The following is a 127,002-nucleotide window of genomic DNA, read 5'->3' as shown; positions in this document are numbered from 1 at the left end:
AGGCAGATACTTTCAAAATGTAAGTCAGCTGATGCCACTCCCTGACTCAAGTTCCTGCAATGGTGCCCATTTCATTGCACGTGACAACCCAAATCTTACAACAGTCTACAATTACCTTTTCCCTCACTAACTCCATAACCCCACATATAGTCCTTTCCCTTTTACTCACCTCATCCTAATTACACTGGCTTCTTTGCCTTGAATTTGTTAGGTCCTCTCCTGCCTCACTGTTTCCTCCGCTGGATTCTCTTCCCCCAGGTACACACATAGCTAGTATCTTCTCTTTCATAGCTTTACTTAAGTATCACCTTCTTAGTGATGTCTAACTGAACATTCTGTTTAAGTTGCAAACTTCCCCCCACAGCACTCACTATCTTCCTTATGCTGCTCTATTTTTGTGACTCAACCTTATCACCTTCTAACACATCATGCAATTTACATATTGTTTGTTGTGAATTGGGTGGCTGTCTCCTCTCACTGGGCATCAGTTCCCCAAAGACTGGAGTTCTGCTTGTTTTGTTCACTCATGTCAGCAAAACAGGTGCTAGACTAGTGTATGGTATGTAGTAGGTGCCAATAAATATTTGTTTTGTGTAGATATATAGAAATATCTTTGTACAGGACTGTACAAAGGGAGACCTCCCCCTCCAAAAGAAAAACAAATTATCTTCTGGAGAGTGCACCCCTTGTAGTACAGGCTTCCCCCACTAGGTGAGTGTTCTAGGAACCCATCTGTATCAGTGTACCAGCTGGCGTTGTTGTGAGAAGCTTTGGTTAACTTCGGTAAATTTTTTTGAAGACTTTTTCAACATGTTTGCCCATTTCATGATGGGTAACTTATGAGCGCACCTGCCCACACCGTGCTGAGTGTTCAGCAGTTTTTGACCAAAAATGGCATGTTCCTACGTATTCACCCGATCTCACCCCTAGCAACTTTTCTTTGTTTCACTGGTTAAAAATAAAATGTCCTCAAAGGAAAGCGTTTTGCCTATGTGGAAGGGGTGAAACAAAGAATGGCAAAAGCACTAAAAGGCATCAAAACCAAGGAGTTTAAAAACTGTTTTGAGCAGTGGGAAAAATGTCTCAATAGGTGGGTTGCATCAGATGGAGAGCACTTTGAAAGTGACAGAAGTTTAAACATAAGAATGAACACATAATTTTTTTATAAATAAATTCTGGGTGTTTGGGGGTTTCCCCTTATAATTTATGTCTAATGCAGCTCCTTGCAATCTAGGCCTTTAATAAACTATTTTGATGGGCTGACAATTTAGCTGGAAGGATGCGCTAATTGTGCAGCATTTCACAAGATTTTCTAATCTAGTTTCTAGTTCATGAAGACTTTTGCAACAATTCTATCATTATAATGCATAAAATAAATTGTATTATTTTCTTCTCATTAAAACATATATAACACACATCCATATAGACTAGTGCATCTAGTAGATGTGCAGAGCTTGTGATAATTGAGGAAATGAAGTCTGCCATGTAACCAATACCCAGAAGAGAAACTCAACATTAGCATCTGCTAGAGGCTTCCTCAAGCTTCCCTTCCTGACTTTTAATATCATAGGTTAGTTTAAGCACAACTTTAAAAAAACAAACAAAAAAACTTCATTTCAATGGTTGGATTGCAACAATTTCAATAATGATTGTATAAAACTGATCTTATAGAAGTGATTTGATTTTACTCCTCGCTGACAGAAAATGTAAAAAAAAAAAAAGGAACTTGTTTGAAAAAGCACACACAAAAGGAATTTATCAAAAGTGTACATTTCAAGATAACTTTCTGGCAAAAGTCAATTAAACATAAATATTAGATGCATTTTTCTTTACCTCATGTACATTTAAAAATATGTTGCTAGAAATATACATGTATATGTTGAATGCTAAGATATTCCTTTATTGCCTTATTGGCTTATGATATTGATGCTGTTTTATCTGTAGGAATTTTTCTCGCATAAAGCAAGAGGAAGCTTGCTGAAGAGTCATTCCATTTAAATGCAAAGGTAAAGAATTTGTGCATACGTGGGTGAGCTGTTATTCATTACCCCCTCACACCCCTAGTTCTATTTCCAGCACTTCTTTTCCCTACAAAAGCAGATGACTCAGACTTTTCCTCAAACTATACTCTGGCCTCATGGGGGAGTTCCCTACAACCAATTAATGAGAAGACAGGGGGACACTGACCTGGTTTAAGGAAGTATTTGTATGGGGTGGATCTCTATGTCAGAGAGAAATCTACCAGTGGACAGAGCTTTGGGCACTACATCTAGTTGGTTGCTTGACAGGAAAGAAGAGAGAACTTGAATTTTCCTGGAATATGCTGATTCATGGACAGTAGCGAATAGGTTCGTCAACTTATCAGGGATTTGGTGATTTTTAACCATGATTGGAAGATCGGTGCTAAGATCACCTGAAGGGAAATTATATGATTGACCTATAAAAATTGCTACAGTCTTAGAAGCTATTTGAACCCCAGGCAAATGGCCCCCAGAGGACATCCCTGTGTGTAAAGCTAACTAAGGGGGTGGCCAAGATGACATGTGCCTTGATTGTCAGTGAACCTCCTTCCCTGGCCATCTCCACGCTTACGCAAATGGCCCATACATGAAATGGTCATGGGAATGGGAATAGAGGTAATATACGGGAACAGAAACATGAACTTCCTGTCACGATGTTTGTTCTGGCCAGTGGTGTTGAGTGCCCAATTTTCTCAACCAAAAGCGAGCCCTGAGCCCTTACTTGGCATTCTTTCCTGGGGCACCAGCCAACCAGATGGGTTATCTTGGACCACCACATTATGGAAGGGGTAGTAATTTTCCTTCATAAGAATAGTTGCACATTCTGGAGAGTGATCTTCCTTTCTTGCCCATGAAGTTTCTGCTGGCACTACTATTTGTGGTTGATAGACTGCCTTAGTCACTCTCATGGTATCACATGTTATTGCCGTTGACTGAGGAACTCATTTAAAGTGAAGCAGCTGTGGTTTGGGGCTCATCATGAAACTCATTGTTCTTATATCACCTAGATGCTCTTGGTTTGATGAAATGATGGCATGACCTATTGAAGGCTCAGTTTTGCAGCCAGCAGAGAGACAACATTGTGTGAGGTCAAGGTGCTACTCTTCAAGTGTAGGATCAGTGGTCAATACAGGATATTCAATACATGACTTTGGGGACACAGGAGTGGAGGTGGGAGTGGCTTATCTCATTATTACACTTGACAACCCACTTCAAGAATATTTTCTTCCTGTCCCTGAAATATTGTATCTAGTGAATCCTGTTTTCACTAGGGAGACACTGAGAATGCCTGCTGGCCATTTCAAGCTGTTCATGCTACTTGTCGAGGGTGCTTGCGGGAGCCAGTGTGGTTGATTCTTCTTATCAAAGAGAAATTGGATTGTGGCTACAATGCTATGGCTGGAGCCCATGGGATTTATTGCATTCCCATGTCCAATAATATTAGTCAATGGGAAACAACAGCAACTCAGTAAAGACAGAACCACTAAGCACCTGGGTCCTGTGGAAATGAAGGTTTGATAAGAACATCTTCACTGGCAAGGTGCTAGCTGAGAAAAAGGGAACCATGGAATTAGTGAGCCAAGAAGAAAGTCAAGGTTACCAGATTAGATTTGCTCAGATGTGGGACTGTAGCATCTATACTTCATTGTAATTGCTTTTTTTTTCCCCCCTTTCCTTGTTGCCTCACAGCTTAGTGGCGGCTGCCATGACCATTAGGGTTCCAGGAAGGAGTATGACAACTCTGTCACCCTTCAGTAATAAGATGTTGTGCCTTCCCTGTGTTGGGGACTTTAGTTTCTTCAGCTAAGTAAAGAAGTGGAATGGAAGCTGAGCGACAATAGGATGGCTTGGGCTGCTATTCTCAGATCTCTCCTCTGCCTTTTCTTGCCATGAGCTGTGGCCGGGAAAGTTGACCGCTACTAAACTTGTTGTTTCACTCAACTTGTCATTTCACTGGCTTTTCCTTGCTGTTTGGGAAGGAGGTGCTGGCAGGAGGCCAGAGCACAGGAGGAGAGGTCAGGGGCTTGAACCTTCACCTCCTCCCTCCCAGCACAGGTTCCAGCTCTGCTCTTGCCCAGCCCCAGCTCTTACCAGGCTGGACACAGCATTCCCTCTCTTTGCCCCTCTGGCCTCCCTCTGGTGAGGGCTAATCTCTGGGCGTCTCCCAAGACCTTGTTGGTCCCGTTAACCCTGCCCACACCTCTGTAAATAATCCCTGCATGCGATGATTTTCTGTTAAACCCTTTTGAGGTTGCCATCTGTTTCCTGCTAAGACTTCAGTGGATGTAGCAGAGGAAAGTGCTGACAAAGGAGAGAGCATTGTGGTCAGCTATGGTGAGGTGGGGAAAAATTTGAGGATAGAAGGCTGGCAAATTACAACGGGTGAGAATACAATGCATTTTCACAGGCTGAAACTGGCCAAGATACAAATAATAATCTCTACTGGTCAGAGTTCATAGTTGATGTATTAATTTTTTCTGAAAAGGTGTTGTCAGGTAGAAAAACCTTGAAAAGCTAATGGGGTTGTGCTCAAGGCTGAGGGGTTTCCTGGGATGCAGGAATTCAGTGCTAACGGTTATTTTAATCTGGAACTGTAATCAGGACCTCTAAGTCCTGCCCAGACACCCGTGCTGAAGCGAGCTGCTCACGCAGAAGAACACTGTTCTAGAACCATGTGCGGCTCTTCTCAGTCCTCTGTCTGTGACAAACATCATTTATCTCTCATGGCATTTTTTCCTCAGTAACGCTATATGCAGCCTGAGAATCTCTCTTAACACAGTGGTTCAGGCAGCCAGTATAATTGAGCAGAATTCCAGACAAGAATCCCTTTGTCATCTCTGAATTACAGCTTTGACCCTAAGTGCAAAAGCTAAGGTGGACCAAATAGCGCCTCCAGAACTCCCTTTACCTTTACAACGTTGGCCTTGCAAAAGTAGCAGGCAGTATAGCATTTTGGTTCCTTCACACTTGGCCAACAACCTGTTCTTGTCTCTCTCTGTGTCTCTTCATCTACTCTACAAGCTTCAGAGGCTGATTGTGTTTTGCGAGAATAGCAGCTCATACCTTTGTAACATTATCAATATGCCTGTTATTGTTCTAAGTCCTTTATATTTACTTATTTATTATGTATACTTTAGGGATGAGGAAACAGAGAGTTAAGTGACTTAAGGGACTGGCCCTGGGTCCCTCAGGTAGCACATAGTAGACTGGGAGCTCAAATCCACTCAGGTTCTGAAATGTCTTAGGTGCTATATTATAGTGTCACTCCCTGTGTTCACCTGGGTATCCCTGGCACCTGGCTCAGAGTCTGACAGGTGGCCAGTACTCAGTCATTAAATATGTGCTTCAAATTGTTAAGTGAAGATAAATCCTAACATAGAAAGCTCACTCTCTTTTCAGGTCCCTTTTTCCCTAGACCTTGTGCTGGTTTTGCTGGGCCTTCTAAGAAAGGGCAACCTTTGATCCAGTTGACTAAACCGAGGAGAAAAAAAGACCCAAGCATAGTCTAGTGGGTTGTGATATGGGTTCAGGTCAAGGCTCTAACAGTCCGAATCTATAAACTGGGAATTACAGTGGTAATTACCCCTTGACTCTCATTTACTAAACAAGAATCAAGAACTTGGCAGACTGTGAATACTTAGTCTTAGCTTTGATGATATTAAATGCTAGTATTACAAATCCATCCCAGGAACAATCCCTTTATACCTCCCAGTTCCATCCCCTAGCAGAAGGCTCTTTCCTTGTGGTCTACGTGGTCCTTAACCTCCATTGACATTCTCCTCCAAGTGAGTGAGTGAAAGGAGAGAAATCCTTGAGCTCTCTCTAGAGGCTAACGGTGCTCATAACTTTGAAACCTTCAATGACATTTCAGAGCCCTCAGGAAGTTTTCTGTTATTTTCTATTTGTTCCTCCAGATCTGTGCCCCTTCTTCTGCGGTGGGTGTTTTCTGTGCACACTTCTGGTTCTATCCTCCACTCCACCCACTCTGCTTCGGGCCTCAGCATGCTGGTCTGTATAGACATTGCCTGTGAGCTCCCTTGCCCACTGACTTCCAGTTTATTTTAACCAATGGACCAGCACAGAGGATGGGATGCAGACAATGCATTTGTCTTTGTATGTCACATTTATTTCTTCCCCTATGAGTTTATGACATCTCTTTGGGCTCTTTCAGGCTGCAGGCCTGCTCTCTCTGCCCCATGCAGCTCATACGGGGTCCTGGAGAGACACTCGTGCACCCTGGCCCCTGTCTTCAGTAGGAAGCAGCCTGCTCCGAGAGCAGTCTGGTTTCTGCTCTCTCTGTCCTGAGAGCAGCCAGCCCAACCACATCCTCTTGAGTTCACAGGCATGAGTCACATCACAGTCACTGTGCTCAGCAAACAGCCAGAGGTACATATCTGAGACAGTCAAATCTCTCAAGGGAGGGGAAGTTAGCCTCTCCTCTTCCCCAGTGGGCATGGGAGGAGGGCTGAGACACAAACACGCTGACACGCTCTCAAAAAATTCTTATTTCAAACTCAACCTTGAGACGAATATTTGCTGAGAGTCACAATCTGGGTTTTTTGTTTGTTTGTTTGTTTGTTTTTCTGTGTTTGTTTGCCTCCTCATTGCAATTCCTGCATAGATATTCCAGCCCTTCCCATGAGAGTGTGGAGTACTTACAGCCTGTTGTCTTGAGGCTACAGCAGAAACTGAGACAGAAAGGGCAGGAAGAGTCCCTCTGTAACTTCCTAACTCATATACACACCTTACCGTGGGTAGAATTCACCGCTGTGGTCACAGATCCTGTGTAGATGTTCATTAAAGCACTGGTAGCACACTGATGCACCTAATTACATCAGCTCTCTACTGAACTGTATGAACTTTGAAGGTCAGGTGAGCAAAACTGGAGACTCATGGGCCAAATCCACCTTGTTGGGGGTTGGGGGAGCTTATTCTGCAGCCCTTGCTTCCACAGGGAGGGACTGCTCTGGAAAAACACGTTGGCCTCTTTCTTTTTGCTTTCTTGTCCTGGAAGGGGTGGAGGGTGGGGGAAGTGAGGGGTGGCAGGGATTTGGGAAGAAAGGGGAGCACACTCAGCTCAGCCTCTGCCACTCTCCCCTCTCTTCACACGTTCTGTCTGCAATAAGGGAGTACTCTGGTTTGCTGTCTTGGCTGTAGCGCAATCGCTGCTTTCCTGGGGTAAAGAGCTGGGTTAGGGGAGAGGGGGGTTAGTTTAATTCAATGGCCAGCTCGCAAGCCTGTTTGGTTGTATACCTGAGTCAAATCCTTCAGTGTTATATCATTAGTATCAAGGCTTGACATTTCACCTTTGTCTGTCTGAAACCTGCAGAGCTCAACTGCTTTTCCATTAGGTTGGGAAAGAGAGGACTTATTTTAGGGCTTCCTTAGACACCATCAGAATCCATAGACCTGATTTTTGTTTTATGGACTACGCAGGCTTCACGATTTTTCAAATCAGTTTAGAACTTTTAAAATTAGGGAGATTTTAACTAAAATTCTGGATTTCCAGCTATCATAATAACTTCAGTGATTCACCAAGTGTAAATGTGTCCCAAGCTATTCATGCAATTCATTTTGGGCACCTTGTTTTTTGTAGCTGGCAACCTTACAATCTAGCCTGCCTCACTCATTTTTCTTTTCTTTTTTTTTTTACTGAAGTATAATTGACATGTGATATTAGTTTCACATGTGTAACATAGTGATTTGACATTTACATATTTTATGATGTGATCACCGCTATAAGTTTTGTAACCACCTGTCACCATACAAAGTTATTATACTATTGATTGTATTCTCTGGGGCAGTACACTATATCCCCATGGATTACTTTTATAACTGGAAGTTTGTACCTCTTATTACCCTTCACCTTTTCACCCAGTCCCCCAACTTCCCCTCCTCTCTGGCAACCATCAGTTTGTTCTCTGTAACTGTAAGTCTGTTTCTGTTTTGTTTTTTTTAGATTCCACATATAAATAAAATCATATGTATTTCTCTTTCTCTATTTGATTTATTACACATAGCATAATGTTCTCTAGGTCCATCTATATTGTCACACATGGTAAGATTTTATTCTTTTTTTATTGCTGATTAATAGTCCATTGTATATATAGCGCACATCTTCTTTACCCATTTGTTTATCCATGGACAGCTAGGTTGCTCCCGTGACTTGGCTATTGTAAATAATGCCACAGTGAACCTGGAATGCATATATCCTTTCAAATCAATGTTTTTCTTTTCCTTGGACCACCTCGCTCATTTTTGTTCCCTGCAGGGGCCTAGAAGGTAAGTGAGTTTTCTATCCTTGTACCCATTTTTACTTATCTTTATACGTCTAGTACCTACTATGCTGCCTGGTTCCCACTAGTGTGTTCACGTTTGTGGAATGAATATATCAAAACAGCCCGAGGACCAAAACTATGTCCATTAGAGATGTCACTAAGTCACACGAAATGGATTAAAAGTTGTAATCTTTTGCCGAGCTCATTTTGAATAAAGTACACATTTGTGCTTATTTAAGGGACAGCCCTGAACTGGAATCCAGAGCATCAACTCACAGGCTTGAGCCTGTCCCTGTCCAGCTGAATGGAGTTGGGCAAGTCAGTGAGCCTAGACCCCGGGTTCCCCATCTCTAAAAGGAAGGAATCAAAAAACTTGCTCTTGGGACCTCTTCCAAAACTGGTGTTCTTGGTTTCTTTGTTGCTCTGCATATTCATCATAGAAAAAGATTAGAACTGGCAGAATTTGACAACAGCATTTGTCAGCAGCAGCAGGAGAAAAGTTAATTACTGACTATGTAAATGGGGATAAAAATCAGCTAGGTGAAAAAGAAAAAGGACTCATGGATATGGACGACAGGGTGGTGATTGCTGAAGGGAGAGGTATAAGGGGACTAAATGGTAATAAAAATATGATTATGTATTTTTTAAAAAAGAAAATTTTAAAAAACCAGCTAGGTTACTTTCATATGTTCCCAGGCACTACTGAAAGAACTCCCAATGCAGGAACTAAAAGCCTAGATCATTAGAAGTGTGTACAGTATACTTTTTCCAAAGTTTAGGATACCATTAACAGATACCCACCATGATTTGGTAAGTTACTTAGGGAAAAATACATATAAATGATCATATCTCAGGCCAATGCAAGAAACAACAGGGGTTTTTTTGAAAGTATGTCTTACATTAAGAAGACTTTGGTGTTTATGGGGAGTTGAGCAGATTGCTAATTATTTGAAGTGTTATGAACACCAGGAAAAGATGAGTGCATTAGAGGGAATCAGCATTTATTTAGTATCTAATGAGCACTAGGCACTGTGCTAAATGCTCTTGTTTGCATGAAGGGTTTTTCACCTCAGCACTACTGCCATTTGGGGCTGGAGAGTTGTTGTGAGGGGCTGTCCTGTGCATTGTAGGGTGTTCAGCACCATCCCCGATCTCTACCCACCAGGTGCCAATAGCACCAGCACACCTGGTTGGGATAGCCATAAATGTCTGTAGACATTGCCAACTCTCCCCAAGGGGAAAAAAACTGCCCCAGTGAAGAACTGCTGACTTAAATTACCTAATGGAAGTGAATAATTCACAACAACCCAGCAAGGTAATATCCCTGCAGTCTTCACGGTGCCAAGTCCACGCTGCGGTCTATGTCGACTTGGGAGGGCGCCTCCTCGTTTGTCACGCTGGCTTCTACTTCATCTCCAGGGTACCCAAGCAGCACAGTCCGTGCCAGCATCTCAGCAGACTCCATCAGAAACCAGCTCCTTCTGCTTCTTCCTGGGTCCCCTGTCTCCCTGAGACTCAGACTGAGTGCATGGGGCTGGGGAAGCTAAAACGCCCCAGCACTGTCTCTGACCTACATCCCTTCTCCCTTCTCTGATAAGAGTGTTTACTCAGATCTTAGGTGGGTCAGGAGATAGGGGGATAAGAATATAGTTCCTATTAAACTCTTACTACCTGCCAGGCAGCAGATGGTAGTAATACCTGTATTACCTCTGTGTTGCTAGACTCCAAAATGATTCACTCATTTATTTTTATGGAAGTGAATGGAAATTTCCAGGCCATTCTTCTTTTCCCAATTACTTACTCATCTTGACTTTAAAATGCACTGGTACTTAACATTTTACCCATATAAACACAGTTGAGTCCTTCACTAATCACTTTTGTCTTGTAATGTTTTCATTCTGATCCCATGAGGATGACATACAGAGTTTACATTCTGGTTTTTGAAACATAGTGGTTATTTGTGTTTGTTTAAAGAAACAAAATACTTTAAGTATAAAAAGCAGTGGTTTTCAGTATATTCCTCAAGTGGTGAAACCATCACTATTATTTAATACCAGAACATTTCCGTCACCCCTAAAAGAAACCCCTTTCTCATTAGAAGTCACTCCTCATTCCTCGCCCCCACCCCCCACCCCCCTGGTTCGTGGGAACTGCTAATCTGCTGTCTCTACGGATTTGTCTCTTGTGAAGATTTTATTTGAATGGGACAAAATGTCTGGCTTCTTTCACTTGCATAATGTTTTCAAGTTTCATCCATGGTGTAGCATGAATTAGTACTTCATTTGTTTTTATTGCCAGGTAATATTTCATTGTATGGGTGTACTACAGTTTTGTGTACTCATTAATCAGCTGATGGACATTTGGGCTGTGTCTGCTTTTGGCTATTGCAAGTAATGCTGCCATGAACATTTGTGTTCAAGTTTTTGTGTGGACATACATGTTCAATTATCTTGGGTACATGATAATTGAGTGGAATTTCTGGGTGATATGCTAACTATGTGTTTGACATTTTGAGGGGAATCCACTTCTAGGTATAAAGTAGCTACCTCATTTTACATTGTCACCATGCCCTTATGAGAGTTTCAGTTTCTCCACATTCTTACCAACACTTGTTGTTACCCTTCTTTTTTTGTCCAACTTTATGGAGATATAATTGACATATAACACTGTGTAAGTGTAAGATGTACATTGTGATGATTGATATACGGATATATAGCAAAATGGTTAGCACGATAAGGTTAATGCATCTTTTTTCTTACGTAATTATCATTTTATGGTGGTGGTGGTGGGAACATTAAATCTTTATTTTCAGAGCAACTCTTGAGTATATAATACAGTGTCATTAATTATAAACTCCGTACTGTATATTAGATCCCCAGAACTTAGAACGGAAAGTTTGTACCCTTTGGCCAACATGTCCCCATTTCTCCCACCCCTCAGCCCATGGCAAACGCCATTCTGCTTCCTTCCTCTCTTGCTCTCCCACTTTTTCGTTAATCTCATGATTGCCACAGATTGGCTCACTGAGAGCGTAAGCATCCCAACAAGGGACTTTTTATAAATGCAAATTCTTGGGCCCCAGACCTACGGAAACAGAAACTCTGGGAGGGACCCAGCTCCCTTCATTTTAACAAGTCCTTCAGGTGAGTTTAATGCCTACTAAAATTTGAAAACCACTGATTTAGCCTAATCTGGCCATTTAAAAAAAATGCCCATCTTTTCCTATAAACTTTCTTGACACAAGAACATCATCTCCCAGCACCTCTCACATGTCTTAAGAATACTTGGCACTATAAAAATACAATCATATTGGCACAATACAGGCATCTCATAACATTCTTATGGTATTTAGTGATTTACTACTTCACATGACAGTTTCTGAGTATCTGCTATGAGTTAGGGACTGTGGTGGCTACAGAATGATACAAGATGAATACAACACAGTCCTCATTTTTACAGACTTTTCTCTACAGTGAGAACTGTTAGAGACATACACATAATATAGATACAATGTAGCAACATAAAATAGTGCAAAGGAGAACTCTTAAGTAGCATACTATGAGGGACCAAAGGAAGAAATGATATATTTTTATAGAGGGCGGAGGGGATAGTTTCTGAGGATACAATTTCACAAAATTACGGTATCTTCCCCCGCCCTGAGATAGGTTTCTTTGTGTAGAAGTTGGAGCTGGGAGTCATATAGGCATTCTTACCAACACTAGAACTAGTTAGAGGACTAGTTCTAGAAAAGGCCCCAAAGTGTGAATGTAATGGCTTAACATCAGCCTGAAATAGTTTAAGGCTCAGACCATGAAGTGACAAAGTACATTTTAAAGAGAGCCTTTGGTATGATTTGCCCAATGGCTTCCAAATATTGATGCACATTATAATCACCTGGAAACCTTGTTTGAGAATACACAGATTTCTAGTATTCACACCAGATGGCCTACATCAACTCTGTGGGGTGGGGCCCAATAATCAGCACTTTCAGCAAGCTACTCTGGTGTATTTGTTGGCAGCAGCGGGATAGACAGACGGAGGTGAGTCTTCAGGTCAGAAAGTGAGTTAGGGATTAGTGAAACACCCTAGGACAGTGGTGTCCAACCCACAGCCCAGGATGGCTATGAATGTGGCCCAATACAACATCGTAAATTTACTTAACACATTACTTAGTTTTATTACTAAGTTTTATTACTATTACTTAGATATGTACATATTCTGTATTAATGGTCACAAACTTGGGACCTGCTTGGAGATTTTAAAAGATTATCGAAAGGGCTGCTGCATGATTAGGGTTATTATGTGAGGACTCTTTTGCGTATCTGTGGTGGCGAACATCACAAAAATTATGCACGGACTTCTTTTTTACTAATCAGTTTTTGTTAGTGTCTGTGTATTTAATGTGTGTCCCAAGACAACTCTTCTCATTCCAGTATGGCCCGGAGACACCAAAAGGCTGGACACCCCTGCCCTCCCTTGGAGGTGGAGGAAGAGGGCCTGTGGAGAGCCAGGAGGCACGGGGCCAGGAGACAGAAAGATGGGAAGATAACATCAATTGTGAGGATGCAATTGATAGGATTTGGAGAATGAATCTCGATTGAAATAAATCGCTGACAGTCTTCAAAAGCAAGATTAACGCTTTAATGATTCAAACATACTTTCCTTTCTATGTACTTGGAGCAACTGTGTCTAAAAGAGTTAACAGTGCCTGGAAACAGGCTACAAAATATTTTCACTCCAAGTGTCACACAGGGATGTGAACAGTAGATGGCACTTTTGTGCTCTGCTTGAATTTTCAACTTTTGAAGTGAATAACCTAGGAATGATTGGAGCTAAAATAAAAACAGCCCTTTATAGTGCCCAAGTAAATAAGTTCTGTTTCTGCTTTGAGGGCGTTCTGTGAAAGGAGGGATAATGAAAGAATCAGGTTGCCCTACCTAGTACTTGGCTTTCAATGATACTGTGTAGATTTTCAAATGTTGTGAAAGAGTGTGGCTGCCATCCAGGTTGGGTCCCAAATATTTACTGTAGCAGAAGAATTACATGAACTCAGAAGTCTTGAGGTTAGGAAAAATATCCCAAACTTTGGCTATATTTCCAAATATCTGTCTGAGCTTTAGCTGTTTGCAAAGGTGAGGAATCACAAAAAGAAATAAAATCAAATAAAATCAAACTGCCCCTCCTGTGGAAAAGAACCACAGGAGGGGCAGTTTGGAGCAACAGGTGAGAACACTGGAATGTAAACAAAGCACATGTCAGTTTTCTTTTTGTAAAATTTGCTGTTAGACTAGGATACAGGCTTTTTACATCTTTACAATATGCTTGTAATCATGCAAAAGGCATCATGTCTTAGTGATTAAGTTAGTGGAGTGTGGAGGCACCACTAAAACCTAAAGCTCTGCCAGTTGTGTACCAAAGAAAGTAACTTAATGTCTCTGCATATCAATTTTCTAACCTGTATAATGGGAATGGCAAAAATAGCATCCCTACAATAAGATTCTTACAAGGATTACATGTCAGAATTCTTTTTTTAAAAAAAGATTTTATTTAATTTTAGAGAGGGGGAGGGGAAGGAGAAAGAGAGGGAGAGTAACATCAATGTGTGGTTGCCTCTCATGTGCTCCCCCCCACCCCCCGGGGACCTGGCCCACAACCCAGGCCTGTGCCCTGACTGGGGGTCAAACCAGCGACCCCTTGATTTGCAGGTCAGCACTCAATCCACTGAGCCACACCAGCCAGGGGTAGATGTCACAATTCTTAAGGTTCTTAGAAGAGTACCTGGCATGCAGTGAGCGTAAGATAAGAAGTTGATAAATTTTTAAAAGGTCAACTTTTAGGTGATGGGACAATAGGTAATTATTTTCCTGTTCAATTAAAAACACATATTTTTTGATAATTGAGAAAAAGTTTAAAAGTTTTTTTTACTAAAGATCATAGAAAGTCTGTACTTAATATTTTTGTTTTCTTTTGAGCTATATCTCCACCCGTTTTTTTCTTTGTTAGTCTATGGTACCCAATATTAGATGTGTCTTCGCTGTGAGAAACTCTGAGGCCTTGGTTATTCCTCAGTTTCCAGAGTTATTTTTTATTGTAGTCAAATATATATAACATAAAATTTACCATTTTAATTCTTTTTAAGAGTACAGTTCACTGGCCTTAAGTGCATTCATGATGTTTTGCAGTTATCACCATTATCTACTTCCAGAACTTCATAATCTCAAGCAAAAACCTAGATTGTTGAGTTTTTGGGGGCAGAGAAAACATCTCAGTCACCTTTGTATCCTTCGAGCCGTAGAGCAGATATTCAACAAACTAGAATTAAACTAACACTGCAATCTAAAGCTATTTCCTATCTGCCTAATTGCTAAGAACAGTATTATTTATATCTAAATTCTATCTCTAGACAACAGTTAGAGAAACTAATTAAGGTGTGTGTGTAGTCTTTCATTTTTGTGGAGAACATGTATTTTACCAGCTGCGATCTGTTATGTCATCTTATGCTGTCAAGAATCCTTACTCTGCACGTAATTTTCAACTGAGTCCTTCATGCTTTGAGGCAGGGTACAAAAGGATATGGACTTGGAATTGGAAGAGCTGTCTCTGTGTGATCTTTGAAATTTTATACAAAATATCCAAGAATCAAGTTTATAATTTGCAAACGTTGGTAACATTTTATAGCTCTATAGCCTTCATAATGCTGCTGAAGCTCAAGCGATATTATGTGTAAGAAAGGCTGCTGTAGAGATGGCTCAGTCCTATGCGGGTGTGGCTTAATAGTTCAGACAAAACAAATACACTGTTTATTTCTAAGTCTTCCTAAAGACTTTAGATATGCTGCTGTATAAATTGGCTTTTCCAAAACGTACACAAATGAGATTATAATAGAAAAAACATTAAGTGGATGCACAATATGCATTCATTCATTCCATTTATCACTTAGGGCATTGTGTGAAAAACAATGATTAAAAAGTTAAAATCTTTTTTTCCAGAGGTTTAGTTCCTCTGCGTACATTAATAACTAGAAAGCTGCCCCACTTCAGATCAAATCCGCTTCCCGCCTCTTAACAAGCTCCCCGGTACCCACTTGAAATTCGCAGGTGCTGTCTCTTTAATGAGTAGTAGAACGCGGATTGCATCGATCGCAGACTCACTGCCCTCGCCCTCCCACCGGTCCCAGTCCTGTCCCGGTGACTGCTCTCTCCTTCGGGGTGTCTAGCCGAGAGGAGCGCGAGTGTTAATACACTTTGGCTTAGGTGTGTGGTTGCACCTGACCCAGGGGCGTCCGGCCGGCGAGCTGGAGTTCACCCGGCTCTCCCCGGCGCCGGCGGAGCCTCCGGGCTCCGCTGGCCACGCCTGGAGCGCGGGTTTGACTGGGCCGCCGTTGTTGTAGTGACCGGGAGGCGCCGCGGCTCGGGGCAGACGGTTCCGGGCGTCGCACGGTCCCCCATTTCACTCCCATCCCCTTCCTTTCCCCGGGTTCCCCCACCGGCAGGAACCGGGCGCCCACCGCTCCCCCCATGGCCTCCGCCCCGGTAAGGACGGGCTGGGGAGCAACTCCCCGGCGCCGGTTCCGCGGGCTGCGGGGCCAGGTCGGGGCTGCGCCCGCACCTGGCGGGAGGTGGAGGCAGGTGTCCGCTGCCGGGTCATGAATCCCCAGCTCCTCGCCGCCCGCCCCGGGCTCCCGCGCCTCACCCTGTGATAGTGGGGCGTCGGGGGCACCCAGCCCTGGCCGGGCTCCCGGGCGCGCCTTCCCGCGGCTCGGAGGTGGAGACCGAGCCCCTGCAGGCGAATGGCCCCCCGAATTCTCTAAGGGTTTCCGTGGAGCGTCTGCGTCAGAATCACCTCGGGGGGGAGTTTTAAGGGTGCCCAAGCCCGGGCCGCCTCGCACCGGTGACTGCCTGCCGGCGGGCGGGTCCTGAGAACCTGCATTTCAAAAAGCTGCCCCGGGGGGTTTCGCAGGGGCGCAGGGTTCTGGGAAGCGTGGACCGAGGATTTGGCCGGCTGTGCGGGGGAGCTTGGCGCCCTCGTCTCCCTGTAGGGCTGCCTCCGCGCGCGCGCCCCTGGGGCATCCTCCTAGCGGACGGACCGACAGCGTTTGTGCCGTTCCCAGGCCGGACCCCGTGGGAAGGGACCGCCTACATCCCCGATCCCCCGCTTTCGAGGTCTGCACCTGCTTTCAAAGCCTGGTAACTTTCCTTCCTAGGAGGACCCTGTTCTGGAGCGTTACTTTAAGGGCCACAAAGCTGCAATAACCTCCGTGGATTTTAGCCCCAACGGCAAACAACTTGGTAAGTTTTATTCTTTTGTTGTTTCCTTTTTGTGATGGGGCAAACGCGCAGCTGGTCGGCAGTCTTGCCTTCGGTCCACGCTGGGCCTCCGGGAGAACCACCGAGGGCCTCTGTGGAGGCGGAGGGCGTCCGGGGACGCGGGGAGCCCCGCGCCGGGAGCGCGAATGGGCCGGAGCCTGGACCACCCAGATCAGTACCGGTCCCCAGCCCATCCCTCTCGCACAGTCGCCTATAGGCCTGGACCTGTCTGGACAGTTCCGCGAATTAACCACCAGGAGGAGCGAGTGGGAAGGGCAGGGCTTTGTGTTCGGCCCGGGAGGGTGGGGTGTTGGCGAGAGAGTTTGTGAAAAAGTTGAGAGACGTGCAGGAGGAAGTGCGGAGAGAGGAGCCGGGGCTGAGCCGGAGGCGGATGACTGAGAGGTCTAAGGTGACCTCCGGGGAACCCCTGGGGCTGGAAGGGAGCTGAGGGCCTGCAGGAAAGGAGGGACCTGCTCGGAAGTTGGCTCCTGCCTGAGTCGGGAACTCAAGTGGCGGATCCCGCAGTTCTTCCCGCGCGTGGTGACTCCGGTGGCCGCGTCTGCACCCTAGCCGTGAGGATCCGGATGGCCGTGAGGTGGACCTGGGCAGGCAAAAGCTGCCTGTTGCTTGCGCTTTTAACTGTGGCCTATGTCCTGGTGGAACTCTCGGTCTCCACTTTCCATGCCTCCTCGGGAACTGGTCTTGTCTGGGAGCGGGGGCCAAGGCAGCTCCCAGACCCCGAGAAAAGGGTGGAGGACTGGTCCCGACCGCTGTATGAGAAGCCCCCTGCGGATTCCCATGCACTTGGGGAGTGGGGGAAAGCCAGCAGGCTGCAGCTCAACGAGGCTGAACTGAAGCAGCAAGAAGAACTCATTGAGAGATATGCTATTAATATTTACCTCAGTGACAGAATTTCCCTGCACCGCCACATAGAGGATAAAAGAATGTACGAGTGTAAATCCAAGACGTTTAACTATAGGCGACTTCCCACCACCTCTGTTATCATTGCTTTCTATAATGAAGCGTGGTCGACTTTGCTCCGCACCATCCACAGTGTTTTAGAAACCTCTCCTGCAGTCCTCCTGAAGGAGATCATCTTAGTTGATGACTTGAGTGACAGAGTTTATTTGAAGACACAACTTGAAACTTATATCAGCAATCTGGATAGAGTCCGCTTGATTAGAACAAATAAGCGGGAGGGGCTGGTTAGGGCCCGCCTGATCGGGGCCACTTTTGCTACTGGGGATGTTCTCACTTTCCTGGATTGTCACTGTGAGTGTAATTCTGGTTGGTTGGAACCACTTTTGGAAAGGATTGGGGAGGATGAAACAGTAATTGTTTGTCCTGTTATAGATACCATTGATTGGAATACTTTTGAATTTTACATGCAGACCGGGGAACCCATGATTGGCGGGTTTGACTGGCGTTTAACGTTCCAGTGGCATTCTGTCCCCAAACATGAAAGGGACAGGCGGAAATCAAGAATTGACCCGATCAGATCGCCCACCATGGCGGGCGGACTGTTTGCTGTCAGCAGGAAGTATTTTGAGTACCTTGGAACGTATGACACTGGGATGGAAGTGTGGGGAGGTGAAAACCTGGAACTGTCTTTTAGGGTGTGGCAGTGTGGAGGTAAACTGGAGATCCACCCGTGTTCCCACGTGGGCCATGTATTCCCTAAGCGGGCTCCGTATGCTCGACCCAACTTCCTACAGAACACTGCTCGGGCAGCGGAAGTGTGGATGGACGGGTACAAAGAGCATTTCTACAATCGAAACCCTCCAGCAAGGAAGGAACCTTATGGTGATATTTCTGAAAGAAAATTACTAAGAGAACGGCTGAAGTGCAAGAGCTTTGACTGGTATTTGAAAAATGTGTTTTCGAATTTACATGTTCCAGAGGATAGGCCAGGCTGGCACGGAGCTATTCGCAGCATGGGGATCTCTTCCGAATGTTTAGATTATAATTCTCCTGACAACAACCCCACAGGTGCTAACCTTTCACTGTTTGGTTGCCATGGTCAAGGAGGCAATCAATTCTTTGAATATACTTCAAACAAAGAAATCAGGTTTAATTCTGTGACAGAGTTATGTGCAGAGGTTCCTGAGCAAAAAAATCACGTAGGAATGCAAAATTGCCCGAAAGATGGGTCCCCTGTGCCAACAAACATTATTTGGCATTTTAAAGAAGATGGAACCATTTTTCATCCATTCTCAGGACTGTGTCTTAGTGCTTATAGGACACCTGAGGGCCGACCCGATGTTCAAATGAGAACTTGTGATGCTCTAGATAAAAATCAAATCTGGAAGTTTGAGAACTAAAAGAGCACAACAGCACTTTGGCCCTGAGCTGATGATGTATTCAGGAGAGTCAGAGAGCCTCAGTGAAGATTGTATGTTATCAGACATCAACCGGTGTTCATCTGCAAGGGCTCTGTATAATCTGTGGTTCATTTTGGTATAGAACACTGAAACTGATGCACAGAGAGCTGCTGTTTAATATTTGAAAGTGCCTCACTCATAGGTCGTTTTATTTCAGGGCTCTGTCAATATGGTTTCCTCTTCTTAAAGAAGTTGACTGTGAATTGAGATACACACAAAACATTTAAGTGCCAGACTTGATATTAAAGAATGTAAAAGTCCAAGTAAAATAAGATGATTCATGTTGATGGGTAAGTTCACTGCACATGTCATTTTTTAACAAAACTCATAAATGTGCAGTTTGAGCTGTAGCTGTTTTGATTGTACATAGAATTTGAAGTCCTTTAGCCAGCATGTTAAATTTTAGGTTTTGTTTATTTTTTTGTTCTAATTTTCAAAAATCAGATGGAAATCAAAAAAATTTATTTTAAGGAGAAAGGCCTGGTTTAGATACATGTGTAATTAGAAGAGGGCATTAATTTGAATGTGAATTTGGAGGTCTTTTTAACAGATAGACATCTTGAAAAATTATACCCACGTCTGAGTAAAATGGGGTGGTCTTTACATTCCACACTTGTAAACTTGAGCTGTTGGACTTAAATGATCTGTACTGATACCTCTAATCGCTCTTATTTCGTAAGCTGTCCTGTCTGTGAACCTTTTTGTGTGTTAGAGCATTTTCTGATTGCACTTCTTTTAAGTTATGAATGTATTAGAAAGAGACTCATTTAGAATACTGTACTTCCTTCCCTTTGTTAATGCTTAATCACTTAAAGTAAATACAATTGAGGCCTCTCTAAAGTTAAACCCAACTGTGTTTACTGAAATGTGTGAAACTGAAAGTGGGCCTGGTTTTGCAAAGGCGGAGGGACTCTTCTGAGAGTTCTTGCTGATTAGGGCATTTCAGGATGTATTTTAAGAAGACTAGGAAAAAAGCCCAGCTCTACGGTGTTGAATGCTGCCTTTTCAGCACCCAGCACTGAGCCTAGCACTTACGGTGGCTTTCAGTAAGTGGGAGAATGACTAACTGAATGAATGAATAGCGCAGCCCAGGAATATGACTTTGGTCAACTCCTTTGGCCAAATGACTCAGTTTGGGCCTCAGTTTCCTCACCTATAAAATGTGGGTGACAGATTAGCTCTTGCATTCCCCCTCGAGCTTTGAAATGTTATGATAATACAGTACACCCATCTCAGATTCAGTTACTGTGCAACCTTTTACAACACTTTTTATCTCTTCACTCTTAACATAAGTAATGTTGTTGAGCAACACTCAGTCCAGTTACGAAGCTGGAAAAGATAAATGGTTTTAATACTTAAGTGAGCTGAGCTTACCTTGCAGTGATTTATTTTGGATTGAGTGTATGTAAAGTTGTTGTGGTCAGTGTTTGTATTAATTTCATTTTGACAGTTATTGAACCAATTTTTGTTTTTATCTTTCATCTTTCAAACTGTAAGTAACCTTTTGGGCTAAGGATGTAAATATTTTTCATCCCTTTGGCTAAGGATGCTAAATAATTTGGGCTAGGGATGTAAATATTTTCCAAACTAAATAATTTGAATACTTAAACAAAAGTATTATTACTGGTTTTATTCCAATGTTATAGCTAGAAATCACAGGCTAAGTTTAGAATGAAATCTCAATTTGTTCACTTTGGTCTAGGTTTATGAAAATGCATGCTCCACAAAGAATTAGTTCACAGTACTCAGGAAAAGTTGTTTTCAGTGTCTTCTTAATGATCTAGAAAGCAGCAACTTTGAGATGGCCATTTCAAAAAGTAAAATTGCTCAGTATCTTGAATAGTTTCTTTTTTGTCTCTTAAAATGAAAATGTTATTAACTTTCCATAAGTTATCTGGCAGTCTTAAAGTTTATCAAAGAATTGCCCAGATTTCATGTGCAAGGTGCATGGCCCTGGCTGTGATTTAAGTAGAATTTATAATGGTGTCTGAATTTTACAAAAGGGTTGACTAAGAACAGATATTTACATAAACCCACCCTCTCCTCTTGCTAAGTCTGCCTTTTTAAATTATTAAATTAGCTTTTCTTTTAACATTTATTTATTTATTTTTGTTCTACTTAGCCCCCTATCAAATGGCAGAACTAAAAGTGATATAGTCTGAAAGTACTTACTGGAATTATTTTTATTCTAGTACTTTGCTGTGAATGTCAAGTGGGAAAGGGAGCATTGAAAATAAAGGAGTACTTAACTCTCTATTTACTTTTGTTCTAAATTTCAGGGTGTAACCCATTAATCTTTTTGGAAGAAATTTTAAGCTAGTGCTTTATTTATATCAATAATTTGGAACAATTAGGCTGTTCATTCCTCACATTATAGGTAACAGACGAATTAGACTTTCATAGTTTCATTCATAGGCATTTCCAATTTAATTCTTAAAACACACTATAAAACTGCAACCTGTATATATTTAGATGCCTTCTAATTTATTTGTACCAAAGCTCTCTTTTGTGGTGGACAATTAAGAGTTAACGTTTTATGTTAATTTACATGATTAATAACAGTTTTAGTAAAATATTTGGTGGAAAAGAAGTTGCAACTTAAAATGATCAGTCACTGTATCATTTAGTATCCAAGGCTAGGAATAGTTTGGCTAGCTAAATAGGCATTTTTAAGTCATTTTTATTAAAAAAAAAAAAAGATAAGCTAGTCATCTGCAGGGTCTCTATAACTCAAAATAACTTGTTTGTAAAAGAAAATTTGTATTCATTATATGTTGGCAGATCACTTTTCTAGGTCGAAAACAAAATGTTATTTTTAAGTTGTATAGTCCTAGTTGATTTATGATCTCAATTTGAATTGATAAAATACTTAGTTTTGACTTGTCTTTTTGAATTGCTATTTTAATATTTTTAAATGAGCGCAAAGAATGATGAGGTTCAGAATTACTATCTTTTCAATGATGGATTTTCTTCTGTGTGATGAGTGGTTTCCATAATGTTTTCCTTTCGTTAATGATATTTGCAATACTGATTAAGACAAAAAAAATAAAATGTGTGCCTAATTATTTGTGCAAATGGATTCTGATTATTTTAGTCTATGGGATCACTTTTCCTGTGTACACATTTACTGATTGTAACAGAAGTAAATTAAGCTTTTAATTCTTTAACCTAATTGAGAATGCAGACAGTAGCATATAGAAAAGCCAAGTTTTCTGTATTATCCTGCAAGGTGTCATTATCCAGCAAGTATCCTAAAGTGGTGTTAGCACTGTTTATGCATTAACTACTTAAACAAACTAAGATTAATCAGGGATCTCGGAGACCCCTTGAGAGCACTATAAAAGAAAGCAAGTGGGCACCTGGACACATTAGCACTAATTTCACAATCCTGGGCTGAAAAAAAAAGTCTGTCCTATAAACCCCATAGCCTCACACTTTTTCAACCTCCTCTCTGCATCACTGTCCCTAAGTGCAGGTCCTGTTCACCAGTAGCATCTCTAGTCCTCTTGAGTGATTCCTGCCTAACACCTTGCCTGCATTCCTGCCTTCCCCCAGCCTGACACACTGTCTGAGAATTATTAGTTTAAGGACTCTATTTTATACATCAGATGTCTTATGGCCACATTTAAGATATGAATATTTGAGCTAAACATGTTTTCGCAGATCTCTTGTTTTTCTCACTATTTAAAAAGTTGCTATGAATGCGTGTGTTAAAATCTTACTCTATTACTAGGTTGCTGCAACCCTATGCAAATAATTTTATTTCCCTCTGTCTGTTTAATGAATATAAAGAGCCAACTGTAAAATCCGTAGAGACAGTACATTGGTGGTTCACAGAGCCTGGGGGAGGGAGGAACAGCAAATAATTGCTAACAAGGATGGGGTTTTTTGGGTGGAGGTGTGGTTGTGATGAGAATGTTCTGGAATTAATGACATTTTAGCGACAGAGGTGATACAAATCGGGCAAAACACTGAATGATACACTTGCGAAAGGGGAATTTATAGTATGTGAGTTATCTTTCAATTAAAAAAAAAACTTCAGGGTAAAAAAGAGGCTGAAGAATTTCATGTGTCTTAGGAAAGGTTTCTCCTTTCTGTGTCCATCTCTGCATATTAGACTTCAAAACAGGCCAGTAATATTTATTATTAATATTTGAGTCATTTTGTAATTCAGTAGAATTTAAGAAAGTTAGATATAATGTGAATCTCTCAGCTTAGTATTAGGTTGCGTGTGGAAATCAGTTTGTATTGGGACCTTTTTCCTAAAGTTCAGAAAAACTTCAATTAATTCTTTTGAACAGGAGGTTGAGATTATTATAAAAGGTGAATGAGTTCCTTAGGTGTATAGTTTGTTCATGGCAGAACTGAAGAGTAGAGAAGTCCTTAAAACTTGCTAAAAATCAGGTACTCCTTCCCCTTGTATGCCCAGTTTGGTATCTTTCTCAGGCTGGCCTGGGAGAGATGTCTACTGCAGTGTTCTCTGCAGTCTGATTACCCTTATAACCCTTTATTTGCACTGAACTTAATCCTGTTCAAAAAAGGAATGGCACATACTCTTTTTATTCAGTACTCCTTTATTTAGTTATTGCTAATACGTGCCAGATGCTACCCTGTGCTTGTGTATACAGACGGAAGTTAACAAAACAGGTGTGCCAGAAATGGTATGAAGAATTCACAGTCTAGTGATAGACACAGATAATAAAGTGAACACACAGATTATAGGTAGGTGCGACTCGAAACAGGAGAATAATTGAAGGCTGTGGGGAAAAGGAACAAGGTGCTTTGAGGAATGATAACTGTGCCAACATACTTAAGTTTATGGGGTCGAAGAACACTTTGTGAAAGTTTGATTTAATTCATGACTTGAAGGAGGAGTTCGCTAGACAAAGACTAGAGAGAGAATAGTATATGTAGAGAATAGCATATGTAAAAAAAAAAATATGGAAAGGAGCTTGTCCTCAAGCAAGGAAGTAAAAGGCAGCCAGAATGGGCAGAGCCTGTATGCATAGAAAGAGCTTTGGGAGATGAAGTTGCAGGGGGAGGCAGAGGCAGCTTCGGGAAGACCTTGGAGGAAAGGAAGTTATAGTGGGTTAAATGGTGACCCTCCAAACAGGTATGCCCATGTCTTAATCCCCTGAACCTGTAAATGTGACAATTTATAAATACAGACCTTTGCAAATGTAATTAAGTTAAGGATCTTGAGAAGAAATCATTTATAATTATCTGGGTGATAAATTTAATGATAAGTGTTCCTATAAGACACATAGATACCAAGTAGATAGGAGAAAGCCATATGAAGCCTGCGGCAGAGAATTGGAGTGATGGAGCCACAAGCCAAGGAGCTCCTGAAGGCACCAGAAGCTGGAAGAGGCAAGGAATGAAATCTCTTCTAGAGTCTTTAGAGGGGTGTGTGGTACTGCCAGCACCTTGAGTTTAGACTTTAAGTCTCTAGACTTTCAGTCAGAGAGGAAATTTCTGTTGTTTTAAGCCTCTAAGTTTTTGGTAATTTGTTGTGGCAGCCACTGGAAACTAAGAGGCCATATTTTAGGATTTTTTTCCTGAGAGGTGTGGAAAGTTGCTGAAGGGTTTTAAGGACATGATACGATCTGATTTATATCTCAAAAAGATGACTGTGGCTACCCATGGGGAGACAGAACTATCAGTAGAGAAATCAATAACTATTGTAGTAGGATCAGCAGGAGATGATGGTGGTTCAGACTAGGATGGTGATCTTCAAAGTAAGGAAATGGTCTGGGGGAGAGAAATTTGGGAGTTATTAGCATACAGATTGTATTTAAAGTCATGGGAATAGATGGGATCATCTGGGAAGAACATAGAACAATGAGGGCAAATGGCTCATGTCTGAGTCCTAAAGATCTCCAACCTTTAGATCAGAAGGGGAAATAACAAAAGAAACTAAGAAGGAATAGTCAAAAAGATAGGAGGGAAAGCCATTATAGTAGGTTATCACAAAAGCCAAGGCCTAGAGAAAAGTAAAAATGTTGAAGAGATAGAAGATATCAAATAGTCATTAGAGACAGTGGGGGAGGAAACTATTACAAAATTGAGTGCTGCTGCGCAGCATAAAAGATCCATGTGAAATTAGTGGTCATGAATTTACAGTGTTCCCAGTCTGGGGTTGTGTCTGACAATTCTCACTGGCCCAGAGATAGTCTCAGAAAAGGCAGAGTGATTGGGATTTTGCCAGCCTAGCCTGAACGAAGGAGGGAGAGTCAAGGGGTTGTATATATCTGTAAGAGGGGAATTGTAATAGGGTAGTTAAATGAAGATGGTGGAAAAAGGGGAACATAAGTCAATCAATTATACCTCTGGATGAAGTGGAAGCTACTGAACAAATGAGCACTAAAGAAAGCAAGTTGCCGGAGGATGGCGAGTTTCAATTAGTGACATGGGATGTGCTCAGGTTCTCCTGGTGATGATCCAGGATGTGCCCACAGGATAGGTTGCAGAGGAAGCATGGAAGAACAGTATTTAGAGAGGCCTTGTTTCCCCTTGGTCTGAAATGTTCTTCACCTTCTCACTCTTTGCTTGTCTGGCTCCTTCTATCCTTTATGCCTCCACTTAAAAATGCTACTGGTCATTCCATTTGAAGTAAGTACTCTGTCCCCACACAAAATTCTCATTATGACTTCCTGCTTTGTCTTTCATGTCTTGCTTGTTTGTTTCCCTCTTCTCCACTTGAATATAAGCTCCCATTTAGAGATTTTGCCCATTTTGTTACTTAGCACTTCCTCTGCTCCACCCACGATGCCTTAAATGTCCAACAGGTCTGATACCTGTTGAATGAACTAATATCAGGAGTTGGGATATAGAGTAAGTGTGTCCTGAAGTAGGTGAAGTGTGAAAGAAGAAATGACTGTTGCTTGGAAGGGTTTCAGCAAACTTGGTGTCCCTAAGCAGGATCAAGATTTAAGTAGTTGGGGACAAGGTGGGACTTTCAGAGGAAGATGTATAAAGGGGATCATCTAATGGGTGCTCCTCGGGCCGCTCCATAACTTTTGGGAAGGAGAGAGGGCATGGGTGTCTGGTGCAGCTTAGGGGGTATCTAGAGCATTATAGGATTGAGGGTACACAATGACTGATGCCGAGAGGAGCTGAGGCTAAACGTCTGGTCATGATTAGAGAAAAAAGAACATGAAGCAGGATGGATTTATTTTTGAACTTTTTTTTAAAAATTAGAGTTCACATACAATATTATATGAGTTTCAGGCATAAAACAGTCATTATACATTTATATACCTTACAAAGTGATCACTTTCATACATCTAGTACCCACCTGGCATCATACATGGTATTACAGGATTATTAACTATAATCCCTATACTGTATTTTACATGATGAATTTATGCTTGATAGCCTCTTGGAAGGTGGTGGGTTCTTGGTTTTCACAGGATAGGTTGAGAGGTGATCAGAGGAGAGAGGAAAGACGATGGGAGAAAACAGTAACCTGTGAAGTGTTGTCATCCCTTTTCATGGATGCAGAAACTGAAAGTTCAGTGACTTCCCTGAAGCTATATAGCAAATGACGGCAGGGCCTGGTTGAGAGTCAGACTCTGGGGTCCTTATCTTTTTCATTAGACCCGCCAATGTCCTTCCCAGAGGGCCACACTCAAGTTTATACAAAACATTAGAAGAGTTTCATAGTTTGCTGAATCTGAGCTGCACTTTAGAAGTTTCTATTTAAAATTATAAAATTTTAACATTGAATTCTTTCTTTTTTCCTCAAAGTTTACCCTGTCGTTGACTCAATCCCTGTTTAATGTGCGTGGGTTGTTTGTAGAATACATGGTTGTAAAGAGCAAGTTAATTTCTCCTTTTTCTGACTGAATAGTAGAGAATTAAAATTGGAGTTTTTAAGTTATTTCCTCACAGTGAAACCATACTAAAAGTTTGCCAGAAATTCTTTTTCCAATATAGTTCTTGACGACAACCTGTGTAGTAGCTTTGCTGAAGTTCTTCCTTCTGTTACAGCTTTAAAAATGACTCCTAAGTGCTAAAATAATCTAGCTCACTGAGAGGAGTAGCAGACTGCAATAGTTCTCAAATTTCTACATATATAAGATTTAACGGAGAAAGTGGTGAAAAATTCAGATCCCTGGGTCTCATCCCAAAGAATATAACCTACTAGAAATGCATTTTAAGCTCACCAGTAATTCTAATGGCGATAATCCATAAATCTCCTCTGAGAAGCACTGGGTTATTGATAAATGACCAACCTTTGGAGTCTGATAAAACTGAATTTAAAAATAGAGCTCTACTACTTTCCATCTGTGCGACCTTTGGACAAGTTACTTAACCTCACCAAGACTCCTTTTCTCGCATGTAAAAGAGGGATAATGATATCCACCTGCCCTGTTGTGAGGATTAAATAAAAGAATGCTTATGAAATCTGTAAAGGTACTTGGCCCATAATAACAACTCAGTAAAGGTTTGTGATGTTACTGTTATCAGTCCTTATAGAGATGTGGAATTTGAATAAGGTAAAGTAAATGCCTCCAGATTGTCGTTACTAAAGGATTATTTTTAAAGTGCCTACAGCTTCTTTTTTTAGACCATGCTTAAGCTTGCAAGCTAATTAGTTTCAGCTAGTAGGAAAACATGCTTAATTATTCCCTCATGCAGGGCAAGGAAATTTTAAGTTCACGCCATTGGTTAATTATATTATTTTACCTTGCTAGGAGAGTACAAACTAATTCTCAAAATAATAGATAGGGTATTAAAATTTATCTAGTTAAGATTAGAGTACTTTTTTATTGTGCAACCCTCTTCTGTCCAGGCTTATGGACATGGATGCCTGGGTATTACATTTTATTTTTCTTTTCTTAAAAATATTTATAAAGAACTCCTTCTCATAGATTTCCTTAGAAAATTGCCTTGTTTATTTTTCCCTGAAGAAGACAGTCAGTGTTTCTTCTGTGATCCAAAGGCTAACATGAGCCTGGAAATAGAATAGAAAGTATGGCATCATGGTGCTGTCAGACAGTAAGGCTGAGAGTAATTCTGGTTGTGGCTTTTAAAGTAGGGTATAATGAAGGTAGAAAATATAGAGAGGGACTTCTGAAATAATTGAAAAATTCAAGAATTTCTATATGAAGTTGATTGAGTTATTAGGATTCTCTTGAATATGGAATAAAAAAGCTTGAGGGGGGACATAAGCCAAATTTATAAAGTTGTGAAAGATACTATATTGTGAACATAGACCTTTTTTAGTAAATTCTAAAATGTATATTCTTTGATTCATCAATAATTCTTTTGGAAATTTATCACTATGCTCTGTTGGCCCATGTCAGATTCCAGCATCATTTGTAAAAGCTTTGTATACAACCTAAATAGGGTAGGCTGGTTCAATGAATTAAGGTACATAACAGAATACTGTGGAGCTACTAAAAAGAATAAGGCAGACTTGCCTCCAGCCATGACAGAGTAATTGATAACCAAACTTGCCCTCCAGCTAAAAACAACTGTAAAACAAAACAATGTATAAGAACAGTTTTCAGGTACTGATCAACAGAGAAGGCAAAACTGTGATCATTTCAAGAAGGGAAACAAAAGGTGCGCCCCCTGGTGAGCCCACTGTCACCTGGGCTTTCTTCCTGGGGGCACCGAACCTGCTCTGCAGCAGACAGGTGGAGCCCATGCAGAGCGACAGCCTGGCTGCACTGAGGCAGCAGAGGCCTAGCTCTGGCTGTGGTGGGGTGGAAATTCGTGCGGTAGGACTCCTGAGAAGCTTTGCTGAGTAGGGTAAGCAGCCGCAGAAGTCTGTAGGGGGTCATTGTAATTTTGGCTGAGAGCCCAGCAACACGTGTACAAGCTGAGAATCTGTGAAGTCTAGCAGAGATAGCTTAATGCTGGCAAAATGGTGATCCCAGTGGCCATGCAGGGCTGGATGCTCCTATATCTCTAGCTGAGAGGAAGTGGGGAAATCTCGCCGAGCACCTCAGGCCTGTGGTCGAGACATCAGGAAGGCCAGGCCTTAGGAATCAGGACCACACCTGGTATAAAGGGCGTCCCCTAAATCTAATTTCAAAATTAAGTTAAAAATAAAACCAAGTCTGAGAAGACCAAAACGGAGCAAAACTGAATCCTGAACTCTGGTTAGTAGGATTGCTATTTGCAGAGGTGTGGATTAGTGATTATCATCCTGCTGTGCTACTATTTGTGTATTCTAGGCTTGAGCAAGAATATATTGAGCATAATAGGAGGCAAGCTTTTACAGTGGAGGAAGAGTTTACAGTGGAGGAAGAGTCTAGGTAGGGCTAGAATGTATTCTGTAGTGTTCTACTGGAATTGGAGTTATCAGTATGAACTCATGGTTTATAATATCTTTATATCTGTAACAGTATTTGTATCTAATTTCTTAGTTCTGCTCACTGAAATTTCTATGTGATTTCTTAGCTCTGTTCTCTGACAGAACACTGGTAGCAATGTGCAAACATAACCCCCAGATCTTGGTTTCTAAATGCCATTCTTTGCTAATAGGAATCAGAGCTTCTTGAGGAGAAGGCCAATTCCAGGGCTGAGTCAGGGAAAGTACATCTTGGAACATTTTGTAATTCCAGAAGTAAGGAAGTACGCAGAGTATGATGGACACATATCAGAAGGTCAGCTTTAAGGGCTCTTGCGAGCCAAATATGGAACTGTATGAGTCAAAATAAATAATGGTAGTTATGGATTACAACCTGAATAAAGTAATCTGTGAGTCCACACTGATATAAATAAGTAAATGAATAAGAGATAAACAGAGGAAAAGGGGAAGTTTTACCTTATAATAATAAATTAAGAAATATTGGTTCATTAAATAATTTAATCACTAATTAATGTGATTTCTAATTAATAAATGATAGAAATGATGATGGTGTGTGATAGTTTGTTAAGGAAGAGGATATTTTTATAATCTTAAAGTATCTCCCCACAAACTACTTATTAATTATATAAGGGGAAATATTACTAACGTTACAAGGTACAACCCACTTAAACCAAGTAGTTAAAGTAAATCTCACCAGTATTGGGACAGACAGACTTCACATGCATCCTAATATGATGCACTGATAAGAGCACAACATACATTTTATGGATTTCTTATAAAAAATATACGCTAAATCTAACACCCAAGGCAACATCGGGGGAAAATAACACATTTGTTGTTATTGTTACACATGCTATGAAAATAACAGGCCTGCAACCTTCAGGAATATCAAGGTCAATAAAGACAAAGAATGACATAGGTACTCTTTCTAGTTCACAGGGGACTAAATGCACATGGCGACTAATGCAGTGCATATTTTGGCTCTTCTCATGGACTGGGGAAAATAGCTATAATTGGCAAAATCCATATATGGACTGTAGATAATAAGAATATATTAAATAGTACTTAATTTCCTGACTTTGTTAATTGTACTGTGGTTTGTGTCAGTGAATATTCTCGTTCTTAGGAAATACATACTGAAGTATTTGGTAGTTAACTTCATGTTTCTAACGTTTCAATTAGCTAAGAAAAAACATGTATATATAAAATTGTTTATATAAAGAGGATGATAAAACAAAAGGACAAAATGTCAACAAGAGCAAAATCTAAAGTAGAGCATATAAGGGCCTTTCTTTTTATTATTGGGGTACTTTGGTTAATAATATAAATTTCTTGTATTACACTGTAATTGTAGAGTAAGCTTGAGATTGTGAAAATAAAAATTGATCAAAATGGGGTGTGGGAAAATAAGGCAGCTCTATGTATTAATAAAGCACAGTCTTCAATATATTACATGCTACGTGGGCTGGGCAAGAGGAGGATGGAGCTGCAAAGTGCAGGATGGTGAGAGGAGCGTGTCACCATCTGTATAAAAAATACAAGTCAGTAGACACACATTTGTTTAAACACAGAAGAAGTTATGCAAGAAAATGTTTAACACTGGTTGCCTCTAGGGAAGGAATTAGGGGCCAGGGGCTGGATGGAGATTTTGGTAAATACACTTTAGTGATATCAGAATTCTGTATCATGTGCATTAGCATTTGAAAAGATAATTTAACAACAAATGCAAAAACTGGAGGCAGTACCATTCCTTTTCGGAAAAGAAGTATTCCTGGCAGAGCTGACTGCTAAGTAGTTAGCTGATCTTGGTTAAATTAACGAGTGAGAGCGCAGGTTGAGTAAAGAAAGTTACTGCTACTTAGGGCGACACAGTGACTGCGGGCCTTTGGGCATTGTGGAGAGCAAATGTGTTCTCCATTAGTGTGACCCTGTGTTACCTCCAGAGACAAAGCACTGGCCTGGGTGAGCATGGGCTTTGTTCTTTCTTTTGTCCTAATGTGGATTTCTTAAAATAAGGAAATATTTGTTATAGAAAAATAAACGGTGTTTTTTTTGAATGGGTAAATTTACCAGTTAGCCTTTTCTCTTAACTTATCCCTCCCTTTGATATTTTATCTCAAAATAGACCAGTCAGCGGACCAATGGCATGGCTTTGACATTTTAAATTATGTGTCAGTGTTTATATAGGGTGTGGTTCAGTGGAAACCTATGAAAGCAAATTCTAAGTTGACACTGTACAGCACTAACAGCGATAATCAAATACCTTTCACTATCATGGTATTAGAGTTTAGTGAGAGGAGGTTAAGAAAGTAAGGAGGAAGATTCAGTGTTGCTTTTCACAGTTTTTAATAAAAATGCATTCATGGAGTTTTTATAGGTTGTTGGTCTTTTTTTTCTGTTTTCCTGAACTTTGCAAGAAAATGTAGAGTGTGCCCTGGGCCACACAGTTGTGACTGGGGCATCTCTGCTTCTGGTGTTTTATAATTAGTAGGCTTCTGAAATGCCACTTAGCCTCAGGCTAGGCTGTCTTGGTCCTTCATCCTCCTCTTTCTTCTCTTCAGCAGGCCTCATGCTGGTAATAGCAAGTATTGCTTTAATGTGGGTTTGTAGCCATCTGCTCTTAAGTTATGTTTTGAATATCCACTCTAGGTCAGGTGCCCTTTTCCCCTTCTGACAAAGGATCCCCACATTTACATTTTACATAAGGCCCCACACATTATGTAGATGGTCCTGATCAGGCCTGATCTTACTAAGTCTATTCAAAGCATTTGACACAGTTCATCACCCTCTTGGAGTACTTCCTGAACTTCTGGTCACCACAGTCTTCTCACCGTGCCCCACCCCCCACCTACTTCACTTGCAGCTTCTTCCTTTGCTCTCCTCTCAAGAGTGAGCACTCACTTCCTGAGCGTTCCCATTCAGTTCCCGGTCTTTAATATATTATCTAGACTGCTGCTGCCGCTAACTCTGACAAAAACTCTAGTAATAATGGCTACACGACAGTGTTTTCTGTGTGCCAGTCATGAATTACAAGTATAATTTCACTTAATACTTTAAATGTCTCATTATGCAGATGAAGCCCCAGACATAGAGAGTGTGGGTAACTTACCCAGGGACACAGAACTGGTAAGCTGGGATTTCAATCAGGAAGTTGAATTCTATGCTTTCCTTTGTAAACCATTACACTGTAGAGTTAAAACCTCTTCCTGAGCTCCTGGTGAGTATATCCAGCACCTTGCTTGGCATTTCAATTTGTATGTCAAATGGGCATCTTAAACTTTCTATTCTACAAAGAACTCTTGAGTTCTGCCTCACTCTCACCGTCCTCCTCTTCTGGTCTTTCCAATTTCATTGAATGGCCCTGAAATTCACAGGGGTTGCCAGGCCAAAAGTTGGCAGCTTTGCCTTTTTTTCTTCTTCTCTCCCTCACATGCAATCCCCGTCAGCAAGCTTCAGAGGTTTCATCTTTACCACACACCTTGCCCTTCCACGGTCTCCAGGCTAGTCCAGGCCACCATTTTCCCCTGACTAGATGATGGCAATTGCCTCCTCATTGATTTCCTTTTTCAGTCCTGCCCCCCGGTACTCCACACAACAGCCAGAATTATATTCTTTCTAAATGTGTTATTGCAGTGTAAGATATATACCAAAATTGGACAACTTGATGAATCTTCACAGCGTGACGTGTCTATTTAACCAACACCCAGAGCAAGAGCTGCAGTATTACCAGTAGCCCCAGCAGCCCGCTTTGTGCTCCCTTCCAGCGACTCTCCTCCCTCCCTGCCACTCAGATAATCTCTCTTCTGACTTCTGGCTCCGTAGATGAGTTTACTCCTTTTTGAACTTCATATTAATGAACTTTAATTACACAGTAGGTACATAGTATCAATATACCACAATTTACATATCCATTTTACTTTGATGGATATTTGGGTTTCTAGTTTTGGTCTATTTTTAATAGTACTGCCACAAACATTATTGTACATATTTTGCTAAACATACATAAGAATTTCTGTCAGGTATGTATCTAGGAATGGAATTGTTGACTCAGATTGTAAATGTATATTCTGCTTTAGTAGATATTTCCAAAACCATTTTCCTAAGGGGTCATAACCACTAGCATTATTTGAGAGTTCCAACTGTTCACATCCTCACCAAGATTTGGTATGGTTTCTCTTTCTCATTATAGCCAGTCTGAGGAGTATGTGTAGTAATACCTCACTGTGGTTTTAATTTGCATTTTTCTGGTGTCTAATGGAATTGAGTACCTTTCCATGTTTATCAGTCATTGGATATCCTCCTTAATGAAGTGCCTATTTAAACCCTTTGCCTATTTTTCTGCCATTCCTAATTGATTTGTAGCACTCTTTATATGTTGGATGTATGTATTGTAAGTATCGTTTTCCATGCTATGGCTTGCCTTTTCAGTTACTTAGTGGTTTTCTTCTCTGAGCAAAATTTGTTAATTTAATGTAGTAAGAATTATTACTCTTTTCCTTTAGTAATTTAGTAATTTTCATGTCATTTTAAGTAATCTTTGCCTATCCCTATGACCATGAAAGTATTTTATGTTCTCATCTAAAAGCTTATTGTTTTACCTATCACATTTAGATCTGTAATCCATATGGAACTTTGTGTGTGTGTTGTGTGTATGTGTGTGTGTGTGTGTGTGTGTGTGTGTGTGTAGCATAAAAGGTAGGAGTCAAGTTTTCTCCTACATATTCTTTGACTACCCCCTTCTCTTTCCTTTTACCATTTACCCTCACCCTCCTTCTCCCTTACAACTGTCAGTCTATTCTGTGTTTCCGTGTCTCTGGTTCTATTTTGTTCATTAGTTATTTTGTTCATTCAATTCCAGTTATAAGTGAGATCATATGGTGTTTATTTTTTTACCAACTGGCTTATTTCACTTAGCATAATAGTCTCCATTTCCATCCATGCTGTTGTGAAAGGTAGGAATTTCTTCTTTTTTTCTGTGGTATAGTATTCTGTTGTGTAAATGTACCACAGTGTTTTATGTACCTCAAAGTAATAAAGGCCATGTATAACAAATCCACTGCCAGTATCATACTCAATGGGCAAAAACTACAAATGTTTCCCATGTGATTGGGAACAAGACAGTGATGTCCACTTTCACCTCCCTTATTCAACACAGTACTGGAAGTCCTAGCCACAGCAATCAGACAAGAAGAAGAAATAAAAAGCATCCTAACTGGAAAGGAAGAAGTAAAACTGGCATGATTTGCAGATGACATGATACTGTACGTAGAGAACCCCAGGATTCCACCAAGAAACTCAGAACTGAGATATAAATTCAGCAAAGTAGCAGGATGTAGAAATAAAATTGAGAAATCTTGCATTTTTAAATGCCAATAATGAACTATCAGAAAGGGAAATTAAGAAAACCATCCCATTCATAATTGCTATAAAAATAATAAAATACCTAGGAATAAAACTAACCAAGGATGTAAAAGACCTGTACTTGGAAAATTATAAGACACTGAAGAAAGAAACTGAAGAAGAGACAAGTAAGTGGATGCACATACCGTGTTCATGGACAGAAAGAATTAACATCACTAAAATGTCCATATACCCAATGTAATCTATAGATTCAAAGCAATTCTTATCAAGATTCCAATGACATATTTCACTGAACTGGAACAAATATTTCAAAAATTTATTTGGATCCACACACAAAAGGCCCCGTATAGCAACAGTGATCCTGAGAAAGAACAAAAAGTTGGAGGAATCATGCTGCATAATAAGAAATTATACTGTAAGGGCACAGTAATCAAAAGAGCATGGTACTGGCATAAAACAGACACATAGATCAATGGAACAGAATAGAAAGCCCAGAAACAAACACACGCTGTAATAGTCAATTAATATTTGACAGAGGAAGCAAGCACATACAATGGGCTAAAGACATTTAAAAAATTTTTTTCCTCTCTCCCCTTAATTCCCCTCGATGCTACATTGCCCCACCCTGCAGCATTCGCTCCCCCACCCCCACCCCCACCAGCTTAGTTCATGTCCAAGGGTTATACATATAAGTTCTTTGGCTTCTCCATTTCCTATACTTTCCTTACCCAACCTCTCCCTCCCTATTTTGTACCAACTATTTATGCTTCTTATTCTCTGTACCTTTTTTCCCATTCTTCCCCCTCCTCCTGCCCTCTGTTTTACTGTTCATAGTTTTTGATCTTCTTTTTCTTAGATAAGTCCCTGTAATATTTCATATAATAAGGGCTTGGTGATGATGAACTCCTCTAACTTTACCTTGTCTGGAAAGCACTTTATCTGTCTTTCCATTCTAAATGATAACTTTGGGCTAAATGATACAGTGGGTAGAGTAATCTTGGATGTAGGTCCTTGCTTTTCATGATTTCGAAAACTTGCTGGTTCCTTTTTGCCTTCAAGGTTTCTTTTGAGAAATCAGCCGACAGTCTTATGGGAACTCCTTTGTAGGTAACTCTCTCCTTTTCTCTTGGTGCTTTTAAGATTCTGTCCTTATCTCTAATATTGGGTATCTTAATTATGATGGCCTTGGTGTGTGCTTCCTTGGGTCCAACTTCCTTGGGACTCCCTGAGCTTCCTGAATCTCTTGGAAGTCTACTCCCTTGGCCAGAGTGGGGAAATTCTCCTTCATTATTTTTTCAAATAAACTTTTAATTTCTTGCTCTTCCTCTTCTCCTTCTGGCACCCCTATCATTCAGATGTTGGAACGTTTAAAGGTGTCCCAGAGGTCCCTAAGCCTCTCCTCATTCTTTTAAAATTCTTGTTTCTCCATCCTGTTCCAGTTGAAAGTTTATCTCTTCCTTCTGCTCCAAATTGTTGATTTGAGTCCTGGTTTCTTTCCCTTTACTGCTGGTTCCCTGTGTATTTTCCTTTATTTCACTTTGCATAGCCTTCACTTTTTCCTCCATTTTGCAACCATACTCAACCAATTCAGTGAGCATCCAGATCACCAGTGTTTTGAACTCTGCATCTGATAGGTTGGCTATCTGTTCATTGCTTAGTACTATTCTGGGGGCTTTGATCTCTTCTTTCATTTGGGCCATATTTCTTTGTCTCAGCATGCCTGTTATGTTGGAAGGGGTGGAGACTTAGGTATTTGCCAGGGCTGGGCAACCCAGGTCTCTGAGTTGTAATGCTGTCTGTGGGTAAGGGGTCCGAGAGGGACTAATGCTGCTTGCTTGGCTGTCAGCCAGCTCTCCGTCACTTCCCCTGCTACCCACAAGCAAATTGGGCCCTTCTGGTGCTTATTCCCAGGTGGGTGGGTTTCTGTATATCCTAGGACCTGATGGGTCTCTCCAACAGATTCTCCTGTGAGGCTGGGAGTTTTTCCTGCCACCACAACCCCCACAGGTTTTTACCTCTAGGGGTTTTGAGGCTTTCCTTTCCTGCACTGAAACCCTGGATTGCCCAGTCTGTCTTGCTCTCCAGCTGTTTCTCTAGTTTATTCATCTGCAAATGTGGGGCCACCCAGTCTGCCAGACGCCATCTTACTCTCCTGGTCCTCCCGCTGCCGCCTTGCCGTGCATCCTCTCTGCTCCAGCTGCCTGTCTCTGTCCGTCCTACTGGTCTGGATGAATGTTTACTTTTTAGTTCCCTGGTTGTTGGACTTCCATACAGTTTGATTTTCTGGCAGTTATGGTTATATTTTGTTTTTAAATTTGCTGTTGTCCTCCTTTTGTTTGTGCAAGGACGCAAAGTGTATCTACCTACGCCTCCATCTTGGCGAGAAGTCCTGTTTATCTTTTCAAAGAACCAGCTCTTGGAGTCATTGATGTTTTGTATCATTTTTTTAGACTATATTTTGTTTATTTCTTCTCTGATATTTATTGTTTTCTTCCTTCTACTTACATTGGACTTTGTTCTTTTTTAAGTTCCTTTAAATGTGAAGTCAGATTGTTTATTTGAGTTTTTTCTTGTTTTTTTGAGATAGGCCTATAATGCTATGAATTTTCCTCTTAGGATTGTTTTCCCAGTGTCCCACAGATTTTGGAGAGTTAGGTCTTCATTTTCAAGGTATTTTCTTATTTCTTCCTTGATCTCATTGACCTCATCATTATTTAATAACCTGTTATTTAGCTTCCATATCTTTATATATTTTTCAGTGTTCTTCTTGTGACTGATTTCTAGTTTCATAGCATTGTGGTCAGAGAAGATGCTTGATATGATTTCAGTCTTCCTAAATTTATTGAGACTTCGTTTTGTGTCCTAACGTGGTGTATCCTTGAAAATGTTCCATGTGTGCTTGAAAAGTATATTCTGCTGTTTTGGGGTAAAATGCTCTGAATATACCAATTTGGTCTAGAGTGTCATTTAAGCTGCTATTTCCTTGTTGATTTTCCTGTATGGAAGATTTATCTATCTGTTGAAATCAATGGGGTGTTAAAACCCCTGACTATGACTGTGTTTCTGTTGATCTTTCCCTTTATGTCCATCAAGATTTGCTTCACATGTTTAGGTCCTCCAATGTTGGGTATGTAAATGTTTACTAGGGTTATATCCTCTTGTTGGATTATTCCCTTTATCACTATGTAGTGTCCTTCATAGATTCGTACTGTAGCCTTGGTTTTGAAGTCTGTTTTGTTAATATAAGTACTGCTACCCCAGCATTTTTTTCCTCTTTCCATTGGCATGAAATATCTTTTTCCATCCCTTTAGTTTTCATCTGTGTGTAACCTTCAATCTGAGATGGGTCTCTTGGACATAGCATATATATGGGTCTTGTTTTCTTATCCATTCAGCCACCCTATGTCTTTTGGTTGTGGTATTTAAGCCATTTACATTTAAGGTGATTATTTATAGACACATATTTAGTGCCATTTTATTGTTGGATTATTTTCTTCTGTTTTTTTTTCCTTCTCTTTTTCTTCTTTTTAAAGCAAGCCCTTTTACATTTGTTGCAGCATTAGTTTGGTTTTAACAAATTCGTTTAGCTATTTCTTGTCTCAGAATGCTCCTTTAGGTTATTTCTCCTAAATTGATACTAAATGATTTTACCCAGTCTTGCTGGGTAAAGTAACCTTGGTTGTAAGTCTTTACTTTTCATCACCTTGAATATTTCACACCACTCCCTCTTGGCCTGAAATATTTCTGTTGAGTAATCAGGTGACAGTCTAATTGGTGCTCCCTTGTTTATAACTACCTGCTTTTCTCTTGCAGCTTTTAGTATTCTCTTCTTGTCTTTAAACTTCTTCATTTTAACTGTGATGTGTCTCATTGTAGGCCTCTTTGGATCCAATTTGTTTGGGACTTTCTGAGCTTTCTGGACTTGTGTGTCTTTTTCCATCACCAGATTAGGGAAGTTTTCAGTCATTATTTCTTCAAATAGGTTTTTAATGAATATCCAGTTGATCTGACCATCGTTTTCTCATTGTCAAATAGGCTATTTTCTTAAACCAATTCTGAGATTCCCCTACTCAAAATCCTTCAGTGTTTTCCTATTGCACTTAGAATGAATATACACCTGTTACCATGGCTCCTTAGCTGCATTCACTTGTTTCTCTGCTTCCATTCTCAGTGTCCTCTTTTTCTCCTCTCCACTGTCAACACCCTGGCCTCCTTACTGTTCCTTGGTCATCAAGTGCGTTATTGTATCAGGCTCTTGCTTGTGGGGGTTTCTTCTGCCCAGAGAGCGCTTTCTCCATATCTTAGCCTGAAACACTCCTCATGTCACTCAAATGTCTGCTCAAATGTCCTTTCCTTGGGAAGTACCACTACCCCCCCTATATAAGATTGAGAATTAATAATATGTAAAAGTACTTTGAACATGAACATAATATTACTAATTGTCCTTCTCGCCTACAATAGTGTGATTCCCTGAAATAAAGGATTGTCGTCCTATTTTCCTTTTGTAGATCTTATTTGCAACTTAATACATTAGAATTCAAATAAGACCGTAAGTATGAAGCATTTGATAATTTACTGTTTTCCCTATTTTGCCTACATTTGCCTAAGATAATTCAGGTCCTGATACAAATATTTAATAATTTGATAAGCTGTGGTGGAACATCAACTCTTCATACTTTTTAAAAAGGGAGTAGTGTACAGCACTATAACTTGAAACTTATAAACTTACTTTAACTGCTTTACATGGAAACACTGCATAGGCTAAGTAAGCCCAAATGAATTTTTTATCTGTAGCTAAAGAATTTAGACATTTTTCAGTGACATTATATATCTCATCTAGCAGTAACATTAATTACATTTAAATTTTATAAAGTTACATTTTTTTTTCTAAGCATTCTACAGTCTGGATTTAGTGATTCTCATTGACCTGGTTCCTATTATTTGGGGCTATTTGGGGCTACATGCATATGCAAATTTGGGTTTGGAGGCAAGAGCTAGACCAAGCTTTCACTTGTTTATTTGTTCTTTCTTTGTCCAAGGCATTTAGTTCCATCATTGATTACATTTAGTTTGCTTTTTCTAAAGCCTTATGCTAATGTCTGACACACACAATTCTTTTATTTATGAATATGCCAAGCTTGCATATTCATGATATAGCTTTGAGTTTCTTTTAAAAACATTTTTGCCATTACCTGGTCAGTCTTACAACCTTCAGCCCCTCTATTGCCTGGACATCTTGTTATTAGATATGCTATCCATTAAAACAAGACATGCCTACAATTTATTTTTTAACAAACTGTTTTTTCTCTATTTCTTGATAGCTACTGCTTCTTGGGATACATTTCTTATGCTATGGAATTTCAGGCCACAAGCTAGAGCTTTCAGATACGTGGGTCACAAGGATGTTGTAACCAGCGTGCAGTTTTCTCCACTTGGAAACTTATTGGCGTCTGCTTCACGGGACAGAACTGTTAGACTCTGGATTCCTGATAAGTAAGAGAAACAAACACCTGATATGCTCTGGATTTAGAAATGTGGAAGAAAACGGGAGCCCGGCTGCTCCTGAGGTACTTCTCAGGAAGGCCCAAACGCCCCAGTTACCTGCTCTACGCTTAGTCTGAGTCACTCAAGAGGTGTCAAATCAAACTGTTTTCAAGTACTTTTTTCTCATCTGTAACTCGTAATTATGTCTTCTATTTGAGAACTCTTTCTAACCATGGAAATATGCTTAATATGTTTTAAGTTACTGGGTGACGGTGATAGTTATCAATCCCTTAGTAAATCTGAAGTAAGCTTTAGATTGTCTACCAGTGAGATACACATTGGCATGTTTAACCAAAAATTGTTCAATTCATTAATCTCCTGAAGCCCATTCATAGATCTTTAGGGACCTTTGGATCCCCATGAAAAAAAAAACCTGTGCCAGGACTATTTTTTTGATGCATATCATTCATTATTAGGCCCCAGAACATTCTTGTTAAAGAAAATTTCTGACAAAAGTGTAAGTTATTGTATTTGTTGTAAGGTCCTATTCCAACAGATCTTTCCATAAGACACTTCTCAAACCCTAGTTTGTAGCTCATCTATTTTAAGCAGTTATTGAACCATGAATTTAAGTTTTTAAACTATTAATTATGCAATTATTAAAATATACTTGAAAAGGGAATGAATGGCACAGCAATTCCCCCACACCATGCACTGAACAGATTCAATAGTTATCAGTGCTCTGTCAGCCTTGTTTCATCTATCTCCCCTCCTTTTTTACTACAGTATTCTTTCGAACAAATCCCACACATTATATCATTTCCCCCTATAAATACTTCAGAGAATAAGAATTTGAGCACTTCCTAGGACTGTGTTGTGGCAGGATTTGATTGGTGGCATGCAACTGAGCAGGCTCTCCCGGCGAAGGAAAGTTCGCAGGGCATTTCCCTGACACCACCCAAGGGAAACTCTGTGCTGAAAAGTCTGAGCATAACCCTGATGGCAGCAAAAACTATTGAAGAGAAGTGACATGTGTTATGATAAGAGAGAGGGGAATTGTAAGGGGGAGAGACTGGTGTGGGGCTTAAAAGGGACAGCATTTTCTAAAATCCTTAATTTTAGGAATTTAGGACCAGCACCACACAGCCTCGGTCACCCATTTCTAATTCAACGAAACCTCAGTGAACAAACTATACAGGGGTACATGAGCTAAAAGCAAACGGAATCATTAATCTGCACTGGCTAATCTAAATACAGCAATTAAGATGTGTAGATGTCTCTTGTTCCTCTTTTTAAATCATATAATGGGGCCAAGGCAATAGTGGATGATGATAATGGGAAGGAAACTCATGTATCAAGTTCTCTATCACCGTCTAACAATCTTTAAAACATAGTAGCTTAATACAGTAACTATCATTTCTCACAATTCTGTGGGTTGTTTCACTGATTCTTTGGTGTTGGCTATCACTTCTGCAGCTTCATTAAGCTGACAACAGGGCTGCTGGGTTTAAAACCTCATTCATATGCCAAGGGCCTTGGTGCTGGCTGTCAGCCAGAGCACCTTCGTACTCCATGCGCCATCTCTCCAGCAGGCTAGGACTTCCACATAGCATGGCAGCCAGCTTCTAGGACAGTAAAAGTAGAAGCTGCTAGACCTTTAAAGGGCCGGGCCTGAAACTTGCACAGTGTCGCTTCCGCCCCCACTATGTTGGTCAGTGTAATTCACAACACGAGCCCAGATTCAAAGGGAGGAAAAATCGGCAGATGCCACATCCTGTTGGGAGGAGTGGCATGTGTGTACAGGGATGGGAGGAATTGGGGGCAGTTTTATGTTCGGACAGACACCTCAGCAGGTGACTGGAAGGCTAAGAAAGAATAGTGGAAGCAGATCTGGCCTGGATTTTGTCATGGTCAGCAATCAAGAGAATTTGGGCAGAAAGGACAGGTAAATATATAGGAGGCAGAGCGCCTACATTAAGGTGAGGTGAAGAACTCATTAAGCACTGACACAACAAACACAAGGCACTCCTATCTTGGTTTTTTTTTTTTTCCTTTGTGTGTTGTGTGCTTTTTTTACACATGCTTCCTGTTGAGACTGGACCCAGCGGGTAGGCCAGCCTATGGCTCAGAGGAGGGCCTTTTAGAAAGAGGGCAAGCAGGACAGCCTGCTGGAGTGTGCAGTGTAGAACTAAAGAGCAGGCCAGATTTCAATGATACTGACTGTCTCTTGGTTTCCTGGTGATAGCAGATGCCAGCGCTTTTTTTTGTTTTCTCTAGGTCTTATACCAGAATTCAGGCCAAACTGTATTCTGACCTCTACTCATAGAACTTTCCCTTGGAACCTCACTGAACTAGTCCCTGAATGCTCTCTCCTATTTTTTAAAAATATTTATTTTAGTTATTCTTGGTGTAATATCATATATCAGGTGATGGAAATTTATGACAGTCACCTTAGCCTTCTCTAGGCCACCGGATTGGTAAGCTGGGATGGATCTAAGAACCTTTAAGTATTGGTCTTCCCAGTGGAATTCAACAAAATGCATGAGTTCATTTTGTGTACCTGACATTGTGCTAGAATTTGGTCATAGAGAGATGAATAAATAAATCATTGTCCCTGTCCTCAAAAGTTATTGTTTAATAGAGAAACAGGTCTATTTTTTTTTTAAAGTACTGCATAATGTAGTAAGCAAAATAGATGTAGTAGACGGGGAGCAATTCAGCCTGTCTGGGCTGGTCAAGGATGTCGGGGAGTAGAGGAAGTCGTTCAGACTGAGAAAGTCAGTATAAAGCCTGAGATGCATCTGAAGCACTGTGACCCCTCTCAGAGTACAAAGTTCAGTGTAGGTGGCAGAACGCCCTGCCGCAGAGCTTGTTTGTTGTGCCGTTTTTTGGAGGACATCCAGTGACATGTTTACACTGGGATCTACATGCTTGAGTTACACTTTTAGCAAGGTATTAAGCACAGTATGTGGGTGACTAGAGGGGCATAAAAGATTAGAGCAGGGAGACCAGCTAAGAGGCTTTTGCTATAATCTAGGTGAAGGATATTGAGGGTGTATCTCATAGTTCAGTGCAACTGTAGCTGATATAGAAGGAAGTGACAGCAATATCACTGTCACCCAGCAGGTGTGTTGACCTATTGAGCACGGAAGAGAGGCTGGGGGAGCGGTTGAGTGTGACTTCCAGACTTCTGCAAATTCTGTTGTCTGATTTTTTTTCAAAAAGTTGTGGCCGTTTTCCTCATAAGATATCACCTGTATAGATACGACTTTCTGAATGGAAAAATTGCTAAGTGTGGATGTAGTATAAAGAGAAAGTGCCTTGGGAACTTGGGAACGCTGACCCAAAGTGGTAGTTCCTAAGTGTCACCTTTTAACTCTAGCTGTAGCTACTAACCTGCTCCTAATTATTTAACTTTTTTTTTTTCTGCAGCTTCTCTTTAAATGCCACATGTTATTTTTTCCATCTGTTTTTTCTATTCTCTTTTTCCCACTCTAGCCAAGAAAAAATTTCATCTGAAATTTCAAGGTGTTGAGAACTGAAGTACTATGTTGTTACTGCTTATCTTTTGTTTTGTTTGTGAGTGTAAGATTGGGCCTAGTGAGCAAAAACTTCCATACAACCCACAGGTCTCAGTTCTCATTACTTGTGGGTGGAAATAGGAAAGTCAGGATCACCTAGGGACATTCTGTATAGAGGCAAATGACTCAGGGGACATTTCCTCCTTCCCAACCCAGACTGTCAGTCCATACAACTTACATGTGACCCCAGTTTGAAAATGTTGCCTTGGAACTATTCATTTAATCAATCTGAGCTTTTCTAAGTTGCAGGTTCTTTAAAGTATATATTGCTATTTCCAGTGGAACAACAGGAACTTAAAATGCGTGGCAGAGATTTGCTTGAAATATTTTTTCCCTAGCTTCCAATGAAAACATAAAGAGCAAATGCATTTCAGGGTAGGGACTACCAGGGCCTTTCTTATTAAATATCAGTTGTGACTTTGACAAAAGCAGCTTGAAGCAGTATTGATGAAGAGTACAGTACAACACATTTTCACACTTTTGTTATTTTTACACGAGTTAAGCTGTTTTATTATATGTTTCAGAGTCTGTACTCTGATTAGCTCTTGATTATGATTAAATCAAACATTATAAATATTATACTGTTTATTTCCAGGAGAGGGAAATCCTCTGAATTTAAAGCTCATACAGCTCCAGTTCGAAGTGTGGACTTTTCAGCTGATGGCCAGTTTCTGGCTACAGCCTCTGAAGACAAATCCATCAAAGTATGGAACATGTATCGCCAGCGCTTCTTATATTCCTTGTACCGACATACACACTGGGTACGCTGTGCCAAGTAAGTGCAAAAAGTTTCATAATAAGAGTTTCACATTTTTCCCCTGCCATAGTCTGTGTTTGTCCTCCAAATCCCAGAAAAGGAGTTTGTTTCTTCATTCATTCATTCGTTCATTCATTCAGCAAACATTTATTGTGTGTCCATGAATCCAACAGTGATGAGAACAGTGGTAAACAAAATAGTAAAAACCCCCTGCTGTCATGAAGCTTACACTCTAGAGAGGGGAGAGAGGCAATAAACAAATAGGAAAACGGATTATGGTAGGTCAGATGGTGGTACATTTCAGGGGAAAAAACAGAGCTGGATTAAAAGGGGAGCTGAAATTTTAAAGTTCGTTAAACTGTCTTCACAAAGAGATTAGCTTCTGAACGAAGCCTTCAGGAGAAGGAGTGAGGCTTGAAGATCCTTTCCCAAGTATCTTCAAGCCTCACTTGAAGTTCTTAGATAGAGGAAGCAAGTACGAAATCCCTGAGGCTGGAGCCTGGGGGCTGATCGAGGACAAATAAGGAGGCAAGTAGGGGCAGAACTCTGGGAGGGAATGGAAGACACCCACAGGGAGGTCAGGCCAGGCTGGGAGCATCTCTGATGTACACCTTGAGTGAGATGAGATGCTACCGGACCATGTTTCGTTTCTGACTTACATTTGAATGGGATCACTTGGAGTGCTACACGAAGAAGAGGCTGTCAAACGTCAGGGCTGAAAGCAGGGAGGTGTTGGGTGGCTGTTGCAGGAGATCCCACCCTGGCCTGGACCATCCCAGGCCATGGTACTAGAGGTTTTGAGAAGCAGCTAGATTCTAGATATGGTAGTTTGAAGTTACAACCGACAGTACTTGCTGTCACATTGGATGTGACAGAGAGAGAGGAACCAAGAAAGACTCCATAATCCTGGCAACATTCTGATGGGAGAAGTGCTGCTTTGTAGGTGTTATTAACTGTCAGCTAAGAGCCCTGGCACCCTTTTCATTCCTAAGACATGCTGCGAACATGCTTCAAGTGCGTGTCTCGTTTCCCCCTCAGAACTGCCCGGGAAGAGCTGTTGTTTGTTTTCCCTGCTGTGCAGATGGGGAGACTGAGATTCAGAGTTCAAGTTAAACTTGTATAATTGAAAGTAACAGAAACAGAAAGAAATACGTTTACTGCTCTCAAAGTAAGCTCTCAAGGCGGTTTCTTGGCTGAGGTGTTTGATAAGCTTGGAGTGGGAAGGAAAAGGACTAGAACCAGGGACTCCAGCACTCTCAGGCCTCTCTCTAGGCATCTCTATATGCTGGCTCCATTCCCTCAAACCCTGGTACTGAGGTCACTGTCAGCTCTACGCTGAGGTCCTCACAGCTTTGTGACCAGACTTCTCTTAACTTTTCCTAGCTCTAGTTAGAAAAAAACATACTGGGGCGTGACTCTCAGCTCAGGCCCTTTGCCCAGCATCTTTACCCAGCAGTGAGATACTGTGGTTATGTCAGTTTAGCCAGACACCTGACTGAGACCAGTTAACCTGGCCAGGCAGGCGGGGTCATTCCATTCACAGGTTCTGGTGGTGGAGAGAGAGGACAGCTTTCGCTGGAAGTGGGCTGGTACAGACATGGTCACTGGGGAAAAGTGAAAGCTGAACCCTGCGGCCACTCGGCTTTTTGTCCCCTGTATGAAACAACTGAGGTGACTGCAGCTGAGATGTGGTGGAGTGAGCCCAGGGCCGTCTGTCTCGCCTTATAACCCACACTCTGAACCCTTGTTATGCTCTCTCAATGGGACATTATTGCCCAGGGGATGTTGATTATAATCTATGGGAATGAATCGGAGAAAAATAAAAAAGGTAAACAGATAGCCATACTTTTAATAAGCAGTTTTTTTTTTTCTTCTAAAGATATCAGCTGCTTTTGGCTTTGGTCATCTCATCAGTTTTCCTATATGTGCTGTATAGCCGTGTGATAAATGAGGTGGACCTGGAACCTGAATGTATAGGTACAAGTCCCAGTCCCACCGCTTACCATCTGTGTGACCTTTGAAAAAGTTACCTAACTTCTCAGTGTTTCAGTTTTCTTACCTGTAAAATTAGGATGATGATAATAGTTACCTGCCACATAGGTTGTCATGGTAGTTAATTAAATGAGTAAATATATAGAAAGCATGTACATAGTAATCACAAGAAAAATCTTAGCCATCTCTTCCTCATCATCATTGGACACATTTTTATCTCATTTTTGAAGACACTTTGTTACTTGAGTTGCTGATTTGTTTTCCATCTAAGGAGGTCCCAAGAAGCTGGTCAAATCACTTATTTGTTTTATAATAATAAATACATTATTACTTATGTGTCAATAGTAAGAAGGGGAGTCAGAACTCTATCTTCTAGTAGGTCAGGCCGAGAGGACAGATAGGCAGCTAGACCAGGTACTGGGAATAGTTACTTAATTCCCACTATGTGTCAGTTGTGAATATATTTGGAAAGGAGACTGATTTTTTAGTATCTTCACTGGAGAGCTCAACATAAGCAAAAACATTGAATATTGGTTTAACTAATCAAGACAGAATATTTCCTATACACTCTGACTAATAATGCATAAATAGCTATTGTTTATCTAGTTTGTCTTACATGCCTTTATATCCTTCCAAGAAGAATTTAAGGTGGTTTATAATTGTCATACCTGTGTACATATCAGTTGTGGGAGAGAATGAGAAGACAGTTTTACCTAGAGCCGCGTCACCTTGGTTAGCACAAATTGGGCATATGTTTAACTTGTTTCTTCAGCTGCAGTATTTTTTTTTAAGGATTTTATTTAGTTATTTTTAGAGAGAGGGCAAGGGAGGGAGAAAGAGAAGGAAAGAAACATCAGTGTATGGTTGCCTCTTGTGCTCCCCCTATTGGGACCTGGCCTGACAACCCAGGCATATGCTCTAGACTGGGAATCGAACCAGTGACCCTTTGGTTCGTAGGCCGGCACTCAGTCCACCGAGCCACACCAGCCAGGCCTCTGCAGCTGTGGTATTAATGGAATGATAGTGACTGACATGTTTTCATTTTTTAACAAAAAGGAATCCTATCAAGTTGTTCAGATAACAGAACATTTTTCCTGGTATAAATTTTAGAAGGCACTTTATCCCTTGCTTTTGTATTGAATCACCTGTATATAATATAAATGTGAAGAGAAGGTAACAATATAATACATAAGAATTTATGAAAGGTTGAAAGATTACCAATGAAGTGAAATTTTGGTCTTCTAAATAAACCTTTAGTAAGCTCAGTACCTGTTTACCACATACCTGTGTTAGGTGAAGAGCTGAAAGACACAGTATTTGCCTCAGAGCTTTTGTAGTTCAAAGGGGAAAAAAATCAAATAATTAAAAAAAGATGTATCCAATGAGAAAATGATACACAAAATAATAAGGGAGTCTCTGAGTGGGAACTCTCTCTCTGAGGAAAAGTCAAGGAAGACATTGCAGGCCCAGAACTGAGGAAAGGGAAGGGGAAGAGGAAGCAGCAACGTATTATCAGATGGGAAGGGTGGTAAACTGTTCCATGGAGGTAATCAGCAGGAGGAAGCTCTGTAGCCTGTGCTCTGGAAACATTGATTATTTATCTGTGGCCAGACATAGGAGGTAAAGTGGGACAAGGTCAGAGAGGAAGCTGGAAAGGCTCAGGGTCACTGGGTGATATGGAAAGATTTTAGACTTCATCCTACAGGTAATATGAAGACACTGTAAGGATGGGAATTGGAAAGAAACATGATAATTTCTGCATTCTTCTTTACTAACTGCATGGCTCTGCAGTTAGAGAGCTGGCATGAGATAGTCCATGTGAAGGTTCGCGTGCCTACTTGTACCACCTCATTGCCATTGAGCAAGATAGTTTATGGCTCTCAGCCCTTGTGGAAAGTGAGGCTTCTCCAAGTGGACTGTTGTGAGGATAAGAAATACAGGTTGACCATGTTTGGGATTGAGTGATGCCAGAAGACTGCCTGCCATTCTTTCTGCTGGGCACCGTTAGTTAGGGAGAAACTTGGGGATGGGGAGGAGCCACTGCAAATGTCGTTCTCCCTATTGGTTCACAAGAAGACAGTGATGGTGGGACTGTGCACATCTGTTTGCCTAGCATCCACTCCCCATTATATGGCGATGGTGCCTGAGCTTTCCCTGAGGAACCAGCCCTCCCCCACGGCCCTTCCATGTGCTATACACGCACTGGGTTGGTTCTGTCTCCAGTTCCAGCAGCAGACATTCAGCTCAGGCTTGCCATCCGGAGCAACCCATCCCCCTCCTCTAGGAGTTAGTGAGTCTTGTTGGAACTGCAGCACTTTCCTCTGGGATTGCTCCCCGTAGGCTTATTTAAGCCTAGTAACTGCTGAGGGACACCATAGGCAAAGAACCGACCTGAGAATGATGCTGATTCCAAGCAGAGCAGAGCTGCGAGGTAAAGACAGAGTGAACTGCTGTCTAAGTACATGGCATCGTTTCTGGATACAGCTGTACCTGGAATTATTAGCATGTGTGTGTAAGGGGTATGGGAGTGAGGAGTGGAGGAGAGACATGAGCTTTAAAATTTCTTTTTGCTTTTTTTAAGGCACTTGCCATAGGAAGTGATAGTGGAGCAGAGTTTTTGTAAGATTGGGAGTTATCCTCCCATGCAGTCGTATGCCCTCAAGACACCTGCCTTGTCTCCATCCCAACGTCACTGCCTTAATTTTTAGCAACACTGGCCCTTGTAGACACTTCGGCAATAACCTCCTAAATGTCCTCCCTGACTACAGATTGGCCTTCATTCAACCTTTTCCTTCACTTCTCTATTGCCTCCAAAGCGACCTTCCCGAAATGCAAATCTGATCATGCTGCTCCTCAGCTTAAAGCACTCAGTGACCTGGCCCAGCAAGTTGCTCTGCATTCCCATTACAGCCTCACCTTTTGTCTCTCTCGCTCTTCACCTTGTTACAGCTGCCCAGGTGTGTGAGGCTCTGTTGTGATCTGTGCCTTTCCACATGCTGTTGGCCACCCTCCCTTCGCCGTCCTGCTCTGTGTCTCTTCCTCCGAGAAGTGTTTTGGACTCTCCGTCTGAGCTCGTCAGTTCCTCTTTGCTGCCACATTGCTCCATTTATGAGGCGTGTCAGGTTAGGCCTCTCTTTCCTATTAGACTTTGAATCACAGATATTTTATTCATGTTGTATTCTCTTGTCAGGCACTGTTCTAAATTTTATAGATACCACAATAAACAAAACAGACAAAATTCCTATGTTCATGGAGGTTCTTGAGGAGACAGAGAGTAAATAAATGTATTAGTGATATGTGCTCTGCAAAAAAACACTACAGGGTAGTAAGGTAGGGAGTGATAGGGACATGGACTGAAATGAGGCAGCTAGTAGGGCAGGTATCGGGAAGAGTCTTCAAGGTAGATACAGTGTGAGAAGCATTGTAGAGTGTTAGTTACAGAGTGAGGAAGGCTCAGAGTTGTACAAAAATGTGGGTTGAATGAATCAATGAAAGAGTGATCCCAGATAAGCAAGTAGCTTTGGGGGGAGTTTTCATGGGCCGCCTCAAGCAGAAGTCACTTCTCTGGATTCCTTATATCAAATTCAGGAGTACTATACATGCACCTTGCATGGAGAATGCTTACGTGGCTTCGTTTGGTACTTTCTTTTTTCATTTTGGTCTACCTCTGTTCAGAGTGATAACTTTTATACTCAGCACAACTGATCTTAATGGAATGCCTTTATCTTACTAGCACCTTGTTGTTCTGGGGGTTTTTGTTTTTTAACTCATTTGCTTTCTTACTGTTTGGATGGAGCAATTCATATGAAATTCTGCAGAGGCCTCTCTGGAAGAATGTTCTTAGATATATAATTGGGTTAAATTTAATGAATAAAGATTTCATGTTCTTGGCAACTTTGCATAAATGTGCTCTGCAATATGCTTAGAGATTCTTCTCATGCAGTTATTATAATCATTTTTCTCAACTTACTACAGCTGGAGACAAAGAGAACTGAAAAGGTTCTCTTAACCTTCTCCAATTAACCACTCGGGCTTAGCTTCTCAATGTGTTTGTGTAACTTCCTCTGAAAATGCATCCTTGGTGGGGTCATCCTAGTCCAGGACTTTCTTCCAAAGCTCTGAAGGACCAGCATCCTGTTTCCACTCTCTACCCAGAGGTGAGAGTGCTCAGAGGGAACTGAATCACACTTACGAAATTTAGAAGAGTTTGAAACATAAACCAAATACCAATGTACTTATATACAATGATAACACTAGCTTTCAGTCGGCCCAGCAGATTTGTGTGCCTTAGTCAGAGTCTTCTTTTGCCAAGAAAGTCACAGTAAGCCTTCAGTGGGCCGTGGAACTAAAGCAAGAGAGTTTGTTGAAAAAAATCTTGATGGATAGTTTTCTCAGGTTAGGATAGTGAGATGGCCCTGTCTTTGCCACATATGCACACCTGCCAAGGAATCTGCATGATCGGTTCTGCTGGTCAGGCACTCTCTATCCTGGGCCAGGCAGGAGACACGATGACCGCTTCTGCTCTTGCTTGTTGTGGTTGCTGGGCACTTCCTCTCTGTGGACACAGTTTCTTTCAGGTAATGCAGTATTGTTGATTAGTTTCAGCAGAGAGACAGCACAGAGTGGTTAGGAGCTGGGCTCACTAGCATGTGATCCTGGGAATATGACATAACCTCTCTGGGCCTTTGTCTGCTCCTTTGTAAAATGTGTACAAAGAGAGACCTCTTCATCGAGTCATCATGAAAATTCAACAGGTTTATGAATGTATGTCAACTACTATTTACCCTCATGTCCCAGTTTTTTCTCCTTGGGATTATACTGGAATCACTTTTAGGTGGGATCCAAAGTCATTTCCCATATTTGCACATAGTGTTTGAAGTTGCTCCTATATACAGGTAACTACTGTCCTCCTTTGAATGCGTTTTATGTATTTAACTATCAGAGGATAACTTTACTTTCAAGTACTTGGGTCTGAAAATCTGTTTTTTAATTGGTGTCTTTAGTTTGTGTAAATTTATGTAACTAGTCCTATGATTAGGTTTAAGTCTACCATTTTGCTCTTTGTTTTCTACATGTCCCGTTTGTTTATTTTCATCTTTTTCTTTTAAATTAATTGAGTATTTCTTAGTATCCCATCTTATTTCCTCTGTAGTCTCTTTAGCTTTACTCTTTGTCCGTGTTTTTGTTTGTTGGTAATCCCTAGAGATTGCAACATCCATCTTTAACATGTCACAGTCTACTCTTAAATTAATTTTATGCCATTTTATGTATAATGTCAGACCTTCTAAAAGTTCTAATGTTAGAACGTACAAATATATGTCTTCATTTACCCACCTCTTATGTATATAAATGACATAATCCTACAAAATATTAAGCAACCATTTTCTTTTAAAAAAAATAAGAAACAAAAATGTCTGTTACAGTATTTACCCCCCTATTTACCTTTTTTATCACTATTCTTTTGTGTAGGTCCAAGTTTCCATTTGTTATCATTTCCCTTCAGCCTAAAAAACTTCATTTACTATTTCTTATAGTGCAGGTCTGGTGATAAATTCTCTCAACTTTTCGTTTGTCCTTTTAAAATAATATTTTTGCTGAGATGTTGAATTCTAGTTCAGTGGATAATTTTCCTTCTGGTACTTTAAAGATGTCATTACATTGTCTTCTGGTTTGCATTTTTTTAATGTGAAGACAGTGATCATTTTTATTTTTATTTCCCTGTTTGTAATGTTCTGTTTTTCCCCTGCTGCTCTAAGATTTGTTTTCTTAATCTTTTGTTTTTAGTGATTTGATTATGTTGAGCCTGGGTATAGTTTAATATATTTTTCTTGTGGTTCACTGAACAGTGTGGATCTATGGGTTCATATTTCCATCATATTTGGAAAAATTTTGTCATTTCTTCGTATATTTTTCTGCCCTAATTTTTTTCTCATCTCTTTGTGGGATTCCAAATTTACATATATTTGACCACTTGGTATTGTTTCATGGTTTATTGAGGCTTTGTTTATTTTCTCAAACCATTTTTTCTCTTTGTGCTTCAGTGTGTGTAGTTTCTTTTGACCTGTTCTCAAGTTGACCAATGTTGTTCTTTTCCTGCAGTGTCCAACACACTGTAAGCTCATCCATTTCTCTGATGAGATTCCCCATTTGTTTGCTCATTATGCCCATTGGTTTCCTTTAAGCCCTTGGGCATATTTATAGTAACTGCTTTAAAGTCTTTATCTGCTAATTCCAACATCTATGTCATATCTGGATCAATTTTTTTTCCTTCTTTGTATGTCTCGTGATTTTTTTTATTGTATGTCCAATCATTGCTAAGTGAGATGATTAATTACTCTATCATCTTCTAAAAAGAGTTGAATTTTGTTCTTGTAAGCAGTTGACTTACTGCTGTCCTTACCGGATTGTGTTGTTTAGATTTAGTCTTTATAGCGTGGATCTAGAGTAGCCTTTACTCTTAGGCTATAGTACTAGTGGCCTTTCTAGGGTCTCAGCCAGATGTCTAAAGTGTCCAGCAAAGTCTGCTCAGAACGTGAACATCTCTCAGTCCCATGTAACCTCTGTAATCTTTGCTTAGCTCACAGTCTCCTGTGATTGTTCTCTGTCAAGTCTCATTTCCCTGGATATTAGCAGTTTTCTTTGTATTTGACTAAAAAGACTCAGTGGGACTCACAGGTAGCTTTGGAAAGGGGATTCTGCTTTTCATAATTTCTCTCTTACTGTATGTCCTCAAAATTCCAGCCTCTTACCAGTTCTGAATTCTAATTTCTGTTTCCTTTGCCCAGAAATACAGCTGCTGTCTCCTTGGGTAATATGTCCTGGAGCCATGGTCTGAAAAATGCTCCCAGGTAGAAATCTGGTTTGGATATGGTGCTCATCTCATTTGTTTCCATCTGTCAGGATTCACAACCCTGTGCTGTTTCTGTACAGTGTCTAATAACAGTTGTTTTACATATTTTTTCCCAGTTGTATGATTGCTTATGGTAGAAATTTAAGTGTGATAACCATTATTTCCACTGTCCAGAGCTGGAAATTTTACCAAAAAAATTTAGTAGAACCTGAGAAGCTAATTTCAAAATTCATTTGGATGAGTTAAATGTGCAAGAATAGCCAAGGAAAAATATGACAAGAAAAAAATTAGAAGGAACTTGTCCAGCCAGCTCTCAGAACACAGTATAAAACTATAAAAAATTAAAATAATGCAGTAAATGGTACAAGATGAGGAAAATAGGTTATAGAAAGGTCAGAAGCAGATTCATATATTTTATGATAAAAATGGCATTTCTAATTGGGGGGAAAATGGACAGACTATTTAATATGTAGTTAAGATAATTGGATTTCTATTTGGAAAAATATAAAGTTGGATATTTATTGTACAGCATACATTTCTAAAAATTATAGATGAATTGAACAACTAAATATTAAAAATAGCCCAAGTGATAATGTTCTTCCTCTAAATACACGGACAATATATTTAAATGAATATAGAAGGTCAGTCAATTATTTCTCCCTTTAGTTTCTGAATTTTAAATATAGCCATGGGTTTAAGTAATTAAAATTCTGTATCTGTCTCTGTGCCCCATACTTATGAGGTTTTTCCTGAAGCCCAGACTTTCTCCATGGGGCACAGATGTGGTGACCATTTACTGTAAAAAGAGATGAATAGTTATGTTCTCTGGATTAACCATTGTTTGTGATCATGCATCTTGATATATAGAAATACTTTTAAGATATACAAGCTACTGGGAAATATATTAATGCTTTTAAAATATGAATTAGTATAGTCAATCAGAAGTCAATGTGCACAACTGGAAATTTATTCTAAATAAATATTCTTTTGTGTTCAGAGGAAAAAAGCTTTATACTCAAAGATACTGCTTTCAATACAATTTATAATGGTGAAAAATTGGAAACAAGAAATTTTTTCTAAATAAAGAAAACCAGTTAAGGAAATTTTGATTACTATACAGACATTAAAAGGGGAATATATGCAAGTAATTATGTGAAAACATGTTTATGTTGAGGGAACAGAGAACAAAATTCAGAACTCATTATTATAATAAAAATGCCTATTAAAGAAAAATATAAAGAACCCATTACACAAAAAATATTAAGTGTGATTTTATTTGGGTGATGGGTCTATGAAATTTTTAAGTTACTATATTTCCTAATTTTTTATACAAGTAATTTTTCTTTAATGAGTAATGAAAACATTTCTCATTTGAAATATATATATGTAAATGAGAAATAATCTATTTTAGTGGCAAAAGAATTCTTCTAAAAGTTAGAATTATTGTAGCCCTGTGTTTTTAAAAATAATGCATACCATGAGATAACTTATGTTCCTTTATCATGTCCTTAGTCAAAAAAAAGTAGAGGCTAATGAGACAACTTTTCCAGCATTATTGCTTTTACAGCATTAATTTTTAGGGTGAAAATCTGCCCTTAATTTTCAGTTGTTGGTAGTGTTACATGAGATCTTTAACCATCTAAGCTGTAAAGATTTTTCTATATTGTGGTAAAATATATGATATAAAATTTACCTCTTTAAGTATACAGTTCAGTGTCATTAAGTATGTTCATGCTGTGTGACAAATTGCAAAGATTTTAATATAAACTCTCATTGTCTATAATACTAAGTTAGACCCTATTCCCTTAAAAAGTTTTTTTCTTATGACCTAAATGTTTCCTGAAGACCTACTCAGTACCATTCACTGTGTCTGGGGTCACAAGTGTAAGTAAGGCAGATGTGGTTTCATCTTGGAGCTTGCATTCTGTTAGGGAAGCAAACAGAACACATGGTTGTAAGGGCGGTGTGTGAATATGAGCTATGTTATGAACTTCTTCTGGGGAGCTACCCTGCAGGACAGGGGAGTTCAGAAAGGCTTTTCTTGAACTGAGGAGAGCAGAGACTTGAAGGAGGAGTAAGACCCTTTTAGGTCATTTAAACTAGATGAAGAGTAGGGGCAGTGTTTGAGGCACAGGGAACAAACTTGTGAGGAAATACCTGAGGCAGGAGCAAGGACCTGAGAGAAGAAGGGCATGATGTCAGAAAGAGGAGAGTGGTGAAGATGAAGACACAGGAGGGCAGATTCTGGAAGACCTGGTAAGCAGTGGTAAGAGTGTCAGACTTTTTTCCCAAGGGAAATATAAAAGCACAAAGGGTTTTAATAGGAAAATTTTGATTTACAATTTAAAGTGCACTTTTGTTGCATGTGGAGAATGGAGGATAGCAGGGCCCATTGTGGGGCTGTGGTTGGGGGGATTGGAATGTAGGGGAGTGGAGGAGGAAGAGGAATTGAGCATGACTACTAGGTTTCTGACTTTAATAACCACATACTGAGAAAAGGAACACTGGAGAAAGCTGTTTGAGGAAGAAGTTGCGTTCTGATTTGGACAAGTTCAGAGTCAGGGATGCCTGTAGGCTATCCAAGAGGAGGCACCCAGTAGACAATTGTACTTATGGGTGGAGATCCCAGGAGAGAAGTCTGGGCACAAAAGTGGTAGATGACCTAACAAATAATTATCATACTTAAATCTTTTATACCTCTTTCATCTGCTTTTTGTCTCAGCAGTTGCAGGAATGAATCCTCTTACTGCAATCAACAGATGGTTTCTCTTCTAATGCTGACCAACACTTAAAATAACATAAATGTTTTGCTTATTTTCTTGAACTTCACCTTCAGTATGTAAACTCAATCCCATCGAAGTAAATACTGAGACTGCCTTTTTTTTTTTTTTCTTTTTAAATGAGTTTGTGAAAGCTTTAGGTCTGAATGCAATCTAAGCTCTCACATTATTGAAATAGAAAATGGTGGCCAGGGAGTTTATGATTTTCACTAGGTTACAGAGCTGGGCAGTTGCAAAATTGACCCTACAATTTAGGTCTCTGTACTGACTAGGTAGTCTTATTTCCACTGCTTTTTGCTGCACACCCCCTCCCCCCCCTTGAATACTGCAGGCTTCAGAGTACCTCTTTACTAATGATTTGTTTCTTAAAGGACATGGACAATGCCCACTCTGATCTCAGAGGCCTGAGGTCTAGAAATTTGTTTTTATAGAATATTTATTCTAATGATAAGGAATATCTAAATGAAGATTTTTATTTCTTATGAAAGCACTTTAAAACTTCTCATGGTTCATGGACCCATTTGGCTCTCTAATGAATGAATAACTATTATTTTTGTGCATATAGACATAAAATTGTACATACCGTTTTGAGAATTCCATAGATTCCAAGTTAAAGATCTCCTGTTATATAACTCTTGGGCTTCTTTCAAAGATATGTGAACCAGGTTTTCTGTAAAGTGTTCAAATATTTCCTCATTCTCTTAAATGAATACCAATACAGTTTAAAGGATCGAGTGGTAGTTCAGTTAACTTCCCATATGCCCTTGTAGATAGTTCACGTTTGCTGAGCTGTTTAGCCACTATTGACTAATGTAGTATCTATCTTGGTGACATAGTCTCTAGAAGTTTAAAAAGGTGGGTGGTGGTGCTGAATTAGAGAATTAGAAATTTATTAATGTCTCAGTAGAAATTTTATTTCTCAACATTCTTAAAATTAATAACACAGTTAGATGTTATGTAAAACCCTGACAAAGAAAGGACTTTTCTTCCCTGATCAAAATCAAGACAAAGAAAAGACTGTTTATTGACACTAACTTATTTTTGAGGTATCAAATTAAAAATAAAAGGGAGACGAGAATATACAAACCGCCATCTTCATTTTCAACCCCTTCAAAGGCAAGAGAAAATTTTTAAAAGTATATACAGAGAGCTTATGCAGGGATTATAATGTGGAATCCAAAGGAGAGGCAGGGCCTGAACCCTGAATCCCCCTTTGGTCATGTGGAATTGGAGGTAGAAACCACCTCCTCTTTGGTGCCAGCTTCTCCCCAGCCTCCTCCTCCATTCTCTATTTATCTGATGTTTGCATTCCCTTCCTTTCTTTAGCACAGGGAAGTTTCTCAGGCTAAACCCCTCCTGCTCAAGGTAAATTTCTAGCTTGAAAAATTTCTCCTATTTCATAGCCCTTCTTGTTCAGGATGGATTCCATTTGACCAGTATATCTCGTTTTCCTTATTCACAAGTTTCTTTAAAATCATATTTATTCCTTGGAGCTTCTAATGATAAATTAGCACCTTTTTGTTTTCTTATCATTGTCTAAAACTGTATTATTTGTGTGCCCTCTCCTTCTCCTTCCTCCCTAGATTGAAAGCCTCATGAAGACAGTGATCGTAGTTTCATTCTCCACTATATTCCCGTTATCCAGGACAGTGCCTAGTGCTTGGTTCTGGCAAGCGCGCGGTGAATATTTGAATGAATGAACGAATATCCTCCCTATCAACTCCTCTAGAACACTGACAGTGTAAGGTAGTGCACGCGGACTTTTGTTAAATGATAGTCTGGCGGTCAGCCTGTCAGTCAGAGCCTCATCTCATTGCATCTGAAGAGCACTGCCTGCGGTTTTCCACTTTAGAACTTGCTGTGGTTACACAAAAGCCACATGGACCTTTCTGTGCTCTAAATACTTTGGCCAGTGGAGGAAACCTTCCTTTCTGTCAAAGGCTTAGCAAAGTGGCTGAGAGGTTTAGCTCTGGAGCCAGGTGTCAGGTTCAAATCTTACTGGTTGTGTGACTCAGGGAGTTACTGATCCTTTCTGTGCTCCAGCTTATGCATTTGTAAATTGAGGCTGGCAGCAGCACCTGTGTTACAGGGTGGGTTAAGGATTAAATGAGTTTCTCTCAGGTTAGCAGGAACAGTGATGGTGGTGGTGGTGGTAGGATTTCGCCCGTATTGTCATAGGGTAAGTATTTTTGTACTTTGTTTTTGATCTGACCATTCTATTTTTTTATTTTTTTCATCATTGCTTTCTTAAAATGTAAGGACCAGGTCACCTCTTAGAAATATTCTTATCATTTGAGATAGTCACATTAAGTAAATTTTTAATAAAAATCTGTATTTTTCCATGTGTAATGTGCACCCGTGTTTTTGTGTGCATTATGCCCATTATGGGATTGTTATGCCCATTATTATACCCGCGGTGTGTAATCATTATACCCATGTATAATGTACATCCTTATTTTCCCTCAAAAAGTTAGGCAAAAAGTGCACATTATACACGCCAAAATACAGTAGCTTATTAAGAGATACAATTTGATTCATTGCATTGTTTTCATTATTGTGTACATTTTATTTTCATGGGAACACTGAGTATGTTTTTAATCCCAGGGCCTGTGTAAAATAAAATTCTTCTATTTGGAGCATTTCTGTAATACTGTTCTTCATATTTGAATCTTCATTACATTTTCTGGTGAAAAAGATATATATTATGTTATTATAAAATCACACTGAACTACCAACATGGAAGGTATTTTCTTGCAAGGTTATTTTCTTTAGATTCGTTTACATATAACTTAATTGTGTTTCTCTGTCCTCCCCCCCTTTTTTTTTTAATGTGGTGAACCCATAAATGCCAGATTCAAAGTTTCTGTCAGGAAGAATTATTTTTAGGTCAGTGTTAAGAACAGGGAAGGAGAAAAGAAGAAAGAATAAAAAGAAAAGCCTTTAATTATACTCCACACCCATAATTGATGACTTTTATAGTAATCTGGGCATAGAAGGAAATATAAATAAAATTAAAGCATAATCAGTCTATGACCTAGTTTTGTCTTTTTTGGTTTTTGTTATCACTAAAATAATAATAACAAAATACTATTCATAGTTTCCTAGTACTCTAAAATTTTTCTTTCTCTCTCTCCTTTTTCCTTCTGCTCCTCTGTCCTAAAAAGGCACTTAGAGGGGAAAAAAGAACCTTGGACAGGATCTTAAAATGAAAAGAGAACATAAAAACAGTAGACAAGCCATTTGAGAATTTTGCCATTTGTTTTTTAATGGGGCATGTGGATGATGGGTGTGTCCATGAAGAACTTCTGTTCTCTGGGAATGACCTGTCCTGCTTTCAGTCCATTGGAGCTCTTTTGATCTCCTCACATCCAGAAACTTACAGGTTTGGGGAGTTGGTTCTTTTGTTGGTGACGTCATTTAATTTTAATGCTAAACACACACCATGTTTTTTACAGAAAGCTAAGTACACAGTTGGTAGGATGAATAATAAAGGCTCTTTTGGGTCATATGGGTAACACCAGAAAATGACAGAGAGAAGAAAAATAAAGAGTACTTTTTTCTTTCTTACCTTGTTTATTTTCTTTTTTAATTGTTGACACTATTACAGATTTCCCCCATTTACCTTCCTTTGGCCACTTCCGCCCTGCCCTGAACCCTCCTGGTCTTTACCACACTACTGTCTATGTCCATGGACGATGCACAATGTTCTTTGGCTCCTTTAACCTTCTTTCATCAGTCACCGCCCCCCCCCCACCTCCCTCCCTTCTGAGATCTGTCGATCCGTTCCCTGAATCCATGCCTCTGTTTCTATTTTGTTTATTAGTTTGTTTATTACACTATATTAGATGAGTGAGAGTGAGATCATATGGCATTTATCTTTCCCTTCCTGGCTTATTTCACTTAGCATAATAAAGAGTATTTCTAAAAAGCAGGTAAAGGAAATAGACATACAAGTGCAGGAAGCTCCAAAATTCCCAAGCAAGTTGGACCCAAAGAGGAACACACCAGGACACATCATAATGAAATTGCCAAAGATTACAGATAAGGAGAGAATCTTAAAAGCAGCAAGAGAAAAGAAGAGAGCTACCTACAAAGGAATTCCCATAAGACTGTCAGCTGATTTCTCAAAAGAAATCTTGCAGGCAAGAAGGGGCTGGGAAAAAAGTATTCAAAGCCATGAAAACCAAGGACCTACATCCAAGATTACTCTATCCAGCAAAGCTATCATTTAGAATGGAAGGGCAGATAAAGTGCTTCCCAGACAAGATAAAGGAGTTCATCATCACCAAACCCTTATCCTATGAAATGTTAAAGGGACTTACCTAAGAAAAAGATGATCAAAACTATGAACATTAAAATGACAACAAACTCAAACTATCAACAACTGAACCTAAAAAAACAAAAACCAAAACAAACTAAGCAAATAACTAGAACAGGAACAGAATCACAGTAATGGAGATCACGTGGAGGGTTATTGGCAGGGAGGGAGCAGGGAGCGAATGGGGGAAAGGTACAGGGGATAAGAAGCATAATTAGTAGGTACAAAATAGGTGGAGCGGTGGGGGGTGGTGGTTTAAGAATAGTATAGTAAATGGAGAAGCCAAAGAGCTTATGTATGACTCATGGACATGCACTAAGGGGGGCAATGCTGGAGAGAATGGGGGTACCAGGCGGAGGGGGATAAAGGAAGAAAAAAATGGGACATTTGTAATATCATAAACAATAAAGTATACCAAAAAAAAAATGCAAGGTACTTGGCTTGGAAGGAATGCAGAGATCAATTAGAGACCTAGAAGAGATGCCATAAAACTAAGTTATTTAAATAAAAGAATAAAAGGAAAAAGACACTTGGTTAATGTACATAGTATATTTTGATCTTTTAATGGCCTGTCAATATCATTTGTCATGCTTGTTTTTGCTGAAAAGATGTCGGTTGCAGACTAAGTCTTTGCTGCGTGGTGTGGTATCAGTTGTCTCTGATATTTCACAGCCTGACATGTGTGTGTGGGGGAGGACTTTTATTGTGATTATCAGGAACCTTTCACAAAAACAATCTTTCTTGTAATTTCCAGGTTTTCACCTGATGGAAGACTAATTGTATCATGTAGTGAGGATAAAACTGTTAAAATTTGGGATACCACAAGTAAGCAGTGTGTGAGTAACTTCTCAGATTCTGTAGGGTAAGTCCATTCTATTTGTGCAATGTATGAGATAGTTTGCTAAGGAGATATTTAATTATTACAGTTTAAATAAAAGAAGAAGAGTAAAGAAATCAAAATATGAGACATCTTAATCTTTCCTCCTAGGTTTGCAAATTTTGTGGATTTTAACCCTAATGGTACATGCATAGCGTCAGCAGGTTCTGATCATACTGTGAAAATCTGGGATATAAGAGTGAACAAATTACTCCAGCATTATCAAGGTACAATTTGCATAACAAAAGAATTCAGTTGTTGAATGGACTCCTCTGGGAAACTTACACGGATAAACTGTCCTCAGTGTGGTCTGGCCCTCTTACTAAGAGTCATGGGCTGCCTTTGAATTGACTAAGGAACAGTTAACTTCCATCAACACCATGGTCTGAGAAGCTGAGGTAGATGCCAGAGTGGAGAGGAAGGTGGAAGGATCTTAAAAATGATGCCAGGACTGCAAAAAAGGAAAGAAAAAAATTACTGTGAGATTTTCAAACTTCGGTTATTTGGGATAGAAATTGGCACAAATACTTGTTATAACTGGTAGAAAACAACATCCTACTGTGCCTATATTTTGAAGTTAAAAGAAATTAATCAATATCTTGGTTTATGTTGAATTTATATTAAATCCACATTTCTCTTGGGTCTGTTCACAAACTTTCCATCACTGTGTTATACTGCCTCCTATTGGAAGGATGGTGTCCAGAAGTGAGTTCTCAAACTGACAAGACTGTGCCCTTCTCCATCTATATGTCCATGCTCTTCACCCCTTAGCACCAAGCCACTAATTGATTATTCCATTTAGCTTAAAGCTGGGCTGTATACTTTATGTGAGCTGGTGGTAATCAGCTGTTGGTTATATCGGTAATGTATCTGAAGACTTTTTAGTTGTCATGGAAAGATCGTCTTTCCATGACACATTCTCATTTTGAAAGCTATTCTATTTCATTAGCGGGACACTTAAGCTGTGTGATGCCCAACTACTTACTTGTTTTGGTGTTGTAGAAACATTACCTCTAATTGATTCTTGTTTTCAGCCTAATATTGCTAAAGAGCAGAGGGGCATCTTTAGAATTAAGAATTGTTCTCTAAAATTTGTGCTTTATGTTCTACAAATCAGTTCACAGCTGTGGAGTTAATTGTGTATCATTCCATCCTTCGGGTAACTATCTCATCACTGCTTCTTCAGACGGTACACTTAAGATTCTGGATCTACTAGAAGGAAGGCTCATATACACACTCCAAGGACATACGGTACTAGCACTAAGATTTTTGTTTTTTAAGTAAAATGCACTTAAAGTCGTGAACCATTTTATTATATGCCTTTATTATTTTTCCAAGTGTAGGACACATTGTCACTATCATAAAAAATATTTTTGCTTCCAAGGCAATGTTGTCCTCTGGAAGCCACTCTTAGAAGTATTATTTATTGTAGTTTTTGTCAAAATCAGTGTGTATCTTTTAATAACTATTAAATTAACCCTTCATTATTCTCTGCATCAGGATGTAGTTTAGGTCTCATTGCCTAAGTGGTGGTAGGTAAATTTTTTCCCTACGTCTGCTCTTTCTTCTCCTCTGGAGGCTGTCCCACTGACTTTGACACCAGCCTCTCACACTCCGTCAGGCACTTCCTTCACTATCTGGTGAAAGTAAAAGGAGAAATTTAACAAGTGGAGCCCAATGCCTTCTATTCTTGGGAGTAAGCCTGCCTTCACTTTTCCTCTGATACTTTTTGTGGGGAGGCCTGCCCTATCCAGTCTGGCCTGTGACTAGGCCCTCATATCTGACACGTTCTGGGATTCAGTTCTAGAAAGCCCATTTGTGTACAGATAAAGCCACATTCTTTCTTTACAAGCCTTTATCAGGAAGAAAAATGATGTTTTGGCTCTCATATGCCTTATTCTTTTGTCTTATTTCTCAATTGGTTTAAAACCCAGTGGGAAAGAGAAGTTCTATTTATTAAGCCTGGTCAGTCATGCACCCACACACCCTGGCATATAACACGCTAAAGAAAAACTTTGTTAAATATGTAAACTATTCCTCCATTCAGGGTAAATACTCAAACTTCTCTAAATTTTTTAGAATGTATCCTCTTTTTTTAAAGTACTAGATACTTCCGTTTAACCAAGTATAAGCAGTGTCTATCCAGAAATAGGATGGCCTTTGTGGTCTAGGGGAGAAGGTGTTTTTTCTACCTTCATGTACCCTGCCTGGCTTCCTGTTTTGCTTTGTCATTTGTTCTGCAGCTGTGTTAGAGTGAACCTGAACAAACAACCAATAAAAAGTAGCCAAGGATTAAAATATCCATGGAAATAGATTAATAGAAAAGAAATATAAACACAATATTTTAGGTGAAAAATTTATAGACAAAGATGGAATTTTTCACGGTGTGGAGGAGATGTTTATGAGGTTATAATCACCTAAATCTGTGGGATGGTTTACTTAAAAATATAAGATGTTTTTCCCCAGAAATTTTCTTGTAGAGATTAAGGACACATAAACAAAACAATATAAAGATATTTTTGAAATGAGAAGTCATTACTCTTACCTTCATTGAAAAATTGACCCAAAGGCTATGCCAGTTGTAGCTGTGCTAAGTGTAATGTCATCTTCTTCAACTTTACAGTCGTTGCTCAATTTCAAGTTCTCATTACCTCTCACCCAGATAATTGCAGTAACTTCCTAACTGGCCTTCAACTATTCATTTTTACTTTAATTCATCATTCTCACAATTGTGACATCAGTTTTTATTCAGTATTATTTTGTATTAGTTTCAGGTGTACAACATAGTGGTTAGACAGTCTCATACTTTACAAAGTGTTTGTGACAGCAATTTTCATCACAGCTCTCCTCCTGTCTCCTGCTTTTAAAATTATTAGTGGCTAACTGTTGCCACATGACGGGCATTGTAGTCAGAATATAGCCTTTTCCCAGGTAGCTTTATTCTTATTACTCTCAGAGTTATCATTCAGTTTCTGCTAGTGATTTGTTGAATAAGGAGTCCAAAGCCAGAAAATCTTAACAGAAATTCTTACTGATTTACACATATATGAGCTTTTCTTTTTTAAAGGAAAAAGGTATATTTTTAAATTTTTATTAGAATTTCTTTTTCTTTTAGTGACATTTATATGTGTTTCAATATAATTGGGTTGGTTCTTTGATTATTTTTATGCATACTCTGCCTGCATTAATTGCTAGCAATTGGATATGTTCTCTCAGACATATTGTATAGTCTACATAAATTAGGAAGAAAGAAAGTAGTTTCCCAGTACTCTTGGCCATGAGAAAACATCACCAAGTACTTTTTCTTTTATTTCCATTTATTTCTTAGGGACCCGTTTTTACTGTTGCGTTTTCAAAAGGTGGAGAGCTGTTTTCATCAGGAGGTGCAGATGCACAGGTTTGTAAGCTCCCTCTGATTAACTTAGGGTAAAGCAATCCAAGGCCTCAGCAGAGACTTTGACAACCAGCGAGTTTGTATCTGTTAAGATGAGTCTTAATGAGTTTATATTTTAACTTACTGCCAGGAAGTCTGTTATTTCCTACTTGAACTTGTGCCAGTTCTGATAATTTTTGGAACTCAAGCAGCGGTTACTTTCTTTGCTTGTCTTTACACTTAAATATACATGTAACTGACACTTACTGTATGCCCAATATTGGTATGGCACTTTCACTTAAATTATTGCCTAATATTTTGTCTGCATGTCTTATGTTTCAAGTCGTTAAGGTCCTTGAGGATTGTAAATGTAAATTGTTTATACAGCAATTTTTCATTTACTTGAAACAGCCAAATGTCATTTATGGCCAGATTTATTCAAGGTGGACAACATGGTTTTGGGCTTTTGAAAAAAATGGAGATTTTAAGGTAATAAGTTATTTTCTTAATGTGAATTTTAAACTGGATGGGAAGGCAATTCAAAAGGCTAAATCTCTCCCTTCCACTCTTAAAAAAAGTATTGTGAAGTAGTAATATCGTTGAAATATATATCTAGTCTTCCTATTTTGAGGGACAGTTCTATATATTCATTTTTTAAAAAGTCAGTTCTGTTGCTTGTATTCTCAAGTCAGTGATTGTCAACGTGATTAATTTTTAACAGGTGTTATTATGGAGGACTAACTTCGATGAACTGAATTGTAAAGATGTTATTAAAAGAAATCTCAAAAGATTACATCTTGATTCACCACCACATCTTTTTGACATCTATCCAAGAATACCACATTCCCATGAGGGAAAAATTGAGACTGTTGAAGTGAGTACGTTGTTCATATTTGTCCTACTATTTGTAAGTGTACATTTTGGGGCTACTGGTCAACTAGATGCTTGAAATTATACTTAATTATATAAAACGTAGTTCTGCCTTAAAGCAGCAGCACTTTGAGAATAATTATTTTCACTAATGAAACTTTAAATATGGTAGTGTGTAATAGATCTAAAGCCTGTCATATTTGCTTCTTGAAGGCTTAGAAATAAAAATTGTGTTAATAGTAATGGAAATGAGGGCAAATCTAAGGTCTTTGGTGACTGTGAAGTGTGAACAAGCTTCATATTCTAGACATGTTTAGGAAGTTGATGTGATGGTTGTCATGAAAACAGGGCTAAAGGGAAAGAATTTTTATATGTTACTGAAATAAGTATTTTGAAGTCCTTTAATAGCAACGAAGAAAATATTATGAACAATAAAAAGAAGAGATTTGGGCATTAAACCTAATAATTGAGACCATTTTACTCTTTGCTTACGTATATTTTGAAGTATATATTTATCTGTTTCAGTTTTTGTTGACAAGTTTCTTTAGGTCCTATAGAGTTAAATGTTCTACTCTCTTCAAAAAAAAATTTATCTTTGATGTCTACTTTGCATTTTGCATGACTCTCCTTAATGCCGTTCCTCTTTCAAGAGCTAATACGAAATCATTATTTCCTCCTGATTCATCTGAATATTTTTAATCATTGACAGAGCCTTTCTTTGCTTTTAGAGTAGGTAATTTGAGTTCCTAAGACTTACTCCTGAGTAGCAACGCACAGTCACCTCGTGCAGTCTCCATGCTGTGCTTCCCTACCCCTTCTGTGACCTCTGTGCTGCCCGCCACACTCACCCTCACCCCAGTCATTTCTTTAATTTTGGTTTCCTTGGTCTTTGTCTTTCTGTTATCTCAGGCATTTGTTAGTCGGGCGGGGTGGTGGGGGGCGGGGGTGTGTGTGTGTGTGTGTGTGTGTGTGTGTGTGTGTGTAAGTTTAAGTTTTTAAAAAGTTTTTTGGACTATTTTCTATATTTTGTTTAATTTAGGCACATTTTGGGATTTATATTCTAGTTTTTCCTTGGTAATGTTTATTTTCAGTTCTTTGCTATAAATGTGGTTCTATCAAACCTTGACCATCTTTCTAGTTCTTCTCAGTATTTACCAATATGCTTTACTAATTCTTTATTCTACTGATACCATTCCCACTGCCCCCTTATTTCTTTGGGGGAAAAAAAGAGAATGGAATGTAATTTGTTTATGGTTCATCACATGTGCGTTTCATTTTCTACAATATAGGTGTATTTTTTGAACCCCTGTGATTACATGTCTGCACATATATGTGAACTATATTGTGAGTTTCCTTCCCTTGTGTAACCCCAAGCTGGTTTTACTCTCTCAGTGTTTTTTATTTTAGCATTACTGTGGCGTGGGTGAGCTTAACTATCAGTGTTGCTGCTGCCCTGCCATCTGCTCAGCCACCTTTCCACAGAGACAGGAGGCCGAGCTGCCATTCAAGCCATTTTCTCTGTGGCTTACTGTCAGCCCCAGCCCCTTTAAGAGCGCTGAACTTCCTTTAAAATGTCAACAAGTTGTCTGAGTAACTCTGTTCTGACTACAGCCAGAAAGCAGTAAACTGGGGTTGCTTTGTATGGCTGGGTCAGGATGACCCAGGCCATGCGAAGGGCATTCTCAACCATATTTTTCACATATACACTAAAAAAAAAAAACAATTAAAAACTGGCTTTTCATCTTGGAATTAGAGTGCAGTTACACTGTACAGAACATTGAGCATTGTGACTGAATTAAATTTGTGGCCTTAAGAAAGTCAGCCTGAGTGTACTTAGTTTAAATTACCTGTAGGCACTCCTGGTTGCTTAAGTTAAGTATGTAATATGACACATTTGTAAAATACCTTCATATCCTATAATATAAAAATCCAGAGAAGTATAGGATTCGGCATATGAGCAACCATTTGTTTAATTTATTTTTAACAATTTTTTAAAGATTTTATTTATTTCTAGAGAGAGAAGAAGGAAGGGAGAAAGAGAGGGAGGGAAACATCAATATGTGGTTGTCTCTCGCATACCCCCTACTGAGGACCTGACCTGCAACCCAGGCATGTGCCCTGACTGTGAATAGAACCAGCGAACCTTGGGTTTGCAGGCTGGCGCTCAGTCCACTGAGCCACACCAGCCAGGGCATATTTTTCTTAACAATTTCTTATAATAATGTAAATTTTCTGGACAAAGGACATATTTGAATATTATAAATAAATAATTATTGAATAGTCAAACTATTTTTGAAAACTTCAGATATCACCTAGAATAGAATGAATCAGAATCAGTGTTGTGCTGTGTGCTCATTTAGATTAAGTAAATTTTATTTTGAAATACTAAATTCTGTAAATTGAATTATTTTTCAAGGCTTTAGGCAAAGTCACCTTATATATGTTACTTTGGAAATGTTTGAAAATTACCGAAAAAAGTTTTTGAGGTTGGAATTCATGATTAGAAAAGCAGAAATATATTATGAAAGGATGTGGAATAAATGGCATCTGTGACTTAATTAATTTTACTAACTTTCTCTTTTTATAGTAACTAGTAGTGTTTCATTTCTGAGTTTGCGGCAACATAGCATTTCTGTGATTTGCATTTTACTGTTTTCTATGAAGCTTATTTGAATTGCATAATTTCAGCCTTCTGGGTGAGATTGTTTGGTCTTTTTCAAAAGCCACCCGTTTGCTAGCCTGAAGTGCTTCACTTTTTTAAAAGCAGGGGATCCTGTGGAGTCTTAGACCTTGGGTACCAGCTGACTAAATATATAAATTACTAATTCCAACATGGGTAGACAAGGTGATAGCAGGTTGGTTGTAGAACAGATGAGAGAAGGTCGCATGAAAGAAGGTATGAAGCGTAAAATCCTCGCCCAGCTGTGTGGAAGAGGCCCCTCCTGTGTCCTTTCTATCGACCTAACTGCAGGCCCTTCGTGGCACCCCTGGCCTCAGCATGCCATCTTAACTGCAAACATCAGAACAACTTCTTTCTCTTTTTTTGAGGGAAAGAAGCCTAATTTCTAAATAATGTGTCTCGACCCTCCCCACAATGGGCTATGGCACATCACTAGGTCACGCTGACTTTATCTTCAGACTTTGATGAGCTGAAGTGCCTCACCCTGCCCCAAACAAAAGCAAACTTTCCATCCTGAAGAAGGAACTTAATTGTGAGTACATGGCAGTTTGTCCTGAAAAGTCCTCTACTCTTGTGTATTTTGATAGGAGGACAATAGAGTCATTCTAAGGGTTGGTGATAGATCTTGATGGCAGCAAGGCATCAAAATAGTTATTCTTGGGGAATAGAATAATATTGTAGGAAGGGATTATGGTTAATTAGTTTAAAAGAATTTAATAATAAAATAATTGCTCTAATCGCTTTTAATTTTATAATGGTTATTTAATATCATCTTAATCTTAATATCATAAATTACATAAGAAATTCCTTATGATATTTAGTAAGAAGGACAATTTCTTTTGACTTAACCAAATATTTGTATAATTATCTGGCCATGACTCGTCATTGAGAATTATAAGTGATCAATGTAAGTCTTCAAGTCTGAGATCAGGTTTTATCTCAGTCTTCTATAAAGGTTGAAAACATTATAATTTATGATTAAAAAATGACCACTTATCTATCAATTTTGTACTGGGTATGGTATATGACTATAGTATTTTGGGCCTCAGGAACTGTTCTTCAAAGATTATTACATGGTGACACTAGTAGTAATAACATTATCTAACACATACAACATTATTTTAGTTACTTTACATAAATTAAGTCATTTAATCTTTCTTAAAACTCTATGAAGTAGTACAATTTTTTATCCCACGAGAAATTGAGTCTCGTACAGTTAAATCATAAAACTAGTAAGTGGGAACACTAGAATTTCATCCCAGGCACACTTGTTCTTTTCTGTACTTTTAACCATTTTGATATGTTTCAGTATAATCAAAATTAAATTTCATCCTGATAACATATTAACTATCTATGTGCTGGACATTGCATTGGCTTTAGGTATAGAACGGGGAACAAAATGGGCAAATTCCTTGCCCTTCAGAATTTGTTAGTATCAGTGTTTGTGTTCATGAACTCGTAAGTCTGAGGGATACAGAGAACCTCAGGTTGGGGTGGTTCCTGTGAGGTCACACAGACTAACCTCTCCCTCCCGCACAAATCCCTCGTTATATGCCCTCGTCAGTGATGGAGAACTCAGTCTCTCATAAGGCAGCCCACTTCATTTTGAGGCAACTAGTTACTAAAGGTTTCTTCCCTTTAATAGGAATGGAAAGTTAGCAGGTACCGCTGGTATTTCTGGAGGTTAGCCCGCAAAGAACTTCTCTGCGAGTGTCACCGCTGCCCCCATTCCCAGCATATTTTCTTTATGGAGAAGCTGTAAACCTTTACTCAGTAAGAATTTCCTGCTCTTTTTAATGTATGTGACAGCTGCTTGTGCCAAAACGCATGCATGGGTTGCAGGTTCTGTCCCAGGTCGGGGCATATAAGAGAGGCAATCAGTCAAGATTTCTCACTCAACATCAATGTTTCTCTCCCTTTCTCCCTCCCTTCCTTTCTCTCTAAAAATAAGTGAATAAATAAAATCTTTAAAAAGTACTGTTACAGCAACAGTTTCCCAATTTGTAGACGTTCATAAGATTTTTCAGTGAGTGATGCTGGTCATTTATTTCCATGTGATTTAGATTTTTGAGCAGTTCCAATTTTCCAGGGTGGCAAAACCAGATTGTATTTTTTGCAGGTAAACAATTTCATATCTACACTAGGTGGCAGTAGATAAAAGAGAATAACATGTTTGCAAGCCATCTGTTTGGGCAGCTAATCTAACACTGAAAGGAAAGTTGTAATCCTCAGGATTCTTTGCCTTGTCCCTGGCCTCAGAGCTGATAGAATGAGGCTGTGTGTTCTGTTTTATGGAACAGCCAGGAAGGAACACACGTATAGGCAGGCTGAGGGGGTAGACCCTCTACCCCGGCTTCTCACCCTGCAGGCTCTAATCTCTTTACTCTAGCATGAGGATTACTGGGCACATATACTTCTGCCTCTGACACAGTTGGCTGGGTAATTATAAAATCTTCTTAATATTTCCAAAACTACAGCTATACCCAGCAAACATGATAAGTGCTTTTAAAATCATTACACTCCTCTAACCTCAGGCTCAGCCTTTTTCCCCACAGTCCAGGACTGTTACAGTAGTGTCCTCACTGTTATCCCTGCTTTATTCTTGATACTTTACATGTCTCTGTCCGATTATCTCTCAAAAGCACATGTTAGCCTCTGGTTTTTCTGTGCCTTCTCAAATCCCTTTACACTTCACAGTTTGACCCTTACCAATCTCTTCTGCTATCCTATGTCAGTCACGTCAGCATTCACCTCTCTGCTCAGAAATGTTTTTTACCTCATCTCTATGTCTCTGTTTTTGTTTGTTTTCAAAACCTTCTTTAAAGGAGCCATCTTAAGCTCTGCTGCCTCCACAGGAAGCCTTTCTCACTGGGTGCTCAGTCAGCAGTTTTTCCCTCGCGGTTCGTTAGTGCACTTACTGTTGGTATCATTCATTTCATACAAGTTCTGCTATCTTTGTTGCCTTGTTCACTTCTTTGTATTCATAATGTTTAATAAATATTTGGTGATTATGTGGTTTATTTTTTTTTAGCCTTCTCAAATTCAGAAATAGCTTCCCAGAAGTAGTTGCCACTCTAGTTAATTATTCCTTTGCTTTTTTTTTTTTTGAAGGACATGTGCAATGTATTTTGTTCAGCCACGTTCTAAGATTATTAAATCCCATGAGTTTATGAATTTAACATGATTGCAATAAATTTAGGTTGGCTTTTTACAAAAACTAGTCTGATTTTAATTCATACAGAAAAGTAGTAAAGATGGCTGTGCTACTGGAAACTTGCAAGTTTAACAAAACCTCAACTATCCCACGTTTATCCATGCTGGTAGATCATGGTTTGAGTAGTTTTTAAGTAGAATAACTTCTGAAGACCTAACTTGGAAGTACATGTTACTATATCCAATCCCTTTATAACACATCACTCTTCAACTTCTTTGTCCTTTGCTTTTTTAATTTACTATATATGTTCGAATTTGTGATTAGGTATTATCTAGTTTTTGATGGTTTTAAACTTTATATAAATGAAATCACACTGCATATATTTTTCTGTAACCAGCTTTTTCATGTAACATCAAAGTCCTGAGATTCATATGTAGGTACTCTGAATTTGTGCATTCATGTGTTGTTGCACATAGTTGTACTTCATTCTTTTCTCTGTTGAATGGGATTCCAGTGAATTTACCACAGTAGTAACTCCTGTGATTTATGTATCTACCCTACTGTTGATAAATATTTGAGGAATTCTGGTTGTGAGATTTATTTATTTATTTATTTATTTAGCCATTATAGACAATGATGATATTGGCATCATTGAGCTTTCTGATTTTTATAATTTTTTAGCTGACAAGTGGTATTTTGCTCTAATCTTTTCTCATTACTAATGTTTCTGAAAATCTCTTCATATGCTGGTTAACTGTCAGGTTTTCTTTTCTACAATTTTTTTCTTTGGCTTTCTTCTCTACATTGATTTGTAGGTTTTTCTTATATATTTTAGATATCTGTCCTCTCTTAGTTTTAGATATCATACTACCTTCCTTCTGTTCCATTGCATGACTGTTAACTTTGTGGTATTCATTGTTAAACAGAAATTCTTATTTTGGTATAATCAGATCCATTTCTTCCTTATGGTTTTGATTTTGAAGCTTTTGTTTAAGATGTCATTCTCAAACCTGGATCACAGAGATGTTTTTATACATTTATCTTTATTAAGTTTATAATTTTAACCTAACATTTAGGTTTCTAGTTTATCTGCTATCCACCTTTGTATGTAGTATGTTAGTCAGGGATCCATATAGTAAGCCAGTTTTCTCAACTATAAATCATCTTCCCTTTATTGACTTGAGGTGCCATTTTCCTTTTATGTTTATTGTCCATAAATAAGGGCTCTTCATCTAAGATCCTTATGTTACAGTTTTTTATTTAGTGTCTTTATATGAGTGTTACTATTTTTTCCTGTACAGGTCATATGCATTCTTGTGTGTTTATTCTGATGTATTTAAATTTTTTATGTTATTGTAAATGATATGTTTTAAAAATCTACATTCCTAACTGTCTTGAAGTACAGACGTACTCAATTGATTTCGTATTTTGATTTTCAATATAGTAAACTCTTATTAGTTCCAATGATGTAGCAGTAGATGCTTTGAGGATCTCTCCATTGCTAATTATATTACATATAATGATAATTTATTTCTTTTGTTCCAATTCTTATATCTTAATACTGTTTGTTTTTTTCTTGTGTTAATAAACTGGCTAGGACATTTTTCTGCATCTTTTGAGGTGGGTCATTTTATTTTATTTTTAAAATCCTGTTATAGGTGAATTATATTGATTTCCTAATGTGAAGTTAACTTTTTATTTCTGAAATAAATTCTACTTGGTCTTATACATTGATAGATTTGATAGACTAATATTTCGTTTAAAATTTTTACATCCATGTTACTAAAACTACCAACATATTTTGTTTTTAGAATATATTAGAAAATATACTCTAAATTTGACAAATGGTATGCCCTTTCTTATGGTATAAAACTCTAATATTATCCTTACATATATATACAGATTAATCCAAAGCTTGAGGTAATCGACCTGCAGACCTCTACACCCACTGTTGTGGACGTCCTTTCTTTTGATTCTACCACAGTAAGTTTTCTTTGACATTTAAGTGACATTTAATTACCTGGCACAATCCATTTTTCTTAAAAAGTGTGTGGAAGAGGAGAGAAAAAGTGGGCTAAATAGCCTAACATTTTTGCATAGAAAAAAGCTTTGTACCAGAAGTCATGTTTACGATGTGTCTAAATAGCCACAAGGGGGAGCAGCACAATTTCCAGAAAAGCCTTCACTTTAGGACTTGGAGCTCAGTCTAATTCATACTCACAGTTTTCATCTCTCAATGCCGCCCAGATGACGTCTCACTTGCTGTCACAGAACAGACTTTTTTCTTTGTTAATTGCCTTTCAGAGGTGTTAAACTTACTTATAGTCTTCTCTTTGTTATTTCCCTTTGTTAATCCCTCCTGGTGGATTATGCAGGTATTCAGAAATATTTCTAATACTTGCAATTTTGTTTGTAAAAATTCCATACAGGGTATTTATTTACTCAATACATCCAACATCTTCAAAAATCGAGAGTATCAGCCTTTCGATCTGAATCTGTTAATCTTTGCAAGGCAGGTCATTGTTGCCGTTGGTCCTGCTGGTCAGTGCAGCTGGTCCCAAGGACGAATGAGAGGAGCACGTAGTCTGTGGCGACACTGCTGTGGCGCTGTCACTACAGAAAGGCATGCCGCTTAAGTGCGCCAGCTGCGGAGAGTCAGATTTGGCCCACGTAGTGAGGGGAACAAAAACTAGGTGGCTTTGGGATGTGCTGCCTTCTTGGGAGGTAGTCATAGATTAAAATTGGGTGTTCCTGACCTAGAAGGTACCACACATCTTCAAACACCTTCGGTTCACACTTTGAGACTCACTCTCCCTGCCAGTACCCTTCATGCTTTGCAAAGCTTCATCACCTGAGGAGCCCAGATGTTCTTGACAGGCTGTGTGCTATGGAGGTGGCATCACTGCCCACCTAGCAATTGATAGCAGGATGGCGGCCCTTGGATGGTAATCCAGAGGGAATACAGTGTATGTGGGACTTAGAAAGTGGACAGTTCTGCATAATAAACTCATGACAGCTTTGCAGTTGTGATACAAAGCAGAATAATAAGACTGAAGAACATAATTATTATCTACATTAGGATAATATTAAATTATATGTAATTGCCGTTTTATAGATAAAATGGTTTAATATCAGGGTTTCCCATGATTCAACCCAATACATAAGCATTGAAAGGAAGACTCCACTGTTAGAATTGTGTGCTTGATGCTACATAAAAATAAAACAAAAAAACAAGAAAGCACAGGAACACAAAAGCTTGTTTGCTCTGAACTACTTTGGGATTAGGTTTATGAAGTCCCATCTTTGTAGATTCTTTTACAACCTGGAAGATAGCTGCCTCCAGGCAAGGTATTAGACTCCTAATTTTATATATTTTACTAGCGCATTTTCTAAAGGAGTAGATGCTCATAAAGCATTTATATTTTTATAAAGACTCCCTCTAGACTTCCAGTCACAATGGAGGGTAGGTAAACATGGCCTGCCTCCTTGCACAACCACATAGAAACTACAACTAAACTATAGGACAGCCATCCCTCAGGACTGTCAGAAATCAAGTTGAATGGAAGTCTGACAGAATTAAAGAAGCCACATCCATCCAGAATGGTAGGAGGGGCAAAGATGTGGAACCAGTTGGCCCCACATCCATGTGTGGGGGGTAAAAATTCGGGAGGGATACCTTGGGAGTGAGGAGTCCTAGACCATCATGAGGCCCTCCAAGCCCACGGTTCCTTTGCCAGGATAGTAAGTTCCCATAACTTCTGGCTGCAAAAACCAGCAGGGATTGAGTTGGTGGAAGAAAATTCTGGAGTCCCAAGCAGTTCCTCTTAAAGAACGCACACACAGACTTACTCAGACTCACTCCCTTCGAGCTCCAGCACAAGGGCAGCAGCTTGAAAGGCACAAGTGACATATAGGGAGAAACTGAAGTGTCTGGCATCATGGCGAGAGATGGCAGACAGCTTTCTCCCAGACAGAAAGGCAGGCAGAGGCCTCTGTCCTTTTTCTAAACCTTCTGCCCACAGAGCCACAGAGCTGGCAGGCAGGTGCCATATCTGAGACTCCATCAAGCTGGCTAACCCTGTTTGCCCCAGCTTGGAGATCACCTGAGGCCCCATCCCACTCAGTTTTTAGACTGACCCAGGCTGTTAACAGTGGCTTTTCCATATAAATGGCTGGTCTTGGTTCATCCTTCACGACTTCCTAAATCTTCTCAAATAAGCAACAACTGACCTCAGTGAACCCCCAGACCTTCTACCTCTTGCTAAATGGCCCAAGGCCTGGCACTGGAAGCAGCCAGCTTAGGTTCACAGCCTCCAAGCCCAGAACAAGTAGCATCTGTCTCAGACTGCTTTATATCTTATGCAGGGCAGCCCTGGGCAGAACACTGGGGGGAGGCTGACCTTGGCCTGCAACACCCAAGAAACCCCAGAGTTGCACACCCATTGAACAGCCACAGACCACATTGGAGCAACACCACCCTGCCCCTGCACAGCTAATCCTCCATGGAGGATAGAAGCTGGTGGTCAATGGTTATAGCCAGTCCTTACAGCTGACTGGCTTGGGTAAATCCCTCCTATTGACCTGCCAACAGCAGCCAAGGCTCAAATACAAGAGGAAGGTGTACTCAGCCCACACAAAGGGCACACCTCAAGACCCAGCTTGGGTGATAGGGGAGGCTATGCCACCTGGATTAGGCCGCACTACAAAGACAGGGAATCATAGCAGCTCTACTTAATACATGGAAACAAACACAGGGAGGCTGCCAAAATGAGGAGACAAAGAAACATGGCCCAAATGAAAGAACAGATCAGAACTCCAGAAAAAGAACTGAACAAAAGGGAGATAAGCAATCTATCAGTTGCAGAGTTCAAAACACTGGTTATAAGGATGCCCAAGGAATTTAGTGAGGACCTCAACAGCATAAACCAGATCCAGTCCAAAACGAAGGATACACTAATTGAAATAAAGAACAACTTATGGGGAAACAACAATAGAATGGATGAAGCCAAGAATCAAATCAATGATTTGGAACATAAGGAAGCAAAAACAACCAATCAGAACACAAAGAAAAAAGAATCCAAAAAATAAAGACAGTATAAACAGCCTTTGGGACAACTTTAAGAGGTCCAGCCTTTGCCTCTTAGAGGTGCCAGGAGGAAAAGAGAGAGAGCAAGAATTTGGAAATCTTTCGGAAAAAATAGCGAAAGAAATAGACATGCAAGTTCAGAAAGCAGAGTCCCAATTATGATGGATGCAAACAAACCCAGTCCTAGACACATCATTATTAAAAAGCCAAAGTGTAAAATAAAGACAGACTCTTAAAAGCAAGAGAAAAGAAGTTAGTTACTAGAAGGTTGCTAGATGGGAGGGGGAAGGGGGAGAATGGGTGAACAGGTGAGGGGATTAAGAAGTACATATAGGTGGTTACAGAATAGCCACGGAGACGTACAATACAGTATAGGAAATGAAGTAGCCAAAGAACTTAATACCCACAATGCATGGACATGAACAATGTTGGGGGGAATGCCTAAGGGAGTGTGGGGTGCTGGGTCAGGGGCAAAAGGGGAAAAATTGGGACAACTATAATGTAGTTTTTTTTAAAAAAAGAATATCTTCAGCTCTGACCCTATGGCTCAGTTAGTTGGGCATCATCCCGCAAAACAAAAGGTTGCCAGTTCTATTCCCAGTTGGGACACGTGTCTGCATTGTGGGTTCTGTCCCAGGTTTCATGTTGTATCTCTGGTTAGGGCACATGTAAGAGTCAACCTATCAACATTTCTCTCTATGTCAATGTTTGGCCCTCCCTTCCCCTCTCTCTAAAAATAAATAAAATCTTAAAAGGAAAAGGATATCTCTAAGGTGCTATTAAAATTTTTGTTTTATTTTTTACCTCTTGAAGTTTTTTTTTCTTTTTTCTTTTTCATCCCTCCCACCTCCTCTTTTCTGGCAACTACCAGCTGGTTCTCTATAGCTGTGGGTCTGTTTCTGTTTTGTTTATTCATTTATTTTGTTTCATTTAGATTCACTTATATGTGATACCATATAGAGTATCTTTAGAGTACTCTAAAGATACCATATAGAGAGTCTTTCTTTATCCGATTTATTTCACTTAGCATGATACCCTCTAGGTCCATCCATGTTGTTGCGATGGCAAGATTTTATTCTTTTTCATTGCTGAACAAAATCCATGTGAGTATGTGTGTTTGTGTGGGTGTATGCCAATCTTATTTATCCATTCAGCTACTGATGGACATCTACATTGCTTCTGTATCTTGGCTATTACTAGTAACACTAGAGTGAACATAGGGGTGCATCAGAGTCTTTGTTCCCTTTAGGTAAATACCCAGAAGTAAAACTGCTGAATCATATGGCAGCTGAACTTTTAGTATTTTCGGTTACCTCCATACTGTTTTCTACACTGGCCACACTAATTTACGATCCCACCAGCAGTGCACTAAGTTTCCCCTTTCTTCACATCTTTACCAGCACTTGCTATTTGTTGATTTAGTGATACTGGCCATTCTGACATGTGTGAGGTAATATCTCATTGTGGCTTTAATTTGCATTTCCCTAATGATTAGTGACACTGAGCATTGTTTCATGTCAATTGTTCATCTGTATCTCCTCTTGGGAAAAATGTCTATTTACGTCCTCTGTCCATTTCTAAATTGGATTTATTTATTTATTTATTTATTTATTTATTTATTTATTGGTGTTAAGTTGTATGAGTTCTTTATGTATTTTGGATATTAACCCCTTATTGGATATATCATTTGCAAATATCTTCTCTCATTCAGTCGGTTGTGTCTTTAGTGTATATACATAATCTTTTTAGTTCATAGATAATTGTATAGGAAACAAAAGTAAAATCACTTTTATCTACTGGTAATTCTTAATCTGGGGTCTCATCTAAACCTTGACTGTTTTCTTTTTGCTTCTGCACAACAAATCAGACATAGTTGTGAAGGAGATTTGTTTCTATTCTGGCGTGTAGCACAATTGCATTAAATATGTGCTGTGAACTCTGCCTGTGATTATAGTTTAAAAACCCAGAGAAATACCAGAATTCAGTAAAAGCAGTTTAAAGGTGGGTTTGGTTTTTCTTATTGTGGTTACTGTTTATTTGGGCAATTGTTTGTTTGGTTTATATAAACTGGAAGAAAGTTTCCTTAGAAATTTATTTCATCCAAATGGGGCATAAAAAAATTACTCTTTAAATCTTAATTTGTCAAATTTTCTAGGATAAAAGCAGGTTTGTTATGATGTAAGAAATAGTTGGTTTCTATTTCGACTTTGGCTTAAGTTAATATGTGCAGGACAACTTCTGAGTGTACTGCTATCTATGCTCTGATGCCTTCTTACGACACAGAAGAAATTATTGCATTCTGTTTAACAGTTGGAGTCTTCTGGCTTTCACTTGTGTTGCTAATACCAGGCAGGAAATTTGATACAATAGTTTGGGATCAAAATAAGCTATTACCAATCTGCATTTTTGAAGCTTTGTAAAGTAGTGTTTCTGTAAAGGCGTATACTGGCTGTCATATAGACACAGTTTAATAATATTGACCTCAAATTTTTTAATCTTTATTCTGATTATGTTGTCACTTATTATATTCTGATTTTCTAAAAATTATTTTAGGTCAAGATTCCATTGAATCTTGCAATATTTTCATTTATTCAGTTACAATGAGACTGAGGCTTTGTCATCAAAATTGTACAAGGGCATTTAACATTTTCATTGATGTGATATAGTTACATAACACGTTCCAGGGCCCCTACCCCACTCAAAAGGCAAGCAGCAAGACAGGAACTTCTCTTCTGTATCCTAATATAAAATGGTTGGTTTTTTTGTTTTTAATACTGATTATAACCCTGGCTGGTGTGGTTCAGTGGATTGAGTGCCGGCCTGCAAACCGAAGGTCACCAGTTTGATTCCCATCAGGGCACATGTCTGGGTTGTGGGCCAGGCCCCCGTTGGGGGTGCATAAGTGGCAACCATACTTTGGTATTTCTCTCCCTCTCTCTCTCCCTCCCTTCCCCTCTCTCTAAAAATAAATAAATAAAATATAAAAAAAATATAAAAACTAAAAAAAATAAAAATACTGACTATGAACAAAATTTATTTATAATACTCCAGGATTATCAATTTTTTCGTTTTTATATAAACCATATTCCTAAGTTTTGAAGTGTTAATTTTGTTATTTTTCCTATAAATGAAGAAAATGAAGTTGATAATCTTGCCAGTGTTACCCTGATCGTCAAAAAACTGCACTCTTCTCAGGGAACTGAAACAGTATCCCATCTTCATTCTGGAACCTGTGCAGAGAATGTGACAATAATGTGTACAGCTTTCTTTAGAATAAGGGACAGTATTCCAGGTCAGTTGAATTCTTTACAATAAACTGAGAAGTTACAATTACATCATAGAAAACTATCAATGTCTACAGTTTTTTGCTGCTCATCAATCAAAATATTTAAGCCAGACTACACGAATATGTCACATTAGATGCTGAGGAGGATGTCAAGCTGGTTACCTGACCTCGAGAAACTTACTGCCTAGCCAGGGAGAAATAACAGTGTAAGAAATAAGTGGCAGTTTCAATATATATGATGCCAAATGTACATGATTGTCAAATGAAAGGTGCCTCATGGGAGTATTCAGAAAAGATCATTAATGGGCTAGGGTTCTTCTCTAGAAGAAAACCTTTGGCTACTTCTTGACCTGACCAGAGATGGGTAGAATTTTGATGGGGACATTTCAGCTGGGAACATCAGGGTATAAGTAGATGCCTCAGAAATAATTGAAAATACAATACATACCACAGTAATAAAAGTCTGTCAGTCTAGTTTGAGGTCTTTAAGTTGCGTAACACAATGGATAGTAGAGGTAGAAGGCAGGGAATAGAGCCACTTACATTTTTGGCTCTCAATCCATATTTTTAAAATAATTATTCTGTGCCACTTACTGTTCTTGACTTTAGAAAAAGTAAACAGAACAAAAACTCCTGTTCCAGAGAAGTCTACGTTCTAAATTGTAGCGGGGAAGGCAAGCAATTCACAAATTTAAAAAATAGACTATATAGTACAGTAGACCAAAAAAATGCAAAGGTGGAAAAAGCACTGCAGGCAGATAGGAAGAGGGGTATAATTTAGATAGGACGGTCAGGACAAGAATCACCTTACCGGTGGCATTTGAGTAAAGAACTGAAGGAATGAAGGGAACAAGTCATGTGAGTATCTGGAAAGAGCAGGTGAGTGGGAGCGGTGCTGGAAGGCCAGGCGGAGAGAGAGACAGGAGGCGCCAAGGGTGTCCTTCAGAGGAGGGACGTGATCTGACGTTTTAACAGGTTCGCTTCAGCTACTTACTGCGTTGAGGATTGGGTGGCGGGGGCGGGGGGCAGTGGAAGGAGAACAGGGAGACAATTAGAAAGCTAGTTAAATAATCAGACAGGAGGCAATGGTGGTTTGACCTGAGGTGCTAGCAGAGGAGGTGCTGATAAGCTTTGGGATTCTGGATGCATTTTGAAGGCAGAGCCAAGAGGATTTCCTGATGGATTGGATGTCAACTGTGAGATTCCCCGGTGTCCTTTCCCCAGGGACAGTAAGGTGTAGCCCTGAGTACTCTCAGGATGGCCTAATCTCCTGGCTTCACATTTTTTTGCCAGTGGGGCTGCTGAGAGAAAAAGAATTGTGGTTTTCTGTCACCTTTTCTAGGATCAGTAAAGTGATCAGCTGCATCAGTGCAAGACATACTCCGCTGTTGCTGTAACTTTGGGAAGTGCAGTGGTAAAACACACTCCTTAGATGTCATTTAGATTTGTATTTTTTCAGCAAAGTGTATTCGTTTCCCTTCTGGAAAGATTTTTGCATGAGCCTATTTTTAGGAAGCAAAGGGTTATATACTTTCATGGAGGTTGTCATATGGAATATGCTACCTGAAAAAATTAATGTATTAACAAAATACATGGACATACAAAGAGTAAACTTGCAGATAAAGAGAGAATATCTCCATGAATGTTGTGGCAACCGTTTGTCCTGGTTGCTAAACAACATTGCATAACTAGTTCAGTTATTCCAGTTCCTAACTGCTTATGTAAGCAAAGATTCGGAAATACTTACTTGAAGGAACATAGTGTATGGTAACCTAAATGTCTTAAAACTAAAATGTATAACTTTGAAAGTATAAGATGGCAATATGCAATTTATTGTCCCCAGATTTTCATTTCCTTTTCCAGGAAAATCAATAAAAATCATGTTGCATGAAACTTCTGCTTTCATTACTTTTCTGTATGCTAATATTCCTTTATTTGCATATAACAGCCTCTAAATTTGGAGATAGGTGAGGTTCTTTTTTAAATTTCTAAACTTTGCAACAGTTTATAAGGTGGCATTTGATTTGTAAGTTTAGTGCAAATGATTTCTGAAGCAAGGTACGTTTGTTTGTAACTTTGTTGCTGTTTACTAAGCTTTAGGAAACATTTTCATCTGTAGGCATTGGTTCAGTGGCCTTACCTACCTGCTTTCCGCTTCTGGTCTAAGCCTTCGAAAGGAAATGATCATAAGCATTTGCAGAATCTATCTCTGGACCCACTGGCTAGTGCCTTCCAGAATTTATCCTCCTTTTATTAAAAGACTTTTTTGTCAGGTGATCAGATATAGCAGTTTTTTTATCCAGTGACTCAAAAAGTTAAGTATACCTCTAAAATGCTGAGTAAGAGTAAAAACAATTCTTATCAGAGTTGAGAAATAATTTTAAAAGTGACAAGAAAAAAAATCTGAGCTGTTCTAAATTATGGCGACCAGGGCCTGAGAGGAAGAGACAGAGCAGTTCGGTGGTTTGCCTGTTTATAGCTGGGGGCCAGCTGACAAAAGACTGCTCACATTCCTGAGTTTATGTTGGAATTTTGAACTAACTTCCAGGTGGCTATTTCCACAATTATCTAAAAAGAAGTAGCCAGATGCCACTGAACTCCAGGAGCCTCAGCTTCATACTTACACATGAACTTGCCAGACTGTTGCCTACAACCAGTCCAAAGAAGCAAACACTTCCTCATGGACTCTGCACCTATCCCTAAACTACCCCATCTCACTCTATCCCATCCCCTTATCTGTAGCCAATGTAAATTCTTTCAAAACAGCTTCCGTCTTCCATCCCCAGAACATAGTGTATAACAGTGCTCCTCCACGCCAGGGCAGTGCTCCTGTTGCCTTTGCGCCCAGTGCTGCTGCTGCTGGTTTAGACTTCATATTCCAGGACCTGGTCCTTTATGGCTTAATAAACCCTTTCTTTTAAAAAAGACTTTCAGCCATGGAAGCTAAGTTTTTGTGTTTAACAGATCATTGCCCTTTGGAATTGTAAGAAATGAGGTAATTAAATTGTCAGAGACATTTTAAAAATAAGGCAGACATAATTTACAGAAGAGATGAAAAACACCATTTTCACAGATTTCTTATTTAAAAATGGACAATACAGCATATATATATTTCAGATATGTTATTTTAGAGATGAGAGAAAATATTAATACTAGTGATGGGAAGTGACTATTCCCAAATTAGTTGCGTCCTTCCCTTTGGAGCACATGAGGAGCCATATGTTATAAAAAGTCCCGACACTTGTGAATGTGATCGTGGACCTTTAAAAAAACATTTTAGGGGAAAAAATGTTTTAGAGTTGTAAATTTTTTTAAAAAACTAAAACTTTTTAGTCTGTTAAAGGAACATGGAATATTTTTCCTTTGTGTTTTTGGTTTTTGGGGTTTTTTGTTTTGTTTTGTTTGGAAATGAAGATCTGGAAATCTATAAAACTGACTAAGAGAGTACCGCTGTAATAAGAGATTAACAGTGTGGGTCAGAGGCTTTCTTATTTCCTCCAAATCAAATATACTTTTTAATAAAAATCATAATAATCACTAAGCTCCATGTTTGATTTAGCCAAACTGGAGACTTTACTAATTTAAACCTCATTCCTTCTAAGTTTCAAGGTCACAGGGAAAGAAAACTTACATTAATAAGTGGTTTTTTTCTTACTAAAAGTTTAAAACTAATTAAAACTTTAAAAATAACCCTCGTTAAATTATACTTTATGCAGTAAAACTGATCCTTACACCTATTGACAAAAGTGATTTAGGACTTGTGGAGGTGCAAAAAAATGAATCAAATTAACGTGAGACAGATTAACAGGAGGAAATGTACAAAATGTATTACAAATGTCCATGTGGGGGTACTCTAAGAATAGGAGCCCCAAGGATGCACTGGGTAATTGAGGTTTATATGCCATCCTGGAAAGAGGACAAGGAGTCAGGGTTCTGGGATTTTAAAGAGAAAGCAAGTAATTCACAGGTAGAGGAGGAAGAACAAGGGGGTGGTAAACAAGTTCTTGCTGGGCCATCCAGAGACAGTGCGGCATAGTGGGAAGTTCAACAAACAGGCTTTGCTGGATTTCTCCCTGCCTGCCACATTTAGTTTATCTTACAACGACCTCGCTGAGGTGCGATGTTCCCTTCCTTTAAGCAGGTTTTTCTTCCAGAATTCCTTTAGGCGCCTAAGAGGGGGAGGTCAAAAGTTCTTAGTTTTTTGTTTGTTAAATACCTGCAAAACTTTGGTCACCCTCCACTTAAACTTTTTTTGTGTGAAATGTATATGTTTGTGTATATAGATAGGTAGGTCAGTCGGTAGGTAGGTAGATAGTTAGAAGTAGGTGTATATGTATATATGAGAGAGAGAGGCAGAGAGGCTGACTCTACAAAAGGGTTTTATAAAACATGCTATCTGGGAGCCCAACAGAGTAAATACTTTTTAGAATTTCCTTTAGAAAATTAGCACATTTCTGGATACTGGAAGTGTTGAAGTTTCGGGTATTATTTCTGCCTTCCAACTTCCAGAGATACTGTATTTCTAAACTCCGACTCCCAACTGCTGCAGTAGTATCTATCGACTGTCCGAGGACGGGGAATCTAAGCCGCGTCCCGAGTTCCCACAGCTGAGACTGAGGCATGCCAAAAATGCCTGACAGCTCCCAGCCCACACATCCAGCAACAACTGGTTCCTTCCTCTTCCTGGGGAAGAGCAACATCCTCTGAGATGATAAGAAATGCACCCTGAGGAATGCAAGAACAGCAGCAAGCTTTTCACACAGGAAATTACTACGGGAGCCCTCTGGACAGAGCTGTCTCCTGGACTGTCAGCTCATCACAAGCTTCCTGCTGACCTACCGGGTGGTTTACGATGGAGCTAAATGCCATTTGTGGTTCTTTCTTTTGGAGTTGTGTGGAAAATAGTGAACTTAGCTTTCAGTTGCTCTCTACATCTGTACCCATCTGGTTTGGAGTTATTTGGCACTGCTTATGCAGTGAAGCTAAGTTGTCTCTGCCTTCTTTGTCCAGCTACTTGACCCCTAATGATTTGGTGGAAGTAGGCAGGGAGTCTACTAAAGTGATTTTTTTTTCTGTTTTCTTTTTAATTTAATTCCTAATATTACATTATTCTTAGTTTCACATTCATGAACACCATCCAATTCAGCAACTAGGAGTGGCGATGTATACCTTTTCTTTTTTTAATATATATTATTGATTATGCTATTACAGTGTTCTTTGTTGTTGTTGTTGAAGTACAGTTGTCTCCATTTTCCTGGCACCATTTTCCCCCACCCACCCCTACCTCTCACCCTCAGTCCTAATCCACTTTGGCCTTGTCCATGGGTCTTTTATACATATTCCTTGATGATCCTTCTCCTCCTTTCCCCCGTTATTCCCCTCTCCACTCCCTGCTGGTAGCTGTCAGTTTGTTCTTTATTTCAATGTCTTGAGTTATATTTTGCTTGCTTGCTTGTTTGTTAGTTAGGTTCCACTTATAGGTGAGATCATGTGGTATTTGTCTTTCACCTCCTGGTTTATTCCATTTAGCTTAATGCTCTCCAGTTCCAGCCATGCTGTCGTGAAGGGTAGTAGCTCTTTCTTTGTTTCTGCTGTGTAGTATTCCATTGTGTAATGTACCACAGTTTTTTGATCCATTCATTTACTGATGGGCAGTTAGGTTGCTTCCAGCACTTGGCTATTGTAAATTGTGCTGCTGTGAACACTGAGGACAGAGTGGGCTGGAGATGCCTGAGGAGAGTCTGGGGACGGAGGCTTTGGGGAGAGAACTGAGAGCGTAGATGCTGGGATCCCAGTGCTGACTCATCCCCCGAATGGCAGAAGCCATCATGCTCAGGCTAGAGTGAATTTTTCAGTCAGTTCTTTGTACTTTTTGAAGTCAGATTACATTTGTGCTTTATGAATTCAGGCTATGTAAAATATGTTAAAGCTTCAGAGAGATTAAAAACCTCATCATCTGAGTGAACTTGGTCAGAAAAGCCCTTGTATGGTTCTTTCTGTAGTTTTCAACTTCTTTGCTTTTACTTTCTAAGATAGTCAGGCACTGGTAGAAGATAACCTACTGTGTGCACAATCATACATGCTCAAGAATGCATAAAGTTCTGTTGCTTAAATTCCACCAACCTCTATCATTTAAAAATTCAAATGGACTTGAATTGACTTTTACAATTAATGAATGTTTTGGTATAATTTGCCCTCTTATTTTTTCCTAATTCCTACAGTATTGTCTTTTTCATTTGCTTTAGATAATCATGGCCACTGCAAAGCCCAGTTTTTATATCACATGTACTTTTTAAATTGCTTTCCATATCTCTGCAGAATTATGGTAGGTTTCAATGTTTATGGTGGCAAAATTCTTTTTGTTTGGCTTATTTTACCAAAACACATAAGAATTAACTTGTTGTTTGTTTTCAGCTGAAGGGGAGATGGAGAAGGAATGCCAGGCATTTCCTCTTCCTTTTCAGAATGTCTTTTTAATGAACATTCCTTTCCCCTCCTAGGAACAAACCATCTCAAGTCAGTGACAGAGGCCTCTAACTGTCTAGTTTTTAATAATCCAACCCCTTTGTTCCCCAGACCTAAAGAGGTAGTTGCTTCATGCATTTACTATTCGCATCTCCAGCCTCCCTTTTAGCCTTTACAAACTTCCAAACCTGTTTAACCAGTTCCCTACATTACATTCTCTCTGTTAAAATAACTGTTAAATGATTTCATTTTTCCTGCTGGGTACTGAATGATCATCCTAAAGATTCTAAATTAGTCAAAAGAAATAATAGGATATACAGACAAAGACTTCTATTCAAGGATATTTATTCTAGTATCATTTACAATAACAGAAAAAAATGGATACAAATCAAATGTCCTTTAAGACAGAATTTAGTCAAATAAACGTATAGTATATGAATAGATGGAATATTATGTAGCCATATCATGTTGAACAACAACTAGATGCAATGTGTGAGATTCAGATTTGATCTTGGTGTTACTGTCAGTGTTTAGCTAGATATTGAGAAGGGGAGCAAAGGGGACTTAGATATTGAGCTTAACAAAAATAAGAAGCATGAGGCTGTTTGCTTCACTGGGAAGCTACAGCTTTTCACACCCCAGGGGATTACAGCATTGCTCCTCCTAGGGGGTTAATATTCCTCCCTTCGCCCCTTGGGTACCAGAATGTTTGGAGGTGGGGGCGCAGAGGGAGGTGCTCGATTACAGGGGCTTGTCAGTCTGATTAGGGAGTGGGCCAATATAAAGCCCCACAAAAGTTTGGGAAGTTGATTGGTTCTTCTGAAAAAACACCTTGTCCTTCCCAAACCCAAGCTAATATAATGCAGGGAACAAAGAATCTCTCTCTCTCTCTCTCTCTCTCTCTCTCTCCCCCCCCCCCGCCCCACTCCAAGAGCACACAACTACGTGCTTATAGCAGCTACGGGGCCTGCAGCAGACTCCAAAATGACTTCTCTCTCTCTCTTGCCCACCTGGTAACGCGCTTTCCCGCTGTGCTGCATGTTCTCTCTCCATAGCCATGCGGCCTTAGCAGCTGCGTTGCTGGCAGCCACGTGGACTCCGCCAATGGTGCAATAGAGAACAAGCTAAGCTACCTGGACAGAGACTGAGGCCACTTAGCAGATGCCTCTGGGCTCCAAAAGGGCTAAACTTATTATTTTTTTAACACTGTATTTATTATGCTATTACAGTTGTCCCATTTTTTTTCTCCCCTTTATTCCCCTCCACCGTGTACTGCCCCACTCCCCAGCATTCCATCCCCCTTAGTTCATGTCCATGGATTGTACATACAAGTTCTTTGGCTTCGCCATTTCCTATGCTATTCTTAACCTCCACTTTGTACCTGCTATTTATGCTGCTTATTCCCTGTACCTTTTCCCCCATTCTTCCCCCTCCCACCGCCCTCTGTTTTACTGCTCATAGTTTTTGATCTTTTTCTTGGGTAAGTCCCTTTAACATTTCATATCATAAGGGCTTGGTGAAGATGAACTCCTTTAACTTTACCTTGTCTGGGATGCACTTTACCTGCCTTTCCACTCTAAATGGTAGCTTTTCTGGACAGAGTGATCTTGGATGTAGGTCCTTGCTTTTCATGACTTTGAAAACTTCTTGCCGGCTCCTTGCCTGCAAGGTTTCTTTTGAGAAATCAGCTGATAGTCTTATGGGAACTCCTTGATAGGTAACTCTCTCCTTTTCTCTTGCTGCTTTTAAGATTCACTCCTTATATCTAATCTTGGGTATCTTAATTATGATGGCCTTGGTGTGTGCTTCCTTGGGTCCCACTTCTTTGGGACTCTCTGAGCTTCCTGAATCTCCTGAAGGTCTATTTCCTTGGCCAGATTGGGGAAGTTCTCCATTATTTTTTCAAATAAGTTTTTCAATTTCTTGCTCTTCTCCTTCTGGCACCACTATGATTCAGATGTTGGAACATTTAAAGTTGTCTCAGAAGTTCCTAAACCTCTCCTCATTCTTTTGAATTCATGTTTCTCCATTCTTTTCTGGTTGAATGTTTATGTCTTCCTTCTGCTCCCAATAGTTGATTTGAGTCCAAGTTTCTTTCCCTTTACTGTTGGTTCCCTGTATATTTTTCTTTATTTCACTTTGCATAGCCTTCACTTTTTCCTCCATTTTGCAACCATAGTCAACCAATTCAGTGAGCATCCAGATTACCAGTGTTTTGAACTGTGCATCTGATAGGCTGGCAATCTGTTCATCGCTTAATTCTATTTCCGGAGCTTTGATCTGTTCTTTTATTTGGGCCATATTTCTTTGTCTCTGTGTGCCTGTTACATTGGAAGGGGCGGAGCCTTAGGTATTTACGAGGGTGGGGCAACCCAGGTGGCTGGGTTGAGACACTGTCTGTGGGTGAGGGGTCCAAGAGGGAATAATGCCGTTTGCTGGCTCTCTGCTGGCTTTCTGTCACTTCTCCTGCTACCCACAAGCAAATTGGGCCCTTCTGGTGCTGATTCCCCAGTGGGTGTGTTTGCGTACATTCTAGGACCCTGTGGGCCTCTCCAACAGACTCTCCTGTGAGGTTGGGAGTTTCCCCTGCTGCTGCAACCCCCATAGGTTTTCATCTGCAGAGGTTTTGAGGCTTTCTTTTCCTGCACTGGGACCCTGGGATTGCATGGCCTGTCTCACTCCCCAGCTGTTCCTCCAGTTTATCCACATGCAAATGTGAGACCACCCAGCCTGCCAGCCACCGCCTTGCCACGCGTCCTCTCTGCCCTGGCTGCCCATCTCCACTCCTCCTATTGGTCTGGATGAACATTCCTTCTTTAGTTCATTGGCTGTTGGACTTCCATGCAGTTTGATTTTCTGACAGTTCTGGTTCTTTTTTGTTTTTAACTTTGTTGTTGTCCTTCTTTTGTTTGGGCAAGGAGGCAGAGTGTATCCACCTACGCCTCCATCTTGGCCAGAAGTCCAGGGCTAAGCTTTAATACGAAGCAGACACTCTGGACATTGGCTTTTGTCTTGGCCTTGCTGAAGACATGTTTGAATCTTTCCATAGCAGAACAAACAGAAATTGTAACAGGGTAGAGCTCAGCAAAGGTTCCTGGAAAACATGGGAACCTCCCCAAAAGCAGTAAGGCAGGGAGGCTGGAAAGGCACAGTGCTTAGGGCACATTTGTATAACAAGGGCAGATTAAAACAGCTGGTTCTGAAAAGAGGGGCAGGGAAGGAGGCTGCTGCTGGAGTGGGGCAAACTGTAAACAAAGACAATGTAACTGTGAGAACCTGGGCTGGCAGAGTCACTTGTGACGTAGCAGGGGTGCAGGGGAAGCTCATTCAGCAGCTGCTTGAGCTGCGGGGACTGAATGCTGAACCCTGGACTAACAGATGCATGTGCACCTGAATGTGGCTGGGAAACTCTTGCCCTGACTAAAAATGACAGCCAAAAGAGGGTCAGAAACACTGGGGGGCTGACAAAAGTGGCAGACACTCATCTGCCATAGGAAGAGCCAGATACTCAGTCGCGCAGGAATTTCTGAGCCAAGCCTTTCCATTGCAGCGGGTAAGAAACACACAGTCCAGATGTCTGGAGGTCTCGGGGGGGTATGTGGGCTTTTTGCCCTTCCCCTAGCTAGCCTAGCTGGTCACAGGGAACCTTAGGTCCAGATAGTTGGTGAGTTCCTGGAGACCTCATGGTTTGGAAATGTTCTCAGTGCCCCTCCCACGCAGAAGATGGCTGGTGGCACTGTGGGGGACCTGCCTGGCCAAGCACATAGATACGTTGGTGAGCTGATGGCTGGAGTAAAGGCAGCTCTGGAGGAGAGAAACGGACACTATGAGGAGGACTCAGGCAGGCGCACACGGACTCATTGGAGGTGCTTGGAGTTGAACTGTGACCAGGAATGCTGAGATGCAGACCTCTGTGTTTCTGAAGGACGGTACTTTTGAGTGGCATATTCTGAAACTAGTCTGGCTTGGCAGAGGGAGGCAGGGCCACTCATGTTTGGGTGTTTTTAAAGGGAGAAGGACTTGATGGCGGAAAGACTTGCTCTTGCTCATTCTCTCTGGCTCACGCTCTTGGTATGGGCAGTTGGTACAGAGAAGTCACTCTCTTGCTTTGGAGCTTCATGCAAGCTCGCTGTCTCTCTGGGCTTTTGGCATTTGGATGTTCTGGGCCTCTGGCCCTGCTCCCCACATGGACAGGAGCACTCAGAGGACCAGAGAGATGCTGGGCCCACCAGGGGCTTACACCTCACTCATGCTGGGACGTGTGCCGCCTTGGGCTCCAGCCTCTAGGACACTATGTATGGCACACGGCTCCTGGACCACTACCTGGAGACGGGGAGCAGCGCACTGCAGATCCTGAAGGAGAGAGCTGCTGTGAGACGACGGCCACTCTGAAACCCACAAGTGCTCGTGCCAGAGAAGATGAAGATCTGCTTGCAGGACTGGCTGATGGACAGATAAGGAAATGGGAACTTCTGAGCATGGTTTTTGGCTTGTAGTCTTTTGGGGAGCAAGAGAAGTTCTACATCTCATGGGAGAGAAGGGCTCAGAGCAGGAGTGCTCTCAGCCGCCCTCCAGGTTGGAACCCTGTTAATAAGGACCTGTTCCCCTCCACACAAATCACTGGGCCATATATAAGGGTGCCATGTGGTCAAATCCCAGCTTGCACAGTTACAGAATGGGACGTTGGAAACCCAGGGGGTAGCTTCTATTTCCACACACACAAATCATGCCATACCGCAGTCTCCTGTGCATGGATCCTTGGAATGCTTTCCTTGTGATCCTGTGGAAGAGCCTGATTTCCACCAGCAACATTGGGTCAGTGGAATAAATTAATAAGGAGAAAACCACTGTTCATGTGCTGAAGTATAGTCTCTCAGGTTGAGGTTGTGGATATTAGAACCTATAATCTAAGAGAAGAGGCCCTGCCTTCCATACACTGGTGCTCAGAGAACAGACCTCATGGAGCTGGACCCTAACTGCTGAGGGGCACTGGCCAGCTGGTTCTAGTCTATCTGAGATGGTTAAAAGCTGTCACTGGGAAGCAGCTGACAGGAACAGCAGGCAAGCTTGGAGCAAGTCTCCCCTGTGCCTCTGGTCCCTGGTCTCCTCTCTGTGCTATCTATTGACAGAACCAGCTGACGAGGAAACTAGTTTGCAGAGCCCTAGTCTCAGTATCACAAAACAGACTTTTGAAGGGTGGCTATGGAATCAAGAGACATACTCTCTAAGAGGAATTACTGAATTAAAGGCTAGAAACTATTTTTTTAAAAAGGCTTTCTAAGGCGAATTCACTCTAAGCATATGTATGCTAGTTTGGATTCCTACTGGTAATACACGAGCATGCCTATTTTCTACATTATAATATATATACTATGTTATATTTAATTATTATTTAATTTTTAAATAGCCTTTAAAAATATAATAAGCAAGAAATATTAAGTTAATTTCTATTTTTTAGGACTTGTGAGCTTTAAACTTTTTGACAAATAGAAATTGAATCTATTTAAAGTGTACAAAGTAATATGTATATATATATACCACAATCCAACTAATTAACATTTATTACCTGTTATTACAGTGACTTGTGAGCTTTGACTTTTTCTCATGATTACTATTTATAGTTGTAAGAATTGCCTATTTGTATACTCTGCTCATTTTTCTATGTTGTTTATTTTAAATTTGCATTTTAAATTGTCATTATAATTTAGAGAGTTGACACCCTTTGCCATATGCTATAAATATATTTTTCTTGTTTGTCATTTCCCCTTGAATTGTGTCTGATTGTTGATCAATTTAGTTGCATTCATTTGCTGAAAAAACATAATTACTTTCATTTTATGATTTCATTGGAGTCTATGTAAAAAAAAATCTCTCTCTACTCTCCAAAGATATCTCCAGCCACTTTTCCTAAGGTTTTATTTTTGACAATTAAATCTCAAATTTTAGATTAATTAACTTTAGTTATAAGGTACAGATTTATGGTTAAAAAAGTGTCTCAACTTGTGTTTTTTTCCTTATTTGATTATTTTCAAAAAACATTAAATTCTTATGTTCTTGAATATGTTCAGAGACTTTCTTCTGTCTTACCAAACTGTTTGATCTTGATCTTTTATCATACCTCATTAATTATTGTAGCTTTAAAATATTTTTAAAATATAGTACACAATTTTTTCTTCAAAAGTTTCTTGGGTATTTTGGCCTATTATTTATCCACATGAACTTTAGAATTATTTTTTCACTTTTATAAAAGCTTCCCATTGGAATGTTGTTTGGCATTCCATTAGATTTATAAAATAATCTGAAGAGAATTGCCACCTTACTCTCTTGCATTTGCTTTTAAAGTTTCACTGAATCAAATTAAGGAGCATGCCCATAAAATAGTCACCAGTTTTTATATACTACTAAGCATTTTATCTCCTTACTAAGGATGCACATACTTTCCACAACTTAGCCTTAAAGAGGTAAGGTAACTTGCCCAAAGTCACACCAGGTAGGAAGTGATAGAGGCAAGTTAGGGTCTACATTGAACTAAGTTCAGAGCCCAAACTGTGTACCCCTGCACCATACTGCTCCCCAAATGCTTAAGATACCCAGATCATGTGCCCTTGTCACTTTGAATGCTGTTTTTAGTTTGTTATCAGCATGTCTTCCCCTAAGTGAATGTTTCTTCCCTGCAGTATAGCATAGTAACCAAAAAGGCTTGATCATTATATCTGCTTTAAAGGAGAAAAGAAAAAAGAAAAAAAAAGTATTGAGGACCTCCAGTTCTATTCAGTTTCAGTTTGGGAGTATATGGGGAAATAGGCCCTAGAGTCAATGCTTGTAATTGGTTGTAGAAGCTGCTTTGACATTTTATATATTGACTATTTCCACTTGCCAAGTACTCAGATCTTTGGCATGTACCAGACTTCAGCAAGCACAAGTTATTTTTTTCAATTCATCTTTTTTTAAAATTGAATTTATTGGGGTGGCATTGGTTAATAAAATTATATAGGTTTCAGGTGCACAATTTCATACATTAACTGTATATTGTGTATTCACCATTCTGAGGCACTTAGTATTAGGATCCTCATCAAAAAAGAATTGTATTTAAGACACACTTTTCTCTCACTAGTTATCCAGAAGGTGCGCCATATGGTATGCTTGTCATAGGTTGTTCAGGCCTAATTGTGGGGATATGGCTTCCTGGTATGAATAGTTATTTGATCTATCATATCTATGAATCTATTTCATAATGATATAATGGATTTACCACCTTGGCAGGGCTTTGTTATTACTTTTCTTTTACTGCTCCCCCGAGACCTCCAGCCTCATCCTCTCACAAATTTTCAGTTTTGTTTGTTTTTGTTTTTAAGAAAGGATATTCTTTGCGGCAAATGTGGGTTCATAAGCTACCTTTGGTGGTGGTGTTGCTATGAGTTCTGGTGTGTGCAGGCATTATTTTCTTTGTAGAATAGATGATAGCATCAGTTTCCATCAGGTCTGGTTACAGTGTGATTTTTATAAAGTGAGTTCTATTTTCCATTGGCTTTTATTTTTAAACTATTTTTAAAACTATGGTTTTTTCTTCTTTTTTTGTTGTTGATATCCTCAATTTATTGGGCTGGAAATCTTCTGGAAAAGGTTCAAAAAATAAACCTGTAATATTTAGGCAGGGTTTTTTTTCCTGGTGATTTGAGGCAATCGTATGGCCATGTACCTATTTGCAAAACCCAAAGCTATCTCCTCCAACCTTTCTTTCTCTCTTGATGATTTTATGCCTCAAATCACGAGTACCCGCAGTTCCAGGGGATCCAGTCCCTCCATGTTCCTCGCCCCCTTAGTCTCACGTCCCATCTCTTCTTTAGGAGCAATTACATAATACAGCTCCGTTACAGTGTTACACCTTGTCCCCATAGGGGGATCTTTCGAATGATTTTCATAGTTCGCTTGGACAATTTATTCTCTTTGAAGCTTCCTGTTCAGTAAAATGAGTCTGTGCCCTTATTCTTTAAGGCTGACATTATATGTAAAATAAATTCATTTTAAATGACCTCTAGCATTAGGCAAACTACCATGCTGAGTGCATGTTGTTCTAAATTCAGAAATATGCATATTGGGGATAACAATAATTTAATGACATTTCAGGATATAAATAATTAAAATAGTTACTTATTTTAAATAGAACTGGAAATATATTATCACAATAAAGTAAAGATATATGTGTGCTTTGGTAAATCAGTTGAAAAGTTGAATTTAACTAAGAAATGTACTCTCCCAGATTTGTACTTCTAGAAGATTCTATGTTCTTTTTATAAAAATTTTATTGTTATTTTTTCCATTACCATTTATGCCCCATACACCTCCCACCCCGTACAGTCACCACACTGTTGTCTGTGTCCATGAGTCCATTTTCCCTTTTTGCTCCATCTCTCCGCCCCCTTATAGCCCATCCCATAGCTGTTGTCCTGCTCTCCATCTATGAGTCTGTCCCCATTTTCCTTGTTCAGTTTATTAGATTCTACATATGAGTGAATTCATATGGTATTCACCTTTCTTTCACTGGCTTATTTCACTTAGCATAATGTCCTCCAGATCCGTCTATGCTGTTGCAAAGGATAAAATATTCTTCTTTTTTATGGCTGAGTAATATTCCATTTGGGTAACTGTCCCATAGTTGTTTTATCCACTCATCTACTGATGGACACTTGGGCTGCTTCCATATCTTCATGACTGTAAACAGTGCTGCAATGGACATAGCGTGCTTATGTTCTTTTAAATTACCTGTGCTCTTTTGTATAATTCAATGTATAGTAAAATTACTGAAAAAAAAATTAATGGCATTAACACTATTTCAAAAGTTATGTTGTTCTTTTTCAAGAAATCATATATATAACTGTTCTGTGAATTCTAAATGCCATAAAACTATGGCCATTTTACATTATGGGGACTGAAGTATCTAAGGGTCAACACCCTCTTTCTTTCACAGCTGGAAAAACAATCTCTTTCTGATGTACCAATAAATGACATGAAAAATTTCAAGAAAATGAGATTATGTGTTTTTTTAAAAATGTTACCATTTTTTAATTGGGTATACTGATAGGTTTACCAAACAGAATGGAGAAAAAAATTTTTAACTTCAAAATTAATGACCTGTCTCCTTAAATGTATTTAAATCTTTTTGTTTAAAGAGCACAGTTTTCTCCAAGATATTATATTATTATTAATATTTTAGTCAAGTGTTAAGGTCTTTTTATTTTTGCCACTATGTGCCATGACTATTTTCATGTATTTATTAGTTAAGAAAAATGACATTTGTGGAGTTTATGTTTGTTGAGTTTTGCTTTGGCTCTCATTCCAGGCAGTGCTCTTGGCAATAGTGGTATTTCTTCTGCCTGAAATGTTGGGTATTTTGCAATTAATGTCATCCATTATATTCCCCATCACAATTTATTTCTTGCAAATGTTTTTTTTTAATTTTTATAATTGTTCAAATACATTTGTTTTCATTTTCCCACCGCCATTTTCCCCTGTTCCACCTATCCCCACCTCCCTCCCTCAGTCCTTCCCCACTTTGGCTTTGGCCATGGGCTCTTTATACATGTTCCTTGATTTGACCCTTCCCCTTCTTTTCCCTTGTACTCCCCTCACCCCTTCCCTCTTGTTACTGTCAGTTTATTTTTTCTTTCAATGTTGCTGGTTATATTTTCCTTGCTTGTTTGTTTTGTTGATTAGAGTCCACTTATAGGTGAGATCATCTGGTATTTGTCTTCCCCTCCACCCTACCCCGGCTTATTTCACTAAGAATAATGCCTTCCAGTTCCATCCATGCTGTCACGAAGGATAGTAGCTCTTTCTTTCAGCTGCATAGTATTTTATTGTGTAAATGTACCATAGTTTTTTGATCCACTCATTTATTGATGGGCCCTTTGGTTGCTTCCAGCACTTGGCTATTGTAAATTGTGGTGCTATGAACATTGGGTGCATAATTTCTTTTGAATTAGTGTTTCAGGATTCTTAGGGTATAATCCCAGCAATGGAATTGCTGGGTCAAAAGGCAGTTCCATTTTTAGTTTTTTGAGGAAATTCCAAACTTTTCCACAGTGGCTGCACCAGTCTGCTTCCCACCAACAGTGTACTAGGGTTCCCTTTTCTCCACAGCCTCGCCAGCACTTGTTGTTTGTTGATTTGTTTATGATGGCCATTCTGACCAGTGTGAAGTGGTGTCTCATTCAGGTTTTAATTTGCATTTCTCTGATGGCTAGTGATGCTGAATATCCTTTCATATGTCTCTGGGCCCTGTGTATGTCCTCCTTAGACAAATGTCTTTGTAGGTCCTTTGTCCATTTATTAATTGGATCATTTGTCTTCCAGGACTGAAGTCATGTGAGTTCTTTATATATTTTGGAGATCAAACACTTGTCTGAGGTATCACTGGCAAATATATTTTCCCATACGGTTGGTTCCCTTTTCATTTTGCTGATGTTTTCTTTAGCCCTGCAGAAGCTTCTTCTTTTCATGAAGTCCAGTTTGTTCATTCTTTCCTTTCTGTCACTTACTCTAGGGTACATATTGGTGAAAATATTGTTGTGTTGGGCTGAGAGTATCCTGCCTATGTTCTCCTCTAGGACTTTTATGGTGTCATGACTTATATTTAAGTCTTTTATCCATCTTGAGTTTATTTTTGTGTATGGTGTCAGTTGATGGTCAAATTCCAATTTCTTGCATGTAGCTGTCCAGCTCTCCCAACGCCATTGCTGAATAGGCTATTTTTATTCCATTTTATGCTTCTGCCCCCTTTGTCAAATATTAATTGACCCTAGAGACATGGGTTTATTTCTGGGCTCTCTGTTTTGTTCTGTTGACCTATGTGTCTGTTCTTATGCCAGTACCAGACTGTTTTGATGACAGCAGCCTTGTAATATAGTTTGATGTCAGGTACTGTGATCCCTCCTACTTTGTTTTCTTAAAATTGCTGCAGTTATTCAGGGTTACTTATAATTCCATATGAATTTTTGAAATGTTTGTTCTACAGCTGTCAAATACATCACTGATATTTTAATAGGGATTGCTATGAATCTATAAATTGCTTTTGGGTAGTATGGACATTTTGATGATGTTAATTCTTCCTGTCCATAAACGTGGTATATGCTTCATTTGTGTCTTCCTTAATTTCTTTCTTCAAGGTTGTATAATTTTCTGTGTACAGGTCTTTTACCTCCTTGATTAAGTTTATTCCTAGATACTTTATTTTTCTTGTTGCTACAGCAAGTGGGATTCTTTTTCTGATTTCTGATTCTGATATTTTATTGCTGGTGTACAAAAATGCCTTCGATTTTTGAATATTGACTTTGTATCCTACTGTTTTGCCAAATTCACTTATTAGGTTGAGTAATTTCTTGGTGGAGTCCGTGGGGTTTTCTATGTACACTATTGTGTCATCTGCAAATAATGATAGTTTTACTTCCTCCTTTCCAATTTGGATGCCTTTTATTTCTTTTTCTTGTCTGATTGCTGTCGCTAGGACTTCACATACTATGTTGAATAGAAGTGGTGAAAGCAGACATCCTTGTCTTGTTGCCGATCTCAGTGGGAAGGCTTTTAGTTTTTGCCCATTGAGGATGATGTTAGCTATAGGTTTTTCATATATGGCCTTTCTTTTTTTGAGGTATGCCCCATTTATTCCGACTTTGCTGAGTGTTTTTATCATGAATGGATGCTATATCTTATCAAATGCTTTTTCCGCATCTATTGATATGATCATGTGGTTTTTGTCTTTCCTTTTGTTTATGTGATGTATTACGTTTATTGATTTGTGAATATTGAACTATCCTTGCATCCCTGGGATGAACCCCGCTTGATCATAGTGGATGATCTTTGTAATGTATTGCTGGATGCGGTGTGCCAATATTTTATTGAGGATTTTAGCGTCTGTGTTCATCAACAATATTGGCCTGTAGTTCTCTTTCTTTGTTGTGTCTTTATCTGGTTTTGGAATTAGGATGATGCTGGCCCCATAAAATGATTTTGGGAGTCTTCCCTCTTCTTGGATTTTTTGGAATAGTCTGAGAAGGACGGGTTAGCTCTTCCTTACATGTTTTGTAAAGTTCTCCTGTGAAACCATCTGGTCCAGGGCTTTGGTGTATCGGGAGTTTTTTGATTACTACTTCAATTTCACCAGCTGTTATTGGTCTGTTCAGGCTTTCTGCTGCTTCTTCACTCAGTGTTGGAAGGGTATATTTTTCTAGAAATTTGTCTATTTCATTGAGGTTTTCAAATATCTTGGCACATAATTGTTCATAGTAATTTCTTACAGTCCTTTGTATGTCTGTGGTAGCAGTTGTTATTTCTTCTCTTTCATTTCTGATATTGTTTATTTGGGTCCTCTCCCTTTTTTCTTGATGTGTCTGCTTAAAGGCTTGTTGGTTTTGTTTATCTTTTCAAAGAACCAGCTCCTGGATTGGTTGATCCTTTGAATTGTTCTTTTAGTCTCAATGTCATTCAATTCTGCTCTGACCTTGATTATTTCCTTCCTTCTCTTTGTTCTGGGCTTTGTTTGTGGTTGTTTCTCCAGTTCTTGAAACTGTAGGGTTAGGTCGTTTATTTGAAATGTTTCTATCTTTTTTAGATAGGCCAATATTACTATGAACTTCCCTCTCAGGACTGCCTTTGCTGTGTCCCATAGGATTTGGACTGTTGTATGTTCATTTTAATTTGTTTCCAGAAACTTTTTGATTTTTTTCTTTGATCTGATCATTGACCCATTCATTGTTTAATTGCATGCTATTCAGTTTCCATGAGTTTGAATGCTTTTGAGTTTTTTCCTTGTGGTTGTTTCTAGTTTCAAGCCCTTGTGGTCTGAGAAAATGCTTTGTTATGATTTCAATTTTCTTGAATTTGTTGAGGCTTGTTTTTGCGTCCTGTCATGTGGTCTTTCTTTGAAAATGTTCCATGTGCAAGTGAAAAGAATGTGTATTTGCTTCTTTGGGATGAAAGGTTCTATATAGGTCAGTTCAGTCCATTTGATCTAATTCATCATTCAATTCCACAATATCCTAGTTGATGTTTTGTTTGGAAGTCTATCCAATTTTGACAGTGGGTGTTAAAATCCTCTACTATCATTGTGTTGCTTTCTATATCTTTCTTGAAGTCCTCCATGATTTTCCTTATATATTTGAGTGCTCCTATGTTGGGTGCATATAGGTTCACAATGTTTATGTCTTCTTGATGGATTCTTTCTTTGAGTATTAAGAAGTGTCCTTCTGGGTCTCTTTTTATGGCCTTTGTTTTGAAATCTGTTTTTTTCTGGTATAAGTATTGCTTCCCATGCTTTTTTTTCCTCTCTCCATTTGCTTGGAACATTTTTTTCCCAACCCTTTCATTTCAGTTTGTGTAGGTCCTTTGTTCTGAGGTGGGTCTCTTGTAGGCAGCATGTGTGTGGGTCATGTTTTCTTATCCATTCAGCTATCCCATGTCTTTTGATTGGGGAATATAATCCTTTTACATTTAAAGTTATTATTGATGGGTACTTACTTATTTGTTTCCCTTTATACTTGTGTTCCCCTCTTTCTCACTCTTTTTCTTTATCTTCTTAAACCAGTCCCTTTAGCATATCTGGCAGTGCTTGTTTGGCAGAGGTGTATCTTTTAGCCTTCTTTTGTCTGGGAAACTCCTTATTTTGCCTTCCATTTTAATTGAGAGCCTTGCTGGATAGAGCAGTCTTGGTTGCAGACCTTTGCTTTTCATGACTTGGAATATTTCTTGCCATTCCCTTATGTATTGTAGAATTTCTTTTGAGAAGTCAGCTGCTAGCCGTACTGGGGCTTCCTTGTATGTTACTGCCTCTTTTTCCCTTGCTGCCTTTAGGATTTTCTGTTTGTCTTTGATATTTGCGATTTTAATGATGACGTGTCTTGGAGTGAGCCTCATTGCATTCCTCTTGAATGGGACCCTCCGTCCTTCCTGGACTTGTGTGACTTTTTCTCTCCTCCAATTAGGGAAATTTTCCATCATTACTTTTTCAAACAGGTTCTCTATCCCTTCCTACTCCTCTTCTCCTTCTGGTATCACTATTATACGGATGTTACTATGTTTCAGGTTGTCCTGCATTTCCCTCAATGCCTCTTCATTCTTTTTGAGTCTTTTTTTAATTTTCTTGCTCTTTCTGGGAGCTTTTTTTCTGCCTTGTCCTCCAGCTCACCGATTCAGTCCTCTGCTTCATCTAGCCTGCTTTTGATTCCTTCTCCTGTGTTCTTCAATTCTGAAATTGTATTCTTCATTTCCTCTTGTCTCTTATTGATATTTTCTATGTCCTTTTCCATGCTGATATAGTTTGCAGTAAGTTCCTCATAGTTTCCTTGTAGTTTTTTGTAATTCTCTTTGAGCTCACTTAGCTTCCTTAGAACCATTGTTTTGAACTCAGTATCTGATAGTTTACTTGCCTCTATTTCATTTTGTTCTTGTTCTGGGGATTCCTCCTTTCCCTTCGATTGGGGGGTGTTTCTTTGTCTTCCCATTATTTCTGAGACTCTTCTTTTTTGCTTCTGCTTCTTATTGATCTGTCTCGACTACCTGAGTTTATGGTGTGAACTTTTGTGGTTGGAGACCACTCTTTTTTTTTTTTTCTTTCTGGATCTATCTCTGATAATGTCAGCTGTTGACCCTGTCTAACCTTAGGCAGTCTGTTCAAGACTTTCAGGAATCTCCTGTATGTGGCTGTCTCCTCCAGTCGTTAATCTAGTCACTGCACTCAGCAGTCAGGCTGAGACAGCACAGGGCAGGGCAGAGTCCCTCTTGTGGGCAGGGTTATTGTGTCCTTTCATGCTGCTGCTGCTCAGGGGAGTGGTCTGTCTGAGCCAGATGGCTGCTGCCATATGAGGGAGGAGTCAGCACCAGGATCTCGCAGGCTACTCCCTCAATTCTCTCCCCAAAACCTCCATCTCCAGACTCTCCTTAAGTGTCTGTTTACCCCTCTGCACCCCCTTTAGCCAGGGATCTAGTATCTATACACTGCTGCTCTGTACTCAGCAGTTGGGCTTGTGCACCACCAGGCTGGGGCAGAGCCTCCTGGGGGTGGGGCTGTTGTATGCTCTCATGCTCATTTCTTGCAAATGTTTTAGCTGTTATATCCAGCCCTTATATAATTTTTCCCACAGTATTTTAGTCAAAATTCTTTTTCTAAACATATAAGTAAGTACTTTATGAGAATTCTGGCAATTAATTTTGAATGGAAAAACATCAGAATATACTAACATTTTTTGACTTTTCCCCATGCCTCTACCCCTCCTCGTGCCATTTCTCACACCACAGTGGGAGAATTGGATCTGACCACAATAACTAGGAATCGCTCTTTTCTCTCTGCTTCTTATATGCCTGGTACAGGAAGAGCTGGAGTTCTGGTGGGATGGACATGGAGTCTCTGGCCAACCAGCTTGTTAGAGTAGAATAGCCAGTACATATGGAATCACTTTTTCTCTGACCATAATTCTACAAATCCCAAATAAGTGAATCCTGGCAGAAATAGAAAGTCTCTCACAGATGAATTAATTTCTGTAGAAGCTGAGCTCAGGGTGGTGAACCTTGTGCTACCACATGGAAGGAAGTTATTAAGCCTAAGTCAGGGGCTGGCTCAACAGACATTGTTCATTTGTCTCTCAAATGCCCAGGCACTAGGTAGAAGCAGAGGGTTGGGGTGAAGTATCCATATAGATTATAATGGTAAGCAGAAGCCATCACAGAGATTTACTTGGTACAGTAGGACTGAATTTGGGGAATTTGACTAAATCAGGAGTGTGGGTGAGGTGGAGAAAGTTTTTTCTGCAAAAGACATTTGAGCTGAGATCTGAAACTTTACTATTCAAAATGTGGTCCATGAATGGTTTGTTTGGGTATCACCTGAGAGCTTATTAGAGAAGCAGAGTCTCAGGTGTTACCCCAGACCTACTGAATCAGACTCAGCATTTTAATAAGATTGCCAGGCAATTTATGTGCACAGTGGAGTTTGGAAAGGTGCTGATCTAAAGTCTCAGTAGGAGTTGAGGTCAGAAGATGAGGAGTGGTGGAGAGTCCAAGGCAGAGGGAACTGGGTATGCAAAGACTGTGTCTTACAGGAGATACGGTTTGCTTTAGGGATTCAGAAGACACCTGGAGCCCCGGGACTGGGGGAGGGAAGAAGAATGTGGTGTCATGGCAACCAAGAAAGGAGTGTTTCAAGAGGATGAGAGTAGTCAACATTGCTAAGAGCCAAGAGAAAAGTTGAAAAATGTTTGATGAATTTAGCAAAGATTTGGTTACCTGCCAGAGAGCTGTTTTGATGGAGAAATACAGGTGTAAGCCAGTATGAAATGGGTTGAACAGTGAATGGAGGGGGAGGGAAGTTAAAATAGATTATTCTTTCTTTTATTCAGTACATTGCTGAGTATCTTTATATGCCTACCAATTAAAATGTATACCTATTAAAGATTAAATGCAATAATTGTGATATATGTATAAGTTGCTATGGGAGTACATCAGTAGAGTAGTTAAATAAGGAGTGTGTTTGTGTATGTATGCATGCATGTATGTGTACACAAGAAAATTACGGCGGGGTACAGAAAATTTCATCAGAGGTAGCTGCCCAGTAGGGGCAGCTTTAGGCTGCTCCTTTAAGAACATGCTTGATAATGTACAGAACAAGGACAGCGCTTAGCACAGGCAAAGGCAAAAAAGCTTGAGAAGGGATTGTGAATTCAGGGGCCATGGATGTTTCTGGTTTCATGCAGCATTGAATGGGATTGAGGAATAGCCAGAGATGAGGCAGGAGGGAAGACATGATGCTTGATGCATGATGAATGACTTTGAATGTGTTTGGGTTCACCTTAAGAATTTTAGGAGGACCAGTGAAGGATTTTAGGCATAAGAGTGGCAAGAGCAAATTTGAGTTTCAAAGCAGTTACTCTGGAAATGTGATAAAGGAGGGGTTAGAGGAAGGTGAGACAGGAGGCATGGAAAATTAGGAAGCAGCTGTAATAGTAATCTAGATAGAAGTGAGGAGTGCCTAATCTAGAGCAGTGGTAGCCTAGGAAATGCAGAGGAGACCAATCCATGAGATATGGAAGAAAAAGTGTAAAAAGTTCTGTTTACTGATTGGATATGGGAGGAGAGAGAGGAGTTTAAAATATCTCCCAAATTTGGGGCTTCTGAGTAAATAATGGCACTATTTACCTGTATATGAAAGAGGTAGGGTTTTGGGCATGGAGCATTCAGTCCAGAAATAAAGATTTGAGAATCTTTCATTGATCAATCAAGCCATGAGGTCCCATGAGATAGTCTCTAAACTGCAGCTCCATTGTAAATATAGTAATGATTATGATAAACAGGTGATCTGCATTAATCTAACCTCTTTCATCAGGTGGGATCATTAGAAGACTTTATTTGAATAATGCTAAGTATTTGGTAAATACTGTGATTGAAATATGAAGCAAATAAAAGTGGTTACATTTAGCCCTAGATGGTATGGCTCATTTGGTTGCAGCGTTGCCCCATAAACCGGAAGATTGTGGGTTTGATCCCCAGTCGAGGCGTGTATGGAGACATCCAATGGATGTTTCTCTCTCACATCAGTGTTCCTCTCATCTCCCCCTCCCTCTCTCTCTAATAGCAATGAAAAAATGTCCTGTGAGGATTAAAAAGAAATGTTTTAGGTGGTTACATTAATGGCTGTACGTAGCAGACATGGTGCCATGTGTCTTTAAGAACCTCCTGCTTTCTTGTGTGTTGTGTATGTTTAGATATATTACCATGAGTCTTAACCACTCTTTTTACAAAACCATTAATCCAGTTCTCATCTTCTTTGACTCACGGTATCTGTTGAATTTTATGGTAGTATTTGAATGTTATTTCTCCTGGACCATTTTTCCACATGGTAATAGGTTTTAAAAAATGATCTTCATAAACACAGTCATTATTTTTTATTGTTTTTTGGCTTCTGAGTTTCTTTAATCAGCAAAATAAAGAGGAAACAACATGTACTTTTCTGCACACAAAAATGTAGGAAAGAAAAATATAGTATCACTGTCAAATAATATACTGTTATCATAGTATCTTATTTTCAGTTATTTATAATGAAGTCTCTGTTATACTTATAAGCTATTCTTTTTGGAGATTTATGCCATAATTTTTCAAATGTCCAGTTATATAATCTTTATCAAGGGTTTGAATAATTTAGATGAGATTCATAGATTTAAGTGCTTGATATTAGATTGGTATCCTATATGATTATTAGAATACTATTTTTCATCCATCAAAATGATAGGACCAGAATTTTTAAAGAGATGTTGGGTCTTTGTCTATTAAGTACTTTTTAAAAATATTATATACATTTTTCAGTCAGTTGCCTAAAAACAGGAACCTGTTTTAGATTTGTTCAACAGTAATTTTCATTTTAAATGCATAGTCAGCATATACAGATTCATTTACTAGTTAAACTTTAATTAGTATGGCTGATTCATTTATTTATTGAACTACCACTTGCCCTTAAATAGCTTATTATTTAATTTGAGAAGTCAGACATTGGTGGGGACATTTTTTTAAAAATCTTGGAATATAATGGAGAGAGAAATATCTTTAATTCAGCACATTTTATTAATTACTTTGAGTGCCTTGCACATAGGGGCTACTCAGCATGTTGTCAGCTGTCTGAAAAAAGGTAAGTTTTGGCTTCTGCATTTTAGAAAGATGCAATTTGTATTTTAGTGGCATGGGAGTAGGACACAATATGATGATACTGATGACGATAGGTAATTGAATACAGAGTATAGATTGAACACTTTACCTACATTCTTACAACAATCTTATAATGTAGCTCAGAATTATTTTCTTCATTTTATAGATGAGGAAATTAAATTTAGAGAGAGGCAAGTAATTTGTCCAAAGTACACAGTTAATACAAAAAAGAGATAGGATTAAACTCAAGTCATGTGACTTGGATGTGCCATTCATGTTCCCACCATATTATATGATAGCATAAATAATTATGTGATATCACAGATAGCAGAAATGCCATGAAAAATTGATAATTGCCTTAAGAAGCAAAATTAAATTTTTACAGAGATTTAAATGAGTGGCAAATTACATGTACTTCGGGAAGATGAGAAAAGACTTCATTATTTTGCAAATGTAAATTAAAGTCAATTAATATTCTGTACACTGTGTATACTGAGTTCAAATGAAAAGCTTTCACTCTCTGTTTTATGAGTGATTTAATGAATAAATAGAAGGGTGGTTCTCAGTGCACAGCTATGAATATACGTTACTGTTATAATCACAGTTACCATTAATCTTACTAGAACATTCACATTATTCTAGATGGTGACTAGAACAATAAATATATTTACCCTTTAAAAGATGTTCCATAAAGCATGCTAGCTTTCTGAATGCAGCTTTGTTAAATGATTGAATTTTTGCCTTAAAATTGCTTCTTCATATCATTAAAGCAAATACAATAAGGAAGCTAAAGTCTTATTCATGTAAACAAAGCATGATTTACTTCATGTGTATAATTTAAAAGAATTACCTCATGACTTTTAACATTCAGCTTACTTCATTGAATTTGGCATTTGAAGAGTTTTGAGCAACAGAAAATGGGGTCTATAAGAAAGGCCAAAGAATGGCATTATTTGTCTCAAAGAATAAGCTAGCCCAGGAAATACTTTTTCAGAAGTGTTAACTATAATACTTCTGATTCTATGGTAATTTTATGTTTCACAAAAGTAGCAAGGATAGTTATTTGAAGGTATAATTTGACTAGTTGATTTGATTGGCTTTCTGTATATTTACATTGTTATGATACTGAAGTAGTAGTGGTGTGTTTGCTTTGGAAACATGTATACTAAAATCGAAATGGTACAGAGAATATAGAGGGGGCTCCATGTGAAAAATACATGACATTTATCAAATATTTCTTGTTTTTTGTAGATAGGGAAGCTCAATGTCATAAAGATATTTGTTTTCCCCATATAAATCTACAGATTCAAGGCATTTCCAGTAACATCCCAGAATGAATTTTAATCAAAACTAAGTGTTCATTTTAAAGCTTATATGGAAGAGCAAAGGGCCAAAAATAGCCAGAACAATTTTTAAGAAATTTGAAGATGAGGACTTGTTAAACTCTAAATGTGATAGTGCAGGGATGGACAAAGAGTTCATGGTGGAGAGCATGTGAGCAGACCCACACAGACAGAGATGGCTGGTGCATGAAAGGCCTGACTTTGCAGACCCATGAGGATGTGTTAGTCACTAAAATGGACTGTTCAGTAAATGTTGCTGGGACAACATTTCAGCTGTGTGGAAAAAAATTAAATTATGTTCTTTTACCCACAAACAAAATCAATTCCAGATGGGTTAAAAACTTAAATAAAAAATACAATACTTTAAAAGTTCTAAAAGAATTTATTTATGTTTTCTGATAGGCAAAGATTGCTTAAACAAAATGTGAAATGTATAAATAACAAAGAAAAAGTTTAAAAATTTAACTACATTTAGAACAAAAACTTGTGTAAATAAAAAATAAACGTGAAGACAAACCATAGAGTAGGAGATATATTACAAAGTAGTGATGTCCAGAATATATAAGCAATTCTCAATATAAATTAGAAAAATGAGAAACAGACCAGTTAAAAAGTGGACAAAAGGTTTAAACAGATGATTTACAGAATTATCAACATACACATAAAATATGCTCAGGCTACCAGTATTCAAGGAAATGCACAATGGAATTAAAACCATGAGATGCTATTTCCTGTCCATAATTTTGTTAAAATGTAAAATGTCTAACAATCAAATATTATTGACTTCGTAGAAGAAGGGAGATTTTCTTCTACTCATAGAAGAACAAGTTGAGTCTACCATTTTGGACATCATCTGGTATAACTATGACTTAACAACTATTCCAACTCTAGGGAAACTCTCACACCTGTATATGGGAGATATTTACAAGAATGCTTACAATAGCATTCAGTACTAGTTAACAGAAGGGACACATAAATTGTGGAATGGTCAGTCAATGGAATACTATTTGGCAGTGAAAATAAATGAACTAGAATTACCTGATCACTATAGACAAGTATAAAAATGTTGATTAACAGGAAAAACAAAAAGGATCTAATATAATACTGTTTTATGTGAGGTTCTAAGACATGTAAAACCAATACTTCTATATTGGGGTAGCTACATATGTGATACAAGTAAAGGGACATAGATTGTAATGATAGGCACCATATTTAAGGTGGCAGTACCTTTACAAGGGAAAAAATGGGAGATCAATCAGAAAAGGGTACACTTTATATCTTAAGGTGGAGGAGGGGGTCGCTTTATTACACTTTATACCTTTCACTGAATTTTTAAAAGTATAGTTGAAACTTAAATAAATCAGTTGTTATTAGATAAAAAAGGGTTACTGATTCATTCAAAATTGTAAGTGTTGGAGTGAGGTTTTACTTATTCGCTCATGTTACTAATTTCACTTGGCTGCTGTTGTGCATGCAAAGAAGGGGCAGCTTTCTGAGAGGGACGTAGACAGCCCTTTGGAGACACCATGTGGGTGAAACTAAACCAAATATGACTTCCCAAGCCTAACTTTCATTTTTTCCCATGATGTAATACTTATTTGAATGTAAATATTATTTTAAAAATACATCATTATATAATATAAATTATCACCTGCCTCAGAATTTAGGTTCTCACACATACACACACCTTTTTTAAACAAAGTGTAAAGTATAACCATAAATAGTGGTTTATTTCCACCCTAGTCATTTCAGCGTGTTGCATAATTATTCTTGTTGAATTCTGAGAGAGAAAATAAGAATGAATTCCTTACTCTATAGCCCTTTAAGTATAACAAAAGATTCACAAAAGAAGCAATTGCTACTTGTTTGAATTTACAGAAAGTTTTGTTGTTGTTTTATTCGTCTAGACTATGGGGAATAACATATACCTGTAGCATCTTTAGTTTAATATTAATGCAAAAGAGAGAACCCCAATTCTCTTTCACTGATTACCTAATCTACCTACCACTCAGCCCCCAATGATTCTGGTCAGAACTTAATCACTTATTAAGATTAGTCTAATTCAGTACACTATTCTAGACTGAGCATAGGGCATTAGGAGACAGATCTTCTTTTAAGGAATTTATAGTTTATGTTTGCTTAATTGAATAATACATGAAACATAGAAAGACGTTTTTGTACAGATTTTATTTGTCCTTGTTTTATCCTACCCATTCATGACTTCGAAATTGATAAGCACGTGAGAGATAAGAATAAAGATTAAACACAAAGATAGACAGTAGATTTGTGTCCTCAGCTGTCTTTTCCAAGGGGACTGAATTAATCATTTAGGTATTCTTGTCGATAGCTGCATAGGACTGTGTTTTTCAGGTCTCTGACAAAAATGAAATTTCCATCTGGTTTGAAGAAGAAAAATCAAAGATTTCTGTAAAACCTTATCTCTAAAACCTGAAGGCTCTTTGAAAAAAAGATGCTGTAGGTTTTCTTAGTTCATCAAATTTAGTATGGGAGAAACAAATTTCATATGACATACTCAGATTTTATCCTAGAAAACTTTTAAATCAGTCAGACTTGATCAGGCGAGTATGTTCTTACAATGTGGAGGTATACAAGCTAGAAAACATGTGATTCTCCCCTTCAGGACCACCAGCCTTTTGCTCCTAAGAATTTTCAAATTGGAAATTAATCCCGTGTTGTGGGCCTATGACAGCCTGATACTGGTGGACTCTATGGCTCTTTTTTTCTGTTTCCCTGATTGGTCCATCCACTTCCTGGTTAACACTGGTTTTTGATTTCAAAGAAAGACCCAAAGATAGAGCAAGACTCTGAGTCACTTCTGAAAGACAGACATCCTCTCTCTATCAGGATTTTCAGATGAACTCGATGACTGTCTGAATCCTTTGTGCTGATGGCAAACTCAGTGTAAAGCCTCCCACTCTTTGGCCACCACTTCCTCCAGTCCTCCAATTTTGGTAATTCATCAACCCAGAAAGGCTTCCAGTTCATTGAGCTTCCTGCCTTTTCACTGCCCACCTCCTTTGACTGTGTCTCTCTCCTTTATGTGGCTTGGATTCTATAGGTCATCAGCAGAACCATACTTTTGCCCTCTCTTCTGCTGTTGTACTCACCAAAAAAGGAAAAACACAACCTGGTTAAATCTATTTATCTGCCTAGTCTGTGCCCACACCCAAATGACTGAATTTGGCTGCATAGCCACGCTGACTGATGTCACCTTACATTTATTTACACAAAGCTCCAGGGCATTCTGCACTGCCTAGCCGGCCCGTTTACCTACTGCAACGGTAGTCATCGCCTCACTCACTTGTGACATCAGTGCTATCCGTCTAGTCCCTCTGTCCCGTCAGTGCACTTTTGTAATGTGTTTCCCATCCTTAAAAAGGAAAACTTCCTTTGAGCCCTCATCCCTTTCTCGCTCCTCTAATGCCCTGCTCCCCTTTAGGGCCAAATCCCCCCAAAGAGTTGCCTGTATTCAGTCCTCATTTCTTCAGTTTTCACTTTTCTTAATTCAATGAAGACCACTATTCTACTCATGCCAAAGTCCCAGTGATTCACCTAACTCGGCTTTTCTGTAGTTCCTCGTCCTGGTGATTACTCCGTCTTGAAACTCTTTTCTCACTTGGCTTTTGAGCTACTTCCCGCCCCCCCACTGCTCCCATCTTACCAGCCACTAGTCACTTTCCCGGCTCCTTCTCTTCCTGCCCTCTGAAGTGTTTTTACCTCTTCTTTTGTTTGACTCCTCCATGAGTAATCATAGACCCATGGCTGTGAATGTTTATACGCCGAGCACCCCAGCTCCAACAGTACAGAAACTCCTATACTTGGGACCCTTCCAAACCTTGCCCTATGTACCTCTTCATCTGGCTATTCATTTATATTTTTTATAAAAACTAATGCATATATTCTAATTACTCCCCACAACCTCACCACAGAAATCTCAAATCATATATTTCCAAATGCATTCATGACTTTGCCCCTTGAAGTCTAAATAGGCATTTCAAATTTAACATGCCCAAAATTTACTATGTCCTGTTAAAAATGCATTATCAGTGGAGCTACCTGTTAATGTAACACCTTACCCAGATATATTTTTCTTTATAACCTTTGTCACTACCTGACATTACATCACATATTTATATATTTATTTTTCTACTCATCCACTGGAGTATAACCTTATGTCAACAGAATCTCTTTTTTTTAGTCATTTCTTGTAGTAGGCAAAAAACAAACAAACAAACAAACAAAAGAGTGCTATAAAGGTATCCATGTCATCATCCCCCAAAATCTCTGAATGTTTCCTTGTGTGGCAAAAAGAGCTTTGCAGGGTGTGATGAAGTTAAAGACCTTGAGCTGGGAGATAATCCTGGATTATCCAGGTGGGCCCAATGCAATCGTGAGGGTCCTCGTCAGGGAAGTAGGGAGGCGTAGGAATTAGTGGAGCCAGGACAATGGAAGCAGAGATTAGAGTGATAACTTCCAGGAGCCGAGGAATGTGGACAGCCTCTAAAAGCTGGAAGAAGAAAAAGAAAAGGCGAGGAACAAATTCTCTCCTAGAGCCTCCCGAAGGAGCTGTGTCCCTTCTGTCAGCACCTTAATTTTAGCCTCATAAAAACCTATTTTGTATTTCTTACCTTCAGAAGATAAAGATAATACATTTCTGTTGTTTGAAGCCATTTGACTTGTATTTTGTTACAGCAACTGTAGGAAAGTAATACACTTCTATGTCTTGGGCACCTAGAATTTTTGTGGCATGTAGGTGCTTAATAAAATAATTTTGTTTGAATGAATAGCATGTCTTCACTATTTTAAATTCCATACAGAGATTATTGAAATTCCTAATCCCTATTTTAAATATTTTCATTAAAAATAAATGATCCTTTTTTCTTTGAAAAATAGTGTTTGCTTTTATTTTTATCTAGGCAAAAGATTTTTTTTTGTTATACTAGTCTATTTCAGTCAGGCATTTTATAAGACTGTGTGTGTGTATGTGTATGTTGATTTAGAACTCTCAGAATGTCAGGAATGGAAAGGACTCTAAAGGGCATTCAGTTGAATTTCCTGATCTAATGTTTGTATTTCTCACAATATTCCTCACAAGTGACCATCCCAAGTCTATTTTAGAACCTTCGATGCTGGGAAACTTGCTTTAGCGGGAGGGGTCAAGACCACTTCTGGACAGACTTTTCTGACTTTTGTCTGTTTTATTCCCCACTTACAGAATTAAACCAAGACTAGAAATGTTAGTTATAAACCAACACTGACTTATTTAAACCTATTTATTAAAGATTTGTCAGAAATGTATGTCACCGATTATCTTTACATGTGAAATGCCTACTTTTGCATTCGCATTTGTCAGGAAATCCATATGCTATTCCATGAGAAACCATCAAGCATGCTTTTAGGGGATGAAAACCAAGAAGCGATTTGCAGTGATAAACGCTTGCATTGCTCCCCCATTGTGCCTCTGTGGAGACATTTAAGACAGTAATTTTTAATAGAAAATGATACTGATTTCACCTTGGGTTTATCCTTCTCTCCAAATACTGTCAAGTTATTAATATTTATGTTTTGTGAACTGCTCGGCTGATGTAGAATAGTCAATTGAATTCAGTTCAACAAATGTTGAGTCCTGTGTCTCGTGCACTATGCTATGAGAAAAAAATGATAAAGTTTTGGCTCATGACCTGTAAGATAAGAGAATGTACCTTATAATCTAATAGGGAATACGGACGTGTAAGCCTGAATATAATAAGGAGTTATAAACACTCTACTAATGGCAACAACAAAGACTTCAGAGAGGGAAGTGGCAGCGGTGATTAGTTCTGACATGCCAGCCCAGACAGTGGGAGGGTGTGAAGGGGAGTAGAAGGGGAAGAGAGGAAGAAAGAAAATAAATGTAATGTATGAACCTGGATGTAATTGAGTACCGCAGTATCTGGAGTGGTTCATTGTTAATTATATACATAGTAATAGTTTACATGTGTGGACCTTGATTACAATGTTGGATGGTTAATGTCCTAATAAAAATTTGCATTCAAATCCCACAATTTTCACTTTCTACTGATGCATTAAAAAAATGTATTCTCTAATGTAAGTGACATATGAAAAATTATGTATTAAAATTCACCATGGCATTTAAACAATCTTTCAGTGGTCATTTGTCCACAGAATGTGACAGGTTTTATACCTAGCTCCCAGGATTATCAAAGTTGTTTGCTCTGTCAATTCTGTATTTTTTACACTATTTTATATGTTCAGACGGAAAGTGAAGCTTTTTAACCTGTGAAGATAAGAATTTCTCAGTCACTTAGATTCATTCCTGCATTTATTTGGTGAAGTTGCATTTTCCATCTTTGCAGTGTCAACCATGGCCTTATCCAAGAAGAAGTGAAATGCAGTGATCGCCTTGCCACCCTTTTGGAAGAATGGGTCCCTGGAGAACTCTCAGTTTCATGAAGGGAGGCACCACATCTGACATGTTCCTTGCCGTAGCTTTAATGCCTACTGTCGGGGGCCTTTGTTGAATAAATCAGTGAATGAATTAGTGTTATCCTTCTGCCCTTCATGTGTCAGCAGTAAAAATAAGAGATAAGGGAGCATGGTGTGGTTTCTTCCTTTTATGGACTACTGAAGCATGTGTTCTTTTTCACGGCCTCTCAGTCATTTGCCTGCTCGTGTTTCCTGTCCAGTCAGCAGTTCATTCAGTGTGCCAGGCACTGCCAGGGATCTCAGCCTTGCTCGGAGAATCCTCCAGAGCAGGCATCACATCATGTTCACATTTAACACTGGTAAATGTTTCATATGTGTTGGTATTCAGTAAGCCTTCAGCCCAAAAATGAATGTCAGCAACTTTGAAATAGGACAGGACCTCACTGTACTGGGAGCAGCAGGTACTGAAGCCTCATTTGCTAGATTCCTGATAATAGCCCAGAATCTTAAATATATTTCTTCTCTTTTCAGTTGTTTTGTGTTGCTGTTTTTTTATAAATGGGTTCATTGAAACTTCCCCAAGTTCTGCATCTCACTCTTTCCCTGTACAAACAGGATGCAAAAGCAGGGCTGATTGGTGAGAAAGAATCTCTTAATATCTAGATTCTAAAACCTTTGAGAGACAGAAAGACAGATATGTCAGTGGGCTAATATTGTGGGGGAGATCTAGTACTTTTTTGTCTCTTTGCCCACGCCCTTTCTCCTTTTCACATCTCCGTGTGTCATTAAATGTTAACGTATTTGGTGCTGGTCACAACAAGAAAATGCTTATTAAGGTATACTGAAACTTAGATTATGATCTTAAATCTTTTCTTTTTCTTATTGCCCTTTCTTCACTAACCACCCTGCCTGCAAGCCCCCAATGTTCAAGGGCTGATTTGTTAATTAGGTTCAGGCTTTTCCCCATGAACAGCTGGAACTGCTACTATAATATGACTAGTGACATTTGCAGGCATGTGTACACATACTTAGCTATGTTGTGATCTGTGTTAAAAAAAAGACTGTCTTGGTTACAGAGAGTTTGGTTTTCATCAGTGAGAATGGTAATAAAATCTGCATATAAATGGTTAACATATTTAAAAATATTCAAGTTCCTGAAAAGTCCAGGGCATAGAGTGGTGAGAAGAGTGGGTGTAGCACAGTTTAGTAAGGGATACAGACAGTAAGAGAAGGAACAAATATGTAAACACGCACTCTGATCAGCTCTGGCAGAAAACATCAGGATGCCCTGTGAGAAAAGGGAAAGTTCCGCTTCAGGAGGGTGGTCAGAGAGAGCTTTTCTGAAGATGTGACAATTACGCTGAAACTTAGCGATCAAAAAGGATTCAGCCATGCAAGGAAGGCAGAGAAAGCCACTGCCGGCAGAGAAGAAGCGATGTTAAACGATGAATAAACACAAAGTCTGTCCTTTGCGCTGGAATTACTTGGGGTGAGGAGGATCATGCACGGCCATGTCGGCATCGTCTGCAGTCAGTGAGGGGCTTTCTAGGATCGAGGGTGCAGACTGTAACTGTGAGACAGGACTTGCGGTGTGTGCTCCATACTCCACTTAAAGTGCTTTCATTTTGGTCTTTGCCACCAGCCCGTAACTGGGGACCCACCTAGGTAGATAAGGGCTCTGTGTTTCCCCAGTTCCTGTAGCTCAGAGGATGAATAGTTAGAGATTATAGATGATTCTGGGTATATTTAATGAGAAGCATCTGAAATCCTTATGGTAACCTGTTTTTTCATGATCTGTGATTGATAAAATTTTGATTCTGGACATTTTAAGGACAATTTTAACTTTTCTTTCTCACGTGGAGTTGAGTAATTCAAAGTGATAGTAATGGGATTGTTTTGGGGTGTGGATTTTAATGAGCGCTTCATCCTCTACAAAGGCATTCTCACTCTGGTATTTTAGGGTCACTCACTAACATTTTAGGCACATCACACATGTGGAAAATTTGGGGGTACAGAGAGCTGCTGAGAGACCAGATGGTTTTTAGAGATAAATATAGTCTGCTATACAATAAAGTCAAAATGTGTGTTAATAAATATCTGAGGAAGAAAAGTAGAAAAGACAAGTTACCAAATGAAAGCGCAGAACCTGAACTTCAGGGGAGCCTGGCCTGGGACTGTGCTGCCCGCCGTTAGGCCCTCTCCATTGAGCACAGGGCCTGGCACAGGCCGGCTCCGCAAACCGCTGCCCGGGGAACCAATGAAAAGGTCCTGAGTAGGTACACGTGGCTAAGTGGAACGCGAAGGTGCGTTTTGTACATACATAAAAAATAAACTTAAATTGTGAATCGTGGAGTTTGACTTTGTTTTTATTATTTTCAACAAACGGTGAATTAGTAAGATTAAGACAGAAAGAGAATTGACTGTTTTTATGCTCCTAGAAGTGGTTGGAAGGATCATGGGCAACAATGGCATTAATCTCGAAGTTGCAGTACCCGGCACACTCTGGCATCTCTTAGATTTATGACTGGTTATGCTTCCTCTGTCTTTCCTGCCTGTGTGGCCTTGAACACATGATTCCATCTGTATCTCTGCCTTCTCATTTAAAAGATCGGAATAATAGCAGAACCTACCTGGTAGGATTAGTGTGAAGGTTAAACCAGCTGAGATGTGTAAAGCACTTGAAACAGTGCCAGGTGCATACAGTGCGGTCCATAGTGCTACTCTTCATTGTCATTTCCTTCTCCCTCCTTCCTCCTCCTCATTGTTATCATTATCATTAGAGGTGTACTTTCCATGTTTGAGGTAAATTCTGTCAGAAAATTTCTTGTCCCAAGTGATAACCAGAAATGACAAATTGATTAAAAATTTAAAATAACACAAACTTCTGTGATGCATATAGTTGGATTTTTGTTTTCTTAATAGCTTTAGTGAGACATAATTTACATGCTATAAAATTCACCCTTTTAAAGTGTACAATTCAATGGTTTTTAGTACATTCACAAAACTGTATAACCATCACCACTAATTTTAGAATATTTCATTGCTCCAAAAAGAATTTTAGAACACTTTATCACCTACATACACATCACCAAGCTCTCCCTATTCTTCCTTCTTCCCAGCCCCTGTAACCGCTCATCTCAGTCTGTCTTCCTATATGTTTCTATTCTGACCATTTCATACACATAGAATCACACAATATGTGGCCTTTGTGTATGGCTTCTGTAACTTAGCCTGATGTTTTCAAGATTCATCCATGTTGTAGCATGTATCAGTTACTTCATTCCTTTTTGTGAGTAACTAGTATCCATTGTACGGATCTACCACAGTTTGCGTCTCCATTTATTATCACAGCTTTGGGATGCACGTGGGTTGTTTCCAGTTTCTTGGCTATTAGGAATAAAGCTGCTATGACATTCATGTTCAAGTTCTGCATAGGTGCATGTTTTCACTTCTCTTGGGCATATACCAAGATGTGGAATTGCTGGATCATCTTGTAATTCTGTGTTTAACGTTTTGAGGAACTACCAAACTGCCTCATTTTGTAGTACCACCAGCAATGTATTAGGGCTCCAATTTCTCTACTCTTTACCAACACTTAGTATTCTGTTCTTTTTATTTTAGTCATCCTAGTAAGTATGAAGTAGTATCTCATTGTAATTTTGGTTTGCATTTTCCTAATGATGATGAGCATCTTTTTATGTGCTATTAGCCATTTGTGTAAAGCCTTTGGAAAAGTGTCTATTTAAATCATTTGAACATTTTTTAACTGGGTTATTTGTCTTTCTATTTTTGAATTTAAGTGTTCTTTATATGTTCTTCGTGCAAGTCTCTAATCAAATATATGATTTGCAAATATTTTCTCCCATTCTGTGGGTATTTTTGCCATTTTCTCGTTGGTAAATTTTGAAGGACAGAAGTTTTTAATTTTGATAAAGTTCAAATCATTTATTTGTTTTTGTCATGTGTGCTTTTGGTGTTATATATAAGAAGCCTCTATCTAGTCCAAGATCTGGAAAATTTACTTTTGTGTTTTAAGATTTTTACAGTTTTCTTATATATAAGTCTATGATCCATTTTGAGTTAATTATGTATGTGATGAGAGGGAGGGGCCCAAATCCACTCTTTTGAATTAAGTTACCCAGTTTTGCCAGCATCATTTGTTGAAAAGACAGTGCTTTTCCCATTAAATTGTCTTGGCACCTTTGTCAAAAATGAAATGACCGTAAATGGAAGGGTTTATTTCTAGACTCTGAATTCCCTTCCACTGATCTGTATGTCTATCTTTATGCCAGTGCTACACTGTCTTGACTACTTTAGTTTTGTAGTAGGTTTTGAAATTAGGAAGTGTGAGCTCTCCAACTTTGATTGTCAGAACTATTTTGGCTCATCTGGGTTCCTTGTATTTCTAAATGAATTTTTAGATCAGCTTGTCAATTTCTTTGAAAAAGGCAGCTGGGATTTTGATAGGGAGGGGATTGAATCCATATATGTTAATTCGGAAGTATTGCCATCTTAACAATATTAGGTCTCGTGGTTCATGAGAGTGGGATATTGGATGTCTTTCTATTTATTTAGATCTCTTCTGTTTCTTTCAGTGGTGGTTTGTAGTTTTCAGTACAAGTCTTGCACTTCTTTTGTTAAATTTATTTCTAAGTATTTTATTCTTTTTGATGCTATTGTAAGCGGAATTGTTTTTTTAATTTTATTTTCAGAATGTTCACTGCCATATATTTTGAGGTTTTTGTTTGATTTTTATTTTATTATGCTGATATATATATATATATATATAACATAAAACTTAACATTTTAGTTGTTAAGTATACAGTTCATTGGCATTAAGTATTCACAATGTTGTATACCCATTCCCAGTATCTATTTTAAGAATTTTTTCATCATTCCAAACAGAAACTCTGTACCCATAAGCAATAGGTACATAACTCTGTATTCCCCTCCTCCCAACTCACAGTAACCTCTACTCTCTGCCTCTGAATTTGCCTATTCCAGGTTCTATGTATATGTAGAATTATACAGTATTTTCTCTTGTGTCTGGCTTATTTCACTTAGTATAATGTATTCACGGTTCATCCATATTGTAGCATGCATCAGATTTCTACTTATTTTTGTGGCTTATACATTGTTTATACATTTTGCTTATATATTTATCTGTTGATGGATATTGGATTGTTTCCATCTTTTGGCTATTTTGAATAGTGTTGCTATTAACATTGCTGTACAAGTATCTGCTCGAGTTCCTGTTTTCAGTTGTTTTAGATATACACTTAGGAGTGGAATGGTTAGATGATATGGTAATTCTATGATTAGCTTTTTGAGGAACAGTGAAACTTTCTACAGGACCTGCAGCATTTTATACTCCTCTCAGCAATGCACGTGGGTTTCAATTTTTATGCATCCCCACCAGTACTTGTTCTTTTCCACTTTTTTAAAAATAATAGTCACATTAATGGGTGTGATACCATTTTAAAATTAAGAATTAAAAGTGCATCTACCAATCTTTTCTTCATAGAACAGCTGCTTCCTCAGATACATACAAAGTGTAGTTCTTTTAAAAAAAAGACAAGAAAACTGCATTTTCTCTATTGTTAACTTTATTTTCTTATTATACTTGTAATTCCCATACTTTGTTATAGTTGAAGATAAACAATTAACGGAAAACTGGGCTTTTAGAAGGAGAATATTGTAAACTTTTATATATATTATTTTAAAAGTTTGAAAAATATAATGCTTTCTATTTTTTCTGTGCTGTTGAAGACAACAGAAACTATTGTTAGAACTCTACCAGACAAGGGTGAAGAGATGGACAGGTATTTCTTGAATCCTTCTCTAATGTCATCAGAATGTTCACCAACAACCTTGAAAAAGAAAGCAGAAGAGATGAGCGACCTCCCGTCTGAGAGTCAAAGAAGCATACCACTCGCTGTGACGGATGCTTTAGAGCATATTATGGAACAGCTCAATGTTTTGACACAGGTTAGTTGGCACACTTTGCACTGGGAGGTAGGATACACAGAACAACCCTGGTTACAGCAGGTTGCAGAACTAGCAGAGCAGGGGGAAATTTTTCTTTCTTAGAAAGGCAAGCTCAAGGTGGTAATCATATAGCAAGGCAAGCTCTGCTGAGCTGCTCTAGAAAGATCATGTGGAGACAAGGTGAGAGCCCATCCACTCCCTTACCACCCCCTTGCCCCGCCCCCTGCCCGCCCCCCGCCCCTCCCACCCCAAGCACACACGTAGCTCTCTACCTTGCATCCAGGGGCCAGAGGGAGCAGTGGAGGCCATGAAGAATAGTGGTGGCAGCACTCCATGCTCCAAATGTGTTTGATTCTGGGCAGTAATGTTTTACCCTGAGAATTTTTGATGTGTTCAGAATAGAACATTGCCAACAATATATTTAGGGCCATAACACAAATGTATTGGGATTAACCAGTTCTAGTTAGAATAAAATATTGGCAGTGTTTACAGTTCTTCATTCTGAATATATTCTTCCTATCCAGTACATAACTTCCCTCATTCCAAAGCTTCTTACATCGACACTGGGTTCTGGAAGTGATGGGTTTTGCAGTCTCATTTTAGAGTCTCACTTAGTCCTTTGATGCCAGTTTACCTTTGCAAAGAAGGAATACTATGGATGTCTTCCAACTCTTGGTCAGGAGAGACAGCTGTCATTTAGGGGACATGGTTGGTTGAAATTGATACACCAGAGGTTTCTCTTCCAGCTTTGCTTATTCAGCGTTTCCTTTGAAGAAGTTTCCTGTTGTTCCTCTTTGATATATAGACTGAGAATTCCAATGGCCGTCAGAGCGGACATTGTCACAGTTATACAGAAAGAGAGGCTATATCATGTGACCTAGTGAGACATCAATTACTTTTACAGGTCAGATATTTCAAGTTGAAATAGCTCTCGCATAAAAACCATCTAATTCTCTTCTCAACCCTGGCTGTACGTTATAATCACCTGAACAGTTAAAAAGCATACAGATGCCCAGTTCCCGTCTCCAGAGAATTAATTTACATTGGTCTTTCAGTCACCCCATATGATTTTGTCTGATAGACAGGGTTTAGAGCCACTAAATACTGGGTGAAACCCTCAGCTTCATGCCAAATTCAGTTTGGTTTGCCTTGGTTCCCCGATCACCGTGGGTTCCTCAGCTGACCCCCTGCCTGTGATGGTGGGTCCTCGTAAGGATCTGTCCCACGTGAATCCTTCCATTCTTCACACTTTCAGCTTCATGGCCCATCTCTCCTTATTTTCACCTGAGTCATGGATAAATGAATCCCTTTCACCTTTACTGAATGTCTCTGTTATTTTTTTATCATTAATTTTGAGTAGCCAACTGGCTTTTATGTATGAAAGTGGTTAAAAGCAGGCACAGCACACTTGCAAAATGGGAACAGCGGATCTGTGGGCAAGTACCGAGTAAGGTGAACATTCCCTGATTCCCTTTCAGTACAGATGGCCAAATCTCTAACTCAGTGGCAGTGTTTATAACTATCTTTATTGAACGATAATTAGAAAAAAATTAAAATGAAATTATGTTTTAGACAGTAGATTAACGGGGTCTACCAGTGTTAAAGGTATTGATAATATTTTTAACAGCTTTAGCATGTGGAGTCGTGATAATGTATATGAAGTATCTGGCAAAGTGCTTGATGCATAGCAGGCATTCAAGAAATGGCAGAATATATTACAAACATCACTGTTATTTTTAAATTGTCATGATCTATGGTATCAGATATGAAAGCAAAAGCTACTAAATAATGACATTTTTTTTAAAAAAATGGTTATCTTCAGAGCGTTGTCTTGAAACTTGCCAACTAAAATAACCAAGCATTTATCCAGCCTTTCCCCTATGAAATCTTCCACTGGGTAACCAAATAGTAGATGAGAGAAATGTCTCTTATTTATAAGTTATACTAACTAATATATTTTTAATGATGGAACTAGAATATCATCATTGATAGTCTCTAAGAATTATAGTTACTAAATCATGAAAAGAGAACAATTAGACCTTATTAATATGTCTTCTAATGAAAGAATAGAGCACCACTTATAGTCTTACCAAGGGCTCTAGCCTCAGTCTTACTAGCCTTTGAATCCAGCTGCCCACTGACGGAGAACAAGGAGGGCAGAAGAACAGGCTGCGCCGCTCCCTGAGCGTGCCGTGCCTCCGATCCACACGATGGAAACCCTGCACTCAAATGGCCCGAGCCTGACAATGGACAAATTGTAAAGAAAAGAAAAGGAAGGGATAAGAGCCTGTTGATTAAAAAAGTCCTTTAAATGGCATATCAAATCTTGAAAATGGGTAGGACAAAATTATAGTGTCTAAGGATGTCACCTGAAAGATAAAATAATAAATACAAGAGAGTGATTACTGAAGTGGTCAGCATAGTAACTATTCTGGGGGCGGGCAGGAGAGGTGACTCTGACAGACACTTGGACGGGCACTGCAGTGGCTCGCGGGTGCTAGTTCTTGACCTGGGTGCTGATTGCAACAGTGTTTTTCTCATGAGAATTCATTGTGGCATGTGTTTTATGCAACTTCCTGAGTCTGTTTTATTTTCTAATGAAAGTTTTTATTTTAAGATGTAAAAGATGGAAGATGAAGTCAGTATCACAAATAAAATTAGATTTCCCAAATGTCAAAGTAGTCATGTGTGTATATGTGTGGTCATATACTCATTTATTAGCTGAAGGGGTTAAACTAGCTAAGAATCATAGTGTCCTGTGTGCCAGACACTAACTGAAGCATTTTCCGTGCATTATTTTTCGGTCTTCCTAACAACCCTTAGAAGTGCTCTTATCCTTTTTTTTGGGTATGAGAACTGGTGGCAATTACGATATTTTCAGAGTAAACTAGATATTCTGCTGTCAAGGGAGGTAGAGCATGATCTGTAATAGACTGATTGTGATAGAATGACCAGCGATGACATTAAAGTAGCACCTGGGCTGGGCATGTGACATTCTACCCCTTCCCCCGCTCCCCGCATACCCATGTGGCTTGTGGCCACTTAGATTGTTGCATGTGGCCTCTTTCCTCACATGGCTGCTTTGGAAGATCAGACACAAGAATTGTCTGCAGGAGCCTGTTCTTTTATTCTGTTTATCCTCAAATCCATCAGTTTGGTTTTTTTTTCTTTTCTTCAAACTGCTTGACAGTGCTTTGCCCTCTGGTAGGGCCCAGGAACAGAGCAAGTTCTGGGGCCCACTTTTGAGCCAACTTCCTGGAAAAGGGGTGGGCATCCCAGATTTAAAAAGGAACTCCTCTCCAGGGATTATCATCCTCCTCCTCACCACCAGGTCACCAACCATGGGTTATTTTGTCCTCCTTTTTGCAGACTGTTTCAATCTTGGAGCAGCGACTGACTTTGACAGAGGATAAGCTGAAAGACTGCCTGGAAAATCAGCAAAAGCTTTGCAACGCCATCCAACAGAAAAGTTAAATAGAAAAGTGTGAGCAGAGGCACGCTGAATGAGCACATATGCAGACACACTGGAAGGCAGTGCAAAAGGCTTCATGCAACACAACCACGTGCTAATTATTATGGCATTTCTTAAAAGGGTGAGCAACAGAATAAAAGGCAGAAAAAGACAGAATTAAGGATGAATTTAAATACACAAATCAATGTCAAGGACTAATTCAAATCATTATCATTTATGATTACTGTAATAAAGTGATAAGCATTCAAGTGGCTCTATAATTTCCCCGTATTATTTTAATGTCAGTTTTCATTTATAGTCTAAAGTATACCAGGAAAGTGACCAAATCTCTGTATTTCATTGTTAAATCATTTCAGATTAACCATGTTCATGCAATTTCTAAAGCAATTAATGTATTTTTTTAGTGAACACCCTTGGGGTGAAATAATTCAATTACCTCTAAAATAGCATCATACATGCAGAGAATGAGTTAATGATCTGTCTTGTAGTTCTTTCAGTTCAAAGAAAATATTTATCCTCTTACCAATGCCTTGAAAAGATGATCTTATAAAAATTCCCAAAACACAATTTCCACAGCAAGAACACTTTTAATTAGCAACAGTGCATATATGACGTAGGTCAGTGGATTTTTATTTAACGTATGGTGCATATTGTTTATCCTTTGACCAACCTGAAAGAAAGTGAAGTTAAAAATACGTGATGTACACATATCTTTTCTTTCATAGATAAATGCGCTGAATGATTTGAGTTGTATTCTAACCTGTGATTCCAGTTTGCAAAGATTACATTACTGTGATTTCATTATGCTCAAAGCCAGACCAATGCAGCAACAATATTTCTAAGTATACACATGTGTGTGTTCACATGCTTCAGAAATGCTGCTTAGGGTGATTTTGGCAGCTGAATAATAGGTACTTTAAAAAAAAAACATTGACATCATTGTCTTCCTTTTTTTTTTTTAAAGTAGAATTGTGGTTTGAAACTAAATGAAAATGAGCCAAGCATACGAAACATCTTGGTTACAAGTTAAGATTTTCGTTTTATCTTAAGCAAAATAAGAGATTAAATGAAAGAAAAACATTAATTTTAGCTTGCTTTTCTCTTAACCTATATCGAGGACAAAGAAGGTGCAGGTGTGAGATGAAGGCCGACATTTATGACATCTGTAGGTAACAGGCAAAAGAAAAAGTAAAGTCCTATTTATGTAGGAGTCTGTATTTAGAAATTTTTCTCAGAATAATTTCAGTTGTATCCGTGAGGTGGTTTTTTATTATCTCATTGTGTTTCAAGTGCTTTTTTATATTATATTGAGAACTTCTAGACATTTTCAAGAGTTTATACAGAGTAAGTGGCATTGTATTTTTATAACCTCACTGAGAAGACTAAATGAGAAATGAAATGTCATACTGATTTTGTTTACTCTTTTTTATGCTTCAAACAATAAAAACATTTTACCTATTTAAAAAAGTTTCTTTTCTTTCTTTTTTCTTTTTAATGATTGAAACCTGGAAATACTAAACTTGTTATTATCTAGCTGACTCAATTTTTATGTGCATAACAGCCTCCTGGAAAACTTGTCAAAACGTTTTCCTGGGACCCAGTCCCAGAGCTAATGATTCATAGGTTGATGGGCCCAATAATTTGCATCTCTAAGAAGCTCACTAGTGAGGTTGATGTTCCTTGGCTTGAGGCCCACACTTTAGAAACCATTGGTCTAGCTTTAACCACTGCTTACAGCTTGATGTTGCCACATATTTTTAGGCATCACAGACCTTTACAAGTGATGATATAAATTAAAATGCCTTGAAACTTTTTCAAGAGAGTCATTTAATTTCCCCTTCTGCCCCCCGCCCCCGCCCGCATTCTTTAAGCTTTTACAGCTTCTCCTTGGTGTTTACCAGATTCCAGCTTCTCTTCTTTCCTAACACATATTCAACTGCCTGATCAACATCACCAATTGGGAAACTAGTGGGCACTTCTAAGTATGTCCAAAAGTAAATTCTGCCGCCCACCCACCAGCCAGTGCCTCCCCTAGTCTTCCCATCTCAATAAACAGCAACTCCCCTTCCAGATGCTCAGGGTGAAGACCTCGAAGTCATCCTTGACTCTGGTATCCCACATTCCATCCCTTCAGCAAATCTCATCAGAACATATGAAATACCCCCACCACTTCTGACCACCTGCAACACCCACTATGGGTGCTCCCCTTCCCACTCCTCTTAGACTTGGCACCTCTCCCCCTTGAATCACCCTCACTCACTGACCTCTGGCCACAGCAGCCTCTTTGCTTCCCTTTGAAGAAGCAAACAGGCTTGCACCTGAGGGCATTTGTACTTGCCATTTCCTCTGCCTGGAATGCTCTGTCCCTAGGCATCCCTCACAACATTCCAGCCCTGCTCCCAGGCTGCCTGTTAGAGGGGCTCGCCTTAAAGGCCCTGTATGAAAGAGTAACCCTCCTTCCATTTCCTGCATGCCTATTGCAACACAGAATGCAATGCAGTTGCACTTCTGCCTCTTCACTGTGACCTGACTTCTCAAAAAGCAGGAACTGTCATCGTCAGATTCCCCACCTGGCACCTTGCCTCATTCGTAGGAGGAGCTAAACAAAGAGTTGTTGAATAAATGAAAGGGGCCTTGAAACATTGCTCTTTACTTAGAGACAAAAGCAGTAAAAACTAGACTGGACTAGAAGAAATAGCATTTCTATTTTAGATGCTTTAGATCTAAATTTAGACATAAATTTTAGATGCTTGATATTTGGAGCTGAATGGGCATTGTTCCGACCTGCTACTACTTGTATAGATCAATAGTTATATGCGCAGTCATTAAAGCTGGAAGGACTTGGGTTCAAATTCTGGCTTTGCTTTTCTCTAGTGGTGTGACTTTTAGGAAAGGTACTCACAAAGCTGAAGTTTCCTTAACTATAAAAGATGAAAATACTAATGTGAATTATGTTTGTGAAATGATTAGCATAGTATCTGGAACAGAGTTAAGGACTCCATAAATGTAGCTCTTATTGCTATTAATCATTTTGTTTATGCAAACTGCATTTCTGAATAGTATGATTTCAGTTATAACTATGGAGGAGACACAGGGACCAAACTAATACTAAGTGGTGTGGACAAGAAAGAAGGGGTTCTATGGACAGTAACTTCACAGGGTGATCTGATCATAAATTCCGAACTGGGCAGGTGTTGGTGGGTAGTCACACCACAGTCATATCACTTCTTTACTTAGCCCTGGCTGAGTAGCTCAGTTGTTTAGAGTATCATCCCAATAAGCCAAGGCTGTGGGTCAGCCAGGGCACTGGGACTACATAGGTTAAGTGGAATGACAAATTGATGTCTGCCTGTGTCTCTCTCTCAAAAATAAGTAAAAATTGAAAAACAAAGCTTATTTTTGCCTTAAGCCCTGCCCATAGCTTCTGTGCACCTAGGTCAACACACCTTTGAAATGCCCCTTTCAGACTCCCCCTTGGAATAGTGCCCACCCTCAAGAGCTTAACACTTTTGTAATCCAATCTGCATCTTGCTTTCTCCCACCTTCATGTACTCTTCCTGACGTTCCCTCCCTGATTTCAAATACATAAGAGAAACTGCAGAACTGTTACTCTTCAGAGCCTATGAGACCTTGCTCCCTGGCACGTCATCAGTTTTGACTCAAACTCATATAAGAATTCTCTACAAGTTTGGGAAGTTCTTACATCGACAGTGGTAACAAATGAAGGCGTGATATTTAGTCTAAAGATAATGTTTATTTTAAAAGTTGAGCAATAAAGTAAATATATGTAGGAGATTAGACTTTCAGACACAGAAAACCTCAAGGTTCAGGCCCAAATGCTGGCCATTGAGTGACTCCAGAGGAACTCAGCCTGAGAATGAAATTGCCATCATTATCCTAAATACAGATGAGACAAAAACAGGAAGTGGGAGAAGGGCCTGAAATGTGAGCCAACCTAGAACTCATATTATCCTTCTTTGACTGCGTGGAGAACTGGTATTATTTGCTTGCTGCCTGGTCTAACAAGGCAGTCCAGATCCTCACTTAACTTTTCATTCATACTTAGAACAAACTTAGGAGTTTATTATTCCCAGGATGAATTCTATGCATCTGAAAGGACAGAGAGATAAACAATCTGTTCCTGGTTTGCTAAGAGGAAAAAATTATTCTAATATTTGGAAGTATTGACAAAAAATCATGCTCAACTCAATAGCAAATTTAATTATAAAAACAGATGGGTCTATCCATTGTACTCAAGTGGAATTATACCATCAATACATTACATGCTTCATTTCTCCCGATGGCTTATACAATGTGTTCCCTTAGCAAGTCACAAGGTTTCAATGTTATGCACCAGAGGATTTATGAATGTACGTTGAATCTAGGAACACAGCGTAATTGCCAGGTTGTCCTCTATAAGCCCCAACTGTGACTCAGCCAAGTAACACAATGGCAGCCTGGGCTTACTAGTAAAATAGGTCAGTGGCTTGCCAAGAAGCCAGAGGTTAATGTGGGTGGGGAGGTGTGCACAACTACTGTTTTGTTTGCATAGTACATCAGTTGCATTTCCTTTGGGCCCAATCTCAAACTTGTTTCTATTAAAAATAAAGACTCTGATTTGAGATTTTTATCCCATTAAAGTAGGTTTCACAACAAAAGCAGTAGGAGAAATAACTTGATCATCTAAAACTTCTAAATTTATAAACAAAGCACATGAATAGAAAAAATTAACAAATGCAACACACAATTGGGAATAGCAACAGTTTAGAAGTAAAATTTGGTTAATCCATGTGATATTAGAGTACACAAAATTAATAAGACAGATGTAACATATGTATGAGCAA

General features: G+C 39.1%; 2 protein-coding genes across 5 annotated transcripts; both read left to right on the top strand.

Moving 5' to 3' along the window:
• The first annotated feature begins 15,723 nt into the window (after positions 1 to 15,723).
• Positions 15,724 to 123,543, top strand: POC1B (POC1 centriolar protein B). 4 transcript variants are annotated; one of them, XM_054580183.1, is made up of 12 exons: positions 15,724 to 15,831; positions 16,503 to 16,587; positions 39,996 to 40,167; positions 44,335 to 44,514; positions 61,191 to 61,298; positions 61,425 to 61,540; positions 62,500 to 62,564; positions 64,642 to 64,710; positions 65,408 to 65,560; positions 73,293 to 73,373; positions 118,468 to 118,686; positions 122,056 to 123,543. In XM_054580183.1, exons 1-12 carry the CDS (start codon positions 15,817 to 15,819, stop codon positions 122,158 to 122,160), a joined length of 1,368 nt encoding a protein of 455 aa, XP_054436158.1. In that variant the 5' UTR covers positions 15,724 to 15,816; the 3' UTR covers positions 122,161 to 123,543. The 4 variants fall into 4 exon arrangements, with proteins under 4 accessions (XP_054436158.1, XP_054436157.1, XP_054436159.1 ...); XM_054580182.1 differs by having other exon boundaries at positions 62,431 to 62,564; XM_054580184.1 differs by lacking the exon at positions 73,293 to 73,373 and having other exon boundaries at positions 62,431 to 62,564.
• GALNT4 (polypeptide N-acetylgalactosaminyltransferase 4) lies at positions 16,957 to 20,071 on the top strand. The gene has a single exon (XM_054580181.1). It carries the CDS (start codon positions 17,190 to 17,192, stop codon positions 18,924 to 18,926), a length of 1,737 nt encoding a protein of 578 aa, XP_054436156.1. The 5' UTR covers positions 16,957 to 17,189; the 3' UTR covers positions 18,927 to 20,071.
• Positions 123,544 to 127,002: the final 3,459 nt, after the last annotated feature.

The sequence above is a fragment of the Pteronotus mesoamericanus genome, unplaced genomic scaffold, assembly GCF_021234165.1.
Source record: "Pteronotus mesoamericanus isolate MK-2021 breed Mesoamerican mustached bat unplaced genomic scaffold, CSHL_Meso_final contig_56, whole genome shotgun sequence".
NCBI lineage: Eukaryota > Metazoa > Chordata > Mammalia > Chiroptera > Mormoopidae > Pteronotus > Pteronotus mesoamericanus.
This window is presented reverse-complemented; position numbering and strand designations above follow the sequence as displayed.

Bases quoted from the DNA above. Each gene is read 5' to 3' on its own strand.
- GALNT4 (XM_054580181.1), top strand. From the start codon at position 17,190: ATGGCCGTGAGGTGGACCTGGGCAGGCAAAAGCTGCCTGTTGCTTGCG.
- POC1B (XM_054580182.1), top strand. The intron at 16,588-39,995 runs GTAAGTTTTATT...ATTTCTTGATAG, and splicing joins CCCCAACGGCAAACAACTTG to CTACTGCTTCTTGGGATACA. The intron at 65,561-73,292 runs GTGAGTACGTTG...ATATATATACAG, and splicing joins GAAAAATTGAGACTGTTGAA to ATTAATCCAAAGCTTGAGGT.